Consider the following 144,179-nt stretch of genomic DNA (forward strand, 5'->3'; position numbering starts at 1 on the left):
CGAAACCTCTTACTACATTAACCCAGAAAGGTGTGGCCTTTGACTGGGAAGCAAACAAGAGAACGCGTTCCAAACACTGAAACAAGCCTTGTGCACCGCACCGATACTATCCCTCCCCAAAGGGATAGAAGACTTCGTAGTGTATTGCGATGCGTCAAATCAAGGACTTGGTTGTGTTCTTATGCAGAGAGGGAAAGTTATTGCTTATGCCTCCTGACAGCTTAATACCCACGAAGTGAACTATACGACACACGATCTTGAGTTAGGAGCAGTGGTATTTGCTTTGAAGATCTGGAGACACTACTTATACGGAACAAAGAGCACTACTTTCACCGATCACAAGAGCCTTCAACACATTTTTGATCAGAAGGAACTCAACATGCGGCAACGACGATGGGTTGAGTTACTCAATGACTACGAATGCGAAATTCGTTATCATCCTGGCAAGGCCAACGTGGTAGCTGACGCCCTCGGTAGAAAGGAATACACTGGTCGGAGGGTCAGATCTCTGACTATGACTATCCATTCCTACTTATCCACTCAAATTAAAGAGGCACAAATGGAAGCTTTGCGACCTGAAAATGTGGCGGGTGAATCCCTGCGGGGAATGGAAAAGAATCTAGAAGTCAAGGGTGGCGGGGCATATTATCTTATGGACCGAATCTGGACGCCAAGACATGGCGGGTTCAGAGACGTAGTAATAACGGAAGCACACAACACGAGGTATTTCGTTCACCCGAGTTCAGATAAGATGTATCTGGATCTTAAAAACTTGTACTGGTGGCCTAACATGAAAGCAGAAATTGCTACCTTCGTAAGTAAATGCCTTACTTGCGCTAAGGTTAAGGTCGAGTATCAGAAACCTTCAGGATTACTACAACAACCAGAGATACCAGAATGGAAATGGGAACGGATTACTATGGACTTCATAACCAAGTTGCCCAATACGACGGGTGGACTCGATACCATATGGGTCATCGTTGATAGGTTGACCAAATCCGTGCATTTCCTACCCATCAAGGAGACTGACAAAATGGAAAAGCTTACAAGAACTTACTTAAGGGAAGTAGTGCGACTGCATGGCATTCCGATATCCATTATCTCCGACCGAGATAGTAGATTCACTTCAAGATTCTGGCAGTCACTACAAGGTTCCCTGTGGACTAAGCTAGACATGAGTACAACATACCACCCACAAACGGACGGGCAGAGTGAGAGAACGATACAGACTTTAGAAGATATGTTGAGAGCATGTGTGATTGACTTTGGAAAGGCATGGGATATCCATTTACCCCTTGTCGAATTTTCATACAACAATAGTTATCATACAAGCATAAAGGCTGCTCCGTTCGAAGCCCTCTATGGTCGAAAGTGCAGATCCCCTCTGTGCTGGACTGAAGTTGGCGATACCCAGTTAGCTAAAGGAAGAGTTCCTGAAAGCACTCTCACTGGTCCAAAAATCATACGAGAAACAACAGAGAAGATCGTTCAGATTCATGAACGATTGAAAGCCTCTAGAGACCAACAGAAAAGCTACGCTGACCAAAGGAGGAAACCTTTGGAATTCCAGGTAGGAGACCACGTTTTATTAAAGGTCTCGTCGTAGAAGGGTTTAATATGCTTTGGAAAGTAGGGGAAACTAAATCCAAGATACATAGGGCCTTTCGAGATTCTTTCCAGAATCGGCCCTGTGGCTTACAAGCTTAACCTACCGCGTGAACGTAGTAACATACATCCAACCTTCCACGTCTCAAACTTGAAAAAGTGTCTATCCGAAGAGACTCTTGTTATTCCACTCGACGAAATCGAGATCAACGAGAGCCTCAACTTTGTGGAAGAACCAGTAGAAATCATGGACCGAGAGGTCAAACAAACAAAACAAAGTCGCATACCCATCGTGAAGGTTCGCTGGAACGCCAAGCGGGGACCTGAATTCACATGGGAACGTGAAGATCAGATGAAACAAAAATACCCTCATCTCTTTCATGTTCACTAGTGTCTTTACTACTTTGAATTTCAGGACGAAATTCCCTCTAACGGGGGGATGATGTGACAACCCGATATTTCAACTCTTTGTAATGGCCTGTTAGGTCAAGTATTGTAACCATTTTTGAGTAATCAAAATAAACGATGATAATAAAATGTCCAAAAAGTTTCTATTTAACTACCTACTATGTTTTAAATCATTAAACCAGGATCGTACGTAAAAAGAATGCCCAAACCCGACTTCGTATATTGAAATTAAGATTTTTCCAATTTCGGTTTTAGCAACAGTCAACTGAAAACTCTAATCAGAGATCGAGCGACTTTTGGCCGGAATGACCTAAACGAGAATCGAAGGTCTCGACAATGGTTATTCAGCGGTAAAAAGTCTAGCAAAAACCGACGTCAGATAAAGAAGTTATGCATTTTTAAAGAAATTCCTTAATCACGTCATTTTAATAAATAAATAATAAAAATAAATTCGGAATTTGCCGACGGAATCTAAATGAAAGTTGTAGATCGTAGTCTCGCCTTTGTGGGGATATAAAGAACGTCGAAAACGGAGTTCGTATGAAGGAGATATGAATTTTTGAAGTTTAATAAATAATTTATATGTAATTTTTATTAAAAACTTCGGTATTATCCGAAGTCTGAGTCACGCACGTACGCCCCGCGTACACGAGTATGCCCAGCGTACTCGAGGCCACGGCCTCGGATTGTCCACGTCGCCCCTATGCGAGCCTACCCCCGTCCCATCCAAAGTGCGAGGCAGTCGAGGACTCGGTCATGCGTGACATATGCGTACGCCCCGCGTACGGAGGCGGTTCCAGCCTCCTATAAATAGGATGCGAGGGTTCCTGGAAAATTTGCTCATTCTCTCTCACTTTTCTTGCGTTTTACCTCGTTTTCCATGCCCGTACTACCCCGAAGCCCTGGTCATTTTGTGCAAGTTCCGAAGGTCGATTTTACTCCCGAGATTCCCGAGAATCGCGAGGAAAATCCGTTTCCCGAGATGAAACTCTACCCGGTTTTCCATCTAGCTATCTTCAAACTTTCAAGTGAGTTCATACCCCTTAAGTAAACCTTTTAAATATTCTAAACGCTTTTATATGCTTTCTAGGGGGGGAATACAAGTAAAACACACGACTACTATCGGGTGTTATATATAAAGATTATTATACACTTTTATTAAGTGAAATCATGTGTGATTTACAAACTTTATAGGGAACTCCCGTATACAAAACTATATTACAATAGCATTCTATCTTTAAAAACTATAAAAGGTTGTAATGCATGTATAAACTAAACATTTTCTTAGACTTAAAGTATGTTGTGTCTATCTTAGACGTTACAAAAATCTATGCTTTCATAACAAGTGATTCTTTGCTAGATGATTTAAAAACAAACGAGACACACTGTTAGAAAACTATAAAAGGTATAGTTTTATGAAGATATTGCTAACTTTTACATACTAGAAACACGATTTTCGAGAAATCATTTTCATGTACAATAACAAATGAACATTTCAACACGTAAATCTGTTTTATACTACGGTTCTGTGAGACATTTACTTCACGTATGTTCGAGTACACATTTCAAGTCCTGTATTATATACCAGAATCCCTTGGAGGGGGAGCATGGTGTTTGTGTATAGATCTATATGGGCTTGACAACCCGCGCCCCGACTGTTAGCTACAGTCCACCATTTGGGGTGACAAACGTCATAACATTCCAACGCCTGAAGAACGTTGTGTATAGGCAAATCCGAGTCAATAGTATGGTTATAAAGCTCACAGATGATATTAAAAATACATTGATTTATGAGGTTTTCAAACGTATTGTTTACTTTTACACTTACAAACATTTTTGAAAACAAACTTTAGTCTGAAAGGAAGACTACTTTTATACTAGTAGAGAATACAGGATTTTCTAAACACAAACAAACATGGACAAGATATTTCGTTTCATACAAACATTGTCATTAAATACTTATGAAACTCACCAGCTTAAATGTTGATCTACACTTTCATAAATTACTTGTATGTCCCATGGATTTAGTAACTACAGGTATCATATTGCTTTTGATGAAGAGATGTTGCGGTGCCAGTTTAATCTCATATTTTGACATCATATTTGTAATTGATTTTGAACATGTAACGTTTGACAAATGTAAAACTTTCAATTATATATATATGATGGTTGTATTGCTTTCTTTACTATGTATTCACTTGTTACGCTACCACATGAAGTCATCCGCCCCCGAACGTTTCCGTCGTTCAGGTTTGGGGGTGTGACACTTAGACACCTAATCCAATAATTACAAGAATATCGCTGCATGTAAGTTTAGAATCTAACAGATCACAACAAATGGCAAGAATTTGGTATTCTTACATTTGCAGTAAGGATTTGGAATTCTGAAATGAGTTTCATTGAAGTAGTGTTCAATTGATCTATTTCACAAAGTAAGGACCATAGACAAACATAGTGTGCATGGGTTGAGCATGGGGTAACTATTGTTTTAGTTCAAGTGTTAAGTTGATTAAATGAAACATTATACAATGAATAATGAGTAATCAATATGACTCAAAAGTTTTGGGGCCATATAGGTTTAGTATTATTCTTGTGTTTCACTTTGCATGTTTTGACTTCCCAGATAACTAACCACAGTTGATCATACTTTTGAAGTAGGTATTGAGGCAAGACTATCATGAATGGGTCTGTAGTTTGTCTACGTGTTTTAGACATAGCTGCAGTATTCATGAGTGCTCCTGGAATAAGATTCGAGTATCAGATTGAACCTACGCTCATTTGAATCACTTCATGGATTTTATCACGAGCGATAATGAGATGATAATATCTCATATTCTTCAAACAGAGAGATATGAGTTGCATTCTACAAGTCGGTTGCACATTGATAATGTGAAAACGCACCAGTAACTTGGAGTTATAAAACATATTGTTGTGTGTGATTTGATAAGTAAATAGAGCAAGCATATGAGTCGAAGTTTATCCATTACTTTTACCCTCAGAGGGATAAAAGCGATATTTGTGGGCCCCTCGATGATTTAGTGATGACACCCGGAGTGCTCGGCCGAGCCTTAATTGCTTTGATTTGTTCAATTAGTCAGTCGTCATAAATCGAAAATCGGGAAACAACAGATGGACAGAGAGAATGATTTTAATCCATGAATCGGTCCATATGATATCTTGAAGAATGGAGGAATATATGATGCCTTATCTAAAGGATGCGTCATTGACAAGGTCAGAGTTCGACAACGGTTTTTAAGAGCTACGATTGCTAGTCGGGATTTTGGAGTCGTACTTGCAATAATAGTTATTAGACTTATCCAAGTGGGAGACTATTGGATTAGGTGTCTTAGCCCATAACTATTATTAGTATGTACTTGAACCGAGAGTAACATGGTCCATTTGGGTTGCATATCATTAGGACAATTTGTTAGGATGGACTTTTGAGAAGAGGTTATTTATGATTTATTAATATATTCTAAGTTCTAATATATTAACATGAAATCACGTGATTTAATTAGTATTGATCAAGAATTAGTTTGGAATTAATTAAGTGATCAAAAGAGACTAATTACATCTATGGGGCCTATTCATGGTAATTAGTGAAACATATGTATTGGGCAGTTGATCCATGTTGGACTAAGAGTTGGGCCACATGAACCATGGATCATAAACCCATGGGTATAGGTTTCGGTTAACCCATGACCTTTGGAATCCTACATATAAATATGTTGCTCCATAGCCAAAATTGCAACTTATGTTCTTGGAGTTCATATGGATGTTTTTTATGTAGCTAGTATTCTCTCTCAAAATGTCATCCATTGTCCATGGTGTGTTATGATTCCATTTGAGACATTTATGCTATTGGTGCTATGTTCTTAAAGGCCAAATACTACAAGTTCTACAAGCTACACAAAGTGGTAAAATCCTAACTAGTATTTTATGTTGTTTATATCATTTGTATGCTAGTTGTAGGCTTAAAGCTTTGGAAACAATATTGCATGTATAATTAGAGAAAACATAGATCTAAAGCTTTTAGGGTTGTATGTGCGTCATAGGATGTTGTAGGATACAAAACCCAATAGGTTTTTGGTTTTAGCAGGCTATTATTAGAGATTCATCCAAGATTTCTCCAAGATTGTTGTGCCTTTGGCCCGCTTGACCAAGAAGAATGTGACATTTCGATGGGGCACGGATCAGTAGTTGGCTTTTGAGACCGTGAGAAGGAAGCTTATGCGAGGCTCTGATTCTAGTGCTACCTGAGGGGCATGATGATTTGGTGGTGTATTGTGATGCATCAAACTCAGGTTTAAGTGCGTTACTGATGCAGAGGGGCATGTGATAGCTTATGCCTCGAGGTAGTTGAAGCCTCATGAGGCAAATTCCCCAACTAACGACATGGAATTAGGGGCAGTTGTGTTTTCACTCAAGACTTGGAGGCACTATCATTATGTAGTACAGCGCACTATTTATATTGATCACAAGAGTTTGAAGTACTTGATGTATCAGCAGAACCTCAACATGTGGCAACAGAGGTGGTTGGATGTGCTGATATATTATGACTATGAGATCTTGTACCTTCCCAGGAATGCGAACATGGTGGCCGGTGCTTTGAGCTACAAGACGGCAGGTTCCCTGATTGGAACGTTTGTCTGAGGATGAAGGTGGTCTCTCCATCATTGGATGTGATTAAGGAGGCCTAGGTTGAGGGTGTGAAAAAGTAAAAATGGAAGATTGAGTAGATTCAGGGGCAACATCCATTGTTCGGAGGTCTTCTGACATAGTGTGGCTGGGTGTGGGTACTAGTGACTAGAGGAGTAAGATAGAGGATATTGGAGGAGGCACATAAGTCCAAGTTCTCTATACACCAAGGGGCTACAAAATATATAGAGATTTGAGACTAAGTTACTAATGGCTCTACATGAAAATGGAGATCAACTGCTTTGTGAAATGGTTCTTGACCTGCAGGAAGGTCAAGGCCGAGCATCAGCGGCCTCATGTAGAGGTTCAGCAGTTACCCATTCCGATGTAGAAGTAGGAGGAAATCACTATGGACTTCATCACGAAGTTACCAAGGATGGGGAGGGGTGTGGACACCATATGGGTGATTGTGACTATATTGATAAAGAATGCCCTCTTCATTCTGATATTTGAAAGTATATCCACTGAATGTTGGTGGATATTTATGTGCGATAGATGGTGGCTAGACACGGGATACTAGTGACGGTAGTTTCTGACAGTGATGATCACTTTACATCTAGGTTGTGGAAGAATTTCCATGAGGAACTAGGTACTTAGTTGCATTTTAGTATGACATACCACCCCCAGACAGATGGCCAGAGCAAGAGGACGATCCAGATACTCGAGGATCTGTTTCAGGAATGTGTGTTAGATTTTATAGGGAGTTTGGATAAATACCTCCCACTGGAAGAGTTTTCATACAATAAAAGTTACCATCGCAGTATTGATCGATCCCCATTTGAGGTGTTGTATGGTAGGAGATGCAGGAACACGGTTTATTGGGGCGAGGTTGGATACTGCGTCATGGGGAGCACTGAGGTAGTGTTCAGGACTTACGGGCCGATTCAGCAGGTGCACAACCAGCTGCGGGTCGCACAGTTATGTTGACCAGTGACAATCGGATATTGAGTTTCAAGTGGGGGACTTGGTGTTACTGAAAGTGTCACCATGGAAGCGGTTCATCAAGTTTCGAAAGAGGGGTAAGCTAGGACCCTGATATTTATGGGTTTGAGCCATAAGAACATTCCTATGTGCACATACAAACCATAATGCTTGGATATAGGCTTCTCTAGTTGAACATGCAGTGTGTCACACCCCCAAACCAGAACGGCGGAAACGTTGGGGGCGGAGGACGTCATATTCAGTATCATAACAGTTCATAGAAAGGAAAGCACACACCACCATATACATTAAAGTTTCCAAAATGTTTACATAATTGTATTCGTTACATGTTCAAAAGTTAACTACATAAACATCTTTCAAAAGAAGTAATTAATGTCAGTACGTTAATCCCCATAAGTTGATTTCCAAATCTGCTTAGCGGTTACCTGAGAATACAAGTTATTTTAAAGAAAAAGTGCCAACAATTAAGTTGGTGAGTTCATGAGTAGTGTTTTGAGAAAATGCACGCCATTCGAAAGTTCGTGTATGTTTTCCAGAAAACGCAATATTTCAAATGTAAAGAGTTGTGATTTGTTGTGTTGAAAGTGAATGCATTAGATCCAGAAAATCCCATATTTTCCCTAATGGTTGAGATACGAATTGTTGCGTTTTCCAAGACAAACCGTTATTTTCTTATAAAAGTATGAAATGCATATGAATGTTCGTGTTATAAGTTGTAAGTAATTGCACCAGGAAAATCCCTTATTTTCCTATTAGTTGTTTGGTTTGTATATAGGAAAAACCCTTATTTTCCTAACATAACTGGCAGTCTCTAAGACCGAAAATTGCAAGAAACCGACGTTCTTAAAAGTTGTGTCATAGTTTTATATAATAAAGCTATACGAAGATCGCATTTGTTAGATGAAGAATAGTTTTAATAGCTACTAGTTCATAAAATCATAATACCATAATAATTGTATATCCGATGAGTTTTATAACCATACTAAACATAATATGCCTGTAACGACGTTCTTCAGGTGTCGCAGCATTATGACAACTGTCACCCCAAAAGACGGACTATAGCTAACAGTCAGGGCGTGGGGTAGCTAACAATCAGGGTGCGGGATCATGACTTCCCGTATAGATCTATACACATTTGACACGTTCTCCGAACGGGAGACTCTGTTTATAGACAGGACTTGCAGCATTACTTTCTAATAAAGAAAAGTAATGTTTGAAGATATACACGTCTCATGGATTCTCAACTAAGTCTATATTAAGGTGATAGTTTTTATGCAAAGTTTATCCTTTTTCACAATGTTTGACAAAGCAAAATCATAAGTTTTTAGAATGTATAAAACGATTTAACAATGAAAGGTACTTTGAAATCATTATATACTTTGTATAATGTCTAATGCACGCAAAGTATGACAAGAGTTTTCCGTAATAGTAATGAGCTCCAAGAGATTTATTCGATAAAACAATTGAAGTGAAACTTTATAAAATACACGATAATAACCGTATGTTTACTTGTATCCCCCCCCCCCCTAAAAGAGTATAAAAGCATTTAGAATGTATTTAAAGTGTGTTTGGAAGGGGTATGAACTCACTTGAAAGTTTGAAGATAGCAAGATGGAAAACCGGGCAGAGTTTCGTCTCGGGAAACGGATTTTCCACGGGATTCTCGGGAATCTCGAGAGTAAAGTCGACCTTCTGGACTTGCACAAAATGACCAGGGATTCGGGGTAGTGCGAGCATGGAAAACGAGGCAAAACGCAAGAAAAGTGAGAGATAATGAGCCCTTTTTCCGGGAACCCTCGCATCCCTTTTATAGGGGGCTAGAACCGCCTTGTTACGCGGGGCGTACGCGTACGTCACGCATGACTGAGTCCTCGACTGCCTCGCACTTCGGACGGGACGGGGGGTAGGGTCGCATAGGGGCGACGTGGACGATCCGAGGCCGCGGCCTCGAGTACGCTGGGCGTACTCGTGTACGCGGGGTGTACTCGTGTGACTCAGACTTCGGATAATACCGAATTTTTGAATAAAAATATATATTAATTAATTATCAAACTTCAAAAATTCATATCTCCTTCGTACAAACTCCATTTTCGACGTTCTTTATATCCACGCGTAGGTGAGACTAAGATCTACAACTTTCATTTAGATTCCGTCGGCAAATTCCGAAATTATTTTTATTATTTATTTATTAAAATGACGTGATTAAGGAATTTCTTTAAAAATTCATATCTTTTTCATACGATGTCCGATTTGAGCGTTCTTTTTATGCACGCTTGTAGTTTAACGATATCTATGACTTTCAGTTAGACACCTAAGGTCAGAAAGTGTTTTATTGAAACTTTGCATTTTTACGTAACTTCGTATCGCCGGTTTTTGTCGGAAAACTTAGAATGGTCATAACTTCTTCGTTATAACTCTGATTTTTGTGTTCTTTATATGTTTGGAAAAGTTAAGACGATACCTACCACATAGCGTACTCCAAACAGAGCCTTTGAATACTTCATTTTTCGATGATATTCGAATCCCTTTTTCAAAGAGGTTACAAGACTCGATCTTTGATGACTTGAAATGACGGGTTGTTACATCATCCCCCCGTTAGAGGGAATTTCGTCCCGAAATTTTAATACAAAAGAAAAGTCTTAGGGGCTGAGGAAGAGGTGTCAATACTTCTGTTGCATTTGATCTTCTCGTTCCCACGTGAACTCAGGTCCCCTCTTAGCATTCCATCAGACCTTTACTATTGGAATGCAGCTCTGTTTAGTTCGTTTAACTTCCCTATCCATGATCTCGACGGGTTTTTCCACAAAGTTAAGATTTTCATTTAGTTCGATTTCATCGAGTGGAATTACAAGAGTTTCGTCGAACAAACACTTCTTCAGGTTTGATATGTGGAATACTAGGTGTACTTTGTTAAGCTCGGTTGGAAGTTAGAGTTTGTAGGCCACTGGACCAACTCTTGAAATGATTTCGAAGGGTCCAATGTACCTAGGATTTAGCTTCCCATGTTTTCCAAAGCGTATCATGCCTTTCCAGGGTGAGACCTTCAGTAGTACACGATCGCCAATCTGAAATTCGAAGGGTTTACGTCTTTTGTCGGCATAGCTCTTTTGCCTATCCCTTGAGGATTTCAGTCATTCTCGTATTTGCACGGTCTTTTCAGTAGTTTCTCTGATGATCTCCGGACCAGTGAGGGTGCTATCAGGGACTAGACCTTTTGCTAATTGTGTGTCGCCCACTTCCATCCAGCACAGAGGTGATCTGCACTTACGGCCATAAAGGGCTTCAAATGGAGCAGTCTTGATACTAGTATGATAACTATTGTTATAAGAGAACTCGACCAAAGGTAAGTGAACCTCCCATGCCTTCCCAAAGTCGATTACACATGCTCGTAACATGTCTTCCAAGGTTTGGATCGTCCTCTCACTCTGTCCGTCAGTTTGGGGGTCATAGGCTGTACTCATGTCCAACCTTGTTCACATGGATTTTTGCAATGATTGCCAGAATCTGGAAGTGAATCTGTTGTCTCTGTCCAAGATGATAGACATTGGCACTCCATGGAGTCGTACGATCTCTCAGATGTAGATTCTCGCTAGCTTTTCCATTTTATCAGTTTCCTTGATCGGTAAGAAATGAACGGACTTGGTTAGTCTATCGACGACTACCCAAATAGTATCTTGGCCACCCTGAGTTTTGGACAGTTTCGTTATGAAGTCCATGGAAATCTGCTCCCATTTCCACTCAGGAATTTCAGGTTGTTGGAGTAGCCCTGAGGGTTTCTGGTGATCTATTTTTATCTTGGCGCAAGTCAAACACTTGCTCACATATGTAGCAATCTTCGCTTTCATGTTTGGCCACCAGTAGAGTTGCTTGAGATCTTGATACATCTTGTCTGAACCGGGGTGTACGGAGTATGGAGTCTTGTGTGCCTCGCTCATAACTACCTCTCTGAATCCACCAAAATTGGGTGTCCATATTCGGTTCATGAGGTAGCGTGCTCCGTCACTCTTGATTTCTAAGTTCTTGTCCATTCCCCTAAGGGTCTCACCTGTCATGTTTTCGGGTTTCAAGGCCTCTATTTGAGCTTCCTTGACTTGTGCTGACAGATGTGAATGGATCGACATGGCTAATGACTTCACTCTTCGGCCAGAGTACTCCTTATGACTAAGGGCATCTGCCACGACGTTTGCCTTTCCTGGATGATAGTGAATCTCACATTCGTAGTCGTTGAGCAATTCGACCCAACATCGTTGTCTCATGTTCAACTCCTTCTGGTCGAAGATGTGTTGTAGGCTCTTGTGGTCTGTAAAGATAGTGCACTTGGTACCATATAGGTAGTGTCTCCAGATTTTAAGAGCGAAGACCACCGCCCCAAGTTCTAAGTCATGAGTGGTGTATTTGACCTCATGCGTTTTCAGTTGTCATGAGGCATATGCAATAACCTTTCCCCTCTGCATTAGTACACAGCCCAGCCCTTGCTTCGAATCGTCGCAATACACCACAAAATCTTCAGTCCCTTCTGGAAGAGAAAGGATGGGCGCACTGCAAAGGGCCTGTTTCAAAGTCTAAAATGCAACATCTTGCTTTTCTCCCCAATTGTAGGTCACACCTTTCTGGGTTAAGGTGGTAAGAGGCTTTGCGATGCTGGAGAAATTCTGAATGAACCTTCGATAATAACCAGCAAGACCTAGAAATTGGTGAATTTTTGTTGGTGTGGTTGGTGCAGACCAGTTTTTGATAGCCTTGATTTTTGATGGATCCACGTGGATTCCTTCCTTGCTGACCACGTGACCGAGGAAGTCTACCTTTCTAATCCAAAACTCACATTTTAAGAATTTTGCATACAGTCTCTCAGTCGGTATCGTCTCTAAGACTTGCCTCAGATGTTGACTATGCTCTTCTTTATTCTTTGAATAAATGAGTATGTCGTCTATGAATACTATCACAAATTTATCCAAGAATGGACGACATACCCGATTCATTAGATCCATGAATACAGCCGGGGCATTGGTTAGTCCGAACGGTATCACTACGAACTCGTAATGTTCGTATCTCGTTCGGAAGGCCGTCTTGGGAACATCACTCTCTAGGACTCGCAGTTGGTGATATCCCGACCTCAGATCGATTTTGGAGAAGTAGTTGGCGCCTTGGAGTTGGTCAAATAAGTCATCGATTCGGGGTAAGGGGTATCGGTTCTTGATGGTAAGTTTGTTGAGTTCTCGGTATTCGATGCACATTCTGAATGATCTATCCTTCTTTTTCACGAAAAACACGGGTGCTCCCCATGGCGAGAAGCTCGGCCTTATGAATCCTATTCCAAGTAGCTCATTCAGTTGGTTGGATAGCTCTTGCATCTCTGCCAGGCCTAATCGATTGGGTGCTTTGGCTACTAGGGTAGCTCCGGGAACTAGATCGATTCTGAACTCGACTTGTCTCGCGGGAGGTATTCCCGGAAGGTCCTCGGGAAAAACGTCGGGAAAATCGCATACATCGGGCACATTCTTGACGTCCCGGATTTCGCGTTTCACATCTACAACGTATGCCAAAAACGCGTGACACTCCTTGCGTAGGCATTTCTGAGCTTGGATACTTGAGATGATACGAAGAGTGGTACTGGGTTTGTCACCCATGACCATGAAAGTTTTGCCGGTTGGCAGATTAAGGCGAACGGCCTTATCGTAACATAAAATGTCTGCATGATGAGAACTCAGCCAATCCATGCCAACTACGACATCAAAACTCTTAATCGAGACTGGCATGAGGCTGATTGAAAAGAGATTATCGTTTAAAGTTAGGGTGTAGTTTAAGTATATCTCCTTAGTGCCTTCGGTTTTCACGTTGGCCATTTCTACTATGAACGGTTCACTTAATGATTGTGGTATTGATTTTAGGAGGCCTTTAAAGTCATGACTCACAAAACTCCTTTCCGCTCCACTATCAAACAAAATGCATGCATACGAGTTATCGAGAAGAAACGTACCCGTAACAACAGTAGGGTCCGCAATGGCTTCATCTTTTCCCATTGCGAAAACTCGGCCCCTTCCGCTGGTATTTCGGTTGTTTGCCTTTGGGCAGTCCCTGTGGTAGTCCCCCGTGTCTCCGCACTCAAAGCAGGCACGACTTACTCCAGTATTACCAGTGGGGGCAGATGGTTGGGTTGGCTCTTTGCAATAGTCGGCTGTATGTCCCTTCTTATTGCACCTGGTGCATTGAAGATCATGGCAAGGACCGTGGTGGTGGAAGTTGCATCAGTTGCACTTAGGAAGTTTCCCATTATATGAGCTTGTGGGGGCAGGGTTAGCAGGTATAGTCATAGCATGGGTCGCTACAACTTGTTGTTTCTTGGGGTTCTCCTGGAGGGTTTGTCCCCTCCTCTTGTTCCAAGGCCTACTCTGGCCCTGAGCCTCTTTAGATGGATTTGCGGTTGCTGCAATGGTACCCTGTTTTACTCCGTGGTCGATGAGTCGCTGAGCCAGGCGTTTAGCGCTGTTGTAGGTAATAGGGTTGGAAGCTAGGACATTCCCTTGAATCTGGGGTGACAACCCCCAAATGTACCTTTCAACCTTCTTTGATTATGGGTTGACCATGGTAGGGCACAATGTAGCAAGGTCATTGAACCTAGCTGTGTAAGCGACTAGGTCAGACCCAGTTATTTTCAGATTCCAGAGCTCCTACTCAAGATTTTGCACTTCGCCCCTTGGGCAGTATTCTTCCAGTAGTAGAACCTTCAGATCCTCCCAACTCATGGTGTTGGCGACAGTGAGCGTTACCGAATTCACATGGCTTTTCCACCAAGTGAGGGCTCGATCTATGAAAGTGCAAGCAGCGAACTTGACTTTGCTTGCTTCCAGGCATGAGCAGATCTCGAAGACTGTTTCGGTCTTCTCGAACCATTGCATTAGTGCAATGACTTCCCCGATTCCATTAAAAGTTTTTGGCTTAGCGTTAGAGAACTCCTTGTAAGTACATTCTCTTACTTGACCATGACCAGTGCCATGATTTGAATGATTCGTGCTACTTCCTGCCCCTCCATTTCCATGGGAGTTTATTTGCGAGAGGGCTGCAGTTACTGCTACTGTGATAGCAGCCTGGACCATGGCTCGATCATAAGTTGGTGGTGGAGGTGGAGTTGGTGTCGTGCCCGGTCTAGGCCTTAGGTTTGGACGAGGAGGCATCGCGCTGCCAAAAGAAAATGAAGATTTATAAGTTTTGGTAGTTCAGAGTTGAATGATATTGAGTTAACTTCTAATAGTTCTAAGAAATTGGGTTTGACCGACCCAAGGTTTTGAGCTCGATTTACAAATGGAGTTTGAATAGATAAACTCATGAATTGAATGAACTACGCATAATTAGCAACAAGAAAGGGATATGCCTTTATATATATTAAACATATAGTTTTGTTACATCTGAGTCTAGACAAAAGTTTTTGACCTTTCTAAAGGTCTCCGATACAGAAAATTATGATTACTTTTATCCGAAGTCCTAATTTATAACAAAAATTGAGAGTCGGGCAAGTACTACTTGCAGCGCGGTTTGTGCTTGGAGCTCGACTCCGTGTCGGACTTCTTTGACTCCATGAGGCGTCTATCAAACGCAGCTTGTTGTTCCCTAAATTCTGCGAAGGCTGCATTTGCTTGTGCTTGGAATGCTTCGGCGCGAAGATGGATGTCGTTCTGCAACAACTCTAGGCGGTTGATATCGGCCGTGTGGATTTGTACTTCCACGTTGACCTCTCGGATTCGGTTGGCTTGCACCCCGGATTGATAGCACTGGTTGGCGAGTTTTCCAACCATGACTGGAAGTGCTCGGTCTGCTGATCCCCCACCTCTGACATCATAGAAGTCTCGGCACATGTCGTAGGGAGGGCGTAAACTTTGTTGTTGGCTCCAATGATGGAGGTGACTTCCCCACACAGGAGTGGGTCCTTGGAAGTTCCTCACGTGGACGGGAGGTTGTGGGATTGGTGGATTGATGATTTCTGGCTCCAAATCCGTGCCAGAGTCATCTCCTTCCTCCAACTCTATAGGCTCTTCGTCTTCTTCAGGATCTTCTTCGATCCATCCTCCATTACCTTGGTTGGGGTAGTAGGGGTCATTGGGGTGATGGAATCCCACCATTTTAGACTGTACGAGAATAGGGTTAAGAATTTACTATAAGCTAGAGCACATGAAACTTACCCTTAAGTTTTATTGTTGATGGCAACACAAAAACTCCCTTAGTATTATGTAATGATGTGCTTTTGGTAAGTTTTAAATTCGTTGTCCACTGCAGTCACTCCTTGGCATACGTTAGTCGTCTCTCGGACAAATATAGTTGATCAGGCTTAGTTGCATTTTAGTATGGCGTACCACCCCCAGACAGATGGCCAGAGCAAGAGGACGATCCAGATACTCGAGGATCTGTTTCAGGAATGTGTGTTAGATTTTATAGGGAGTTGGGATAAATACCTCCCACTGGCAGAGTTTTCATACAATAAAAGTTACCATCCCAGTATTGATCGATCCCCATTTGTGGTGTTGTATGGTAGGAGATGCAGGAACCCGGTTTGTTGGTGCGAGGTTGGATACTGCGTCATAGGGAGCACTGAGGTAGTGTTCAGGGCTTACGGGCCGATTCAGCAGGTGCACAACCAGCTGCGGGTCGCACAGTTATGTTGACCAGTGACAATCGGATATTGAGTTCCAGGTGGGGGACTTGGTGTTACTGAAAGTGTTAAGTTGATTAAATGAAACATTATACAATGAATAATGAGTAATCAATATGACTCAAAAGTTTTGGGGCCATATAGGATTAGTATTATTCTTGTGTTTCACCTTGCATGTTTTGACTTCCCAGATAACTAACCACAGTTGATCATACTTTTGAAGTAGGTATTGAGGCAAGACTGTCATGAATGGGTCTGTAGTTTGTCTAGGTGTTTTAGACATAGCTGCAGTATTCATGAGTGCTCCTGGAATAAGATTCGAGTATCAGATTGAACCTACGCTCATTTGAATCACTTCATGGATTTTATCACGAGCGATAATGAGATGATAATATCTCATATTCTTCAAACAGAGAGATATGAGTTGCATTCTACAAGTCGGTTGCACATTGATAATGTGAAAACGCACCAGTAACTTGGAGTTATAAAACATATTGTTATGTGTGATTTGATAAGTAAATAGAGCAAGCATATGAGTCGAAGTTTATCCATTACTTTTACCCTTAGAGGGATGAAAGCGATATTTGTGGGCCCCTCGATGATTTAGTGATGACACCCGGAGTGCTCGGCCGAGCCTTGACTGCTTTGATTTGTTCAATTAGTCAGTCGTCATAAATCGAAAATCGGGAAACAACAGATGGACAGAGAGAATGATTTTAATCCATGACTCGGTCCATATGATATCTTGAAGAATGGAGGAATATATGATGCCTTATCTAAAGGATGCGTCATTGACAAGGTCAGAGTTCGACAACGGTTTTTAAGAGCTATGATTGCTAGTCGGGATTTTGGAGTCGTACTTGCAATAATAGTTATTAGACTTATCCAAGTGGGAGACTATTGGATTAGGTGTCTTAGCCCATAACTATTATTAGTATGTACTTGACCCGAGAGTAACATGGTTCATTTGGGTTGCATATCATTAGGACAATTTGTTAGGATGGACTTTTGAGAAGAGGTTATTTATGATTTATTAATATATTCTAAGTTCTAATATATTAACATGAAATCACGTGATTTAATTAGTATTGATCAAGAATTAGTTTGGAATTAATTAAGTGATCAAAAGAGACTAATTACATCTATGAGGCCTATTCATGGTAATTAGTGAAACATATGTATTGGGCAGTTGATCCATGTTGGACTAAGAGTTGGGCCACATGAACCATGGATCATAAACCCATGGGTATAGGTTTCGGTTAACCCATGACCTTTGGAATCCTACATATAAATATGTTGCTCCATAGCCAAAATTGCAACTTATGTTCTTGGAGTTCATATGGATGTTTTTTATGTAGCTAGTATTCTCTCTCAAAATGTCATCCATTGTCCATGGTGTGTTATGATTCCATTTGAGACATTTATGCTATTGGTGCTATGTTCTTAAAGGCCAAATACTACAAGTTCTACAAGCTACACAAAGTGGTAAACTCCTAACTAGTATTTTATGTTGTTTATATCATTTGTATGCTAGTTGTAGGCTTAAAGCTTTGGAAACAATATTGCATGTATAATTAGAGAAAACATAGATCTAAAGCTTTTAGGGTTGTATGTGCGTCATAGGATGTTGTAGGATACAAAACCCAACAGGTTTTTGGGTTTAGCAGGCTATTATTAGAGATTCATCCAAGATTTCTCCAAGATTGTTGTGCCTTTGACCCGCTTGACCAAGAAGAATGTGACATTTCGATGGGGCACGGATCAGTAGTTGGCTTTTGAGACCGTGAGAAGGAAGCTTATGCGAGGCTCTGATTCTATTGCTACCTGAGGGGCATGATGATTTGGTGGTGTATTGTGATGCATCAAACTCAGGTTTAAGTGCGTTACTGATGCAGAGGGGCATGTGATAGCTTATGCCTCGAGGTAGTTGAAGCCTCATGAGGCAAATTCCCCAACTAACGACATGGAATTAGGGGCAGTTGTGTTTTCACTCAAGACTTGGAGGCACTATCATTATGTAGTTCGGCGCACTATTTATATTGATCACAAGAGTTTGAAGTACTTGATGTATCAGCAGAACCTCAACATGTGGCAACAGAGGTGGTTGGATGTGCTGATATATTATGACTATGAGATCTTGTACCTTCCCAGGAATGCGAACATGGTGGCCGGTGCTTTGAGCTACAAGACGGCAGGTTCCCTGATTGGAACGTTTGTCTGAGGATGAAGGTGGTCTCTCCATCATTGGATGTGATTAAGGAGGCCTAGGTTGAGGGTGTGAAAAAGTAAAAATGGAAGCTTGAGCAGATTCAGGGGCAACATCCATTGTTCGGAGGTCTTCTGACATAGTGTGGCTGGGCGTGGGTACCAGTGATTGGAGGAGTAAGATAGAGGATATTGGAGGAGGCACATAAGTCCAAGTTCTCTATACACCAAGGGGCTACAAAATTTATAGATATTTGAGACTAAGTTACTAATGGCCCTACATGAAAATGGAGATCACCTGCTTTGTGAAACGGTTCTTAACCTGCAGGAAGGTCAAGGCCGAGCATCAGCGGCCTCATGTAGAGGTTCAGCAGTTACCCATTCCGATGTAGAAGTGGGAGGAAATCACTATGGACTTCATCACGAAGTTACCAAGGACGGGGAGGGGTGTGGACACCATATGGGTGATTGTGACTATATTGATAAAGAATGCCCTCTTCATTCTGATATTTGAAAGTATATCCAATGAATGTTGGTGGATATTTAGGTGCGATAGATGGTGGCTAGACACGGGATACTAGTGACGGTAGTTTCTGACAGTGATGTTCACTTTACATCTAGGTTTTGGAAGAATTTCCATGAGGAACTAGGTACTTAGTTGCATTTTAGTATGGCGTACCACCCCCAGACAGATGGCCAGAGCAAGAGGACGATCCAGATACTCGAGGATCTGTTTCAGGAATGTGTGTTAGATTTTATAAGGAGTTAGGATAAATACCTCCCACTGGAAGAGTTTTCATACAATAAAAGTTACCATCGCAGTATTGATCGATCCCCATTTGAGGTGTTGTAAGGTAGGAGATGCAGGAACACGGTTTGTTGGGGCGAGGTTGGATACTGCGTCATGGGGAGCACTGAGGTAGTGTTCAGGACTTACGGGCCGATTCAGCAGGTGCACAACCAGCTGCGGGTCGCACAGTTATGTTGACCAGTGACAATCGGATACTGAGTTCCAGGTGGGGGACTTGGTGTTACTGAAAGTGTCACCATGGAAGCGGGTCATCAAATTTCGAAAGAGGGGTAAGCTAGGACCCTGATATTTATGGGTTTGGGCCATAAGAACATTCCTATGTGCACATACAAACCATAATGCTTGGATATAGGTTTCTCTAATTGAACATGCAGTGTGTCACATACAAACCATAATGCTTGGAAGCGGGTCATCAAATTTCGAAAGAGGGGTAAGCTAGTATCATAACAGTTCATAGAAAGGAAAGCACACACCACCATATACATTAAAGTTTCCAAAATGTTTACATAATTGTATTCGTTACATGTTCAAAAGTTAACTACATAAACATCTTTCAAAAGAAGTAATTAACGTCAGTACGTTAATCCCCATAAGTTGATTTCCAAATCTGCTTAGCGGTTCCCTGAGAATACAAGTTATTTCAAAGAAAAAGTGCAAACAATTAAGTTGGTGAGTTCATGAGTAGTGTTTTGAGAAAATGCACGCCATTCGAAAGTTCGTGTATGTTTTCCAGAAAACGTAGTATTGCAAATGTAAAGAGTTGTGATTTGTTGTGTTGAAAGTGAATGCATTAGATCCAGAAAATCCCATATTTTCCCTAATGGTTGAGATACGAATTGTTGTGTTTTCCAAGAAAAACCCTTATTTTCTTATAAAAGTATGAAATGCATATGAATGTTCGTGTTATAAGTTGTAAATAATTGCACCAGAAAAATCCCTTATTTTCCTATTAGTTGTTTGGTTTGTATATAGGAAAAAACACTTATTTTCCTAACATAACTGGCAGTCTCTAAGACTGAAAATCGCAAGAAACCGACGTTCTTAAAAGTTGTCTCATAGTTTTAAATAATCAAGCTATACGAAGATCGCATTTGTTAGATGAAGAATAGTTTTAATAGCTACTCGTTCATAAAAGCATAATACCATAATAATTGTATATCCGATGAGTTTTATAACCATACTAAACATAATATTCCTGTAACGACGTTCTTCAGGCGTCACAGCATTATGACAACTGTCACCCCAAAAGACGGACTGTAGCTAACAGTCAGGGCGCTGGATCATGACTTCCCGTATAGATCTATACACATTTGACACGTTCTCCGAACGGGAGACTCTGGTTATAGACAGGACTTGCAGCATTACTTTCTAATAAAGAAAAGTAATGTTTGAAGATATACATCTCGCATGGATTCTCAACTAAGTCTATATTAAGGTGATAGTTTTGTATGCAAAGTTTATCCTTTTTCACAATGTTTGACAAAGCAAAATCATAAGTTTTTAGAATGTATAAAATGATTTAACAATGAAAGGTACTTTGAAATCATTATATACTTTGTATAATGTCTAACGCACGCCAAGTATGACAAGAGTTTTCCGTAATAGTAATGAGCTCCAAGAGATTTATTCGATAAAACAATTGAAGCGAAACTTTATAAAATACACGATAATAACCGTATGTTTATTTGTATTCCCCCCCCCCCCCTAAAAGAGTATAAAAGCATTTAGAATGTATTTAAAGTGTGTTTGGAAGGGGTATGAACTCACTTGAAAGTTTGAAGATAGCAAGATGGAAAACCGGGCAGAGTTTCGTCTCGGGAAACGGATTTTCCACGGGATTCTCGGGAATCTCGAGAGTAAAGTCGACCTTCTGGACTTGCACAAAATGACCAGGGCTTCGGGGTAGTGCGAGCATGGAAAATGAGGCAAAACGCAAGAAAAGTGAGAGAGAGAATGAGCCCTTTTTCCGGGAAACCTCGCATCCCTTTTATAAGGGGCTGGAACCGCCTCGGTACGCAGGGCGTACGCTCGTACGCGGGGCGTACGCCTACGTCACACATGACCGAGTCCTCGACTGCCTCGCACTTCGGACGGGACGGGGGGGTAGGGTTGCATAGGGGCGATATCGACGATCCGAGGCCGTGGCCTCGAGTACGCTGGGCGTACTCGTGTACGCGGGGCGTACTCGCGTGACTCAGACTTCAGATAATACCGAATTTTTGAATAAATATATATATATTAATTAATTATCAAACTTCAAAAATTCATATCTCCTTCATACGAACTCCGTTTTTGACGTTATATATATCCTCGCGTAGGTGAGACTAAGATCTACAACTTTCGTTTAGATTCCGTCGGCAAATTCCGAAATTATTTTTATTATTTATTTATTAAAATGACGTGATTAAGGAATTTCTTGAAAAATTCATATCTTTTTCATACGATGTCCGATTTGAGCGTTCTTTTTATGCACGCTTGTAGTTTAACGATATCTATGACTTTCATTTAGACACCTAAGGTCAGAAAGTGTTTTATTGAAACTTTGCGTTTTTACGTAACTTCGTATCGCCGGTTTTTGTCGGAAAACTTAGAATGGTCATAACTTCTTCGTTATAACTCGGATTTTTGTGTTCTTTATATTTTTGGAAAACTTAAGACGATACCTACCACATAGCGTACTCCAAACATAGCCTTTGAATACTTCATTTTTCGATGATATTCGAATCCCTTTTTCAAAGAGGTTACAAGACTCGATCTTTGATGACTTGAAACGACGGGTTGTTACACAGTGTATCCAAGTCTTTGGTTGATAGATCTAATGAAAACACACATATAATAACACATGAAATTAGATCTGAAAGATTACCTTCAATTGCTTGCTTGAATCTTCTTGTTCTTGAAGCTCAGTCACAAATGTCACTCCTCTAATGGCTTACAAACACCAACTTAGCAAACGGATGAATAGAGAGAGAGATGGGAGGGCAAGAAATCAGCTAGGGTTTCTTCTAAAGCAAGCGTGTCGATTTCCTCGACCCCATGGGTATATTTATACTAGTGAGCCTCCTAGGGTTTCACCCTTAAACCCTAATTGGATAACTTTGGCCCTAAGTAATCCAATATCCCTCATTATAGGCCTTGGACGATTTCTAGGTCCTTCAAAACCTCAAAACCGTCCACCCCTTATCCATAAGGGATTATAGTCCAAAGTACAACTATCATACAATTGACAATTTATGCCCCTTTATTCAATTAATCTCTTTAAGTCACCAAATTAATTCCTAATTAATTTGTGACATATATAAATCAGATAAGAATATTATTATTCCTTATATTATCCTCATAATATATCAATAATATTTCTTCTCTCATTATAAATCATCCTATCAAGTTGCTATGGTGAAGGCAACCCAAAAGGACTATGCTCAATCGGGTCAAGTACTTACCAAATATAGTTGCAGCCTTAGACACTATTCCAACAGTCTCCCACTTGGATAAGTCGAGTAACTATATATACCGATTAGCAATCGTAGCTCTCAAAGACGCTGTCAAAATCTGATCTTATCAATTTTGTCCTTTAGATAAGGGATCGTACAGTCCTCTGTTTAGATATCATGCGGACAATTCTATGGAACCAATTGTCCAACAGTTGGTTTCTCGATCTCAGATTTATTTGACATAGAACTTAATCGAACACATCAATTTAGTTCTGACCGTGCCCAGCACATAAGTCAAATCAAATCATCGAGCGGCCGAGATATCGCTTTTACCCTCTTAGGATAAAATTAATAGATAAACTTCAACTTACATGCTTTTACTTATCCATTAATCAATTATATACAACAATGCGCTTTATAACATCAATTTACTGATGCGGTTTCGCATTATCAATGTACAACCAATTAACAAATAACAAACCATATATCTAGGTTTTAAGACCATATGATATTATCGTCTTGCGATCAACCTTTTCGTCAAATTCCATAAGGTGATTCCAGCAAGCGCGGGTTTGTTCCGATGCTCAAAACCATTTCATAAGCACTCATGATCGTTGCAGCAAACTTTTGCTATGTCTAACACCATTTAGACAATCTACACACCAATTCATGACAATCTTCATTCATACCTACTTCCAACATATGAACAATTGTGGATTATTTGAATAATTCAATTATTCCAAATAAACTCAATTATTCTGGAAGTCAAAACATGCAAAATGAAACAATAGTTAAACATTTAACATAAGACAGTAACTTTACTTATAAATAATACTCCTTTATTTATTCATCAAATGTTAAATTACATTTATCTATTACAAGTTTCTAAAATTATCTAATCTAATCTTATATCATCTCTCAACCCAATACTCCTAGCGTGCTGCAAACTCTTAACCCTACTCAGTCCCTTCGTAAGCGGATCTGCTAGGTTATCTTCTGATGATATCCTCCTCACCACAAGGTGTCCTTCTTCTACTCGATGTCTAATTAAATGATATTTTCTGTTGATATGATGAGATCTACCATGATCCCTTGGTTCCTTGGTCAATGCAACCACTCCTTTATTATCACAGAAAGTTTCCATAGGCTCCTTTACGGTAGACACAACTCCAAGATCACCAATGAAGTTCTTCAACCATATTTCCTCCTTCGATGCTTCTCTCGCTGCAATGTACTCTGATTTGCACGTTGAATCAGCTACGGTTTCTTGCTTGGAACTCTTCCAAGTTACTGCTCCTCCATTAAGGGTAAACACCCAGTGCGACTGCAAACGAAAGTTGTCCCTATCGGTTTGAAAGCTGGCGTCACTATACCCTCGCACCTTAAAGTCATCACTCCCCCCGAGGACTAAAAACCATTCCTTGGTCCTCCAAAGGTACTTAAGGATATTCTTGACCGCGATCCAATGGGCTTTGCCAGGGTTCCCTTGATATCTACTAACCATGCTCAAAGCAAAGGCTACATCAGGGCGAGTACAAGTCATAGCATACATGATTTAGCCAACTGCGGAAGCATATGTTATGCGGCTCATTTCTGCTATCTCAGCTTCGGTACTCGGACTTTGATTCTTACTCAACTTGGCATCACTTTGTATCGGTAATTCTCCCTTCTTCAAATCTTCCATACTAAAACGTTTTAGTACTTTATCTAAGTAAGTGTTCTGACTAAGTCCTATTAGTCTCTTACTTCTTTCTCTCACTATCCTTATTCCCAAAATATAGGAAGCCTCTCCGAGGTCCTTCAGAGCGAAACACTTCCTAAGCTAGGACCTAACCTCCTGCAAAGTCGGGATGTCGTTTCCTATGATCAGTATGTCATCGACATACAAAACGAGAAAGCTGACTATACTCCCACTGGCTTTGACATATACACATGATTCTTCTTCGCTTCGTACAAATCCAAACTCTTTGACTTTCTCATCGAAGCAAAGATTCCATCTGCTAGACTCTTGCTTAAGTCCATAAATGGACTTCTCTAGCTTACACACTCTATTTGGATGCTTCGGATCAACAAAACCCTCTGGTTGAGCCATGTAAACATCCTCAGCCAACTTCCCGTTAAGGAAAGCGGTCTTGACATCCATTTGCTAAATCTCATAATCATGAAATGCGGCAATAGCTAGCATCACTCTAATAGACTTTATTTTCGCAACTGGTGGGAAGGTCTCATCATAGTCAACTCCGGGAGTTTGAGTAAAGCCCTTCACAACCAATCGCGGCTTATATGTGTGTACATTTCCATCCACGTCGGTCTTCTTCTTGAAGATCCATTTGCACCCAACGGTCTTACATCCGGGCACATTATCAACCAAATTCCAAACTTGGTTGTCATGCATGGATTGGATCTCGCTGTCCATTGTCTCTTTCCATTTTGCAGACTCCGGGCCTGTCATGGCTTCCTTAAAGCTATTAGGTTCATCTAGATTTATTAGTGTACCATCACTAATATACGTGTCCCTTTGGTAGTAATATGAAAACCATCTAAGAGGTAAGGACTGGTCAATAGGTTCAACCAAAGTTTCCTCCTCGGGTTGATTGCCAGCGGTTGAGGTTCCTTTATCAATCAATTCTTGAATGTCTTCAAGCTCGATTTGCCTCCCACTGTCTCCTTGGCTTATGAGTTCTTGCTCTCGGAAAACCCTTCTTCTTCCAACGAAGACAACATTGTCACTTGGTTTATAGAAGAGATATCCAAAGGATTTCTGCGGGTAGCCGATGAAAATACATCGCTCACTACGAGGTTCGAGTTTGTTGTGAGTATCTCGTCTTACGAAAGCCTCGCAACCGCAAACCTTGATATGTGCTAATGAAGGAGCTTTCCCTGTCCACATCTCGTGACGTGTTTTGGTAAGCTTATTCGTAGGGACTCGGTTAAGGATATGGGCAGAAATCTCTAAGGCATAGCCCCAGAATGAGATAGATAGTGAAGCACGACTCATCATAGAACGAACCATGTATAACAAAGTTCGATTACGCCTTTCTGCCACACCATTCAATTGTGGTGTCCTAGGTGGCGTCAATTGCGAAACTATTCCGCATTCTTTGAGATAATCATGGAATTCAAGACTTAGGTACTCTCCTCCTCGATCGGATCGAAGCATCTTGATTTTCCTGCCCAATTGATTCTTCACTTCATTTTTGAATTCTTTGAACTTTTCAAACGTTTTTGACTTTTGGTTGATTAAGTAAATATACCCATATCTATTGTAGTCATCGGTAAAAGTAACATAGAAGTGGTTTCCATCCTTTGTGGTTGATCTAAAGGGTCCACATACATCGGTATGTATGAGTTCCAACAGACCCTCACCCCTTTCACATGTGCTAGTGAAGGGTGACTTGGTCATCTTTCCAAGTAAACAAGATTCGCATGTGTCATCTTCCCTAAGGTCGAATAACTTCAACACTCCATCCTTTTGGAGTTGGGCTATGCGCTTCTTGTTGACATGTCCAAGAGGACAACGCCACAAGGATGCTCTATCCATACTATTGGAAGAATCCATGCATAAAACATCATTTCCTAGGTTATCTACAATCATAACAGTTTCATAAATTCCATTACATGGCATTGCTTCAAAATATAAGACACCATTTAGATAAGCATAAATTGAACCATTCTCATTATTAAAAGAAAATCTAAATCCTTGTCTAAACAAACCATGAAACGAAATGATGTTTCTTGCCATTTCTAGCGAGTAGCAACAATTATTTAAATCTAAACATAATCCATTACTAAGCACTAGAAAATACACTCCAATCTTGGTCACATGCGATGATCTTCTGTTCCCCATGATTAGATTTACTCTTCCACGCTCCACATCTCTATTTCTTCTTAGTCCCTGCAATTCAGAACAAATTTGGTAACCACACCCGGTATCAAGGACCCAAGACATAACATGAGATGAATAATTAGATTTAATTGTGTAAATACTTGCGAAACACGGCTTGATCTTTCCTTCCTTGATGGCTTGCAGATATTTCGGGCAGCTTCTCTTCCAATGCCCTATTTTGTGACAATGGTGGCACTCTTCCTCCTTCGGGTTAGAGTTGGGCTTAGCAGGATCAAATTTGGTCCCACTAGAAGAGGAACCATCTCCGGACTTTCCCTTGCAGTGGCTCCTAGACGGAACCTTCCTCTTCTTGCCCTTTCTTTGCCCAATATCCAAAACAGGAGCAGCGGGTGGATTGGGAGTTGGTGCAATAGACTTGTCCTTAAGGTTGCTGTCAGCAACCCTTAGGAGACCTTGGAGCTTACTTAGGGTGACCTCTTCCTTGTTCATGTGGTAGGTCATCCTAAATTGGTTGTAATATGGATGCAAAGAATGAAGTACCATGTCGATAGCCAAATCTTCCCCAAAGTCGGCATTCAACTTGCGAAGACGATCGACATACCTTTGCATCTTTTGCAAGTGTACGGTTAGAGATTCTCCATGTCCCATTTTAGTAGAGATCATGTTAGTGAAGATCTCATAACGCTCCTGCCTCGCGTTTTGATGATATATCTCCAATAAGTCTTGATGCATTTCGTACGGATACATGTCCTCGTAGGACTTTTGGAATTTGGAGTTCATAGTGGCTATCATGATGCAATGAACCTTCGTTGCATCACGCTCATGAGTTTCAAAAGCGGTGATTTCAGCCGGAGTAGCGATTTCTGGATTTATCTTCTCAAGTTTTTCGCCGAGGACATACTCCTTGTCCTCGTAGCGAGCAATCGAGCGAATGTATCTTATTCATTCGTTCGTTCCATCGAAAGTCACCTTTTGGCAAAGGCTCATCAATGTGAACGAGCTAGCAGCAGCGTTGTTCGTGTTCGACATCTACAATTAGAAAGGACAAAGTTTGATTAGAATTTGAATCCCTAATTATCACCCAATAAAACAAATTAGGGCTAGGATCCAACAACACTATTTGCATATTAGAAAAGGGATGTCGTAATCCAACATGAAAACAATTTGAAGGTAAGTGAATGACGATTCACTAATTCTCCATCATAAAAAAAATATAACCTTAAGTTCTAAATGTATTGAGAATTCCTAGATTTCGATGAGATTCATTGAACTTTTCAATGGCATGTTTAAATGTATTGAGAATTCCTAGATTTCGAGTAGTTACTTTGTATTTAATATTATACTTTTAACGAAGAGAGAGAGAGAGAGAGAGAGAGAGAGAGAGAGAGAGAGAGTTGCCCTATCCTACCCGTTCGGTTAACAACCCTCCACCGATCAAGAAAGCGGTAGGTGTGAGTGTACACGCATTAAGTGCCATTATATAGGCAGCAACCTTATACCCACCTTATAGACCAGCTTTGTGAATGAGGCCTACTAACGGTAAGACTAGCATTTTAATTATACATACATATATATATATATATATATATATATATATATATATATATATATATATATATATATTAAGCTTGTAATCATATAAAGTATAGGGTTGAATTTTAAACTTGTAAAATTCTAGGGTTTGAAATTTAAATTGTCCAAATTAAACTTTTCATCACAAAACTAAATTTCAAAACTTGAGGATTAGTTTTAACTTTTCAAAACACAAGGGATCAAATAACAAATAATTTAAATTAACCATCTAATTTCACAATTATCCATATTTGATGTTTCTTGCAAAATAATTTACCAATTTATTTAAAATAATTAATCAATTATTACATAAGGAAATTATTATTCAATTAATTGGTAATTATCTTGAATTAGGTCAAGGATATACTCATATATATGATAAAATCGGATTTATATTGACCCATTATGATAAAGACAAGTTTCCATAAGACAAACAGCAAGAAATCCCAAAATTAGCTCTTCCTGACGCTCGAACTCGCCGAGTACCACAATGGACTCACCGAGTTGACGCCTACTCACCAAGTCCACTATGGAACTCGTTGAGTTCATCATGCAGATGGACAAAAATCGAATTTTGCAATTAACAAACAAGCAACTAATGCATCGATTCAATAGAAACCAATCAAGGCTCTGATACCACTGATGGGTTTAAGCCATAAGAACATTCCTTTGTGCACATACAAACCCTAATGCTTGGATCTAGGTTTCTCTAATTGAACATGCAAATATATCCAAGTCTTTGATTGATAGATCTAATGAAAACATTCATATAATAACACATGAAATCAGATCTGATAGATTACCTTCAATTGCTTGCTTGAATCTTCTTGTCCTTGAAGCTTAGAGTCACAAATGTCACTCCTCTAATGGCTTACAAACACCAACTTAGCAAAAGGATGAATAAAGAGAGAGATGGGAGGGCAAGAAATTGGCCAGGGTTTCTTCTAAGGCAAGAGTGTCGATTCCTTGACCCCATAGGTCTATTTATACTAGTGAGCCTCCTAGGGTTTCACCCTTAAACCCTAATTGGATAACTTAGGCCCTAAGCAATCCAATCTCCCTAATGATAAGCCTTGGACGATTTATAGGTCCTTCCAAACCTCAAAACCGTCCACCCCTTATCCATAAGGGATTATAGCCCAAAGTACAACTATCATACAATTGGCAGTTTATGCCCCTTTATTCAGTTAATCTCTTTAAGTCACCAAATTAATTCCTAATTAATTTATGACTTATATAAATAAAATAACAATATTATTATTCCTTATATTATCCTCATAATATATCAATAATATTTCTTCTCTCATTATAAATCATCATGTCAAGTTGCTATGGTGAAGGCAACCCAAAAGGACCATGCTCAATCGGGTCAAGTACTTACCAAATATAGTAGCAGCCTTAGACACTATTCCAATAGATATATAGGCTTGTTTAGGATTTCAACCTGGGTGGGCAAGGTGGCATATCATTTGGATTTGTCGGATGAGCTTAGTCAGATTCACAACACCTTCCATGTGTCACAGCTTCGGAAGTGTGCCACTGGCAAGGTCCCAATTGTTTTGATGGACGACATTTAGGTGGTTGAGATCCTGAACTACACTGAGAGGCCAATTAAAATCTTAGATAGAAAGACCAAGGTTCTTCGAAACACGGAGGTGTAGCTTGTGAAGGTGCAATTGCAGCACCACAGGGTCTCCGAGTGGACTTGGGAGTTGGAGAACGAGATGTGAGAGCACTACCCGGATTTGTTTGGGTCAGCAGACTTTGAGGACGAATTCTAGTTCAAGTAGGGGAGATTTGTAACACTTGTTCGATGTATTGAATAATTTATATGAGTTTTAGGATTTTGTGCATGGACTCGATGAGTTGGATGCTCCAACTCATCGAGTAGAGACTTGTATGAGGACGCGGGTTTGGGATCTACTCGACAAGTAGGAGTTGTAAAGAGACAACCCTAATTTTAGGGTTTGCACCTTATTTAAAGAACATAACCTGCCTCATGTGGCCTCCCTTATAGTTCTATTAGCCAAAAAAACTCTATATCGACCTTAAACCCTCTTGAGTGAGAGAAAGAGCTTTTGTGAACAACTTTAGGATATTTGTGAAGGATTTTGGAGCTAGAAGAAGAATGAGCTAGGAGAGAACGAGTAGATCTGACAACTACTCAGTATTGGCCATCATTTTGAGGTATAAAGTCATCACCTTGACCTCTACTTGATTAGATCCCTTTTCATGGAATTAAATGGCCATTTTTGGTGTAAAATGGAGTCAAACTTGGATCTGGACTTGTCAAAAGGATATGGTTCTAGATATGGACCTCTAGTTTATTATATCCCTTTTCTTGGAAGTAGGAACCCGAGTTTTGAGGTTATGGCCTTGGAGAACTTTGCATGCACGTAAAATTTGCAACTTTATGTGGTATCTGCACTAGGAGAATTTGGATTTGGAGTTTGGGGCCTTAGATCCTACCGGAAAGGGCTGAGCATGAAAGGGACTGAAGGAACTCGTCGAGTCCCTTGGCTGACTCGACGAGTTGACTAGGGTTTACCCGTTTTCGGGACTTTCGAATGAGTTATAGGTTATCATGAGTTTTCCGTTTCATGAGTTTTCGTTTTTCATGAGTTTTTGTTTGTCATGAGTGCTCGGTATTCATGATTGTTTAGAGGGACTTGAGGAGTTACACAGGTAACTCGACGAGTAGAGGTATTACTCAGAAAACTCGACAAGTTGCAAGACACAATCAATGATTGGAGGTCAACATGGATCGTTGACCTTGAATGTTGACTAGAGTTGACTTTAAGGGTGTCTATAGGATTTTGACAAGTTGAACACATGATGATTATAGGTGGTTGAGTTGGAGAAGCACGTGGGAGATTAGCTAATCTTAGCTTGCCAGTTCTACTTTCACGAGAGGTGAGTCTTCTCACCATACCCAGGAATCTAAGGCACCAAGGTTGGCCTATCTTATGATATGTGTACTGTCGATTGATTATGTGTTATGTTAGTATGGAAGACCCTGGGGGTTCTCGTATCATTCGGTATAAGACCTTGGAGGGTTTCCATGGCATCCTAGTATGTTTCCATGATTACTTGTATGATATTTGCTTGGTATGAAGACCATGTGGGGGTTCCCATGGCAGAAAGACCATGTGAGGGTTCCCATGGCAGAAAGACCATGTGGGGATTCCCATGGAAGGAAGACCATGTTGGGGTTCCCATGGTAGGTACTAAGACCACATGGGGGTTTCAGTGGCACTAGGTGTAAGACCCTAGAGGGTTTCCATGTCATCCTTATAAGTTGTGTCCATGGCTGATTTGATTATGTAGCTTTTATAGCTAATGTGATGTACGTTATGTGGATTGTTTGTGGGGTATGCTATGGGGAACTCACTAAGCATTAGCTTACAGTTTGTGGATGTGTTTCAGGTATATTTGAGCCCAAGGGCAAGGTCTGATGGCGCGGCTTGCACTATCTCACGGGTATTTATATGGGACACTCTGATGATTAGAGATAAAATTGTATTTGATATGAATTTTGAAAACAATTTTAATTGGGATTTCATGGTGTTTGGAAATTATTTTGGTTTGTCAAAAATGAAAATTTTCTTTTAAAAAATTGGGTCGTTACATCGACATTTCGGGATGCATTCTATGGAGCATTAGAGCTTGATTGGAGATGGAATTAAGGATCGATTCCAAGGAATGATATGGAATAGCTTGAAAGGAAGAACTGTGAACGAAAAAAGGCAGGAATGAAGAAATGCGATTGCATTTTCAATATATGAGACCATAGATTATACTCGCACACTTGCTTTCAGGTTTCCGCATGCAAAATTTTGATCTAGAAGAAAAAGTTCAAAAACGCGATCCCATTTCCCATATATTACATCACAGTTTTTCCTCGAAGTCCTAAAAAGCTCCAAAACTGTGTCATACTGCATAAAATCACTTTGCAACACGTTTTTATAAAACGTGTGATCATAGAATCAGTATCTGTGATCACATATTTTCCCTTCTTTTTCACTGGACATATAAAAGAATTCCAAAAAGACCCCAGTAACCTAATTCGTGGAAAACCCTTTATTTCGTAACCGTTTATCCTCAACGAATGACTAACAACATGTATAAGTGTCAAACTATTTATCTTATACGATTCGACAACCCGCTTGGAGTTGGTAGCTACAACTAACATTTGATGAGATGAATCTAGGAACATACATTTAGTTTCATTGAACATTACCATATGCTGTAATGAGGTGAATGACTATAGCATGCCCTAGTATGGAGCCGGAACAAAAAGTGTAGTGTTACGAGTTCAGTTATGAGTTCATTATAAAATCCCATTTTTGTTTCGTTACCGTATTGAATCGATATTGAGTTTATACAAGGTTTTTGTTCACTTGCACTACTTGAAACAGACTGTACGTAGTGGAATAGTTTATGATTCAAAATGATAAGTGTCAATACCATAACTAAAGTCATATAACACTTAATTAATATCACAACACAACTGATTAAGGTTTCATAAGTTCCAGCTAATAAGTTATTTATATAAACCCTTTGTTCTTGTATGATACCACAATATTTATATGGGAGGAGTTTGCCCCACTGTTGATGTGTCAGTTCCAAAATTAAGTATGATAATACTTAAATATACCACGAAACGAATTTACGAAGTTGAAAATTTTGAAAATTATGAGTTTTACATATAAATTATATGAATGCTTGTATAAGGATATCTAGAGTAAAGTTGATCATTTTATATTTTCACAATATGTGATCTTGTAACACCCGAAATCTTGAGGAACAATTATTGGGAATAAATCCCCTTTTGAGGATTGTACATGACGTGTTGGAGGAACCAACACAGCGTGTCTAGATAAGAAGAAGCACGACATTCATTAAGGTCAACACGGTGTGTTACTTCTTTGAACACTGCATGTTTATGGCTGGAATGAAAACCCTAATCTTCTGGGTTTTTGCTCCCTATTGAAAGGGATAAGGAGGAAAGGGTTTATCCATCCTCAGTCCTTCAAGCCCTAAAAGAAACCCTAATCACCTTTTTAAAGCTAATAAGGAAGAAGGAAGAGGAATGAAAAAAAGATCAAGCAAGTAAGTCCCCGTTCTCTACCTTGACAATCTTTTGGACCTTTGTAAGTGTATAAGACTTGATTTTAATCGTTCCAAGTTTTTAGATCTTGAGTTTTGTTCATTTAGCTTCTTATACTTGAATAATGGAATGGGTAGATGTTATAAACTTGGAAACTTTATGAATCTCCAGGTCAAGAGGAGTTAGTAGTGTTTTGGATCTGGATTATAATCAAATTTGATGTCATGAATAGAGATTAGGTCATGAATCGCCATTTTGACCTAATATGGGTTCAATCCATGCATTAGAAAGGATGGATTTTTGACTTTGAGGATTAAGTGCTTCTTGGTTAAGCGCTTACATTATTAAGCTTTATGGATTGAGTTTTGAACCATTTTGGGTAGTCCAAATGGATAAAATTGGAAACTTTTATCCTTCTAGACCACATTATGGACTAGATCTGAGCTTTGGAGCTCTTGGAATCAGTGAAAACAACTTAATGTATTAGGTTGTTGAAACTCGGGCAAACATAGTGTGGTGGCAAGCCAACACAACATATGGGTAGGATTTTTCCCGACTAAGTGGATGCTGGCGGAACACGGCATGGCCAACGGGGAACACAACGTGTTTGGTCAACATGGACTATTGAATTTGAATATGACCAGAAGTTTGATCAGGGTTAACCATGGGATATTTTGAGCCATGTTCGGACGTTTTGGATTGTAGGTTTGGACTTTAGTCTTTGACCGAACTAGGTAAGGGGTAAAATGGTCTTTTTACCCTAATTATGGATGGATGGTTATGGATTGGAATATAATTTTAATTGGATTTTATTTGGTATCGATAATTCAGGGATTTGTCAGATCAGTAGCCAAAGGTTATTTCGTGTGATATAGCTGTTTGAGGTGAGTCTCCTGACTGAGTTTAGTGGGTCAAAGGCAACAATGTCGGTCCATGGTTTGTTATGTAGGGTGCAAGAATTTTGCGTAACCCTTTCATGTGTATGTACTTGTATATTGTAACACCCCCAAACCAGAATGGCGGAAACATTTGGAGGTGGATGACTTCACGTAGTATCATAAAAGTTGAATATTGTAAAGAAAGTAAACACAACCATCATAAATATAATAAAAGCTTACATTATTGCGTGTAATACATGTTTCAAAAGAATATTATAAATATGATGATTTAAAATGTTTTGATAATAGACCCCTTAGCATTCCTTCTCCAAAAGTTGATGGTTACCTGTGTTAGTGATTCCCTGAGAAATACAAGTAGTTTTGAAAAAGTGTCAACAATTAAGTTGGTGAGTTCATAAGCGTTTTTGTACTGAAATTTTGTATCTCTTTTAGTAAAATAATTGAACTTGTTTTCCAGAAAATCCAATATCTTCTTTCCATTGTTTGCAAAAGTTCCAAAGGCTGGAGTGCAATAGTATCTTTCGTGCTCAAATGATGAAAGTGAATTTATACTCAAAATAATGTATTTACTGAATGCATTCAGGTGTCTCATAAATCAAACTTATTTAATACTTCCGTGTGAGTTTGATAACCATGCTACTGACCCAGACTACTTGTAACAACGTGCTTCAAGCGTTGTAGTGTTATGAAGTTTGTCACCCCAAACCTGTCGGTCTAACTGTAGCTAATAGTTTAGGTGTGGGATTGTCAGACCCGTATAGATATAAACACAAATATCACGTTCTCCCTCCAAGAGATTATGGTTTATAAAAACAGGGCTTGAAAATGCGTACTTGGGAGTACGTTGAATTTGAATGTGTCACAACACTTTGTATTAATAGATTTATGAAAGAAGAGTCTATATTTCATGTAGATGAAAGTATTTCATTTTCATAATGTAAACGTAGAGATGAAATGAATAACTTGTAAACTATACCCATTATAGTTTTTCCGAAAGTGTGTACCATTTGGTGATAAAAACTCGATGTAATACTAAATTTGTATATAGTTTATATGTTGATATCCAAGTTGTTTAACATTTATAAAATGTAGGTGGTGTATTTGAATCTGTATAAAACGATGCGTTTTTCTCGTATTACACTTGTACTTTCCCCCTAAAATATCAGAAGACATGAAAATGTAGGGGTATGAACTCACTTGGAAAGTGTGACGATTCGAAGAAAGCGAGTATTTTTTGGTCGGCACTTTGACCGGAAAGTGGCGAGATTCTTGGGAATTTCGGGGCTTCGGACCTTCGTCGGGGCTGGGATATGAAACCGGGGTGTCGGGGTCGTCTCGGGAAGCTAAACGAGGAGTAAATGTGAGAGAGAAGAGAGAAATGAGAAAGGAAAGTTGGAGGTCTCGCATGCTATTTATAAGATAAGAAACTTCCCTTGTACATTGGGCGTACACCGAAGTACGCGGGGCGTACCTCGTACGTTGGGTGTACCCTCGTACGCGGGACGTACGTTAACGATGATGTCACGCTCTCCAGTCTTCGAAGGATGGTAGTAGAGCGGTAGTGGGCGACATGGCCGATCCGAGTCTATGCAATACGTACGTTGGGCATACTCTGAAGTACGCTGGACGTACTCCTTCGGACAAGCCTCGAAGTGTGTGCCAAAAACTTCAAAAATGCATAACTTTCACATACGAGCTTCATTTTTGATGTTCTTTATATCCACACGTAGGTGAGAATATACCATACAGCTTTCATGTAGAGTTTTTCGGCTAATTTTGACTTTAATTTTTAATATTTTATTTTAAATAGGCCGGGACAGAATAATTTCGTTAAAAATCCAGAACTTCTTTATCTAATGTCCATTTTTGTCTGTCTTTTTACCATTGTACTACTATTGTAGAGACCTTCAACCCTCGTTTAGGTTGCATCGGCTAAAAATCGCTCGACTTTGATTCCGAGTTTTTAGTTGCCTACCGCTGTTTCGAAACTTAGAAAAATCGTAACTCCTTCTTACGAAGTAAGATTTGGGTGTTCTTTTTATGCATGCTCACGGTTTAACGTAATCGACGACTTTCTTTTTGGTGTCTAGGGCTAAAAAGTAGTTTATTGAAGTTTCACTTTTTACATTTTTCGGTGTTTTACTAGGTGTGTCGTGGATTTTCGATTGCTCATAATTTTTTCGTTATAACTCATATTTGAGTGTTCTTTATATTTTTGGAAACCTTGGCACGATGTCTAACACTTTATGCATCCTAATTTAGATATTAGAACACTTCATTTTTGGTGTTGATTTCTTTGATTCTAAATAGCTCATTATATTTGACTTTTTGAATGTTACATTGGTTTGAAAAATATCGGGTTGTCACATATACCTACTAGATGGGGCCCGATGGTTATTTTTTATGCTAGTATCTGGCTATGTCTATATGATTTGTATGTGGGCGGGGCCCGTTATGCGAGTTTGAGTGAGCCCTGTTGTACTCAATGGGTGGGGCCCGATGATTGTACAATATGCTATTATCTTCGTGGTTTTTGCATGTGTTTTACGTTATATAATTATCATGCTATGTATATATGATTTGTATGTGGATGGGACCTGTTATGCGAGATAGGGTGGGGCCTGTTCTGCGAGTTAGGGTGGGGCCCATTATACTCATTGTGCAGGGCCCATAGTGCGAGTTAGTGCGGGGGCTTATACTCATTGGGCGGGGTCCATTTATGTGTATATATATATACATATATGTGTATATATATATATATATAGTATGTCGTATCTTGGGGAACTCACTAAGCTTTGTGCTTACGGTTTTTGTTTATATTTCAGGTACTTCAGTTTTCAAATGAGAGAGCTCGAGATGATTACAGAGCACACACCAAATGTTTTCGAATTTTACGATTTACATTGATATTGATGATGTATCGATACATTTTACAACCTTGGTTTTATGACCACAATGTGTTTTAATGTTTTATAAATCTAAAAATGAAAATTTTTATGGTCTTATTTTGGGACGTTTCAAGTTGGTATCAGAGCCTTGGTTTGAGATATTCGGACATACTCTCGGGTGTCTGAACTGAAACTGAGGATTTGGTAATGTTTTCAAAAAGAAAAGTATTTTTTTAGAAAAGAGTTTTCTAAGATAAGAAAGGGTATGGTGCGTCCAATCAATCGAGCTCAAGTAAGCTTCTCCCAAAATACCCATACATGATATCTAATATTATTTGATTTATGAATTTATGAATTGCATGCTAGGTAGAGCTAAGGATTTGCTTAGTGTTTGCATGATAGAATACTAGGATAGATTCCTTGTAGGCCTATTGTATGAGCTTGTAGCTTTACATGACAATTCTGATTTGTCAGTGATAGATTGGCCCGATATGTGACGCCTCATATTCTAGGGAGAATTAGATACGCTGCTGGAATAGGAATATGTATTCATATATGTAATTGCTAAGGGTATTCTTTAAAATTTGTATATGATTAGGATCTTATATCATTAGAATGATTGAATTGGCCTTATTTCCTTTTCCTTATTTGGTTGTGGTCCTAGGGTAGAGTCTTTAATTCGACAGTTTATTTGATCATGTATTGTGTATGATTTGCATGCATAAGGCAATCAGCGGTGAGAGTGAAAGTTCCTAGCATGAGTTATAGTATGTAAGTTTGAATGTTCTTTGGTTATTCTATGGATTGGAGAGCTACTTCACGAATGTTACTTGCTTTTTCATTTGTGGGACTCTTATGTGATGTGATTTAGCTATTAAGTGAATACGTTAAGTCACATGTTTAAAGGTTGAATAATCTTAGAGTGATGGATTTGACCCTATTACGCAACTCTCGTTCGAGTCTAACCATTGTAGGGATGAGTCTTTTAATTGAAGCATTATCTTAGATTTGTTGCATGTGATTGTGCTCATGACCCTAATTGACATTATAGGGAGTTCTTCAGCATCTGATGTCACACCCCCAAACCAGAACGGTGGAAATGTTCGGGGGCGGAGGACGTCATGTCAAGTATAATAATAATTGAATCATAAAGAAAGTACACACCACCATAATATAAATATATTTGAAAATTTTACATGATTGTATATGTTAAATGTTTGCAAAAGAAATCAAATACAATATGGTGACCCAAAATATTTCTTCAAAAGTAGTTGCTACCTGGTTTAGCGGTTTCCTGAGAATACAAGTTATTTCAAAGAAAAAGTGTCGACCTTTAAGTTGGTGAGTTCATAAGTAGCGTTTAGAGGAAATGTATGCCATTCGAAAGTGCGTGTGTGCTTTTCAAAAAAATCCGATATTTTCTTGTGAGTGTATGAAATGAATATGAATGATTGTTGTATAAATTGTATGTACTTGAACCAGGAAAAATCCCTTATTTTCCTAAAAGTGAAATGTAGTCTCAAATGACCAAGACCGTAAGTTGTAAGCAACTATGACATGCTCAAAAGAATGATGTTGTAAATCGTTATTGTACAAAATGAATGTATATGAACCAGGAAAATCCTATATTTTCCTAAATGTGAAATGCAGTCTCAAATTACCAAGACCGTAACCTGTAAGCCATTATGACATGCTAAAAAGAAGATGTATAGTTTTATTGTTAAGTAAAACTAGTTGTGGAAATGTTTATCCTCAGTTTTTGATTATGCTGATAATACCCTAGAATATAGTTATTACCCCCAAGCATGATTGAGTTATGTATTACTACATGCTTGAGTTATTATTTCCGCGTGTTGTGAGTTCCTCATAACCATACTAGACGCAGTACCTATGTTCACATTTGTCACCCCTAATGACGGACTGTAGCTAACAGTCAGGGTGCGGAGTCGTCAGCCCCATATAGATCTATACACACTTGTCACGCTCTCCCTCCAAGAGACTCTGGTTATATGTGGGGACTTTCGTTTGGTACAAAACAAAGCCATATGACACCACATGATTGCTAGCAACGAGTTCACGATTAATATGATGAAAAATCGTTTGTATGAAATGATTTCCTTTTCTACCGTGTTACAAAGACGTGATGATGAGTTGAGTTTTCTTGTAAAAGCATCATCTTATAGTTGAAATGGTTACACTTGATATGATGTAGTATGCAAACGTATAAATAAAACATATTTCTATTTATAAAACATATTGTATCCTAAGAGGGTAAAGTTGTGTTGTGAGGTATTTTGCATGATAATAACTTCATAAGATAGTTAAAACAACAGTATGAAAAGTATAGCAAAAGATCGATGTTTCACCCGATTTTAGTCGTGTATTTACTTGTATTCCCCCCCCCCCCCTTAAAAATGTATAAAAGCATTTACAAAACATTTGAAAACGTAGTTATAGGGGTATGAACTCACCTGATTGATTGGAGAAAGCGAGATGAAAATCGAGTAGAACTTCGACTCGGAAAAGTTGATTTTCTCGGGATTCTCGGGAATCTCAGGAATGCGAAACCTTCCTTCGGGACCTGAAGGTGAAAACTGGGGCTTTGGGAGGGTCTCGGGGGCTTAAACGCAGAGTTTCGGCGCCAGAAAGAAGGGAACTAAGCAATGAAACTCGGAGCCCTTGAAATCTATTTATAGGGGCATTTTTGGTGTGTTCCACGCCGTGTCAATGGATGGCTACGCCGTGGGAAGTCAAACTTATCCTCTTCCATTGATTGGATGCCCTCAATCATTTTCCGGGTCACAACAAACTTGTGCCACGTCGTGGCAAGCCTGTCAGCCTCGGATTTCGGGCCTCGAACTTGTAAAATCAGTAACTTTCGCATAGGAGCTCCATTTTCGACGTTATTTATATGCACGCGTAGCTGAAAACATGCTCTACAACTCTCGTTTAGACTTCATCGGCTAATTTTGACTTTATTTTTAATTATTTATTTTTAACGGGCCGGGACACGAAAATTCCATTAAAAATCCATAACTTCTTCATCCGACGTCTATTTCCGTCAGACTTTTCATCGTTGCACCACTATTGTTGAGACCTTCAATTCTCATTTAGGTTGTTTTGGCCAAAAGTATCTCGATCTCTATTTCGAGTTTTTAGTTGTCTATTGTTATATTCGGATCTTGGAAAAATCATAACTTCTTCATATGAAGTCAGATTTGGACGTTCTGATTACGTACGTTTATGGTTTAATGTTATCTAGAACTTTCATTTGGATATTTAAGGCTAAAAACTATTGTATGGAAACTTCGCATTTTTCGTTTAATCGGTGTTGCCGGTTTTGTCGGGCATTTTAGAATGGTTATAACTTCTTCGTTATAACTCGGATTTTTGTGTTCTTTATATGTATGAAAACCTTGTTACGATTCCTACCACTTGATTTAACCCAAATAAGATTTTAGGAAACTTATATTTTGATCAAAATTTTACTGGTTTTACAATATATTGTTTCGAAATGTCGGGTTGTCACATCATCCCCCTGTTAGAGGGAATTTCATCCCGAAATTAGAGTTTATGCAGAATTGATAACTTTGCTACAGATAGAAGTTTCATTTGATGCTCTCATTCCCAGGTGAACTCGGGTCCTTGCATGGCATTCTAGCGAACCTTTCACTATCGGGATACGACTTTGCTTCTTTCATTTGACTTCACTGGTATGATAACTCTTCTTTGTCGAATGTGTGTTGAGTGTTTTTTTTGTAGTCTGTGAGAGTATTACACCTTGTACCCTATAAGTAGTGTCTGCAGATCTTCAGAGCAATTACCATTGCTCCTGACTCAAGATCATGTGTTAAATAGTTAACTTCTTGCATCTTAAGCTGCCTTGAGGTATAGGCAGTGACCTTTCCTCTTTCTTAAGAACACAACCAAGCCCTTGGTTGGATGCATCGCATTACACCACGAATTATTCTATCCCCTTTTGGGAGGGATAATTTCGGTGCGGTGCACCAGGCTCACTTTAGCGTTTGGAATGCTCTTTCTTGTTTACAGACAAGTCTGGTGCTCCTCAAGGTGAGAAACTTGGCCTAAAGAATCCTCTTTTGAGGAGTTCGTTAAGCTATCTGGGAAGTTCCAGTATCTTAGTTGGAGCTAGACGATAAGGTGATTTGGCTACCGGGGTAGCCCTTGTAACTAAGTTGATTCTAAACTCGAATTGATGTTGTGGTGGTAATCCCGGTAGTTCTCCTGGAAAGGTGTCGGGAAAGTCGCGTATTTTTGGGATGTTCTGAATGTCCTTCGCTCATTGTCTCGCATCGACGATGTGTGCAAGGAATGTGTGATATTCCTTTTGTAAGCGCTTTTGAGCTTAAATACATGAAATGATGCGAATGTTCGTACTTTCTTTGTCTCAGTAAATAACAAGAGGTTCTTTGATAGGGAAGTTAAGATTAACTGCTTTATCAAAGCGCCTGATGTCAGCTCGATGTAGACTTAACCAACTCTTACTGATTATGATGTCAAAACCTTGGGGTGGATTAGATTTCGTGAAGAAAAAGAAAGTATGACTACTCATGAATTAGGGAAAGGATAGGTATTTCTAAGTTTATTCTCAAGGAAGTATGATCACTCTCAGTCTTGGGCAGTCTCCGTCCTAAAGTTCATAGTAGAATCCATACCAGGTTCATCAATCACAGTCTTGGGTATATAATTCATATATAAATAAGATTGAAACTGTGGGTCTTTGGATTGAACTTGACATACTGCATGAGTGGTACTTCGGGGAGGTTTGCTGAGGTTTCTTTGGAAAGGGTAAGAAACATGAGGTACTCTACGCATGAGTACTTTGGAGTTCTGAAGTGATAGCTTCGTTAGAAAGATGATTTTTGGAGAATGAGATGTGCGCACGAAACTGATATTGTGCAGATCGAATTGACTCAAGTTGTATGATAATGTCGGACTTCCTTAGAAGTAAAAGACACTAGATTCGATCATAAAGGCGTTAGAAATAAACACAACAGTGCAACTTTTAACAGAGTTACAGTACTTTAGAGTAACAACAGGAATACTGTTGCGAACTAAGTATACTACAAAAGGCAAGTATATGCAGCACGAGGGTCCCTTAACTAACGGGATCTCCTAAAAGATAAGACTTGAGTTGCACTGGTTTTAAACATGTTTTAAAAAAAACATACATAATACTGACGATTGGAAGTGAACCTATACTATAGTAGGGTCCTTTGTTGCCTCTTTCCATTCTGAGGTCAAACTCCTCCGAATTCGCCGTCATCCTTCTCTGTTGGACAGTCCCTCTTGAAGTGTCTCATTATGCCACATAGATGGCATATTCGAGAGATTTCGACATTGGTGGTTGAAGTAATGTGTTGGATCTGAGTCTTGTAGTAACGAACGGTGTGGCCCTTTTTATTGAAGTTTAAGCAATGCATTTTCCGACAAGGTCCATGATGGTGATAGTTGCATTTGTTGCATTTTGGGAGGTTGCCATCATACTGTCTGGCCGGGTTAGGGATAATTGGGATACTAGAAGAGATGGTAGTAGGAGGTACATAAGTCGTGGCCACGAAGGCTGCCACAGTTTGTTGTCTTTTGCTCGCCCTTGGGGTGATTTGCCTTTAGCTTTAGCCCAGAACTTTTGTTTGTTATTCTTGGGCTTGGGATTCGGGGTGTCATGGTAGTTTGTTGCTCATTGAGGTACTTGATTGTTACTTGGATTGGAATTATCATTAACAATCCTACTAACATTCGCGTTGTTAGCGTTAAGGTGGGTCAGAACAGCTAACACGGCAGTCGAGACTGCAGCTTGAAAGGTAGCTGCATTCATCTGAAGAGTTGGTGTTTGGTTGATGGGTTGATCGTTTTTCTTCGGCGACATGATTCTGTTACACGGAAAGACAAAATGAATTTGTGAGCGAGTATGGTTAAACCTAGACATAGTTCGATCGTTCGTGTAAAGAATAGAAGTATGTTCTTGAAGGTTTGACCTACATCCCTATGATGCAGTCCCAGTACGAAATAGGAGTATGTTCACGAAGGTGTGACCTACATCCCTATGATGCAGTCCTAGTATGGAGTAGAAGTAAATTAATAGAATGGTCTCAAAATCCTTATCTTCCAAACCAGGGTATTATTGGTTGGTGGATAACATGATCCAACCCTTGAGAGAAACTTGGAAATGATCCCGGAGTTAAATTACCATAGTCCAATAACTTGACTAGATACTTAAATGAAAGCATGATGAAAGCATTTGAACAAAGATTGACACGGAAGTTAGCCGACTGTCGATATCGTTGATGTTTAAGACGTAATAGGTTTGGGAAATTGACCTTGTTGTAGGTCTTACATCATATTCGGAGTAGAAAAGTCTTCGACAGCATAAAGACTTAAATAAAAGTACTTATAGTACAAGGTAATTACATAGAAAGTACTACACAGAACATAGACAGGAACACGGTATCTCCTACTAGCGATGGTCACCCCTATGATGAACCCTTAGTTCGGTTAGTTGACGTTCCATATCAAGCAGGTATCTCTCGTACACCCTCTGGCGTACTTGGAGCTCTATGACTTCGGCTCGGGTTTCAGCTAGTGCTTGCAGTAGGGTCTCATTGTTTCTCTCAGAGCTCTCATGAGCATCTTCCAGATGAATGGTGCGGAGGGTTTGCATTCTCACATTGGTATTAACCTCTTCGATACATTGGAGAGCCATCATGCCCTGAATTTCATTTCGGGCAACTCTACAGATTACGATTGGTAGAACTCTGTCTGCTGAGTTGCCTTCGTTTACGTTGTAGAAGCTTCGGTCTCCATTAAACGGCATAGGTTGATCTTGCTCTTCGCTCCATGTTTCCACGCATTCTATCTAAGGAGGTGCCGGACCATGAAAAGCCAGACGAGGGTTAGGATTTGGAAATGGACCTACCGGGGGTAGGTTCTCAACCTCGGGTTCGGAGTAATCAACATCCGAAGCGTTTTCAGCATGGTGATCATTCAAAGGGATTGGATGATCATTCTCGTGTTCTTTTTCAAACCCTCCAACATTGCCTTCGTTCGGAAGGTACGGGTTGTCTTGGGGATGGAGTCCAGCCACTGTGTTTGTACGAGAATAGGGAGATAAGGATTGTCTAGAACTAAGGCACATAAGGTTGACATCAAAGTTAAACTATCGTATGCATAAAATATCCTATAGTATTCTAAATGTTATGTTTGATTCTAAAGTTTATAAGTTTATAAGTTTTAGACTTGTTGTCCATTGTAGCTATCCCCTGGCATACACAGTTCGACTCTCGGACAAATATAGTTGATCAGGCTATATTTATCCCAGTCCCGATTACATATCCCAAGGCATACCTGTATTGCACAACTCATCTATAATACTTCTATATTGTTTTAATTATGACACTGACCCTGTTATTAATATGAAATGAATGCATCCCTACTTTACAAAAACTAAATAAATTTAATTTTAAAAGTATGACTCTTACTCAGAGTGTTTTTTCCAAATTGTATTTATAGTTGTATATCAAAATGGTTTTGATATACTTAGTTCACTATAAACAATGCTCTAATACCAATCTATCACAACCCCAAACCAGAACGGCGGAAACGTTCGGGGGCGGAGGACATCATGTCAAGTATTATAACAATTGAATAGTAAAAAAGTACACACCACCATAATATAAATATATTTGAAAATTTTACATGACTGTATGTGTTACATGCTTGCAAAAGAAATCAAATACAAAATAATGACCCAAAATATGTTACTAACACCAGCGCGTTAGTCTTCAAAACTAGTTGCTACCTGGTTTAGCGGTTTCCTAAGAATACAATTTATTTCAAAGAAAAAGTGTCAACCTTTAAGTTGGTGAGTTCATAAGTAGCGTTTAGAGGAAATGTATGCCATTCGAAAGTGCGTGTGTGTTTTCCAGAAAATTCGATATTTTCTTATGAGTGTATGAAATGAATATGAATGATTATCATATAAAATGTATGTACTTTAAACAGGAAAAATCCCTTATTTTCCTAAAAGTGAAATGCAGTCTCAAATGACCAAGACCGTAAGCTGTAAGCAACTATGACATGCTCAAAAGAATGATGTTGTAAATTGTTATTGTACAAAATGAATGTATATGAACCAGGAAAATCCTATATTTTCCTAAATGTGAAATGCAGTCTCAAATTACCAAGATGGTAACCTATAAGCCATTATGACATGCTAAAAAGAAGATGTATAGTTTTATTGTTAAGTAAAACTAGTTGTGGAAGTGTTTATCCTGAGTTTTTGATTATGCTGATAATACCCTAGAATATAGTTATTACCCCTCAAGCATGATTGAGTTATGTATTACTACGTGCTTAAGTCATTGTTTCCGCGTGCTGTGAGTTCCTCATAACCATACTAGACGCAGTACCTATGTTGAACATTTGTCATCCCTAATGACGGACTGTAGCTAACAGTCAGGGTACGGAGTCGTCAGCCCTGTATAGATATAACTGTCGAGATCCGTAACTACAAGTAGAACAAAACATAAGTAAATGGGTGTTGTACGCTGCGGTTAAACCTGGGCAGTTATGTAGTCGTGTCTAGGATCAATATAGCCTGGCTAACTCTATTCATTCGAGACACGGCCAACATGTGCTTGGGAGTGACTGTGGTGTTCAGCATGCCTAAAACTTACCCTAAGACCCCAAACATCGAACCATGGTCGTAGCGAATCATGAAATACTATGGGAGTATTTCTCGAGCCAATCCTTTGTAGAAATCCTCATTCAGGCATTGCTCCTTGAATATCCCTCTAGCAATAAATTGTATGCTTTGATAACTCTTTCCCGCTTTATCGCTTATTCGGAATATATATCTGTCATATCTCTAGATTCAATTCGGAGGACTTATCATCCTCTATTTCCTGATATTATTATATCAAGATGCCTCCAAGAAAGAGACCCAGCTAAAAGACGAACAACCCTCTGCAACCACCTTCTCCTCAAATTGATCTTGTAATGCTTCAGGCAGTTGTTACTGCCGCAGTGACAACCACCATGTCACAAATGAACCCTGGTAGTTCAAGAGGTGGTCCCTAGCCCCAAAATCAGGAAGGTAGACAGGGACACTGAAAGGAGGGTTCATATAAAGATTTCATGAATGCAAAACCCACATCCTTTGATGGCACTAGAGGTGTCATTTCCCTCACCCGATGGTTCGAGAAAATCGAATCTATCTTTGAAATATGTGCTTGTTCGGAGTCCGACAAAGTAAAGTTTGCCGCCTGCACCTTTATCGATAAAGCACTGACTTGGTGGAACGGCCGAGTCAAATCCTTGACCCTACCTGAAGCCAATGCTATGGGATTGGAAGCCATGAAAGAACTTCTTCTAACTGAGTACTGCCCTCGGGGCAAAACACAGAAATTAGAGCACAAGCTTTGGAACTTGAAGATGAAGGGTTCCGATATTTCCGCATACACCTCGAGATTTGATGACCTGGCGCTGCTCTGTCCGGGATTGGTTACCCTGGAGAGTAAGAAGATAGAGAGATTTATTTGGGGGCTGACCCAACCGACCAATGGAAATGTCTTATCTGCGAGTCCGGATACCAATGACAGTGCCAAAAGTTTAGCCCAGACCCCGACTGACCAAAGTGATGATGTTGAGGAAACAACCACCACTCCTGAACCGACCAAGAGGAGTGGTGAGAAAAGAATGTTCTGGAAGAAGAAGAAAGGCCAACTTTCTCAAGGATCCTCAAAGAAACAACAGACTGTAACAGTCCATGCTGCTACTACCCCTGTTGCAACTGCTTCTGCTGTGGGATCCACAACCCAAGCACCTACTAGTAGATATGCTGGTAACCTTCCTCTGTGTGAAAAGTGTAAATACCACCATAACCCCAGCCCCTGCTGTGAGCTTTCATGCACCAACTGTGATAAAAAGGGGCATCCCGATAGTGAAGGTTTGCTGGAATCCCAAGCAGGGATCGGAGTTCACTTGGGAGCGTGAAGACTCGATGAAACAAAAGTATCCGCATCTATTTCCAGATCCATGATTTGTATCTTAATCTTGAATTTCGGGACAAAATTCCCTCTAACGGGGGGATAATGTGACAACCTAAAATTCTTTCCGTTATTGTAACCCATTCCGTTAATTAATAAATTCATCGTTTTTGAATTCGTTTCCGTTTACGTTATTAAATTAAGTCATAAATTTGAGATTTCTATTATGACTTAATGGGTGTCCAAACGTGTTTAGAACCCATAATAACACTCCATATTAGTAATTAGAAAAATTATAGAATCGACCATATCGGGTTACGGCAACTTAATCGGGTGCGACCAAAAGCCACGTCTAACGTCGGTATCGAGTAGAATTCCACCGTGTCTCGAACTTAGAACATATTTAAAGCTCAAAAGACTTCATTTTGAAGCTTTTTGACTCTCTCACTACTCTCTCTCTAACCTCTCTCCTCAAATCCAAGTTTTAGGTCCAAAATCATCAAATTTAAGCTCCATTTCATCAAGGTAACCTTCCTAACTTGTTATACAACCTTTCTAGCTTCCAAATCCATGTTCAATCTATCATTTAGGACAATAAACATGTGTTTCCGGCCCTGGAATGCTCTTGGGCCGTGAACACATATAAATTGGGTTTTAGAGCCTAAAAACCCTCCGTAATCACCTTTGGAGCTTAGATATGGCTAAATGGCTTAATGGAACGGACTTAGAACACATTAAACTTAACTTTTGGGGAGTAAACATGAGTTTACTGCCCAAGAACATGATTGGGCCATAAATTCATTATCATGGGTAGTATACTCAATTTCAAGTGTTTAAATGCCACTTAAACACACCAATAGCCTTAGATTAAAGTCTAGAACCAACCACAATTGATTTAGGGGCGTTAAACATGATGAAAACATTCCCTTTGGGAGTTCACGGCCATAAACCCCCCCCCCACCCCAAGAATGGGTTCCTGGGCCGTAAACTCACATACACAAGTCAAATGATGCCCTAAATTCATTCTAAGTCTTGTAAAATTTGTTTGAATCACATATGATTAATCTAGGGCCACCAAATCATTAAAAGAAGGAGTGTATAGGAGCTTATAGACGTAAAATCCTAGTTCACGGTCATAAACTCCCTTTGATGGTAACTTTGGTGGTTTAACTCATTCATATGCCTTCGATTAAATCATAGCAACCATCCCCAAGTGTTAATTGACCATTTAGCATCATAAAGCCCTCATCCATGAGTTTACGGTCGTGAACTCATGTGGAGTTGGTCTTAGGGATGAAAACTACATATGGAGTTTACTCTTGAAGAGTGAACACATTATCCAAAGCCCTACACGTCCATAGATGTCACCCGGGTCACTCCAAATGCTTGATTTGAAGTGTTTTCTCGTATTGGAGTGTATAATCATATCTAATTAGTGATTTAAAAGTCTAATTATATACGATTGTATATCATTTCATGCTACATAGGAACCTCGAGGGTTATCAAGCCTCGAACCGACACTTAGCATCCAAACCGTCACGATTTCTCGTCTGGTGAGTTCATACCCCTACCCATTTTCAATGTTTTTCACTGTTTTCAGGGGGGGATACAAGAAAAGTACAAGGAATACTTGTACTCAAAACTTGTTTTATATGTGTTGTGTTTCATATTACATATGCTTTTAACATTGAAAATCATAACTAATAAGCATTTGAACTTGCAGAACACACTATCGTATTATTTGTGAAAAACGTTATAAAATGTTGTACTTTATATTTTTCACAAATGGTTTTCCACTTTATAATAGTTAAAAGCATAACATTTGAACTTTGAAGATGAACTTAGTACATTGTTTTGTCCTCGGTAACACTCCATAGAGATACGCGAGTGGAGGATAGTCATTTGTAATAGGATCTTTCTTTATTATTGATAGTAAATTTGTTATTCCTATAAATTGGAGACACGTCCTCGGAGAACACTCCAACAGAGATACGCGAGTTGAGGACCACCACTATAACCAGAATCTCTTAAATAGGGAGCGTGACTTGAGTGTATAGATCTATACGGGCTGACTACGCCACACATGGCTGCTAGCTACAGCCAAACCAAAAGGTTCAAGGGTAACGAAAGTCATAAGGTGATATGGAGTACATATTGCCATATCTATTCTATCCTATGGTTATGGAACTCGCAATTTGGATAACAGGGATTTACTTGTTAGTAATAATGGATTCAGTAATTAGTTTACTTTGTACTTATTAGTTTTATATACGTGATAAAACTAATACATTTCAGTATACATCTTTTACATTACATTTCGGATTGGTAAACTAACATACGCTTCACAAGGCTAACCAGGTTTTTAGTATTTACATTACATTTCGGATCGGTACCAACTTTTAGGAAAATATGGGATTTTCATAGGATAACAATTGTACATAACCAGAATCATGTAACAAAACAGTAACTAAACTTTACATATAAGAAAATATGGGATTTTGTTGGATCATAACTTTTTCAGTAATCGAAAGGAAACTTGTACACTTTCAGAAAACAAAACTGCTTATGAACTCATCAGCTTTATGCTGATTTTTAAAATGCTTGTATTCTCAGGTCCGCATTAGACAGGTACCCGGTGATCCTTTTGACGAAAACGGAGTGCATTGAAGACACGTCTTAACTTTTTCTTATATATACTTATGTATAACACTTGTACAACTTTACTTTTAAACAATTATAAATTTTCGTATGTAATGTAATGGCTGTTTACTTTGCTTACTATGTGCATTTGTTATGACATTCAACATGAAGTCACCTCCGCCCCGGAACGTTTCCGCCTACGGTTTTGAGGTGTGACAGATTGGTGTCAGATCCATTGTTTATAGTGAATAAAGTATACCAAACCTTACATGGTATAAAACTATAAACACTAAGGGGCCTAAGTGCTCTGAACTAAAAGTATACTTCAAAGTATAAGTATTTTCAAAAGTATACAAGTATACCTAACCATCGAGATCCATAACTACAAGTAGAACAAAACATAAGTAAATGAGTGTTGTACGCTGCGGTTAAACCTGGGCAGTTATGTAGTCATGTCTAGGATCAATATAGCATGGCTAACTATATTCATTCGAGACACGGCCAACATGTGCTTGGGAGTGACTGTGGTGTTCAGCATGCCTAAAACTTACCCTAAGACCCTAAATATCGAACCATGGTCGTAGCGAATCATGAAATACTATGGGATTATGTCTCGAGCCAATCCTTTGTAGAAATCCTCATTCAGGCATTGCTCCTTGAATATCCCTCTAGCAATAAATTGTATGCTTTGATAACTCTTTCCCGCTTTATCGCTTATTCGGAATATATATCTATCATATCTCTTGATTCAATTCGGAGGACTTATCATCCTCTATTTCGTGATCTTATTAGATCAAGATGCCTCCAAGAAAGAGACACAACTCAAAGACCAACAACCCTCCGCCACCACTTTCTCCTCAAATTGATCTTGTAACGCTTCAGGCAGCTGTTACTGCCGCAGTGACAGCCGCCATGTCACAAATGAACCCCGGTAATTCAGGAGGTGGTCCCCAGCCCCAAAACCAGGAAGGTAGCCAGGGACACCGAAAGGAGGGTTCATATAAAGATTTCATGAACGCGAAACCCACGTCCTTTGATGGCACTGGAGGTGTCATTTCCCTCACCCGATTGTTTGAGAAAATCGAATCTATCTTTGAAATCTGTGTTTGTTCGGAGTCCGACAAAGTAAAGTTTCCCGCATGCACCTTTATCGATAAAGCGCTGACTTGGTGGAATGACCGAGTCAAATCCTTGACCCTACCTGAAGCCAATGCTATGGGATGGGAAGCCATAAAATAACTTCTTCTATCTGAGTACTGCCCTCGGGGCGAAATACAGAAGTTAGAGCACGAGCTCTGGAACCTGAAGATGAAGGGTTCTGATATTTCCGCATACACCTCAAGATTTGATGACCTGGCGCTGTTCTGTTCGGGATTGGTTACCCCGGAGAGTAAGAAGATAGAGAGATTTATTTCGGGGCTGACCCAACCGACCAAAGGAAATGTCTTATATGCGAGGCCGGATACCTATGACAGTGCCAAAAGTTTATCCCAAACCCTGATTGACCACAGTGATGATGTTGAGGAACCGACCACCACTCCTGAACCGACCAAGAGGAGTGGTGAGAAAAGAAAGTTTTGGAAGAAGAAGAAAGGCCAACCTTCTCAAGGAACCTCAAAGAAACAGCAGACTGTAGCAGTCCATGCTGCTACTACCCCTGTTGTTGTTGCTTCTGCTGTGGGATCCACATCCCAAGCACTTACTAGTAGATATACTGGTAACCTTCCTCTGTGTGAAAGGTGTAAATACCACCATAACCCCAGCCCTTGCTGTGAGCTTTCATGCACCAACTGTGATAAAAGGGGGCATACACTTCGATTCTGCAAAGCACCATCCCAATCCGCAAATCAATCTTCTGGAGCAGGTGTTGGTCAAGCCTGCTATAATTGCGGAGAAGGTGGACATTTCAAGAGAAACTGCCCCAAGAAGGCGACAGTTGATAATACCGGGAGAGTCCTAGCCGTGGGACGGGAGGAGGTAGTTTCCGATCCCACTATTGTTTCGGGTACGTTCCTTCTCGACAACTCTTATGCTAGTATTCTTTTCGATTTGGGTGCTGAAAGAAGCTTTGTTAGTCATTCGTTCAAACATAACCTTAAACATAATCCTCAATCATTAACCGAAACGTTTAGCGTCGAGATGGCTAATGGTGAGAAAGAAAGCGCTCGCGACATATTCATGGGTTGTACCCTTACCCTGAACGATCATTCATTTCTCATCGATCTTATGCCAGTCTCCATAAAGATTTTTGATGTTATCATTGGCATGGATTGGTTGAGTCCCAATCATGCTGATATCCTTTGCTACGAAAAATCCATCCGTCTCAACCTTCATACGGATCAAACTGTCATGATCTATGGTGATAAGCTTAGTTCCAATCTTCGTATCATTTCCTGCATCAAAGCTCAAAAGCTTCTGCGGAAGCAGTGCCAAGAATTCCTAGCCCATGTCATCAACGAGAAACAGGAAGTTAAAGACCTCGCGAGCATCCCCAAAGTCTACAACTTTCCTGACGTCTTTCCGGAAGAGCTCCCAGGAATTCCTCCCGAACGTCAGGTCAAATTTCACATTGACCTAATCCCTGGAGCTACCCCCATAGCCAAGTCTCCATATCGTTTAGCTCCAGAAGAAATGTAGGAGTTATCTAGCCAACTCAACAAGTTGCTCAGCAAAGGGTTCATCAGACCGAGTTCCTCACCCTGGGGAGTTCGGGTTTTATTTGTGAAGAAGAAAGATGGATCCTTCCGGATGTGTATCGATTTCCGCAAGCTGAACAAGTTGACAGTCAAAAACCGATATCCTCTTCCGCGAATAGATGACCTATTCGATCAACTCCAAGGAGCCAGCTACTCTCAAAGAAAGACCTTCGGTCAGGGTACCACCAGCTACGATTTCATGAGAGTGATGTTTCCAAAACAGCTTTTAGGACTCGGTATGGACACTATGACTTTGTAGTGATGCCCTTCGGTCTAACCAACGCACCGGCAGTGTTCATGGACCTGATGAACCGGTTGTGTCTCCCTTTTCCGGACAAGTTCGTCATTGTGTTCATCGATGACATACTTGTCTACTCCAGAAGCGAAGAAGAACACAAATAACACTTGAGATTAGTGTTAGAAACCCTTAGATCCGAGAAGTTGTATGCGAAATTTTCAAAGTGTGAATTTTGGATTCGGAAGGTAACTTTCCTCAGTCATGTAGTAAGCGAGGAGGGTATTCACGTGGATCCATCCAAGATTAAAGCGATAGAGAATTGGTCGGCACCAAAAACACCCACAGAAATCCATCAATTCTTGGGTCTCGCCGGCTATTATCGGAGATTCATCCAAAAATTTTCCAAAAACGCCAAACCCCTAACCACTCTAACACAGAAAGGTGTACCCTTTTGTTGGAGTAAAAAGCAAGAAACAGCGTTCCAGATATTAAAGCAAGCCTTGTGCAGCGCGACTATTCTGTCCCTACCCGAAGGGATAGAAGACTTCGTTGTCTATTGCGATGCGTCTAATCAGGGCTTACGTTGTGTTCTTATGCAAAGAGGAAAAGTAATTGCTTATGCCTCAAGACAGCTGAAGGCACACGAGGTCAATTATACCCCGGAGAGTAAGAAGATAGAGAGATTTATTTCGGGGCTGACCCAACCGACCAAAGGAAATGTCTTATATGCGAGGCCGGATACCTATGACAGTGCCAAAAGTTTATCCCAAACCCTGATTGACCACAGTGATGATGTTGAGGAACCGACCACCACTCCTGAACCGACCAAGAGGAGTGGTGAGAAAAGAAAGTTTTGGAAGAAGAAGAAAGGCCAACCTTCTCAAGGAACCTCAAAGAAACAGCAGACTGTAGCAGTCCATGCTGCTACTACCCCTGTTGTTGTTGCTTCTGCTGTGGGATCCACATCCCAAGCACTTACTAGTAGATATACTGGTAACCTTCCTCTGTGTGAAAGGTGTAAATACCACCATAACCCCAGCCCTTGCTGTGAGCTTTCATGCACCAACTGTGATAAAAGGGGGCATACACTTCGATTCTGCAAAGCACCATCCCAATCCGCAAATCAATCTTCTGGAGCAGGTGTTGGTCAAGCCTGCTATAATTGCGGAGAAGGTGGACATTTCAAGAGAAACTGCCCCAAGAAGGCGACAGTTGATAATACCGGGAGAGTCCTAGCCGTGGGACGGGAGGAGGTAGTTTCCGATCCCACTATTGTTTCGGGTACGTTCCTTCTCGACAACTCTTATGCTAGTATTCTTTTCGATTTGGGTGCTGAAAGAAGCTTTGTTAGTCATTCGTTCAAACATAACCTTAAACATAATCCTCAATCATTAACCGAAACGTTTAGCGTCGAGATGGCTAATGGTGAGAAAGAAAGCGCTCGCGACATATTCATGGGTTGTACCCTTACCCTGAACGATCATTCATTTCTCATCGATCTTATGCCAGTCTCCATAAAGATTTTTGATGTTATCATTGGCATGGATTGGTTGAGTCCCAATCATGCTGATATCCTTTGCTACGAAAAATCCATCCGTCTCAACCTTCATACGGATCAAACTGTCATGATCTATGGTGATAAGCTTAGTTCCAATCTTCGTATCATTTCCTGCATCAAAGCTCAAAAGCTTCTGCGGAAGCAGTGCCAAGAATTCCTAGCCCATGTCATCAACGAGAAACAGGAAGTTAAAGACCTCGCGAGCATCCCCAAAGTCTACAACTTTCCTGACGTCTTTCCGGAAGAGCTCCCAGGAATTCCTCCCGAACGTCAGGTCAAATTTCACATTGACCTAATCCCTGGAGCTACCCCCATAGCCAAGTCTCCATATCGTTTAGCTCCAGAAGAAATGTAGGAGTTATCTAGCCAACTCAACAAGTTGCTCAGCAAAGGGTTCATCAGACCGAGTTCCTCACCCTGGGGAGTTCGGGTTTTATTTGTGAAGAAGAAAGATGGATCCTTCCGGATGTGTATCGATTGCCGCAAGCTGAACAAGTTGACAGTCAAAAACCGATATCCTCTTCCGCAAATAGATGACCTATTCGATCAACTCCAAGGAGCCAGCTACTCTCAAAGAAAGACCTTCGGTCAGGGTACCACCAGCTACGATTTCATGAGAGTGATGTTTCCAAAACAGCTTTTAGGACTCGGTATGGACACTATGACTTTGTAGTGATGCCCTTCGGTCTAACCAACGCACCGGCAGTGTTCATGGACCTGATGAACCGGTTGTGTCTCCCTTTTCCGGACAAGTTCGTCATTGTGTTCATCGATGACATACTTGTCTACTCCAGAAGCGAAGAAGAACACAAATAACACTTGAGATTAGTGTTAGAAACCCTTAGATCCGAGAAGTTGTATGCGAAATTTTCAAAGTGTGAATTTTGGATTCGGAAGGTAACTTTCCTCAGTCATGTAGTAAGCGAGGAGGGTATTCACGTGGATCCATCCAAGATTAAAGCGATAGAGAATTGGTCGGCACCAAAAACACCCACAGAAATCCGTCAATTCTTGGGTCTCGCCGGCTATTATCGGAGATTCATCCAAAAATTTTCCAAAAACGCCAAACCCCTAACCACTCTAACACAGAAAGGTGTACCCTTTTGTTGGAGTAAAAAGCAAGAAACAGCGTTCCAGATATTAAAGCAAGCCTTGTGCAGCGCGACTATTCTGTCCCTACCCGAAGGGATAGAAGACTTCGTTGTCTATTGCGATGCGTCTAATCAGGGCTTACGTTGTGTTCTTATGCAAAGAGGAAAAGTAATTGCTTATGCCTCAAGACAGCTGAAGGCACACGAGGTCAATTATCGATAAAGCACTGACTTGGTGGAACGGCCGAGTCAAATCCTTGACCCTACCTGAAGCCAATGCTATGGGATTGGAAGCCATGAAAGAACTTCTTCTAGCTGAGTACTGCCCTCGGGGCAAAACACAGAAATTAGAGCACAAGCTTTGGAACTTGAAGATGAAGGGTTCCGATATTTCCGCATACACCTCGAGATTTGATGACCTGGCGCTGCTCTGTCCGGGATTGGTTACCCTGGAGAGTAAGAAGATAGAGAGATTTATTTGGGGGCTGACCCAACCGACCAATGGAAATGTCTTATCTGCGAGTCCGGATACCAATGACAGTGCCAAAAGTTTAGCCCAGACCCCGACTGACCAAAGTGATGATGTTGAGGAAACAACCACCACTCCTGAACCGACCAAGAGGAGTGGTGAGAAAAGAATGTTCTGGAAGAAGAAGAAAGGCCAACTTTCTCAAGGATCCTCAAAGAAACAACAGACTGTAACAGTCCATGCTGCTACTACCCCTGTTGCAACTGCTTCTGCTGTGGGATCCACAACCCAAGCACCTACTAGTAGATATGCTGGTAACCTTCCTCTGTGTGAAAAGTGTAAATACCACCATAACCCCAGCCCCTGCTGTGAGCTTTCATGCACCAACTGTGATAAAAAGGGGCATCCCGATAGTGAAGGTTTGCTGGAATCCCAAGCAGGGATCGGAGTTCACTTGGGAGCGTGAAGACTCGATGAAACAAAAGTATCCGCATCTATTTCCAGATCCATGATTTGTATCTTAATCTTGAATTTCGGGACAAAATTCCCTCTAACGGGGGGATAATGTGACAACCTAAAATTCTTTCCGTTATTGTAACCCATTCCGTTAATTAATAAATTCATCGTTTTTGAATTCGTTTCCGTTTACGTTATTAAATTAAGTCATAAATTTGAGATTTCTATTATGACTTAATGGGTGTCCAAACGTGTTTAGAACCCATAATAACACTCCATATTAGTAATTAGAAAAATTATAGAATCGACCATATCGGGTTACGGCAACTTAATCGGGTGCGACCAAAAGCCACGTCTAACGTCGGTATCGAGTAGAATTCCACCGTGTCTCGAACTTAGAACATATTTAAAGCTCAAAAGACTTCATTTTGAAGCTTTTTGACTCTCTCACTACTCTCTCTCTAACCTCTCTCCTCAAATCCAAGTTTTAGGTCCAAAATCATCAAATTTAAGCTCCATTTCATCAAGGTAACCTTCCTAACTTGTTATACAACCTTTCTAGCTTCCAAATCCATGTTCAATCTATCATTTAGGACAATAAACATGTGTTTCCGGCCCTGGAATGCTCTTGGGCCGTGAACACATATAAATTGGGTTTTAGAGCCTAAAAACCCTCCGTAATCACCTTTGGAGCTTAGATATGGCTAAATGGCTTAATGGAACGGACTTAGAACACATTAAACTTAACTTTTGGGGAGTAAACATGAGTTTACTGCCCAAGAACATGATTGGGCCATAAATTCATTATCATGGGTAGTATACTCAATTTCAAGTGTTTAAATGCCACTTAAACACACCAATAGCCTTAGATTAAAGTCTAGAACCAACCACAATTGATTTAGGGGCGTTAAACATGATGAAAACATTCCCTTTGGGAGTTCACGGCCATAAACCCCCCCCCCCCACCCCAAGAATGGGTTCCTGGGCCGTAAACTCACATACACAAGTCAAATGATGCCCTAAATTCATTCTAAGTCTTGTAAAATTTGTTTGAATCACATATGATTAATCTAGGGCCACCAAATCATTAAAAGAAGGAGTGTATAGGAGCTTATAGACGTAAAATCCTAGTTCACGGTCATAAACTCCCTTTGATGGTAACTTTGGTGGTTTAACTCATTCATATGCCTTCGATTAAATCATAGCAACCATCCCCAAGTGTTAATTGACCATTTAGCATCATAAAGCCCTCATCCATGAGTTTACGGTCGTGAACTCATGTGGAGTTGGTCTTAGGGATGAAAACTACATATGGAGTTTACTCTTGAAGAGTGAACACATTATCCAAAGCCCTACACGTCCATAGATGTCACCCGGGTCACTCCAAATGCTTGATTTGAAGTGTTTTCTCGTATTGGAGTGTATAATCATATCTAATTAGTGATTTAAAAGTCTAATTATATACGATTGTATATCATTTCATGCTACATAGGAACCTCGAGGGTTATCAAGCCTCGAACCGACACTTAGCATCCAAACCGTCACGATTTCTCGTCTGGTGAGTTCATACCCCTACCCATTTTCAATGTTTTTCACTGTTTTCAGGGGGGGATACAAGAAAAGTACAAGGAATACTTGTACTCAAAACTTGTTTTATATGTGTTGTGTTTCATATTACATATGCTTTTAACATTGAAAATCATAACTAATAAGCATTTGAACTTGCAGAACACACTATCGTATTATTTGTGAAAAACGTTATAAAATGTTGTACTTTATATTTTTCACAAATGGTTTTCCACTTTATAATAGTTAAAAGCATAACATTTGAACTTTGAAGATGAACTTAGTACATTGTTTTGTCCTCGGTAACACTCCATAGAGATACGCGAGTGGAGGATAGTCATTTGTAATAGGATCTTTCTTTATTATTGATAGTAAATTTGTTATTCCTATAAATTGGAGACACGTCCTCGGAGAACACTCCAACAGAGATACGCGAGTTGAGGACCACCACTATAACCAGAATCTCTTAAATAGGGAGCGTGACTTGAGTGTATAGATCTATACGGGCTGACTACGCCACACATGGCTGCTAGCTACAGCCAAACCAAAAGGTTCAAGGGTAACGAAAGTCATAAGGTGATATGGAGTACATATTGCCATATCTATTCTATCCTATGGTTATGGAACTCGCAATTTGGATAACAGGGATTTACTTGTTAGTAATAATGGATTCAGTAATTAGTTTACTTTGTACTTATTAGTTTTATATACGTGATAAAACTAATACATTTCAGTATACATCTTTTACATTACATTTCGGATTGGTAAACTAACATACGCTTCACAAGGCTAACCAGGTTTTTAGTATTTACATTACATTTCGGATCGGTACCAACTTTTAGGAAAATATGGGATTTTCATAGGATAACAATTGTACATAACCAGAATCATGTAACAAAACAGTAACTAAACTTTACATATAAGAAAATATGGGATTTTGTTGGATCATAACTTTTTCAGTAATCGAAAGGAAACTTGTACACTTTCAGAAAACAAAACTGCTTATGAACTCATCAGCTTTATGCTGATTTTTAAAATGCTTGTATTCTCAGGTCCGCATTAGACAGGTACCCGGTGATCCTTTTGACGAAAACGGAGTGCATTGAAGACACGTCTTAACTTTTTCTTATATATACTTATGTATAACACTTGTACAACTTTACTTTTAAACAATTATAAATTTTCGTATGTAATGTAATGGCTGTTTACTTTGCTTACTATGTGCATTTGTTATGACATTCAACATGAAGTCACCTCCGCCCCGGAACGTTTCCGCCTACGGTTTTGAGGTGTGACAGATTGGTGTCAGATCCATTGTTTATAGTGAATAAAGTATACCAAACCTTACATGGTATAAAACTATAAACACTAAGGGGCCTAAGTGCTCTGAACTAAAAGTATACTTCAAAGTATAAGTATTTTCAAAAGTATACAAGTATACCTAACCATCGAGATCCATAACTACAAGTAGAACAAAACATAAGTAAATGAGTGTTGTACGCTGCGGTTAAACCTGGGCAGTTATGTAGTCATGTCTAGGATCAATATAGCATGGCTAACTATATTCATTCGAGACACGGCCAACATGTGCTTGGGAGTGACTGTGGTGTTCAGCATGCCTAAAACTTACCCTAAGACCCTAAATATCGAACCATGGTCGTAGCGAATCATGAAATACTATGGGATTATGTCTCGAGCCAATCCTTTGTAGAAATCCTCATTCAGGCATTGCTCCTTGAATATCCCTCTAGCAATAAATTGTATGCTTTGATAACTCTTTCCCGCTTTATCGCTTATTCGGAATATATATCTATCATATCTCTTGATTCAATTCGGAGGACTTATCATCCTCTATTTCGTGATCTTATTAGATCAAGATGCCTCCAAGAAAGAGACACAACTCAAAGACCAACAACCCTCCGCCACCACTTTCTCCTCAAATTGATCTTGTAACGCTTCAGGCAGCTGTTACTGCCGCAGTGACAGCCGCCATGTCACAAATGAACCCCGGTAATTCAGGAGGTGGTCCCCAGCCCCAAAACCAGGAAGGTAGCCAGGGACACCGAAAGGAGGGTTCATATAAAGATTTCATGAACGCGAAACCCACGTCCTTTGATGGCACTGGAGGTGTCATTTCCCTCACCCGATTGTTTGAGAAAATCGAATCTATCTTTGAAATCTGTGTTTGTTCGGAGTCCGACAAAGTAAAGTTTCCCGCATGCACCTTTATCGATAAAGCGCTGACTTGGTGGAATGACCGAGTCAAATCCTTGACCCTACCTGAAGCCAATGCTATGGGATGGGAAGCCATAAAATAACTTCTTCTATCTGAGTACTGCCCTCGGGGCGAAATACAGAAGTTAGAGCACGAGCTCTGGAACCTGAAGATGAAGGGTTCTGATATTTCCGCATACACCTCAAGATTTGATGACCTGGCGCTGTTCTGTTCGGGATTGGTTACCCCGGAGAGTAAGAAGATAGAGAGATTTATTTCGGGGCTGACCCAACCGACCAAAGGAAATGTCTTATATGCGAGGCCGGATACCTATGACAGTGCCAAAAGTTTATCCCAAACCCTGATTGACCACAGTGATGATGTTGAGGAACCGACCACCACTCCTGAACCGACCAAGAGGAGTGGTGAGAAAAGAAAGTTTTGGAAGAAGAAGAAAGGCCAACCTTCTCAAGGAACCTCAAAGAAACAGCAGACTGTAGCAGTCCATGCTGCTACTACCCCTGTTGTTGTTGCTTCTGCTGTGGGATCCACATCCCAAGCACTTACTAGTAGATATACTGGTAACCTTCCTCTGTGTGAAAGGTGTAAATACCACCATAACCCCAGCCCTTGCTGTGAGCTTTCATGCACCAACTGTGATAAAAGGGGGCATACACTTCGATTCTGCAAAGCACCATCCCAATCCGCAAATCAATCTTCTGGAGCAGGTGTTGGTCAAGCCTGCTATAATTGCGGAGAAGGTGGACATTTCAAGAGAAACTGCCCCAAGAAGGCGACAGTTGATAATACCGGGAGAGTCCTAGCCGTGGGACGGGAGGAGGTAGTTTCCGATCCCACTATTGTTTCGGGTACGTTCCTTCTCGACAACTCTTATGCTAGTATTCTTTTCGATTTGGGTGCTGAAAGAAGCTTTGTTAGTCATTCGTTCAAACATAACCTTAAACATAATCCTCAATCATTAACCGAAACGTTTAGCGTCGAGATGGCTAATGGTGAGAAAGAAAGCGCTCGCGACATATTCATGGGTTGTACCCTTACCCTGAACGATCATTCATTTCTCATCGATCTTATGCCAGTCTCCATAAAGATTTTTGATGTTATCATTGGCATGGATTGGTTGAGTCCCAATCATGCTGATATCCTTTGCTACGAAAAATCCATCCGTCTCAACCTTCATACGGATCAAACTGTCATGATCTATGGTGATAAGCTTAGTTCCAATCTTCGTATCATTTCCTGCATCAAAGCTCAAAAGCTTCTGCGGAAGCAGTGCCAAGAATTCCTAGCCCATGTCATCAATGAGAAACAGGAAGTTAAAGACCTCGCGAGCATCCCCAAAGTCTACAACTTTCCTGACGTCTTTCCGGAAGAGCTCCCAGGAATTCCTCCCGAACGTCAGGTCAAATTTCACATTGACCTAATCCCTGGAGCTACCCCCATAGCCAAGTCTCCATATCGTTTAGCTCCAGAAGAAATGTAGGAGTTATCTAGCCAACTCAACAAGTTGCTCAGCAAAGGGTTCATCAGACCGAGTTCCTCACCCTGGGGAGTTCGGGTTTTATTTGTGAAGAAGAAAGATGGATCCTTCCGGATGTGTATCGATTGCCGCAAGCTGAACAAGTTGACAGTCAAAAACCGATATCCTCTTCCGCGAATAGATGACCTATTCGATCAACTCCAAGGAGCCAGCTACTCTCAAAGAAAGACCTTCGGTCAGGGTACCACCAGCTACGATTTCATGAGAGTGATGTTTCCAAAACAGCTTTTAGGACTCGGTATGGACACTATGACTTTGTAGTGATGCCCTTCGGTCTAACCAACGCACCGGCAGTGTTCATGGACCTGATGAACCGGTTGTGTCTCCCTTTTCCGGACAAGTTCGTCATTGTGTTCATCGATGACATACTTGTCTACTCCAGAAGCGAAGAAGAACACAAATAACACTTGAGATTAGTGTTAGAAACCCTTAGATCCGAGAAGTTGTATGCGAAATTTTCAAAGTGTGAATTTTGGATTCGGAAGGTAACTTTCCTCAGTCATGTAGTAAGCGAGGAGGGTATTCACGTGGATCCATCCAAGATTAAAGCGATAGAGAATTGGTCGGCACCAAAAACACCCACAGAAATCCGTCAATTCTTGGGTCTCGCCGGCTATTATCGGAGATTCATCCAAAAATTTTCCAAAAACGCCAAACCCCTAACCACTCTAACACAGAAAGGTGTACCCTTTTGTTGGAGTAAAAAGCAAGAAACAGCGTTCCAGATATTAAAGCAAGCCTTGTGCAGCGCGACTATTCTGTCCCTACCCGAAGGGATAGAAGACTTCGTTGTCTATTGCGATGCGTCTAATCAGGGCTTACGTTGTGTTCTTATGCAAAGAGGAAAAGTAATTGCTTATGCCTCAAGACAGCTGAAGGCACACGAGGTCAATTATACCACACACGACTTGGAGTTGGGAGCCGTAGTCTTTGCACTGAAGATTTGGAGACATTATCTCTACGGAACCAAGTGTACGATCTTCACTGACCATAAGAGCCTGCAGCACATCCTCAATCAGCAGGACTTAAACATGAGGCAACGGTGATGGGTAGAGCTGCTCAATGATTATGAGTGCGAGATTCGCTACCATCCCGACAAGGCCAATGTGGTAGCAGATTCCCTTAGCCGAAAGGAAAGTTCAAGCCGTAAAGTGAGGACACCGATCGATTCCCATTTATCCATGCAAATCCGAGACGCCCAGATAGAAGCCCTCAAACCCGAGAACAAATCAAGCGAAGCTTTGAGGGGAATGGATAAGAAACTTGAGATCAGAGGTGACGGAGTCTACTGTTTCATGGACCGAATTTGGACCCCAAAGTTCGGAGGATTTAGGAAAGTTGTCATGGAGGAAGCACACAAGACCAGATACTCTGTTCACCCGGGTTCGGATAAGATGTACTTGGATCTCAAGAAACGATACTTGTGGCCAAATATGAATGCCGAGATCTCTACATTTGTGGGCAAGTGTCTGACTTGCACCAAGGTGAAAGTTGAGTACCAGAAACCCTCGGGTCTGCTCCAGCAGCCCGAGATACCCGAGTAGAAATGGGAGATGATTACCATGGATTTCATCACCAAGTTACCTAAGTGTCCGAGTGGGTACGATACCATTTGGGCAATTGTCGATCATTTGACAAAATCCGCTCACTTCATTCCGATTAAAGAATCGTTCAAGATGGAAAGACTCGCGCGGATCTACATCCAGGAGGTAGTTTGACTGCACGGTGTACCTGCATCCATTATCTCTGATCGAGATAGCAGGTTTACCTCCAGATTTTGGCAGTCTCTTTAGAAGTCTCTCAGAACTAAACTAGACATGAGCACAGCCTATCACCCTCAGACCGACAGACAGAGTGAGAAAACTATCCAAACCCTGGAAGACATGCTTAGAGCATGTGTCATCGATTTTAGAAAGTCGTGGGACACACATTTTCCTTTGATCGAGTTCTCGTACAACAACACTTACCACACCAGCATCAAGGCTGCTCCGTTTGAAGCACTCTACGGTCGCAAGTGCAGATCCCCTCTGTGCTGGATCGAGGTAGGGGACACGCAACTAGCCAAGAGTCGATTTCCCGACAGTGCTCTCACTGGTCCTGAAATTATCTGCGAAACTACCGCAAAGATCATCTAAATCCGAGAACGATTGAAAGCTTCACGAGATAGACAGAAAAGTTACACTGATATACGATGGAAACCTCTGGAGTTCCAGGTTGGAGACAGTGTCCTGTTGAAGGTCTCCCCCTGAAAAGGGATGGTACGCTTTGGAAATTGTGGGAAACTTAATCCGAGGTACATTGGATCCTTCAAAATCCTCACTAGGATCGGTCCGGTAGCCTATAAACTTCGATTACCTCACGAGCTTAGCAACATCCACCCCGTCTTTCACGTCTCGAACCCTAAAAAGTGTTTATCCGATGAAACCCTTGTGATCCCTCTGGACGAGACCGAGATCAACGAAACCTAAACTTTGTGGAGGAATCGATCGAAATCATGGATCGAGAGATCAAATCCATGAAGCAAAGTCACATCTCGATAGTGAAGGTTCGCTGGAATGCCAAGCGGGGACCGGAATTCACTTGGGAGCGTGAAGACTCGATGAAAAAAAAGTATCCACATCTATTTCCAGATCCATGATTTTTATCTTAATCTTGAATTTCGGGACGAAATTCCCTCTAACGGGGGGATAATGTGACAACCTGAAATTCTTTCCGTTATTGTAACCCATATCGTTAATAAATTCATCATTTTTGAATTCGTTTCCGTTTACGTTATTAAATTAAGTCATCAATTACAGATTTCTATTATGACTTAATGGGTGTCCAAACGTCTTTAGAACCCAGAATAACACTCCATATTAGTAATCGGAAAAATTATAGAATCGGCCATATCGGGTTAAGGCAACTTAATCGGGTGCGACCAAAAGCCACGTCTAACATCGGTATTGGGTAGAATTCCACCGTGTCCCAAACTTAGAACATATTTAAAGTTCAAAAGACTTCATTTTGAAGCTTTTTCACTCTCTCACTACTCTCTCTATAACCTCTCACCTCAAATCCAAGTTTAAGGTCCAAAATCATCAAATTTAAGCTCCATTTCATCAAGGTAACCTTCCTAACTTGTTGTACAACCTTTCTAGCTTCCAAATCCATGTTCAATCTATCATTTAGGACCATAAACATGTGTTTACGGCCCCGGAATGCTCTTGGGCTGTGAACACATATAAGTTGGGTTTAGAGCCTAAAACCCCTCAAAAAATCACCTTTGGAGCTTAGAAATGGCTAAATGGCTTAATGGAACGGACTTAGAACACATTAAACTTAACTTTTGGGGAGTAAATATGAGTTTACTGCCCAAGAACATGCTTGGGCCATAAACTCATTATCATGGGTAGTATACTCAATTTCAAGTGTTTAAATGCCACTTAAACACACCAATAGCCTTAGATTAAAGTCTAGAACCAACCACAATCAATTTGGGGGCCTTAAACATGACGAAAACCTTCCTTTTGGGAGTTCACGACCAAAACCCCCCAAGAATGGGTTCCTGGGCCGTAAACTCTACACAAGTCAAATGATGCCCTAAATTCATTCTAAGGCTTGTAAAACTGGTTTGAATCACATATGATTAATCTAGGGCCACTAAATCATTAAAAGAAGGAGTGTATAGGATCTTACGGCCGTAAAATCCTAGTTCACGGCCGTAAACTCCCTTTGATGGTAACTTCGGTGGTTTAACTCATTCATATGCCTTAGATTAAATCATAGCAACCATCCCCAAGTGTTAATTGACCATTTAGCATCATAAAGCCCTCATCCATGAGTTTACGGTCGTGAACTCATGTGGAGTTGGTCTTAGGGCTGAAAACTCCATAGGGAGTTTACTCTTGAAGAGTGAACACATTATCCAAAGCCCTACACGTCCATAGGTGTCACCCGAGTCACTCCAAACGCTTGATTTGAAGTGTTTTCTCGTATTGGAGTGTATAATCATATCTAATTAGTGATTTAAAAGTCTAATTAGATACAATTGTATATCATTTCATATTACATAGGAACCTCGTGCATTATCAAGCCTCGAACCGACACTTAGCATCCAAACCGTCATGATTTCTCATCTAGTGAGTTCATACCCCTACCCTTTTTCAATGTTTTTCACTGTTTTCAGGGGGAGAATACAAGCAAAGTACAAGGAATACTGGTACTCAAAACTTGTTTTATATGTGTTGTGTTTCATATTACATATGCTTTTAACACTGACAATCATAACTAATAATCGTTTGAACTTGCAGAACACACTATCGTATTATTTGTGAAAAACATTATAAAATGTTGTACTTTATATTTTTCACAAATGGTTTTCCACATTATAATAGTTAAAAGCATAACATTTGAACTTTGAAGATGAACTTAGTACATTGTTTTGTCCTCGGTAACACTCCACAGAGATACGCGAGTGGAGGATAGTCATTTGTAATAGGATCTTTCTATATTATTACTAGTAAATTTGTTATTCCTATAAATTGGAGAAACATCCTCGGAGAACACTTCACATAGATACGCGAGTGGAGGACCACCACTATAACCAAAATCTCTTAGATAGGGAGCGTGACTTGAATGTATAGATCTATACGGGCTGACTACCCCACACCTGGCTGCTAGCTACAGCCGAACCGAAAGGTTCAAGGGTGATGAAAGTCATAAGGTGATGTGGAGTACATATTGCCATATCTAGTCTATCGTATGGTTATGGAACTCGCAATTTGGATAACAGGGATTTACTTGTTAGTAATAATGGATTCAGTAACTAGTTTACTTTGTACTTATTAGTTTTATATACGTGATAAAACTAATACATTTCAGTATACATCTTTTACATTACATTTCGGATTGGTAAACTAACATACGCTTCACAAGGCTAACCAGGTTTTCAGTATTTACATTACATTTTGGATCGGTAACCAACTTTTAGGAAAATATGGGATTTTCCTAGGATAACAATTGTACATAACCAGAATCGTGTAACAAAACAGTAACTAAACTTTACATATAAGAAAATATGGGATTTTCTTGGGTCGTAACTTTTTCAGAAACCGAAGGGAAACTTGTACACTTTCAGAAAACTAAACCGTTTATGAACTCACCAGCTTTATGCTGATTTTTAAAATGCTTGTATTCTCAGGTCCGCATTAGACAGGTACCTGATGATCCTTTTGATGAAGATGGAGTGCATTAAAGACACGCCTTAACTTTTGCTTATATATACTTATGTATAACACTTGTACAACTTTACTTTTAAACAATTGTAAATTTTCATATGTAATGTAATGGTTGTTTACTTTGCTTACTATGTGCATTGGTTATGATATTCAACATGAAGTCACCTCCACCCCGGAATGTTTCCGCCTGCGGTTTCGAGGTGTGACATGCAGCTCCCTCTCCACCCTTGCTTTAGGGCATCAAAACAAATGTAAAACTTGCTAAAATAAGTCTTACCATCTGGCATAGCATTGTCATCCATTTTGACTGTTGATCCAGGATTTGATCTTCTTATCTACTCACCATATGACCATAGCTTTGCATACTGATCCACTAATGTTCCCTCAATCAACTCAATCGCATACCTCTTAGGTCTTCTACACTGTCCCATACTTACATATATCCCAAATTTCTCTTTAACCTCATCCCTAAGGAGCCTAACACTAACTTTTTTTTTCTGTAAGAATTGGGTGGTGTAATGGGTACCTATCCAAGCATAGTTGACAATTGAACCTAATTTGAAGTTTCTTGCACAATTATGCTCATTTATAAGACTCCTAAATTGGAAAGATTTTTCCTCACTCATCCAAAATGCCCACAATCTAAACTTGCAAGCATCAGAACAACATTTCACTAAAAGTCTCCTGCTATCATTTTTCTTGTAGCATAACTGATAACCATTTGCAACAGCATAGTTACACAACATGTGTTTCAATTGTTTAGGATTCACAAATCTCATACCTAATACAGGCTTCTGTTTTTTCCAATGAACATTGTCATTATAAATAGCTTGCTTATTAGATATTACTTCATCATCGACTACATGCTCATATAGCTCTTCATGAGGAGGACTGTTAGGGGTAACTTGGTCATTTGGGCACAGTTTGCTCAAAACTCATCATCTTTTGTCCTATTCATAGGAATACATTCATCAGGTTCATTGTCAACTTCCAAGTCAATGCCATCATCTTCCTTACCTTGCCAATCCTCCGTACTACCTTGCAGATCCTCCATATCACCTTGATCATTTTCAACTTCAATGTTAATGTCATCACCTTCCCCATCTTGCAACTCTTCCCTAGTGCCTTGCAAATCCTCCGTAACACCTTGCCAACTATGACCCAACAGATCCTCAATTTCAATTCGATCATCCATATCCATACCACCTTGCACTTCTTCACCAACTTCAATTCTATCAGACAATTCATCTAATGAACTGCATATTTCGCCTTGCTCCTCAAGGATCCATTGATGTACATTAACACCAAGATGGTCGATGTATACATTAATAACACTACCATAAGCATAGCCTACTTCGATGAAGTCCATATAGTCTATATCAGTAGCTATTAACCTCAATCCATCAAGGAAAACCACATCGGGCATGCAAATGTAAACATTGATGCATACCTCATTAGCGAATCTTTAAATGAACCCCACAAACTCGTTCTTGTCCATTCCAGCAAAATTGAGATCATCGAACCTTTGTTCTCCACCATCTGAATAACAAATAGCAGGGTACCTCGAAAAAATTCCGGCAAAATGGAGATCTATCTTCATGTAGACAACCATAGGATTGATTATGTTGGCCGATTTCAGGGAGGAAGAGTTTAAGAAATGGATTCGTATCAATCACGGTTTGAAAAAAAAGTATACAAAGCATATGGTAGCAGAATAAATGAAAGGGACAGTTGAGAGAGTTTAAACGGATATATTTTCATTTAGTGACATAACACGTGGCCATGACCTGACATATTTAATCTACTTGGCATTGAGGTGGAATAAGAAAACGTCCTAGTTAGATGGGTGTGACCGGTTGCACCCTTCAAATCTAGAAATGTGACCTTTTAAACCATAAAATGACAAGTATAAGCCCTTTAAAAGCAATAAATAGTCATGAGGGAAAATTTAAACCAATATACGAAAGATAGTTGGGCGAGAGTGACAATAACCCTTATATATAATTTCAAAAGACCTAATACCTGGCATCTTTGGTTCCAAATCTCGATTTCTCTATATACCACACACATAGTGGCGGATGCACTATATAACAAGTGGGGTGCATGACCCCACTTGATGGTGGGCCCATCCTAATTTTTAATAGAAAAAAATATATATTTTTTTATTGAATTATATAGTGACACCCCACTTAAAAACCTTAGATATCATTGTTTTTGTTTAAAAAACCTTAACAATACCTCAAATTTGAGATTTTTTTTCTTATTTTTCTTATTTTCAATATTTTTATCCCCGGTTAATATCTGCTCTGGATCCGCCACTGCAAACACACACACACACACACACATATATATATATATATATATATATATATATATATATATATATATATATATATATATATATATATATATATATATATATATATATATATATATATATATATATATAGAGGTTAAACTCATAATGCATTGATGTATAGTATTTTGATATTGTTTTAAGTACTTCAAAACCATCACCACATGCATAAATCCTATTAGATCACACCTAAAATGTCAAAGTGATGATCTATTAGGTACATGAGAATGTCCAACTTCAAATATTCATTTTCGATCATCACTCACACACACACAAACTATCACTCACAAAGTGAACAAGCACTATATCTTGAAGACTTTGGCAATGTACTGTCAAATCTCCCATAGATCACACAAGTATCACAAAAGGATCACTCGATAGCTGCCTTCAATCATTCACTCCTTCTTCATCACTCTTTCTCTCAAACTCTCCCTCTTTTCTCTTGTTCCGCCGGAAAAACGAATCAGAAAAAGGATGGGCTGCTGTCAACTGTTCTAGTCACCTCCTTCCCTATCTTCTCATCGAAAAGGAAGCCCCAAACACCCCATTTCCATCATCCCTGTTTGTTGCTACCATCTCCGGTCGCAAACAGCTCCGGCGACCCTTTTTACAGAGAAAAAACCTCTGAGAAAAGTCCTCCCTTTGCTCGATCGTCTCAGCCCTCCAAGCAACCCCTCACCACTACTGCCGGTGATAGCAGCCAGGTGCTGCTTGCGTCTTCTTTCCTCGACTAGTGTTCATCTATTAGCCACCACCGAAGCACCTCAGTTTGCTGCTTCGATTGTTCGATCCTCTCCTTTCCCCGATCTGTGAAGAAGACAACAAAGATCAAACCCACAAAGGGCCGCCGGAGATCAACTCTCTCTTCCTCGCGATCTGGTTCTGCTTAACTATTGTTGGAGCTCCAGTCGATTGACTCCATTCGATCGACCATTCCTTTGCTCGATCTGATGATCAGATGAAGAAGACACGCCGTTGCCCCCTTTTTACATTTGGTAATTTTGGCAAAACCAGTCCTTGTATTTGTGGTCGTAAATAAAAATCAGCTCTTTGACATAAATCTTTACATATCGGGTCCTGTTCGACTTAGTCATTACATAAATGGTCCCTATATTGTTTAAAAGATCAAAATTGTCCCTTTTGATTTAATCTATCACAAATTAGTCCCCTTTGTTAGATAAATTACAAATCAACCATTTTTAAATATAAAACATTTAAAAAGAAGTATCTTTAGTTTAAAATATTACAAAACAAACCCGAAAATGTTTTAAAGTCCATGAAATGTGACTTTGCGGTTATACATGAAAAGCTTCACAAAAATTGAGCCTAAATCGAGATCACGCATCGAATGTGAGTTAAGTTTTTATGGCCCATCTTTTACGGTTTTATTATTTGGAGAAGAATATATGTGTCTATTAAAGTTTTGATGATTTTCAAGTTTTATGTACAAAATAGCATCATATTTTATTATTGGTCAAAAGTTTATGAAACAGCAATCTAAAAATGTGATAATCACCGGTAAATCTATTAAGTTATTGTAGATTGTTAAAAGATGATATATTAATACTTTATGTGAAATATGAATATAATTTATATACATATTAATTTTATGTTCCTTAAGGAACAATTCTTTGTTCCTATTGGATCAAAAGAAAATTTTTTTAATTTTTTTAATGTGTTCCTTTTATCTGATGTTACTGTCCACCGCCTAAACACCCAATAGAAATAAGATTGTTGTCATCGATTCAACATTCACCGATCCATATATCGGTACAGTGACCCACCACTTTCCATTTTACCTCTTCTACCGCTTAACAAATTCCAATCGCCTCTCCTCCGATTGCGCTGCCGGTGACGGTCACAAATCGACTTCTAATTTCAGTCGAGATTCTGATTTCAGCCCGCCGGTGGAGGCGAAGCTGACGAATTCCCCACCCCCATGCCTACTTACGTTCAACATCGAGCAAATTTGTGCTTCCTTTTCCAACTTCTGAATCACACGCACATGCAAGCTCATCAGTTTTTCTAGACGTTAGCTCATATTCTCACTACCGCTATCATATTCCATTATCTGGATTTTGGTTCTTGGCTTATTGATTCCTAGCGTCCATCATAATTGGGTAATAACAATCATAATCCAACCCTTGCTCTAATCCCTTTCTTTGTTTTTATTTATAATTTCATGTTCAAGACCTCAATATTTGGGTGCTCTCTGCAGTCGTGCATTTTCCATCTTATGTGAAGGCGAACCTCGACCATCTGTTTTCATCAGAATTTCGTTCTTTCCCGTCCAAGTAATTTGAAGCAAGTGTTCTTTGTTAGAGAAGGTTAGTAATCACAATAATCTATTCAAACGATGCACTCCAAGTGTTTGTGAAAATGCCAATATCAGTTTTTTATTAATACATCTCTTTCTTGTGTTGTTGAGGAATCCAAAAATACTTCTATAATTCATGCCTGCTTATTTGATTTTTTTACTTAACAAAGCTCTTATGCTCTTTGTCCTTTTTCACATATATGTCAATCTGTAAACAAATCTGGATCTTATATCTTCATCTTTTAAGTGTGAACATGTGTTAGATCAAAACTTTTGAAGTTATTCATGAACTAATTCTTTTATTCTCATACTGTATTGGCCTTAATTTGTTCATATTTTTTCTGTAACTTACCTTCATCCTCTAACTAATTGGTGATTATTCTTTTTCTATTCATTATTTGGGACACAACACTATTATTAAGGGTGTTAACTAACTATATATAAACTATGTTTTAAGCAGGTTAGAATGGAGAAATTAGGAGATAGAATTGCAGCCTTTCGACGGATCTGGAACCCATCACGATATCATGACTGCAAAATTGCAGCCCCCTGCCATAAAAGGCGAATCAACAATTTTAAGATAATTAATTTATAACATTTTTGTTGCCTTTTATATATATTTTTGGTTATTGAAATTTAAAGCTTTGTATGAATGAATGGCAGGGATGACTCGGTTGTTAGTGTTGGTGCTCTTTTACTTGATGGACTTGGATAGATGTGAGTTCGATAGATGGGTAAAATAGTCACACAGGATGAAGGGTAAAATGGTTATCAAATAATCAACCCATTTACTATTATAAGTTGTTATAATTAGGATGCCATGGAGTAGAATAGTCCTTATCATTTCAAGCCACTTACTATTTCAATAGCACCTAAAAGAGTAGTTGATTAAAGATTAGGAATGCTAACAAAAAAAAATTGCCATCTAATAACACACCCATCCCTAAAAGACATCGGTAATAATACAAACTTGTTTTCATCAGAATGCTTTCTAAATAGAAACTTTTATAGCAACACATTTTTAAAAATTGTTTTTTATGTCTATTTAGGCAATCTATTATTTTACTTTGAAAATGTGTAATCTGGTATGAGTTTCATTAAAACAACCAGACTTTTATTTGTGTTAGTGTTACTTACACTCCAAAATTAAGAACACCACTAGATTTATGAATTAATCAGTAAACTCATGCTTTTTATTAAAATCTAATGTTTGAAACATTATCGCATTAGGTCGCCTGGGGGTGACTTAAATAGTTAGATTAGATATTGATTTCGTTCGCCAGTTGTTAATTTTTCGACTTATTTTTCGAATACAACTGGTGCACTTGATTTTCTTTCTATAATCGTGAAATAGATATTGTTAAATGGTATTTTACCTTTTATCCTTGCCGACTTTGTTACAGTTGGAAAAGAAGCACACTATTGGTTTAGAGAAGAAATTAGGTGAATCTCAAGGCTGTAGTGAAGAAAGACGCAAGCAATTGGGATATTCAGATAAAAAAAAAATACAACAGTTACACGATCTGAGCAGGTTAGACTTTGTGTCAGTTTGATTTTCAGGGGCGATTTGGTAAATTTCTCATTTTTCCTATGATTTTTGTATTTAAGGGTTTCATTTATGTATCAAATCTGCATCCTACTTCTTTATCTAAACTTTCTTTTCTGGTGTTTGTAGTGGCATAATTGAGATGCTTGAAAAAGGGATGCATGTGATCAGATTTCATGTCAATGTTTGTTAAATTGCTTGATGAGACCCATAGTTCCATATACAATGAGTGTGAATCTATAAAAAAAAATTACGTTCTTATTATAAAAACATTATTCAAATGTTTATAGCTAATAGTTATACATATTTTTATTTGTAGTTTGATAAAATTATTTCATATTTTTGGAAGTTTACTCATGAAGTCCTAATATAATTGAAAGTATGCTTCTAATTTTAAAAACATTATGCAAATGTTTTTTTAGTAAAAGGCGAAAGAATAGTTCGCTTTGTGCTCATTGCATGGCTACAACATTATGCAAATGTTTATACTTCATAGTTGCAATTATTTTTATTTGTAGTTTGATAAAATAATTTCATATTTTGCAAGTTTTCTCATGAAGTCATAATATAATTGCAAGTATGTTTCTAATTTAAAAAACATTATGCAAATGTTTATAGTTCATAGTTCCAAATATTATTATTTGTAGTTTGATAGAATTATTTCATATTTTTGCAATTTTACTCATGAAGTCCTCATATAATTGAAAGTATGTTGACATTGTCGGGTTTTATGTTTGTTTTCATTGTTCAATGACTATATGGGTGAGTCAAGTTTCAATAAAGGAAAAGGGGGTCAACCTATGAGTATATCAGACTCCCAGAAAGGATCTCATGATGATTTAGATGGAGTTCCTCCTTCACTGGTATGGTAACTTTGTTTGTCTATTTAGGCAATGTACTATTGTAGTTTGAAATGGTGGAATGTGGTATGAGTGTGATCACTAATGACATTACATTTGTAAAAGTGTAATACAAGTTTCGATGGAGGATAATATGGCATTCATGATCGGGTCAATCCATAAGAGGATAACAATGTACCATCCTCTAATGAAAAAACATCCAATGATTAGATAAACTTTTCTTTCCAATAAATAAATGAATAAACCATGTACTATTACCTCATTTCGATAGTTGTTTAATCCAAATCCAACCCATGCTATGCGGGGGCTCTTTTCTATTTATTAAGAAAAATCACAAGATTATAAGTAAATTGCTATAATAACACAATTGATATTATAAGTTACAGAAATGAAAATGATCAAAAATATTACTTGCGTATAAAATGAAAATACATTGTCATATTTTGGTAGAAAAGACAAATTTATGAAATTGTATAATTAATAGTTAAAATTATCGAAATTTAACTTTAAATATATATATATATATATATATATATATATATATATATATATATATATATATATATATAAGTTATGTAAAAATGATATTAAATTTATTAATATATATTATATTAATTACAAAAATGTAACTCATATTTACTAAGTTATGAGTTTCTATTGCAATAAATAACATGATCGACTTAAAGTCTTAAGAATCGTTATTTGCAAAATATTTTACCGTGAATAATAAATATCATGAGAATTGTTGGTTTCATGTTGGTTAAAGCCTCAAACATATTATAAAAGCAGTCGTTATGTTGCCCAAATTTTGTCGTAACAGACAATAGAAATTTAGAAATCTGTTAAGTCTTACGTATCTCAAATACTGAAAACTTCAATTAAATATTTTTCCTAAACAACAAAATCATAAATATTCAATAATCTTATAACAGGAAGTTTAGGACTACACATTGTTAGGATCCAAAACTCCAGGGTCTCCCTATAGGTGTCACGTTTGTTTCTAAAGCCATATTAATGGTTCGTTTCCTAAGCCATTTGGGTTATGTTATTAGGTATAGTAAAACTGTGTGTCCTAGTGGAAAACCCGTTATTTCATAATCCTTAATTTGCAAGGAACGACTAATGACATGTATAAGTGTCATACTATTGTTCTTATATCGTTCGACCGCCCTCTTGGAGTTGCTATCTACAACTAATGTCTGACGACACGAATTTAGGCACTGACATTTAGTTTCATTGAACATTAACACATGTTATAACGAGGTGAATGAATTTAGCATGCCCTATTATGGAGCCGGTGCAAAAAGTATAGTGTCACGAGTTCGATTATGAGTTCATATATAATCCAGTTTTTTTTGTTAGCGTATAGAATCAATATTGTGTTTGTATGTGGCTTTTGTTCACTTACACTAGTTGAATGTGACTATACATAGTGGAATAGTTTGTGAATCAAAACGATAAGTGTCAATACCATAACTTAAAACATGTAACAATTAATTAATATCACGACACGACTGATTAAAGTTTAATAACTTCCAGCTAATAAGTTATTTATATAAACTCTTTGTTCTTGTATGAGAACACAATATTTATGTGGGAGGAGTTTGCTCCACTAGTTAAGTGTCGGTTCCTAAATTAAGTAAGATAATACTTAAATAATACCACAACACTATCTTACAAAGTTTATAAATTTGAAACTTATGAGTTTTACATATAAACCATACAAATGCTTGTCCAAGGTTTCTAGAGTAAAGTTGACTATTCTAGGTTTTCATAAGATGTGATATGACTTTATTTTATATGAATTGGCATTCAAATTCCTTATATAAAAATCATTTTGGTCATGGGAATCGTATAATTTTGAATAATTTTGATATAAGTTTGATTTACTTATGTGTATTTTTCCAAATTTTGTACTTCTGGATTTGAACATATTATATTTATGAATGAGTCCAAATACATTTTGTTAACCTATTTATTTTATACTTTTGATAGAAAAGTAAGTATTTATAAAAGCTGATCAACCAGCTAAATTTTATAAAACACTTTTGATTATCAAAATACTTTGTGTCAAAACCTGTAGAAGTCACCAACAATTTTGTTGATGTATCTTAACGTTTGAATGCTTAGGTTTATTAACAGGATGGAAGGACCTGAATACAAGAGCTTCCATTATTTTATTATACCATTGTAAACACGAATTTGTTAGGCGTATCTAGTGATTTAGCAACGGTCGATGTACTTTCTATTTCAGTAATAATAGAAGATTTTATTTTATACTGTTCAATGTATGTTCAATAAATGTGATCACTGATTTGCTTCGCGCACCTGGATGTTTCCGCAGATGGTGGGGGTGTGACAAATTGTCTTTATTAATCAATAAAACTAACATAAATTAGATTAATCCTGTGTTAGGGTTAACTTTAATATAAACTGATCTAACAAGTCTTTACGCTTCCGAGCTTCTGAGAATTATTGGACTTTACTGGGAATTTTACATTGTGTTTAATGATACTTTTCTAAATTAATTAAGAGTTTATTTGGTTAATTAGTAAGAAGTAAGGTTTGATTTAAAGAGTCTGTTTTGGGTAAACATTTTAGTAAAAGAAAATTCTTAGAGCTTATTAATGATTTTTAGTACCATTTTAAATAATACATAGTTCAAGTATCATGTGAAAGGTTATTTGCATGATTAGGATACCATTTTAAATAGTACACAGTTCAAGTATCGTGTTGAAGGTTATTTGCATGATTAGGAGAGTCACTCTGATACTGAAGTTGCTTTCATTTTTTGAATTCTATACCAGTATTTAATTTGCATTTCTTTTCTTTTATAAAATTCTGTCCAATTTAGTTTTATTAGTCAGCAAGTCCCCTCATTCTGTTTTCTATTAATTTAGTGAGTGCCTTACGCAAGAGATACATAGACCATAAGACGTGTCCTTATGGATTCGACCCTGCTTTCCTCTACTACCCCTTAGTGCATTTGAGAACTATTTTATTTATATTATTTGTTTGTTAGGCATTGTGACAAGCCGTTAACAAATTGGCGCAATAGTTAGGGACACGAAAAACACTAATCGCTTTATTCCAAAATCTACACAGACATGTACTCCACTATAGTGTTACCTGGAGATAGAGAATACAACACAAAAACTCAGAAAATAACCACTTTAGCAGAAACGTTTATGTTTTTTTTTTTTTTTTTTTTTTTTTTTTTTTTTTTTTTTTTTTTTTTTTGGTATCAACATCTTCTCCAGCTTCAGGGCAAACAAATCCACAAGGCACTCCCTTGTGGAATAAGCCTGAAACAACCTTATCTTCTTTTCCCAAAGCACCTCAATCCTCACCTTCCCACAATCCATTTAAAATTTACTCACCCACATCTTCCATCAAATTCGAAACACCTGAACCTTATGATTCAGATCCTAAAAGAGAACCAACTATAAGCAAACATGGAGATGATCCTGAATAGACTCTTTGAGACACAAGATGTTACACAATAGCCTTTGTGTATCACCTTTCCAGAAGCTCAAAACTTTGAGCTAAAGTATGTATTGATTCATCTTCTTTTGACTTTCCAAGGCCTTGAAAATAAAGATTTGTATAACTTACTCAAGGAGTTTCACGTAGTATGTTCTGGGATGAAGCCATACGCTATAACCGAAGACCAGATCAAGTTCAGGGCATTCTGCTTTTCTATCGAAGACGTAATAAAAGTGTAGCTGTATGATCTCCCTTCTAAATCATTCACTACATGGAACGAGTTAGCTAAGATCTTTCTGGAAAAATATTTTCCAAAAGCGAAAGTATCCAACCTCCACAAATAAATGCTTGCCATAAAAAAGAAGGAAAAATATAATTTATACTTATTGGGAGAGTTTCAAGAAGTTGTCGGTCTAGTGATCACAGCACAGGATCAATGACTATCAATTATGTCAATGTTTCTATGAACAAGTTGTAACGCCACGAACCTAGCATGTAAATCCTGAAAACCCTTCTTCCTTTTATTAGTTTTCACTAGAGGTGGCAATCGTGTCGTGTCGAAACACTAAACGGGTTGAAAGTGCTTGACCCTAACCCGAACCATTTAATTAACATGTCGTGTCGTGTTAACCCGTTTATTTTCGTGTCGAGTTCGTGTTGGGTTTCGGGTTAAGGCTATAGCTGGAAATATGTCGTGTCATGTGAGGTTAAAAGATTGAGCATGTTGAAAGAGTAGGAGTTAGGTAGGTAGAAAGGAAAAGCTAATAATTTAGAGGCAAAATAGTTGAAGTCTAGCAAGTTCAGATGAAAAAATTAAAAGAGTGGGAGTTGGGGAGGCGGATGACAAAGGTCATGAGGATGCGAGAGTGGTGAAAGAGACTGGATAGTTTTGGAGAGAATGAAAAATTGAAATGAAATCTTGATCTAGATGGCTAAGTCATTTCAACATTACAAAACAATTTAATTCGAAGGCTTTCTTTACTTATGGTTTTGATTTTGTATCTCTCTAGTTTGTTTAAATAATTCAAAAATACTTGCATATAAATAAACGGACCATTTTCAAGTCATATTCGAGTTGAAATTCTCAACCCTAACCTTACCCATTTAATTTTCGTGTCGTTTCGTGTCAACCCGTTTATTTAAACGGGTTGAAATATCTTACTCAAACCCGTTTATTTCGTGTCGGTTTTCGTGTCGTGTCAATTTTTGCCACCTCTAGTTATCACCGTTGGTCCTTGGAGTTGGTTGTGTTGGGTCGCAAGGATTATAAGGACTAAAGTTTCAACATGAGGACTAGAAGGAGTACGCTGAGTGTACATAAGGGTACGCTACACGTACTAGACGCGCCCTAGTATGGTGGGCGTACACTCATGTACGTCGGGCTTACTTATGTACGATGAAAACCCTAATATTCAGGGTTGGGGACTATATAAGCATCCTTATGGCTCATTATTTTTCTTACCTTCAGCCACCATACCTCAAAAAAATGTCCCAAACCCTAGTGTATGTGAAAAGTGTGAGTTGGTGTGCATTTTGAACCTAGGGAAGTGAAGACATTGCACCAAGGAGCTAGAGGGGGAAAGCAAGGCTATAGATCTTAGGTTGTTTTGTGCCATTGAATCTCCAGAAGGTAAAAAGCTTTAAACTTTGTGCTTATTAGTTGTATATCTATACATCTAGCTTTATGAAAGTCTTATTGTCCCAAGAATCCCCAAGATGGTCAATGTGATGTCTTAGATGAAATGAGTTGTCCTTTTAGACCTTAGGGGAGGTCTTAAGTGATAAAAATTAGTTCCCAACAGTTAGGCTTCTCCCATGCATGAAGTGAGAAGGTGTTAATGGGTTATGACCATGAGTAAGGACTTTCTTGACGTCCAAAGTGATAATGTCCGTAACTTTATGGTCCCATTGCATATTTGGTCGATGGATCTGTAATTTGGGCTTAAGAGCTTAACCCATTAAGCACTTATTAGGGTTTTGGTAAAACCCCGCATACGATCAGCGTAGATTCTGTACGCCCAACGTACGAGGTCAACTATCCCGATGGCATTCAGCTTAGAACGGCATTACGCCCAACATGACCAGAGAGGTACACCCCGCATACGCTCTCTGATTAGGCTCATGTTAAATGGGCTTAGGGTTTATGGGCTAAATGGATTGGGCCTTTTTTGGACTCACCAAATAGGATATTTTGGGCCCGGTTATGATAGTGGATCATGGGGTTAGGCCTAATAACAGGTTGGGCCCAAGTTGGTAAATTGGGCCAATAATGGACTTTAGAGTATAGACCTTCAAGATAAAGACTTGGTGTTGGGCTTTGGCCCGACAAAAAGAAATGGACTTTATGAATTATATGGACACTTATCCAAGGGAGTGATGTTGGGTAATAACCTAGTATTTATTATGTGTGTTAGCTTCGGATTTCTAGTGAGGCAACAGTTAGAATTTCAACATTTTGCCACTTCTAGTCAGGTGAATCTTCCTCATTATACTCAAGGGTCTAAGGCACGAAGGCCGACCCTTTGAATTGTTATTGGTTATGTTATGCTAGTATGATCTGTTAGATCACTATCCTAGAGGGTAGGATGATAATGTGTGATATATCGTATGATCTGTTAGTTAGACATCCTAGAGGGTAGGATAATATTATATGATATGTGGTGTGATTCGGTAGATCAGTTTGTTGTCTATAGATTGTTATGTGATTATATATTATATATGCACATTGTTTGTTTATTGGTTGAGGCTTCTCTGCTTTGTGCGAAATCCAATAGATGTGGGCATTCTAACCTATTGGTTGTGGGCCTGGATTATTCCATCCCGAGGATGACTGGACTCATAGTATGTGGGCATTCCAACCTATTGGTCGTGGACCTGGGGTATTCCATCCCGAGGATGATTAGACCCATAGTATGTTGGCATTCTAACCGAAAGGTTGAGGGCCTGGGTTATTCCAACCCGATGGTTGATTGGACCCATAATATGTTGTTTATGATTATATTTATATGTTTGAGTATGGGTATTTTGGGGGATTTCACTAAGCTTTGAGGCTTACAGTTTCAGTTTATTGTTTCAGGTACATCAGCGGATCGTGGCAAGGCAAAGGCGTGATCGTACAGCTCCTCACATTTTGTTATTGTTTCTAGGAAAATTCTCATAAAGACTATTTCGAAAACAAAGATTTGTAAATTGGATTTGCTTTTAATCCATTCAACCTCTTCATCAGCTTTTTCTAGAGCAACAAACTATGCTTCCATTGTATAACAAGTATTTATCATTTTTCTTAGATGATTTCTAAGTTATATCTGCTCCACCAAGAATGAACACATATCGTCTAAGAAAAATGATAAAAACTTGTTCTAAGTTATACAAGTATTTATCAATTGGTTTTTGACTAGGTGGCAAATCTACCAAATTCAAAGTATTATTTTACATAACAGGGTCAGTCTCACTTTTGATTACCTCTTTCTGATAATGTGGTTCAGAGGAATCCATACCATCCTTATAATCTTGGGGTTCTTTATTAATTATATAGGTCATATATCCAGGTCCAAATCATTTAGCTATTTTGCCTCATTCGCTTTTTCTAGTTTATAAGTTCTCTTCTTGAACCTTCGAAGAACTTTTTTTATTTGATTGTAAATTTTTGTAAAGAATGGTTCCATTCAGTCCATCATCTAGAGGTCTTTTCCTAGAGCAGGAAACCTCTTTCCCTTTATCCTTAAAAGGAATAATATTTTTGAATAATTCAGTTTCTTCTGATTCCATGATGGTGGTGTTACGGATATAATCAACATATGATTTATAAACTATGAAACTATAGGATACACTATTCATGGCAGGGCCAATATAGATGGAATCTATGGTTTTCAGTCCAAATTTGGTCCTCTTACAAAGAGGTACTTATACCTTAGCGTGGAAACCCCACACTTTCATCTGTTGTAAGAGGGTAATCTCCCTTTCCATATATGATTGGGTGATTTATCATTCTTTTTTATGAAGAATTCTATTAAGTATTGAATTTTCTGTAGGACTTGCTTCTCCACACGAATTGTATGGTGCTCCAAAAGTAATTAACATTGAATTAATTATGCTTTTAAATGTTCTATTCTTCATTTCAACCACTCCATTCTGTTCAGGAGTTTATGTAGTGGTTGTTTGACGTATAATACCATGTAAAGAACATAATTTTTCAAATCCTTTCATCTCATATTCTCCTTCTTGGTTTGACCTTAAAATTTTGATCCTTTTATTAAGTTGATTTTCATATTCAGCCTTATAATTCTTAAAAGAATTCAAGCCTTAACCTTTGGTATTGATCAAGTAAATATAGTAATCTTTGCTGCAATCATCAATAAAAGATATGTAATTATTCTTTCCTCATCTTGTCAGTGTTGCTCTAAATCACATAAATCAGAGTGGATTAAGTCAAAATTTTCATTAGATTTTCTACAACGTTATGAGGACTTTGTTAGATTTTGATTTTACACAAAATTCACGTTTTTTGTTTTATCTAATGAACATATTGCTAACATGCCAAAATTTTCCTTTCTTTGAATGGAATGAAAAATGACATGAGGCAATTGAGAGTGCCATAAAAATGAATGATCATGCACATACATAGAAGAGAGGATAATAGTGCCCATTATTGCATTAGCATTAACACCGTGGCTTTTTGCATCATCGGAAGAGTTTTTGGAGCACGTATTCCCTTTCTTGTTGTTATGATTTTTTTTGAAGTACTTGCTTCTCCAACATAGTTTAAACTTATTTCCAATAAATTTGCATTATCCATCTCATTTCATCTATTATCTTCTTTAACAAAAAATGCTTAAAACTCATGCCATCAATTAAGTAATTAAGGTATGATCTGAAGTTCTTCAAAGGAGGGACCTTTTCAATGATTAAACCAACAAGTAAGTTAGAGTTCATTCCTATACTTTCAACTTCAAGATCGTGAGCAATTACTTGAAGTTCATCCACTTGTATGAAGATAGATTTGGTACCCACCATCTTGATGTTTATAACAAATTCACAAGCATGAAAAAAAAGAAGATTGATGCCTGCTTTATAGGATCCTAACACAAAAATTTCCCTGGTAGAGATATATCTATAGGATACAATAATGAACCACAAAAAAAAATTGATTATGTCTAAATTCTCCATGTTCATTGATTTCCTAGTAAAAAAAGAGAGAAAGAGAGTGGTGTTTTGTGTATATGTTCAACCATTAATCTGTGAAATGATGATCTACTTATAGAATGTCAAATAGTTGTTAAAACTGCCAACCATCATATCTATTTGAAAACCAAAATTAGATTCTAATTAACTACAATTCTAGCCCAAAAGACTTTTTGTCTTACTTTATTCATTTAAGAATATGTAGAGAGAAAATCATATAAAGCTAGTCATTCTTTATTTATCCCATGTTGGATAATGCTTTTTATGCTATAAACAAAGTTCTAACAACCATGACTATGAAATATGGCAAATGGATGTAAAGGCTGCTTTACTTATTGGAAAACTAATTCCAGTTGTTTACATGGCTCATCCATAAGATTTTATACAGTCCAAATGTCTGAATAAAGTATGAAAGATTGATAGATCCATATATGGACCCAAAAAAACATCTCGTAGGTGGAACATCTATTCTGATGAGAACATCAAAGAGTTTGGTGTCTTAAGAAATGAAGATGGGAAACATGTGTATGTAAGAACTACTCAGAGCATAGTAGTCCTTCTAGTTTTTACATCGATGAAATAGTACTCATAAGAAACGACATCTTAAGTTTGCAAAGTGAAAAAGCTTGGTTTAGGAAATGTTTCACTTTAAAGCACAAATGAGATGCCATGTACATAATTGGTATTAAGATCTATAAAGCTAGATATAAGAAATTAACTAGACTTAGCCAAAGTATATCCTAGGAAAAAAATCTTGAAGAAATTAAATATCAAAAATCTAAAAGAGGATTTATACCTATGCAACATGGCCCAACGCTGAGTAATACACAATGTCCCAGTACTAGTGAGGAACTGGATAATATGAGTCCAATCCCATATGCTTCTACTATAGGATCAAGATCATGATATCTATTCCTCTTGACGATTCATCCGACTAAATCATCATGAGTCAATTTCAAGTTATATGGTGAAAGCGAAGAATGTTCTAAAGTATCCTAGTAGGACTAAGGATATGTTCTTGATCTATGTTGCTAAAGAAGCACCGGATGTAAAGGGTTATGTGGATTCATGTTTCAAAACTAATATAGATGACTCTCGATCTCATTCGAGTTTTGTATTCTTACTTATTGAAGAGTAAGTGACTTAGAGAAGTTATAAGCAGGATACCATAGCAATTTTGAGGATAGAGTCGAAGAATATAGTAGCTAGTAAAGCTGTGAAAGAGAAAACATGGTTGAAGAAGTTCATCAATGATTTGGGTGTTATGTGTAGCATATCCAAACCAGTTGTGATCTTCTGAAACAATGGGGGTGCAATTGATATAGCTAAAGAACCATGAAATCACATGCACTCAATACATATACTTAGAAGGTTCCACTACAACAAAATGCTTTTGTAGGCCAGAGATATCATAGTGAGTTATGTACAATGTAAGGATAATCCAACTGATCTACTAACCAAAACATTATGATGCCAATTCTAGATCCATAGGCATTAGATTTTCTATTACATTGACTTGAAAACTTAGTTTGTAGTTTGATATATTGGAACTGATACAAATTGTGTTTTATCTAGATCTGGTGATAGTTTTGTGGGGACTTAATAATAATCTTTTGAAACCATTTGGATTAATATATTTTGTGTTCTCTTTGTCATGTTTTGAACCACTTAGAAAATCTTAATTTATTCAAAACTCCCACAATTTGTCCTACTCTTGGAAGTAAGTAGCAATTCAAGATTACAGAGGAGCATTGGTAGATTGTTCATAAAAAAGGAGCATAACATATTATACGACTAATATGCTTGCCTATTTAAAATAGAGATTTTAAGTATTAGACTAAAAACACTTGAAGATTACTCCATGGATCATGTAATGAGTAATTTTAAGGTGGATATATTTCATATTTTTCAAGTGAAGATGCATAAGGTTGTGTTCTAAAATCAGTTGTGTATTGATTTTCCATAATATGTTTGTAACAAACAACCACACAGGGACTGATTAGATATTCGATGAGGGAAAGTGTTGTTGGATTAGGTGTCTAAGCCCATAATTATAATTGATATATACTTCAACTGATAGTAACACAATCTTTTTGAGTTGTTTTCAAACTAGCAACTAGAGAGGATGACCTATTGAGGAAAAGGAAGAATTTATTATTTGATTAATAAATTGAAAGGAATGATTTATTAATGTATTATGGAAATAACATATTATTTAGAAATCATATTATTTAATAAATATTTAATTAGAAATTAACTGGAATTAATTTTGGGATTAATTGAATTAATTAAAGCAGTAGGGGCTGTTTGGCAATTTATTGATAGTTGAGGAAAGAACCATTAGAACGCTCCTAAAGAGGCTTGAACGAAATATTCTAGGAAAGCCCTATAATTTATATCTAATAGCATATGAATGGAAGGTTTCAGGTTTGCTTGGTCCATAAGAAAAGCAATTAGGGTTTTCTACTTCTAACCCTAGCTTTGGCTCTAAGTCACCTCACTATATAAAGACTCATACCCTTGTTAATTTTCGGCCACTAGAAACCCTAGAGAGTTATAGTTTAAAATTGAAGGTTCCTCCTCCCTGTCATAACTCATCCTCTTGCTAAGTGTGTTTGTGATTTATTAGAGGTGTTACACTTGTGACACTTGCTCTCAAGCTTCAAGATCTTCAAGGTTATTGGATTGTTATTACTACATAACAATCAAAGTTATGTATCATAACTCTTTATAGTGTGAATTTGATTACTTATCATAGATCTAGGGTTTGCATCATGTTGTTCCTATTGTATGTTCAATTAGAGAAGACATAGATCTCTTAGGGTTGCATGCATACATAGGATTGTATGTCATGTTAGAAACCCATTAGTGGTATCAGTGCATAGGTTTAGTTTTCTTTAGAATGATACTAATATGAACTTGAACAAGTAAAAGTTTTTCAGAATCTGATTCCTGTTCCGCCACCATGACGTGGTGTTCTTCACCAAGTCTTGGTGCCTACGATTTTTTCCTTTCCATAACATGGTTATTGTTTATCATGACGTGGTAAGCTGTCAGATGCAAAATTTTAAGTTTTGATATGTTTTAAAATGGATTGGGATAATTACCTTTTATAATATTGTTTAATTGTATGAATCTGCATATTTTAAATCGTAATACGATATTCTTATCTAAAATTGATAATTGGTAATTATTTTTAATTTAAATAATTGGATATTAATTTTGAAAATTTAAAATATGACTTTAGTATTTTTGAAATGTTTAAAAATACACCCTTATATTTTATTTAACATTAAAGGTATAATATTACTATATATAAGACAAGCCAGTTGAACCGCTAGTATACCTTATTCACGAATCCGATCTATAAGAGGGGTTTAAGGATACTGCCTATAAAATGGTCGTTGAATGGGTGTCCTCTCTCATCCACCGCTTCCTTGATTGGTGGAGGGTCGTTAGCCGAACGGGTTTGATAGGACACTTAATTTTCATTAATAACTTAATGAAATTAATGAAGTAACTAAATGTTTTTCATAAATTCTCAATCTTCTCAATCTTAGTTACTTCAGGAAAAATGTGAAATTGATGCTATTCCATGAAATTGCATATTACACTTTATACAACTCGTTAGTGGAGGTGGAGCGTGCATGGTTAACCTACACACTAATATCTATATATACTTATAAGGGAAATATTTTTCCAAGCCCACATCCATTTGAAACTTATGCCTTTTCATATTTCTTTCTAATAATTACTTTGAATTACAATTCAAGTGTTTTTAAATTATTATATCTAATGATACTTATGACTCTAACTGATTAATATTAAGATATATATATATATATATAGTTCAAGTTGGTAGATTATTTTGGTAGGATTTGAGCTGGTTGTATGTTAGTTTAGAAGCTTTAAAAAAATGATTGATGTGAAGAAAACAAATGTATTTTCAAGGTAAATTTTTTATAATGATGTGAAGAAAACATATATACTTAAAGTTCAATTTCTTATAATGCATGTTTGTTTTTTCGAACAAACGTATTGAAGTTGATTAGTTTTTTATTTAACTTTTTGGATGATTCATCATTTTTTTAGGGTAATATTGCCTTATGAGTGAAAAAAAAGTAAACATGAGATGATTTTCTTCATGGTACGACAACTAACCAATGGTGAACAAATTCAAGCACCACAACTGAAGAATATTTCCTTATATTTTGCAAAATGTTAAGATGGATTCCTTATGTTTTCCAAAACTAAATTTTATTAATAATTGAAAATTGTCCAAATAAATTGTTTTGAAATCATAACCATTAATAATACTAATAGTTAAAAATAACATAAACTTATCAATTATATTATGTTACCATAAAAAATATAAAATAAGTAATGTCTAAATTACTTGTTTGTAGCATTAAAAGTAACACTAAATCGACAATTATATTTATTTTTATTCATAAGTCAGTTCCGAGTAATGACTATTAAATGATATGATTTTAATAAGATGTTATAACATGGTAAAAACTCATTAAAATTTTACATGACAATTTACTACTAGAAACTATTATTTCATAGTTAGTATTAATAACATAATTAATTTCAAAATGTATTTGCTAATTTTTAATTATATAATTTTATTCCATGCAACACGCAGATATTCGCCTAGTGGACTAATAAAGGGTGTCATTGGGTATCTCATAAATTATCATATATTGATGAGCATGTGTGGCTAACTGACACATTGATTAGAAGGTAAATAACATCGAGATTACCAAGATAATGTGCATAGTTTTCCACATCTTGTTTGTAATACTCGGCATCCCAGTCACAAATGGAAGAGCATAATCGAGATTAAAAATACCATTGAATAGTTCAATGAGTCTTAAAAGATCTATGAATTTCATTTAAAACCTAATTTGTTTAAAATTACATTTTCGTAGTGAAATTGGTAAATCGAATTTACCTACCTTCATATTTATTTCACAAAGAGATTATGACATCCCTTTTCTATGTTGTAAAAATATCTAGTTGGAACCTAGACTTAATATTTTATTTGGGTGTTATATTTGGGAATCTTATTATCTAACTAAACCTTGTCCTTTTTCTTTTTCAGATGTCAACTCCCAATGATGCTTCTGATTCCTCATCCAACCACAACTCCTCCAACAACTTCTCACTCTTGAACATTTGCTCGAGGGTTATATTTGATGGCACTAATTACAATGATTGGATGTGAAACATCAAGATGTCTTTAATCTTCGAGGATAAAGAATATGTACACGAAAAGGAACTGCTTGAGATTGACGAAATTAAAGCTACTCCTAAAGAAAAAGTTGAGTATAAGAGCCACTACAATGATGCTACCAAAGTGGCAAGCATCACGGTAGCTACTATGACAAATGAGCTTCAAAGGTTCGATGAGGATTAATGGCCATACGAGATGAACAAGGAAATGGTGGAAAAGTACCACAACAAGCTCGTGGCGAAAAATATTAAGTAGTAAAGTCCCTCATCACTAGCAAAATGATAGACGGAGAGTCTGTCAGTAGCCACTTGCAAAGAATGCAAAGATATATGGAACACCCGGTGAAGCTCAATGTGAACTTTGATGAGGAATTGGCTATTGATATAATCTTGCACTCATTGTCCAGTTGTTATGATCAGTTCATCATGAATTATCATTTGAACAACCAAGAAAACACATTTGCTCAACTTCAAAACCTGTTGTGAATTGCTAAATGTGGAATGAAGGGAAAAGGTGTTTCATCCACTCCTACTACTACTAATCCTGTCTTGGCTATATGGCAAGGAAAGGGGAAGAAGAGAAAAGGTCCTCTTAAGCAAAATTGGAAGGTAAAGTCTCAAACTGGTCCTCAAGTAATGGTTCCAAAGGAAAGACTAATTTAGAATCTCACCCAGCTTCTAATCCTAAGATGGCTACTTGCTTCTACTGCCATGAGAAAGGACATTGGAAATGAAGTAGCCCCAAATACTTGGAAAACATAAAAGATGGCAACGTGAAGCCAACCTCGGCATGTATTTTCATCATCTTATATAAAAACTCATCATATTCTCATTCTTGGGTCCTAGATACATGATGTGTTTTTCACATTTGTTCTGATTTGTAGGTGCTAAAAAGAAGTGAGGATGTGGAAAATAGGAGAATGAACCCGGTCATGGGTAATAGGAGATCATCACCTGTTACCAAGATTGGTGTTTATTCTTTAGTGCTTAGTAGTGGGTTATGTTTAGATTTGAACAATTATTGCTACTCGTAAGAGATGACTAGAAGCATCATTTCATTTCATGATTTATATAGACAATGTTTTTTATATTATTTTGATAATGAGTTTGGATCCATTTATGCTTATAAAAATGGTGTACTTTATTTTGAAGCATTACCTTGTGATGATGTGAATGAAGTTGTGATGGTTGTAGACAATTTAGGTAGTAGTGTTGCTTAAAGTGATTCGTTTAATGGTTTAGACAAAGCATACTTGTGGCATTTTTGTCTTGGACATAACAACAAGAAACGCATTGCCCAACTAAAAAAGGATGGAATGTTGGAATCATTTGACTTAAGGTCAGATGATACATGCGAGTCTTGTTTACTAGGAAAGATGACTAAATCACCTTTCACTAGTTCTTCTGACAGAGGTAAAGGATTGTTGGATCTCATACACACAGATGTGTATGGGCCCTTCAGATCCACCACAAGGGATGTAAATTGATTCTATATTACTTTTACTAATGATTATAGCAGATATAGCTATATCTACTTAATCAAGCATAAGTCAGAAACCTTTGAAAAATTAAAAGAGTTCAAACAAGAATTCAATAATCAATTGGGCAGGACGATCAAGATGCTTAGTTCTGGTAGAGGTTGTGAGTATCGAGTTCCATGAATACCTCAAGGAATGTAGAATTGTTTCATAATTGACACTTCCTAGGACAACACAAGTTAATGGTCTGGCTGAGAGGCATAATCAAACCTTGTTGGACATGGTTCGTTCCATGATGAGTCGAGCTTCACTTTAAATATCATTCTTGGGGTATGCCTTAGAGACTACCGCCCATATTGTTAATCTTGTCCCAATAAAGAAGGTTACCAAAACATCTCATGAGATGTGGACAGGGAAGGTTCCCTCGTTGGCACATATCAAGGGTTAGGGTTGTAAAAATTTCGTTAGGCGAGAGACTCATGACAAGCTTGAACCTCGTAGTGAGAGATGTAATTTCATTTTCTACCCACAAAAGTCATTTGGATAATTATTCTACAAACCTAGTTAAAACGTGGTCTTTGTTGCATGAAGGGGAGTCTTTTGCATGCGCACAAAAGAGAGAGAGAGAGAGAGAGAGAGAGAGAGAGAGAGAGAGAGAACTCATATCTAAAGAGGACAGTGGGAGTAAAATTTATCTCGAAGAAATTGAAGAGTGAAATGATGAAGGAACCTTTGAACCTGCTATGGCTTAACCTGAGGAAGAAATTCTAGTTGAACCAATTTACAAGTCGTTACCTCTTAGACATTACAGTAGAGTTAGAATGCCTCCTGAGTTTTATGGTTTCCATATTACTACAGATGGTGATACGTTTATGAGTGATAGTACACTGGTAAATTTTTATAAACCTTCTAAATATATCGAAGCAATGGAGTGCCCTGAGTCTGCAAAGTGGAAAGAGGCAATGGACAGTGAGATCAAGTCCATGCATGACAACCAATTTTGGAATTGGGTTACTAATGTACCAGGTTATAACATAGTTGGGTGCAAATGGATCTTCAAGAAGAAGACTGATATGGATGGAAAGGTGCAAACCTTCAAGGACCGACTGGTTGTGAAGGATTTACTCAAACCCCAGGGGTTAACTATTATGAGACCTTCTCACTAGTAGCTAATATTAAATCTATTAGGGTAATGTTTGTTATAGCTACATTTCATGACTATGAAATTTGGTAGATAGATGTCAAAACCGCTTTCCTTAATAGGAAGTTGGCTGCGGATGATTACATGAATCAGACAGAGCGTTTTTTGGATGCTAAGAACCCTAATAGAGTGTTAAAGCTTGAGAAAACAATCTAAGGATTGAAACAAGTTTCTCGCAGATGGAATCTTTACTTTGACGATAAAGTTAAAGATTTTGACTTCTATATAATTGATGATGAATCTTCTATATATGTCAAAGCTAGTGAAAGTATAGTGACCTTCTTGGTGTTGTATGTTTGATAACAAACTCCTTATACGAAACAACATTCCAACTTTGCAAGAAGTTAAGTCTTGGCTAGGAAACTGTTTCACTATGAAGGATCTGAGAGTGGTTGCCTATATCCTAGGGAGAAGGATTTTGAGTAATAGGAGTAAATGAATAATTAGACTTAGTAAAAGTACATATTTGGATAAAGTGTTAAAACGATTTAGCATGGAGAATTCCATGAAAGGAGAGTTAGCTATTCAAAGAAATACCATACTGAGTAAGACTCAGAGACCGAGTACTAATGATGAGATAGTAGAAATGAGTCGAGTTCCATATGGTTTTGTTGTTGGATCGAGTATATATGCTATGACATGTACTCATCCTCAAGTGGATTTTTCTTTGAGAATGGTTAGTTGATATTATGGAAATATGGGAAATGCTCATTCAATAGCAGTCATGAATATTCGTAATTATCTATGAAGAACTAAGGAATGGGTGCTTGTGCTTGGTGGCACTGATGACTTGAGAGTAACTGGGTATAGTGACGCCAAATTTCAGAAAAACATAGACAACTTTCGTTCTCATTCAGCTAGGTGTTTACCCTTAATTGAGGAGCAGTAACTTGTAAAAGTTCCAAATAGGAAACCTTAGCTGGTTCTACGTATGAATCGAAATACATAGCTGCAAGTGAAGCATCAAAGGAGGCTATATGGTTGAAAAACTTCATCAGACACCTTGGAGTTGTGCCAACCATAAAGGATCCGATGGATATTTTCTGTGATAATGAAGGAGTGGTTGCCTTAACCAAGGAACCAATAGATCATGGTAGATCAATACATATCGACCGAAAATACCACTTCATCAGACATTGAGTAGAAGAAGGACAGCTTGTCATGAAGAGGGTATTATCAGAAAAGAAACCTGCAGATCCCCTCACAAAGGGTCTGGGTAGGGTTAAGCATGTTCAACATGCAAGGAGCATTGGTCTGAAGGATGATATTAGTTTTAGTAGTTAGATAGATATTTAGAAATTTGTAACAAAACAAATGTAATTGACATTTGTTGAATAAATAATAGAGATTTATTTATGAGTATTGTTTACGATCTTTTGTGAATTGCTTATTATTGTGTTTCATTGTGGATGTTTTACTTCCTAAATAATTAGTTTATTCAAACATCCACAGTCAATCATACTTTTGGAAGTAATTAATGAATCAAGACTGTCATAAATTGGACTATAGATTATCTAAGTGTACAGAAATAGAAAAGGTTTGCTGCAATATTCTTGAGTACTTTTGAAATGGAGAACTTAAGTATTGGATTAACCCATGCTGAGAGAATTACTTCATGGAATTTATCACGAGTAATTGTGAGACGATAATATTGTAACACCCGGACTCCCAGGTATAAAAATTATAAGCTTATTAGTCATATTCTTGGACCTACTCGACGAGTTGGATGCCCCAATTCGTCATGTAGAAGTGGATCAGGCCGCATGATTTATGAGGTCTACTCGATGAGTTGGAGGACCGCAACTCGACGAGTAGGAGCTGAATACGAAAACCCAAATTTTTAGGGTTTTCACCTTATTTAATGGATTTAACCCGCATACTTTGGCCTCCCTTATCACCTCATTACCTAGATAAAGAAACCATACCCATTTTTTACTACTTCTTTGTGCTTCTGAGGCTAAGGGAGTGTTTTTGGTGCATATGTTGAAGAAGTTTGAAGGTTCAGAAGGTTAGAACGGGAAGGAGCTTATAGATCCAACATCTGCATTGTTTTGGCTTCCATTTGAAGGTAACAAGCTGTTACCTTGATCATTTTAGTGTTAGATCTCCTTATTCTTGGGTTTAAGGCCATTTTTAGCATATTTGTGGGTTATTTCGTGTATTGGGCATGATCTAAAGTTGTTACTTCAGATCTGGACTCCTCTAAGTCCTAATAGTTATAAATTTATTGAATTCATAAGCTTTGGCCCTTCTCTTTGGTTTAAATGTATCCATTAGCTTGGTTTTGGCATTTAAGACCTTGCATGCGCGTAAAGTTTGCAACTTTACGTAGAAACCATGCCCTAAGAAGCTAGATCTACAATTTGGAGCTTTGGGGTAACTTAAAAACGTTTGAATGAGAAATAGAATGAAGGAGTCAACGAGTTGCATGGTCAACTCGACTAGTCAAATGAAGATTGTTCATTGTTGGTTTCTGCATGGACTCCACGAGTCAGTGAGACGACTAGACGAGTTACTTAGGGTTTTCCTGACGTTTGGACATTGCATGGAGTCGCCAAGTTGTCTGGAAACTCAGCGAGTCAACCAGGATTTTCACAATTTCTCGAGTTCTAGAAGAACTCAATGAGTCAATGGGCTACACTCGACGATTTAGGTCAACATGGACTGTTGACCTTGACTGTTGACTTTGAATTTGACCAAGGGTTGACCAGTTTGACTTTAGAGGGGTATTATAGTAGTTTGGGAATTTATGAAGGTGGATCATTGGCGGATGTAGGTGGTTGAGTTTGGAGCTGCATTTGTGAAGTTTTACATTTATCATCCCGAGCTACTTGCAAGGTGAGTTGTCCTCACTATACTTAAGGGTCGAAGGCACCAAGGTTGGCCCACTGGATCTGATATCCTAGTAGTTAATGATACGCTGAGTTTGACATAGTTATGCAGGTGAGTTGCTATGTCATTTTGGTAGATCTATAGGACAACCTATGTTATTGTTTTGTTATCTGTATGTGCCTTTAGCTGTTATATGTCGACATGTTGTGTGGGATGGGTTGAAGTTGTATTGCTCCATGCGGTAGACAACAAACCTTAGAGTATGCCAGATATGAGCTGAGGGTCGGGCAGGGCATGCCAAACAGATACTGAGGACTTTTGAGCATTCCAAATACGAGCTGAGTGTCGGTCAGGGCATGCCCGACTCGTACTGTATGCTAATCTTTTGTATTCCAGTCCAAGGACTGAGGGAGCAAGCCAGTCATAAGATATAGGCTTGAGAACAATCCAGACTTATGGTGTGGGCTCGGCGGCAAGCCAGATGTGAGCTGTAGGCCCGAAAGGCAAGCTAGACTCACACTGTGGGCTCAGGGGTAATCCAGTCTATAGATTTGTGGACCTATTACATGTTGTTATTTGTATATGTGCTATTTGTTATGTATCGGTATTTTGGGGGAGCTGAGTAAGCTTCGGGCATACTGTTTTTGATTTTGTTTCAAGTACTTCGGATAGTTACGGGAAGGCGAAGGCATGATCGTGCACCTCCTTTCATTTTATGACTTTGTTTCTGGGATACTCTGATATGGAACTATTTTGAAAACAAATTTATAATAATTGTTGGTTTTTGAATGATTTAAAAAGTTTTAAACTGCCATGATTTATATGAATGTTACAAGTTAGCATCAAAGCCTTGGTTTGAGCGAATTGGAGGAACACTTGCATGAATCCAGTCCCAAACCAAGGAAAGGATTTTTAAAATGGTTTTTAAATGGTTTTTAAAATACTAAAGGAGGATGCAGAGTGTACGATCAGTCGGAGCCAGTAAGTAGACCCTAAAATACCATACGGATGTTTGATATTATGATATGTTAGAATGACATGCTAGTATTATGCTAGGGATCTTCAGGAGTTTCATGATAGAATTGGTTGATAGCCTAGGGTTTCTCCTTATATGAAATTCACATCGTTACTGTAATTGCTTTGTGTATGAATCATGGTCATATATAATTAAGATCTTATAGCCTGAGAATGTTTGGTTTGATCTTATTTCCTATTCTTGTTGGATGAAAGGATTAGGGTACGATCAAGTATTCTAAAGTCTATAGGATCCAACATTATGTATGGCTAGCATACACGAGTGCTACAGGGTTGTTGGAAGTGTTATTGATGATTGGGTTGTGAGGGGTCAGTAGGCCAGTTATGAGATAGTTAACCTTCCTCTAGGAGTGAGGATTGAGTGTGTAGGTATGGAAAGTAGTATGGGCCTGTACTATTGAAACCACAGGACCCATACGCGTAGAAAGAAAGTCATAACCCCTAGGGTTTTGTTCGGAGTTGGTTCCTGGATTATTATATGGAATGTCTAATATCTTCTTGGAATCAGTGCTTGAGACTATCGGTGAGATGAGATCGGGCGAGATGGACGCTAGGATTCAGGAGATCCTGCAGGAGGAGGTTGCTGCACTGTTTTGGGCATAGTTGACGAAGACGTTTGGGTGTATTAAGACCACCATGGTTGAGTATTTTTATGAGTGTTATGCAACTATTGTTGAGACGGCTGCTGCAGCAGCTACAACTACTGTAAAAGTGTTAAGGAGAAGAGCCATTCGGGCTTTCCAGTACCAAGACTTTGACAACATGAAGCCCCCTACTTTTGACGGGACTCAGGATCCGATTGTAGCCATGAGGTCGCTGTCTGATGTAGAGGGTTGTTTCTTCACATGCTCCCACCCTACTGACTAGAAGGTCAGGTGCGGTGTAAACCTGCTAAGGTCTGGAGCGAAGGATTGGTGGAGGTTGGTTATTGGATCATATTCGGATGAGTAGCAAGCTATGGTTACTTGGGATCAATTTCAAGATACGTTCCATACACGTTACGTTCCGCGTGTTGAGCGGGAGAGAGTGGCGCTTGAGTTCTTGGATATGCGATAGGATTCAGAGTTAGTGATGGAGATCACCCTTATGTTCACTGAAAAGGGGATGTTATTCCCGGAGTTTGCTTCTGAGTAGGCCCCAGATGATCCGTTATCTGAGAATGCTCAAAACCTAGTGATGTGACACTTTGTTGGAGCTACAGGAGGCCACTAGGCGGCGTGAGTTGGAGATCGAGCTATAGTTGAGGGAATAGATTCAGGCCCCGCTGTAGGACCAGCCGGTGCTGAAGTGGTTCAAGACCACTAATTTCAGATCCAGGGGTCAGAAGCGGAGCACTTGTGGGAAGTGCGTTAAGGTGCACGAGGGTTCTTGTCGGTCATCATCAGAATGCCACAACTATGGCCAACAAGGTCATCTGGAAAGGGATTTCCGCCAGCAGACCCCAACACTCAGCTCTAGCATGTGTTTCCATTGCGATCATGTTGGCCACATGAAGGCTAACTGTCCAACGCTTTCTTCTAGGCCGGCACAGGCCCCAAAACCCGCTACATTGAGGATTACGGATGGGATCCAGGGTAAAGCAGAGTCGCTAAAGGATCGGGGACTTGAATTCCATCTTACAGCCAAGGAGGCCAGGACAACATCGGATGTGGTTTATGGTATCTTTCTATCCCTCATATTGTTTATTATGTTATTATATGCTTACATATTTGTATCTGTGTTAAGTAAAATTTTAGTGAACTCTCTACGTGCTTTGGTATTATTTGACTCGGGGGCGAGTCGGTATTTTGTTTCTCAGTTATTCATTAGGGAGTTTGGTTTTCCAGTAGGAGAGCTAGAGTGTGTATTGCGAGTCTATATCGCTAACGAACATCGGATTTCTGCTTCTTCTGTCTATCAAGGTTGTGTGTTGGAGGTCTTCGGTGTATGCTTAGTCGCTTCGATGCCATGATCGACTGTGAGGGTCAGTGGGTGGTAGTTTGAACCCCAAGTGGGGGAGAACTGCTTACATTCAATGAGGGCATTGGATTAGGAACAAGGTTTTGTTCGGCTACGAGGGTTTGGCATTATATTCAGCATGGGTGTGTGGGTTATCTAGTGTATGTCGTGGATACGTGGGGTCAGGGATTAGACCTCGATCTCAGAGGTTCCAATAGTCGAGGAATTCACTGATGTGTTCTCGGAGGAGTTGCCCGGAGTGCCTTCGGAGAGGCGGGTCGAGTCAAGGATCGACCTAGTGCCAAGTGTGGCCCCTATGGCCAAGGCAACGTATCGGTTGGCTCTACTAGAGATGCAGGAGTTGACATCACAACTGCATGAACCGTTGGACAAGCAATTCATTCATCCAAGAAGTTCCCTGTAGGGTGCTTCGATTGTGTTCGTCTGGAAGAAGGATGCTTGGCACCGGATGTTCATCAACTACCCAGAGTTAAAAAAGTTGACAGTGAAGAACCGTTATCCACTCCCAAGGATAGATGATCTTTTCGATCAGTTGCAGGGGGGCATCTTGGTTCTCCAAGATTGACCTGAGGTCCGGGTACCATTAGGTTAGGGTTAGGGAGGCAGACGTGGAGAAGACCCTGTTCTGGACTCCTTATGGAAATTACGAATTCGTGTGAATGCCGTTTGGTCTCACCAACGTGCCGATAGTGTTTATGGACCTGATGAATCAAGTTTGCATACCAATGCTCGATCGCTTGTTCATCATGTTTGTAGACAATATCTTGGTGTACTCGAAGACCTAAGATCAGCATGGGGAGCATCTTCAGGAGCTATTGGGAGTTTTGAGACGAGAATAGCTTAATGCCAAGTTCTCGAAGTGCGAGTTTTAGTTACGAGAGGTTCAGTTACTTGGACATCTTGTTAACCATGAGGGGATTTTGGTCGATCTGGCCAAAATCGAGGTGGTTATGTAGTGGGAGGTTCTGAAATATCCTTCGGATATCAGGTTCTTCATGGGAATGGCAGGGTACTACCGAAGATTCATACAAGATTTCTCCAAATTGTAGTACCCCTTACTCGTATAACAAGGAAAGGGGTGGATTTCTGGTGGGGCCCTAAGCAACAGAGGGTGTTTGAGACCATCAGACAGTGACTTTGCGAGGCTCCAGTCTTGACTCATCTAGAGGGAGTTGAAAATTTTGTAGTGTTCCGTGATGTATCCATCATGGGACTAGGAGCAGGCCTCATGCCGAGAGGAAGGGTGTTAGGCTACGGGTTGTAAGGTCCTATTAACGGATCTTAACTAGTGATCATGCAATCAATCAATCAATAATAATAAAAATTGAAGTAGAAGAAGAAGAAACAAGCTTGCATACGCTTATATTATAAAACGTATGGTACAACTTGCAGAAACCCTATCCGTGAATACTAAATGATCAACCACCACAAAACACTTTGACCAACCCTATATATAGGAAAGACTCTTGCTGTAACTAGGGTTTACGGCCGTAAACCTGTTTAAGGCCGTAAACACACATCTTGGCCGTAAACACCTAAACAACCTGTAAATACATGAAATGACTCAAAAGATCTTTTACAATGAAAAGCCTAGACCAAACCAAAAACATGGTCATTTCACCTAAAAACATGGTCATTTCACCCAACGAACTCATCTCAAACCTCTTTTTCATAATGCCTTCAAACTCTTTGCATAGCTGCGGACTGGTAGATCCGAAGATAATGTCGTCAACGTAGATCTGGACTAGAATGTAATCATTACCCACATGCTTGATGAACAAAGTTTGATCAATAGTGCCACGAGAGTATCCATGCTCGAGCAAGTGCTTTGTGAGAGTCGCATACCACACTCGGGGAGCTTGATGTAACCCATACAATGCCTTTTCAAACTTGTAGACATGATTGGGAAACTTGAAGTTAACGAACCCAGGGGGTTGATCAACATAGATTTCTTCCTTTACCTTGTCGTACAAAAAGGCTGTCTTCACATCCATTTGGTACACCATGAAGTTCATGTAGGAAGCATATGCAAGGAAGATACAGATAGCCTCCAAGCGAGCTACATGAGCATAAACCTCAGTGTAGTCAAGACCCTCGATCTGTCTAAACCCGCGAACCACCAATCTTGCCTTATTTCGCACTATGACTCTAGAATCATCCTGCTTATTGCAGTATACTCAACATGTGTCAAGAGACTTTTTTCCCTTAGGAAGTTCAACCAGCATCCAAACCTCAAGTTTTTCAAATTGATTTAACTCTTCATGCATAACATCTACCAAGCTAGGTTCATTCAAAGCCATTTCAACGTTCTTTGGCTTTATTTGAGAGATAAAGAAACAAGATAGACATGTGTTTACATCTCGACTCTAACTTCTTGTTTTAACATCGTCACCCAGCTAGCCAATGACATTCTCGATCGGATGATCGCGTTTAATACATGTGGGTATCTCCTGGGTGATGTCATTAAGGGAGATGGGATGATTGTCAATGTTGATAACTCCACCATTTGCTGAATGTTCCACATCAGGTGAACCTATCTCATCAGATGGATATTCTACAAACTCATCAACAATTTGTTCAGGAAAGAGTAGTTCCATGAAAGTTGGAGTAACAACGAAAGCATCTTTAGACATAAACTCTCTTTCAACAGGAGTAAGAGGTGTAGCGTCAGCATCTGGAGTATCATGTTGTGCGTGAGATTCTGGACAATCAAGTGCAACAGATGACTCCCCCGTAGGTATTGAAGAGGATACCATTGGAGGTCTGTAAACAACTTCTTCATCTTCAACTTCAAGAACAATCTTAAGACTAGAGGAAGAACCAAATGATCGATCTGAAGACACATTTAAGGATTTAAATAATAAGGTGTAACCAAATAGCCAATCAGGACCCATTCGAGCATCCATTTCAGTCTCCTCCAACCAGTGCACGTCAAAAGTTTCAACAATCTGCTTTGTTTTCTTATTGTAAACCCTATACGTCATGCATGCAGTATTCTGGCACGAAGTAATAGTCATCGGCTTTTGCATTGAACTTCGGGTTAGACTCCAGGTGAAGAATGGTGCAAGGACAACTGAATACACGAAAATGACTGACTGAAGGCTTATGACCATAAAGAATTTCGTACAGAGTTTTCATATGGGCTATGTTGATTAAAACACGATTCTGAATATAGCAAGCAGTGGTGATTGCCTCAGCCAAAAAAGAAAGTTAACTTGGTGTCACAAAGCATCGTGCTTGTAGCATCTTTCAATGTCCGATTTCTCAGCTATGCCACACCATTTTGTTGAGGTGTGCGAACAGAGCTCTATTGACGTACAATTCCCTTTTCTGCGCAAAAGTGATCAAGAACTACATTCTTGAATTTTGTTCCATTATCAGTGTGAATCACCTTCACCTGGTTGTTAGTTTGGTTCTCAATTATCATAATGAACTTCTTTATCAGATCAGCAACCCCAACTTTGTTGTATAAGAAGAAAACCCACATTAAACAAGAGAAGGCATCGATCACAACCACAAAATATGAGTTTCTGTTGATGCTTAGGACATTGATCGGACCAAATAAATTCATGTGTAATAATTGGAGCACCTGTGTCACACCCCAAAACCTGAATGGCGGAATCGTTTGGGGGTGGAGGACGTCATGTACAGTATCACAACAATGAATAGTAGTAAACAAGCAACAACATCATCCATTGCATTAATAATATAATTTCATACATGTGTGTTCTGTCAAAGTTATAGACACCAAAAATATACATATCAAAATAAAAGATGAGTCTCGAACGAACTCCATCTTCTCAAAAGCCCGGCACTTGTACCTGTCTAGTGGTGACCTGAGAATACAAGTTATTTTGAAAGCGAGTATCAACTTAATGCTGGTGAGATCATAAGTATATTAATGTATGTGTCTGTATTAAAGCATTTGTAAGATGTTTATAAGATGTAATGTATAAGTTTTGTAAAGTTTGTATTTGTTTGAACTATCCTAGAAAACCCCATGTTTCCTACTAAAGGTAGCCTTCTACCAAGGCATCTAGTAACTGTGTGTGTCTCTTTTAAGAGTGTGTATTTTCCCAAATCCGACTATCATTAACCAAAAATATAATTTTTACATTACCGTGGATCGTGTGAATGTTCACGAAGTGAATGTAATAGGAAATTATTATAGTACGGTAGTGTTGTATTGAGTAACTACTACTCTACTAACTACCTTAAAACAATTGTTATTTAAAGTACCATGTGATCGGCTTGTACACTGCTGCCGACTCAATAGTAAAACGACGATGTAAGACGCCGTAAGAAATAGTATTTGGCACCCGTAGACTTGCAGGTCCCACTGTAGCGAGCATCAAGGTGTAGGATAGTCAATCCAGTATAGATCTATACACAAACTCATACGCTCCCGAATTAAGGAGATTCTGGATACAAAAATGGTCATGTCAGGCAGTGCCATGACCCGTTTAATGGCTCACATAACTGAATATAATGTATATGTAATGTATGTGCTAGCTGTATTGTATGTTCTTTCTTTGTCTAGCCTGTATGTTTGTTTCTCATCACTATGTATTATGTTTGTTTCTCATCATTATGTATTATGTTTGTTTCTCATCACTTTAAGTTATGACTCATGTATGAACTGACTCTTTGTATGATTCATTGTTCTAGTATTAGTATTAGTAAAACCCTAAACTATGCCTATTTTAGTTTACTAGTAATATAACTTGTACGTATGAACATGGGAGTATACCCTTGCTACCCAAGGGTACTTAATGAAATGGAAGAAACTCTATGACTATATATGTACACATGATATATAACTAATATTTAATCGACCTTCGGACGGGTACCCGATATCCCACCAAACCACATCGCAACGACGAAAAGGAAATACGGCGGGCAGGCCTTCCTAAGCCTTTTAAACATTGCTTATATAACTATACATACATAGACATGAAATTGATAATATAAAAGTATAAAAGAAGTTTCATAAAAGCATTTGATATTTAAAAGAGTTTTTAAGACAATTTGACGTAAAACAATTTGGTAAAACAGTTTGAAAGTAAGAGATTCACATGTCGATAGTTATTAATCACATGTGATTGAAATAATAACTAGCGTAACTTTACTTGTATTCCCCCCCCCCCCCCCATAAAAGTATTTATAAACATTTGATAACATTTAAAAGGTTAATTTAGGGGTATGAACTCACCTGTAGTGAGTGGATTGGATTGAAGTGTCGGATACAATGCTAGGTGATAAGTGGAGACTTGTACACACACAACGAGCCTAGTTATCATATTATCAATATATATATATATATATATATATATATATATATATATATATATATATATATATAACTAATTAGGCACTTTATCTCTAATAATATAAGTTAAGACACTCTAGAACATGGTAACACTTTGATTCAAGTGTTTAAAGATCACAAGGGTTGCAACCAAGTGTTGTAGGGAAAGGCAAGTGTGTTTGGGGTTCAAGGAACACTCCTTTAGGAAGTTTACGGTCTTATGGTCACTAGAAAAAGGGTTTACAGTCGTAAACCCGTGGGTTTACTGTCGTAAGCTCACCTTCTTTGTGACCATTTGATGCTTGAAGCTTTCTAAGCCAATCCAAGCATTCCTACTTCATGTTTAAGCCTTAGGAAGTGTTGTGTGGCATCAAAACACTCCTAAATGGAGTTTACGGTCTATGGACCATTTCTCCATCAGTTTACAACCTAAAACTCTCATGGACTTAGGTATTTTGGAGTTTTCAAGTCCTTATCTCATCATGGTAATAGTCTAGGTTAGATTCTAGGCATTAAGAGCAAATATGGGACATTTAAAAACCTTTTGGGGTGTTAACGGTTTTGGGAGATCCTAAACCATAAACGCATATAAATGTGAGGTTTTTATGCTTTTTGTGTGATAAACTCATGAAGCATGGATCTAGACACGTCCCTAAGGCATTATGAAGCATCTAGGCACCCTAAGGCACCACTTTGGCCGTATTCTTGGTGTTTACAGTTTTGGGAGCCTCCCAAAACCGTGAAAACCTTGTTCTTGGTGTTCTTGGGAATTTTCTTTGATATTAATATGTATAACAAGCTTTAAATGACTCTAGGATAGAAGTACTTACTTTGCGGAAGCTTGAAATTAACTAAAAGTCCAAGAACACTAGTGTGTGTTGTTGGTGTTTTGGAAAACTAGTCAAAACACATAAATGGATGGATTAAAGGGTGTATAATCACTAGATGTTATGTTATATCAACTAATCAAGTCGTGAAAGATTTAAGTTTTCGGGAAATCGGGCGGAACCAGGATGATACTTGAGAGAGTTTGGAGTTTACTCTTTTAGGTTGCAAGAAAGAATGAGGCACATTCGGGAGTAAACTCATGCTTAAGCATGAGTTTGCGTTTTTGGGGGTAGTTTACGGCCCAAACATTAAAGTTTAGCCGTGAACTTCTAAGCTACGTGGTATTCGCGATTTAGAAATTTGAAGAGCCGAGATGACACATTCTTTCACTCGTTCATTTAAAGAATAATTATTATAATAGTCAAACGAACTTTAAATTTGTTAAAAACAAATAGAACTGAAATTGACTTATAATATGAAGTTATTGACTTTTAGGGTTTCACCGAATGAAAATTTCGAGTTGTCACATCATCCCCCTGTTTAAGGGAATTTCGTCCCGAAATTAAAGTCTATCAAATAAAGTATATACAAATAACTAAGTAAAAAGATGAGGATATTTTAGTTTCGTCTGATCCTCTTGCTCCCAAGTGAATTCAGGTACCCGCTTGGCGTTCCAGCGAACCTTCACTATCGGGATACGGCTTTGTTTTGTTTGCTGGACCTCTCGGTACATGATCTCGACTGGTTCTTCCCTGAAGTTGAGGCTATCATTGATCTCGATCTCGTCGAGTGGGATTACAAGAGTCTCGTCGTACAAACACTTTTTCAAGTTCGATATGTGGAAGGTAGAATGTACGTTACTGAGTTCGTGCGGTAAGTTAAGTTTGTAAGCTACAGGGCCGATTCTTGCGAGAATCTCGAAAGGCCCAATTTACCTTGGATTTAGCTTCCACGCTTTCTGAAGCGTATCAAGCCCTTCCATGGTGAGACATTCAATAGAACACGGTCACCCACCTGGAATTCCAACGGTTTCCTATGTTTATCAAAGTAGCTTTTCTGTCGGTCTCTAGAGGCTTACAATCTTTCGTGGATCTGAATGATCATCTCCGTCGTTTCCCGTATGATTTCCGGACCTATGAGAGTGCTTTCAGGAACTCATCCTTTAACTAACTGGGTATCACCCACCTCAACCCAGCATAGAGGGGATCTGCACTTTTGGCCATAGAGGGCCTCGAATGGAGCAACCTTTATGCTTGTGTGATAACTGTTGTTGTAGGAAAATTCGACAAGGGGTAAATGAGTATCCCATGCTTTCCCAAAGTCGATCACACAGTCTCGCAACATATTTTCCAAGGTTTGGATAGTTCTCTCACTTTGTCCGTCTCTTTGTAGATGGTAGGTTGTACTCATGTCCATCCTAGTTCCTAAGGAACTTTGTAGCGACTGACAGAACCTCGAAGTGAATCAACTATCTCTATCCGAGATAATGGATAAGGGAACACTGTGAAGTCGTAGAATCTCCCTAATATAAGTTCTTTTAAGCTTCTCCATCTTGTCTATTTCTTTGATCGGCAGGAAGTGTGCAAACTTGGTCAATCTATCAATGATGACCCATATGGTATCAAGTCCACCCGTTGTCTTGGGCAACTTGGTTATGAAATCCATACTAATTTGCTCCCAATTCCCTTCCGGTATCTTCGGCTATTGTAGTAACCGGAGGGTTTATGGTATTCGACCTTGACCTTGGTGCAAGTAAGGCATTTACTCACGAAAGTAGCAATTTTTGCTTTCATGTTAGGCCACTAGTATAACTTTTTAATATCCGGATACATCTTATCTGACCCCCGGTGCACGGAATAACGAGTGTTGTACGCCTCATTCATGACCAAGTCTCTGAAACCACCTAGGTTCGGGGTTTAGATCCGGTCCATGAAATAATGAGCTTCCCCACCCTTAACCTCCAAGTTCTTATCCATCCCTCTCAGGGATTCACCCGCCACATTTTCAGGCTTCAAAGCGTCGAGCTGAGCCGCTTAATTTGTGTGGACAAGTGTGAATGGATAATCATAGTCAATGATTTGACTCTACGACCAGAATATTCTTTCCGACTTAGGTTATCAGCTACTACATTGGCTTTACATGGATGACAATGAATTTCGCATTCGTAGTCACTAAGTAACTCAACCCACCATCGTTGTCTCATTTTGAGCTCCTTCAGGTCGAAAATGTGTTGCAGGATTTTGTGTTCTGTAAAGATAGTGCTCTTCGTACTGTAGAGGTAATGTCTCAAGATCTTCAGGGCAAACACAACTGCTCCTAGTTCAAGATCGTGGGTCGTGTAGTTGACCTTATGTGTCTTCAGCTGTCTCGATGTCACTCCCCGAAACCGAAGGTGGAAAAGTCTCAGGGCGGAGGTAACTTCATGTGAATATCATAACCAATGTACATAGTAACCAAAGCAAAACACAAAATATTACATTTCATAGATTTCATTACATCAGTTGAAAAGTAAAGTAGTACAATTTTCATAGATACATAAGTTTAAACAAAAGAAAGACATCACTTCCATTCGCTCCGTCTTCTGCAAAAGGACGCGGGGTGCCTGTCTAAGTAGAACCTGAGAATACAAGCATTTTAAAAATCAGCATAAAGATGGTGAGTTCATAAGCAGTTTTGTTTTCTGAAAATGTATGAGTTTCCTTTAAGTTTCTGAAAATGTTACGACCCAAGAAAATCCCATATTTTCTTAAAAGTAATGTTTGGTTAACTGGTATATTGTACGGTTCTGATTATGTTCAATTGTTATTCCAGGAAAATCCTATATTTTCCTAAAGTGTTTGTGAAGTGTTATCAAACCTGAAAGTAACGTACAAGTATCTACCATACTTAAAGTGTGTGTGTGCGAAGTTTCCTAAAAGTTTGGTTACCTTTAAGTGTACATTAGTTTTAAGACGTATATAAAACTAATAAATAAGTATAAAGTTTTCATAATCTTGATTGCGAGTTCCATAACCATCCTATAGACTAGATATGACTTGAGACGTGGCGAATATCTTCTATGACTTTTGTCACCCTTGAACCTTTCGGTTCGGCAGTAGCTAGCAGCGAGGTGCAGGATAGTCAGTCCCGTATAGATCTATACACTCAAGTCATGCTCTCCCCTTTCCGGAGATTCTGGTTACGGGGGCGGTCCTCCACTTTCGTGCCTAGGAAGTCTTGCAAAGGACGCGTCTCCAATCTTAAGATTCACGAATTTAAAACTAAAATTATCAATACAGAAATCCTGTTCTATTAGTTCTTTACTCTCGTGTCTGGGGGGAGTACTAACTAGGCCCTGACTAAGTTCCAATGATACCTGTCCTTCAAACTCGTGTCTAGGGGTGTTTTATTAAGGACAATATAAACATTCTATCTACTATCCTCCACTCGCGTATCTCTGTGGAGTGTTACCGAGGACAAAACAATATATTAAGTTTCCTGTTCAAAGTTTAAAGGTTATGTTTTTAACTATTATGATGAGGAAAAACCATTTGTGAAAATATAAAATACGACAATTTATAACGTTCTTCACAAATTATATGATAATGTGATCTGCAAGTTCAAACGGTTATCTGCTATGATTTGACAGTGTTAAAAACATATGTAATATGAAACATAACACATATAAAATAAGTTTTGAGTAAAATTATTACTTGTACTTTGCTTGTACTCCCCCCTGAAAACAACGAAAAACATTGAAAAAGGGTAGGGGGATGAACTCACCGGATGAGAAATGTGTCGACTGGGATGCTAAATGTCGGATCAAGGCTTGAAAACGTGAGAGGTTCCTATGTAATGTTAAATGATACACTAATGTATCTAATTAGACTTTAGAACACTAATCAGATACGATTATACACACCAAGATGCGAAAACACTTCAAATTAAGTGTTTGGAGTGACCCGGGTGACGTTTATGGACATGAATGGCTTTGATATGGAGTTTACTCTTCAAGAGTAAAGTCTAGGTGGTGTTCACGGCCCTAAACACCACATCCCCATGAGTTTACGATGGTAAACTCATGGTGGGGTGTTCTTATGTGCTAAATGGCCTTATATCAATAGAGGGGTGATACTAGGTTTGGTTCTAGGGCATTATAAAGGGATTAAATCAACCATATGGAGTAATTGATGAGTTTAAGGCAGTAAACTAAGTGTTTACGGCTGTAAACTCTCACACACTCGAATCTTAAGTGTTTTGAAGGTCAACGATTAATCACAATTGATTCTACTCAATTTTACAAGCCAATGGGTGAGTTTAGGGCATCAAACAACCCATTTATAGGAGTTTAAGGCCCATGAATCTATTATTGGAGGGTTTACGGTCGTGAGCTCCTTATGGATTTATTTTCTTCATGTTTAAGGCCCCTAACTTGTTTGTGGTTGCTTCTAGACTTTATTCCAGGGCTTATGAGGTGTGTAAGTTGCATTTTAACACCCAAAAAGGAGTTTACTCCCCATGAAAGGGTGTTTACAGCCCAAGCATGATATTGGATAGTAAACTCATGTTTACCCCCCAAAATTTAAGTTTAAGGTGTCCTAAGTCCAATCCAATAAGTCCTTAAGCCATATCTAAGCTCCAATGGTGATTTGGAAGGGTTTTGAGGCTCAAAAACACCATTTATATGTGTTCACAGCCCAAGAGTGTTCCAGGGCTGTAAACACATGTTTGAGGTCCTAAATCATGAATTGAACTCGAATTTGAAGGCTAAGTATGTTGTACAAGAAGCTAGGATGGTTACCTTGGTGTTTTGAATCTTGAAATGATGATTTTTGGATCAAATTTTTGAGTTGAGCAGAGAGGTTAGAGAGAGAGAGAGTGAAAAGACTCCAAATGAGTCTTAATTCATTTTAAATATGGTTTGAATTTGATACACGGTGGAATTCTACCCGATACTGATGTTAACCGAGGCTTTTGGTCGCACCCGATTAAGTTGTCATCACCCGATATGGTAGAAACTAAAATTTTTCTAATCACTAGTTTGGGGTGTTTTCCCATGTTTCCAACATGTTTCGATACTTACAAGGTCAAATAAAAGTCTTAACTTAATTGACCTAATCCAAAACCGAAATCGGAATAATTCAATTAAAACGAGTTTTACGGATAAAATGGGTTGTGGCGACGGAAAAACTTCGGGTTGTCACATTATCCCTCCGTTAGAGGGAATTTCGTCCCGAAATTCAAAGATTAAGATACAAATTATGGAAAAGGATGTGGATGTTTATGTTCTATCGGGTCTTCGCGCTCCCAAGTGAATTCAGGTTCTCGCTTGGACTTCCAGCGAACCTTCACTAATGGGATATTGCTTTGTTTCGTATGTTTGATCTCTCTGTCTATGGTCTCGATTTTTTCAAGAGGGATTACTAGGGTTTCATCGGACAAGCACTTCTATAGATTAGGGATGTGGAAGACAGGATGGATGTTTCTAAGTTCTGAAGGTACTCGGGGTTCAAAGGCTACGGGGTTGATCCTAATGAGGATCTCGAAGGGTCTAATGTACCACTAGTTAAGTTTTCTGTGCTTTCCATAGTGTGTCATGTCTTTCCAGGGCGATACCATTAACAAGACACGATCTCCAACCTGGAATTGCAGAGGTTTCCATTGTACATTGGCAGAATTCTTCTATCAATCTAGTGAAGTTTTCAATTGTTCTCGGGTCTAGATGATCATTGTCAATGTCTTAGTCTTGCTGTCTAAGCTTTCCTTTCGGCTAGGGGCACCTCATGTTCATGTCTTTCTGATCGAAGCTATGTTGTAGTCTCTTAAGGTCAGTGAAATTCGCATACTTGGTTCCATAGAGATCTTGTCTTTAATTCCTTAGTGTAGGGATTGCTGCTCTAAATTTCAAGTTGTGAGTTATATGGTCAACTTCGTGTGCCTCTAGTTTTGTCTTTAAGCGTGAACGACAACTTTTCCTTCTTGCCTAAGCACATGATCTAAACTCTGATTGGGAGTACTACAAAGGATAATGAAGTCCTTTGTTTCTTCTCGTAGGGACAAGTTAGGTGTGATGTATAAGTCTTACTTCAATGCTTGGAATGATGTATCTCACTTGTTACTCCAACAAAAGGGTACACCTTTCTGTGTTGGAGTGGTTAGGGGTTTGGTGATTCTGGAAGAATTTTCTGAATAGGTCTGCAATACTAGCCGGCGAAACCCAAAAACTGACAGGTTTTCTATAGGTGTCTTCGGTGCCGACGAATTCTCTATTGCTTCGACCTTATGAGGATCCACGTGTATGTCTTCATCGCTCACTACATGACTAAGGGAAAATGGTTTGATCGAATCGTAGCAATACGGAATCTTAGTGATCATATCGAATCCTGAATACTGTCTTTGAAACATTATCCTTGCGAACTCGTAGCTGATGATGTCTCGACCTAAGGTCTATCTTCGAGGAGTAACTAGCTCCTGAATTCTATCGAAGAAGTCATCTACTCGGGAAGGAGGATATTGGTTTTGATGGTAAACTCATTAAGCCGACTAGATAACTCCTGCACTTCTGCTGGGGCAAAAATGGTATGGAGATTTGGCTGCGAAGGTAGTTCCAGGGATTAAGTCAATACGAGACTCGACTTGATGTTCGGAAGGAAATTCTCGGCAGCTCTTCGGGAAGATATCAGGAATATTTCAGTTTTCGGGGACACTTTATGTCACACCCCAAAACCGAGAACGGCGGAAACGTTCTAGGGCGGAGGACGTCATGTAAAGTATCACAACACAATAAATGTAAATAAGCAAAAGACATCATCCATTGCATTAAATATATAATTTTAATACAAGCGTGTTCTGTACAGTTTTAGACACCAAAAATATAATGTAAATCAGAATAATATGATGAGTCTTGAATGCGCTCTATCTTCTCAAAAGCTGGCATCAGTACCTGTCTACCGATGACCTGAGAATACAAGTTATTTTGAAAGAGTTTGTCAGCATTAAGCTGGTGAGTTCATAAGTGTTTTAGTGTCGATGTTTGTTATCAAAACGTTTGAACCTGTCGCAAGTATGAGTTGTAAATGTATGTAAGTGTTTGTAAAAGTTTGAATCTCTCAGAAAAACCTATATTTTCTGTTAAAGTAGCCTTCTACCAAGGCTTAACTGTTTTGTATGCTCGTTTGATGTAAAAGTGTGTAATTTCCCAAGTGTAACTATCTTTTAACAAAATATAGTTTGTACATTAAAGTTTAAGTGAGGTTATCACCAAAATGTAATGGGTAAATCATTGTAGTACTGTAGTTTTGTTTTATAGGAACTACTGCTGTACTAACTACCTTAAACCGGATTTATATTAAGGTATAATGTGATAATTTCACCATACTATCGACTGATAACAACGACATAAAGAACGGTCGTAATAACGGAATGACGTTTGGCACCCGCAAACCTGCAGGTCCGGCTGTAGCTAGCAGCATGGTGTAGGATAGTCAATCTAGTATAGATCTATACGCAAACTCAACGCTCTCCCTCCAAGAGAATTCTGGCTACAACTCGGGCCATGACATTTAAGGCATGCTCCGATACAGTGGATCACAATTGTTAACGTGTTCATGTATATGTAATGTTTCTCGTTCTAGTATAGTTGTATATGTCTTGTTTCTAGTATAGTTGTATATGTTATGTTTCTAGTATAGTTGTATATGTACTGTTTCTAGTATAGTTGTATATGTTCTGTTTCTAGTATAGTTGTATATGTACTGTTTCTAGTATAGTTGTATATGTTATGTGTTACCCCGATGGTAACTAGCTATTGATGTATTGATAAGTATGAATATGGAAGTACTTTTATGTCTATACATGTATATATGATATATAACTAATATTGAAACGACCCTCGGATGGTCACCCGAAATCCCACCAGACCACATCTCAGTGCGCGAAAAGGAAATAGGGCGGATGGCCTTCCTAAGCCCTTTAAACATTACTTATATATCTATACATATATGGGCATGCAATTTATAAGTAGTAAAACAAAGTTTAAATAAAAGCATTTGATAAGTAAAAGAGTTTGTAAAACATTTTGAAGTAAAACAGTTTGAACAGTGATCAAATCATTGGTTTCCTAGTTATTAATCACATGTGATTAATGCAATCACATGTGATCGAAGCAATAACTATAAGTATTTAACTTGTATCCCCCCATAAAGTATTTAAACATTTAAAATCATTTCAAAGGTTGATTTAAGGGGGTATGAACTCACTTGGAAGTTTGAAGATAGTGAGATGGAAAACCGGGCAGAGTTTCATCTCGGGAAACGGATTTTTCTCGGGATTCTAGGGAATCTTGGGAGTAAAATCGACCCTCGGGACTTGAGCAAAAAGACCAGAGCTTTGGGTTTGAACGGGCACGAAAATCTAGGCAAGATCATGAGAGAAAGAGAGAAAATGAGCAAATTTTTCGGAAAGGGTAGCATGCCTTTTATAGGGGTGCTGAACCGCCTCCGTACGCGGGGCGTACGGGCGTACGCAGCGCGTACCCGTGCGTCATCGCTTACGCACTTCGGATGGGACGGGTCAGATGGGGCGGGTCGGATGGGACGGGTCGGTAGCTTCGCATAGGGCGACGTGGACGATCCGAGGCCAAGGCTCTCGGGTACGCGGGGCGTACGGGGTTACGCGACGCGTACCTCGGATGAGGACGCTGACTCCCCTTCGGATATTACTAGCATTTTTTATTTAAATTTAATTATAATTTATTAAATAACTTCAAAAAATCATATCTTCTTCATACGAACTCCGTTTTCGACGTTCTTTATATCCACGTGTAGGTGAGACTACGATCTACAACTTTCGTTTAGATTCCGTTGGCAAATTCCGAATATTTTTATTGTTTATTTATTAAAATGACGTGACTAAGGAATTTCTTTAAAAATTCATAACTTCTTTATCTAACGTCGGTTTTTGCCAGACTTTTTACCGCTGAAATACCATTGACGAGACCTTTGATTCTCGTTTAGGTCATTCCGGCCAAAAGTCTCTCGATCTCTGATTCGAGTTTTTAGCTGTCTGTTGCTAAGCCGAACTTGGAAAAATCATAACTTCAATATACGAAGTCGGATTTGGGCGTTCTTTTTACGTACGATCATGGTTTAATGACATTTAAACATAGAAGAATTTAAATAGAAACTTTTTGGACATTTTATTATCAAGGTTAATTTTTATTAACTCAAAAGTGGTTAGAATACTTGACTTTTTAGGTCACTACAAAGAGTTGAAATATCGGGTTGTCACACTCTAGAGGTCTTTAACTTCTTGTTTCTCGCTGATTGCATGGACTAGAAATACCTAACACTCCCTTTTGCAGAAGTTTTTTTTTTCGAGTTTAGATATAGGGAATGAAGCGAAGATTTGAGCTAAGCTTGACACCATGTATCATGACGGTCTGGTCAGAGGGGAGATTGAGACAAATAGCATTTTCATAACAAAGTGTATCAGTATGATCAGGACTTAACTGATACATGCCAAAGATAACATCAAATCTCTTTATTGAAACTGACATCAGATCAATTAGGAAAGAATGATTACTCAAGGTAAGGATATAGCTTGGGGATAAGTCGTTAGTGCACTCATTCTCACTGGTAACCATACTGAGTGTAAATGTTTTGGTTATTAGTCGAGGCCTATGTTTACGAAGATATTTGAATGAATGACTAACAAAACTTTCTTGACACTAGATTCAAAAAGAATACGGGCATAAGAATTGTCGAGAAGAAATATACCTGCGGCGGTGGTGGCCTCAGCGGTTGCCTCCTCTTGCCTTATAGCTAATACCATCTCAGCATTGTTGACGTTGTTAGTGGTTGTTGCTTTTGGGCAGTTTCGCCACAATTGTTATAGAGTTTTTCGCGATATGCTCTTGAAGTATAATGATGGTAGCTGCACTTGTCACATCAAGGGAGATTACCCGCATAACTAGTGATAGGTGCTTGAGCTGTTGGCGCAAGAACTGGAGTAGCGGTAGCTTGAACTGTAGACACAGCAACAGGATTAGCGGCAACTTGAACTGTCATAGTTTCACGCCTCTTAGAGGGTCCTTGGGAATTCTGACCCTTTCGCTTTTTCCAGAAAACCTTCTTACTCTTATTACGCTCGTTCTGATGCTCCTGAACATTTTCATGGTTTTGGGGGTTGTTGTTACTTCTTGGTATACCAAACCTGTCAGGGTACAAATATACCACTACGACAGTCACTGCGGCAGAAACAACCAACTGGATCATCATTGGGTCGAATCGAGAAGGAGTTGGCGATGGAAGGCTGTTTTTACTTGAACTGGATCCTTTCATTGAAGACATTTCAATCTAAAGTGATTAGGAAAAAGAGGATGGTAAGTCCCCTGCATTAAATCAAAAGATATGAAACAAGGAATATCTCTTTAAGACAAACATATAATTCTATTAAGCGATAGAGCATGAATAAATTATCAAGGGAGATAAACTATCGCTAAAGGAATGATCGAGGGGCAACACTTGAATGAGAATTTTCTACAACAAAGTTGGATCTAGAAATACTCCCACGGTATTTAATGATTCACTGCGACGACGGCTCATTGTTTGGGGTATTTGGGTAAGTTTTAGGCATGCTGAACACCATAATCACTCCCATGCACATGTTGGCCGTGTCTCCAATGAATATAGTTGATCAGGCTATATTGACCCTAGACACGACTACATAACTGCCCACGTTTAACCGCATCATACAACACCCATTTACTTATGTTTTGTTCTACTTGTAGTTACGGATCTCGACGGTTAGGTATACTTGTATGTTTTTGAAAATACTTATATTTTGAAGTATACTTTTAGTTCAAAGCACTTAGGCCCCTTAATGTTTATAGTCTTATACCATGTAAGGTTTGGTATACTCAGTTCACTATAAACAAGGGATCTGATACCAACCTGTCACACCCCAAAATCGAAGGTGGAAACGTCTCGGGGCGGAGGTGACTTCATGTGAATATCATAACCAATGTACATAGTAAGCGAAGTAAAACACAAAACATTACATTACATAGATTTCATTACATCAGTTGAAAAGTAAAGTAGTACAAGTTTCATAGATGCATAAGTTTAAACAAAAGAAAGACGTGACTTCCATTCGCTCCGTCTTCTGCAAAAGGACGCGGGGTACCTGTCTAAGTAGAACTTGAGAATACAAGCATTTTAAAAATCAGCATAAAGCCGGTGAGTTCATAAGTGGTTTTGTTTTCTGAAAATGTACGAGTTTCCTATTAGTTTCTGAAAATGTTACGACCCAAGAAAATCCCATATTTTATTAAAAGTAATGTTTGGTTAACTGATATATTGTACGGTTTTGATTATGTTCAATTGTTATTCTAGGAAAATCCTATATTTTCCTAAAGTGTTTGTGAAGTGTTATCGAACCAAAAAGTAACGTACAAGTATCTACCATACTTAAAGTGTGTGTGTGCGAAGTTTCCTGAAAGTTTGGTTACCTTTAAGTGTACATTAGTTTTAAGACGTATATAAAACTAATAAATAAGTATAAAGTTTTCATAATCTTGATTGCGAGTTCCATAACCATACTACAGACTAGATATGACTCGAGAGATGGCCAATATCTTATATGACTTTTGTCACCCTTGAACCTTTCGGCTCGGCTATTGCTAGCAGCGAGGTGCAGGATAGCCAGTCCCGTATAGATCTATACACTCAAGTCACGCTCTCCCCTTTCCGGAGATTCTGGTTACGGGGGCGGTCCTCCACTTTCGTGCGTAGGAAGTGTTGCAAAGGACACGTCTCCAATCTTAAGATTCACGAATTTAAAACTAAAATTATCAATACAGAAATCCTGTTCTATTAGTTCTTTACTCTCGTGTCTGGGGGGAGTACTAACTCGGACCTGACTAAGTTCCAATGATACCTGTCCTTCACACTCGTGTCTAGGGGTGTTTTATTAAGGACAATACAAAAGTTCTATCTACTATCCTCCACTCGCGTATCTCTGTGGAGTGTTACCGAGGACAAAACAATATATTAAGTTTCCTGTTCAAAGTTTAAAGGTGATTTTTTTAACTATTATGATGAGGAAAAACCATTTGTGAAAATATAAAATACGACAATTTATATCGTTCTTCACAAATTATATGATAATGTGATCTGCAAGTTCAAACGGTTATCTGCTATGATTTGACAGTGTTAAAAACATATGTAATATGAAACATAACACATATAAAATAACTTTTGAGTAAAATTATTACTTGTACTTTGCTTGTATTCCCCCCTGAAAACAACGAAAAACATTGAAAAAGGGTAGGGGTATGAACTCACCGGACGAGAAATGTGTCGACTGGGATGCTAAACGTCAGATTAAGGCTTGAAAACATGTGAGGTTCCTATGTAATGTTAAATGATATAAAAATGTTTCTAGTTAGACTTTAAAACACTAATCAGATACGATTATACACTCCAAGACGCGAAAACACTTCAAATTAAGTGTTTGGAGTAACCCAGGTGACGTTTATGGACATGAATGGCTTGGATATGGAGTTTACTCTTCAAGAGTAAACTCTAGGGAGTGTTCACGGCCCTAAACACCACATCCCCATGAGTTTACGGCCGTAAACTCATGGTGGTGTGTTCTTATGTGCTAAATGGCCTTAAATCAATAGAGGGGTGATACTAGGTTTGGTTCTAGGGCATTATAAAGGGATTAAATCAACCATATGGACTAATTGATGAGTTTACGGCAGTAAACTGAGTGTTTACGGCCGTAAACTCTCACCCACTCCAATCTTAAGTGTTTTGAAAGTTAATGATTAATCACAATTGATTCTACTCAATTTTACAAGCCAAGGGGTGAGTTTAGGGCATCAAACAACCCATTTATAGGAGCTTACGGCCCAGGAACCTATTCTTGGAGGGTTTATGGCCATGAACTCCTTATGGAGTTGTTTTCTACAAGTTTAAGGCCCTTAACTTGTTTATGGTTGCTTCTAGACTTTATTCCAGGGCTTATGAGGTGTGTAAGTTGCATTTTAACACCCAAAAAGGAGTTTACTCCCCATGAAAGGGTGTTTACGGCCCAAGCATGATATTGGATAGTAAACTCATGTTTACCCCCCAAAATTTAAGTTTAAGGTGTCCTAAGTCCAATCCAATAAGCCCTTAAGCCATATCTAAGCTCCAATGGTGATTTGGAAGGGTTTTGAGGCTCAAAAACACCATTTATATGTGTTCATGGCCCAAGAGTGTTCTAGGGCCGTAAACACATGTTTGAGGTCCTAAATCATGAATTGAACTTGAATTTGAAGGCTAGGTATTTTGTACAAGAAGCTAGGATGGTTACCTTGGTGTTTTGAAGCTTGATATGGATGATTTTTGGATCAAATTCTTGAGTTGAGGAGAGAGGTTAGAGAAAGGGTGAAAAGGCTCCAAATGAGTCTTAATTCACTTTAAATATGGTTTGAATTTGATACACGGTGGAATTCTACCCGATACTGATGTTAACCGAGGCTTTTGGTCGCACCCGATTAAGTTGTCATCACCCGATATGGTCGAAACTAAAATTTTTCTAATCACTAGTTTGGGTGTTTTCACATGTTTCCAACATGTTTGGATACTTACAAGGTCAAATAAAAGTCTTAACTTAATTGACCTAATCCAGAAACGAAATCGGAATAATTCAATTAAAACGAGTTTTACGGACGAAATGGGATGCGACGATGGAAAAACTTCGGGTTGTCACGTTATCCCCCCGTTAGAGGGAATTTTGTTCTGAAATTCAAAGATTAAGATACAAATTATGGAAAAGGATGCGGATGTTTCTGCTGTATCGGGTCTTCGCGCTCCCAAGTGAATTCATGTTCTCGCTTGGACTTCCAGCGAACCTTCACTAACGGGATATGGCGTTGTTTTGTATGTTTGATCTCTCAGTCAATGGTCTCGATTTGTTTAAGAGGGGTTACTAGGGTTTCATCGGACAAGAACTTCTAAAGATTCGGTACGTGGAAGACAGGATGGATGTTTCTATGTTTTGAAGGTACTCGGAGTTCGAAGGCTACGGGGTTGATCCTAATGAGGATCTCGAAGGGTCTAATGTACCACTATTTAAGCTTTCCGTGCTATCCATAATGTGTCATGTCTTTCCAGGGAGAGACCATTAACAAGACACAATCTCCAACCTAGAATTCCAGAGGTTTCCATTGTACATTGGTGGAATTATTCTATCGATCTAGTGAAGTTTTAAATTGTTCTCGGGTCTAGATGATCATTGTCAATGTCTTAGTCTTGCTGTCTAAGATTTCCTTTCGGCTAGGGGCACCTCTTGTTCATGTCTTTCTGATCGAAGCTATGTTGTAGTCTCTTAAGGTCAGTGAAATTCGCATACTTGGTTCCATAGAGATCATGTCTCTAATTCTTTAGTGTAGGGACTGCTGCTCCAAATTTCAAGTTGTGAGTTGTATAGTCAACTTCGTGTGCCTCTAGTTTGTCTTTAAGCGTGAACGACAACTTTTCCTTCTTGCCTAAGCACATGATCTAAACTCTGATTGGGCGTATTGCAAAGGATAATGAAGTCCTTTGTTTCTTCTGGCAGGGACAGGTTAGGTGTGATGTATAAGTCTTACTTCAATGCTTGGAATGATGTATCTCACTTATTACTCCAACAAAAGGGTACACCTTTCTATGTTGGAGTGGTTAGGGGTTTGATGATTCTGGAAGAATTTTCTGAATATGTCTGCAATACTAGATGGCGAAACCGAAGAACTGACAGGTTTTCTATGGGTGTCTTCGGTGCCGACGAATTCTCTATTGCTTCGACCTTATGAGGATCCACGTGTATGTCTTCATCGCTCACTACATGACTAAGGGAAAATGGTTAGACCGAAGGGTATCAATACGAACTCTTAGTGATCATATCGAATCCTGAATACTGTCTTTGAAACATTATCCTTGCGAACTCGTAGCTGATGATCTCTCGACCTAAGGTCTATCTTCGAGGAGTAGCTAGCTCCTGAATTCTATTGAAGAAGTCATCTACTCGGGAAGGAGGATATTGGTTTTGATGGTCAACTCATTAAGCTGACTAGATAACTCCTGCATTTCTGCTGGGGCAAAAATGGTACGGAGATTTGGCTGCAAAGGTAGTTCCAAGGATTAAGTCAATAGGAGACTCGACTTGATGTTCGGAAGGAAATTCTCGGCAGCTCTTCGGGAAGATATCAGGAATATTTCAGTTTTCGGGGATGCTCTAGAGGTCTTTAACTTCTTGTTTCTCGCTGATTGCATGGACTAGAAATACCTGACACTCCTTTTTGCAGAAGTGTTTTTTTCGAGTTTTGATATAGGGAATGATGCGAAGATTTGAGCTAAGCTTGACACCATATATCATGAGGGTCCGGTCAGAGGGGAGATTGGTACGAATAGCTTTTTCATAACAAAGTGTATCAGTATGATCAGGACTTAACTGATACATGCCAAAGATAACATCAAATCTCTTTATTGATACTGACATCAGATCAATGAGGAAAGAATGATTACTCAAGGTAAGGATATAGCTTGGAGATAAGTCGTTAGTACACTCATTCTCACTGGTAACCATATTGACGGTAAATGTTTTGGTTATTAGACGAGGGCTATGTTTACGAAGATATTTGAAAGAATGACTAATAAAACTTTCTTGACACTAGATTCGAAAAGAATACGGGCATAAGAATTGTCGAGAAGAAATATACCCGCATCAGTGGTGGGATCAACGGTTGCCTCCTTTTGCCTTATAGCTAATACCATCTCGGCATTGTTGACGTTGTTGGTGGTTTTTGCTTTTGGGCAGTTTCGCTTGAAATGCCCGATCTCTCCACAACGATAGCATGCTCGAACAGTAGTTGATCCGAAATCTTGGTTGATTAATGGGGCTGGTTTTCTGCAGTCTCGAGTAAGGTGGCCCTTCTTGCCACAGTTGTTACAGAGTTTTTCACGATATGGTCCTGAAGTATAATGATGGTAGCTACACTTGTCACACCAAGAGAGATTACCCGCATACCTAGTGATAGGTGCTTGAGTTGTTGGCGCAACAATTGGAGTAGCGGTAGCTTGAAGTGTAGACACAGCAACAGGAGTAGCGGCAGCTTGAACTGTCATAGTTTCATGCCTCTTGGAGGGTCCTTGGGAATTCTGGCCCTTTCGCTTTTTCTAGAAAACCTTCTTAGTCTTATTATGTTCGTTCTGATGCTCCTGAACATTTTCATGGTTTTGGGGGTTGTTGTTACTTCTTGGTATACCAAACCTGTCAGGGTACAAATATACCACTACGACAGTCACTGCGGCAGAAACAACCAACTGGATCATCATTGGGTCGAATCGAGAAGGAGTTGGCGACGGAAGGTTGTTTTTACTTGAACTGGATCCTTTCATTGAAGACATTTCAATCTAAAGTGATTAGGAAAAAGAGGATGGTAAGTCCCCTGCATTAAATCAAAAGATATGAAACAAGGAAAATCTCTTTAAGACAAACATATAATTCTATTAAGCGATAGAGCATGAATAAATTATCAAGGGAGATAAACTATCGCTAAAGGAATGATCGAGGGGCAACACTTGAATGAGAATTTTCTACAACAAAGTTGGATCTAGAAATACTCCCACGGTATTTAATGATTCACTGCGACGACGGCTCATTGTTTGGGGTATTTGGGTAAGTTTTAGGCATGCTGAACACCATAATCACTCCCATGCACATGTTGGCCGTGTCTCCAATGAATATAGTTGATCAGGCTATATTGACCCTAGACACGACTACATAACTGCCCACGTTTAACCACATCATACAACACCCATTTACTTATGTTTTGTTCTACTTGTAGTTACGGATCTCGACGGTTAGGTATACTTGTATGTTTTTGAAAATACTTATATTTTGAAGTATACTTTTAGTTCAAAGCACTTAGGCCCCTTAATGTTTATAGTCTTATACCATGTAAGGTTTGGTATACTCAGTTCACTATAAACAAGGGATCTGATACCAACCTGTCACACCCCAAAATCGAAGGTGGAATCGTCTCGGGGCGGAGGTGACTTCATGTGAATATCATAACCAATGTACATAGTAAGCGAAGTAAAACACAAAACATTACATTACACTGGGAGTATTTTAAGGTGGAAACATCCCAGGCACAAGTTGGCCGTGTCTCGAATGAATATAATCCTGGGAGTTCTTCTGGAAAAATGTCGGGAAATTCGCGTACTACTGGAATGTTCTGAATGTCCTTCATTTCTTGGCTCACATCGACCACATGAGCAAGGAATGCTTGACATTCCTTCCACAAGAGTTTCTGATCTTGAATGCTCGAGATGATACGAAGGTTCGTGCCAGGTTTGTTTCCGTATACTATTAAGGTTTCGCCAGACACTAGATTAAGGCAAATAGCCTTTTCGTAACAATGATATCGGCACGACGAAGACTCAACCAATCCATGCCGATAATGATGTCAAAACTTTTAATTGAGACCGTCATGAGATCGATCGAAAATGAATAGTTATCCAAAGTTAGGGTACACCCTATGAATATACTGTTAGTGCTCTCTATCTTTCCATTAGCCATTTCTACAGTGAACGGTTCTTTAAGTGCTCGTGATTTTTGCTAAAGTAATTGAGCAAATTTTTGGTTCACGAAACTTCACTCCGCTTCACTATCAAAAAGAATGCATGCATAAGTGTTATCGAGGAGAAACACACCAGTGACCACTGTGGGGTCGGCTACCGCTACCTCATGGCCTATGGCCAGAACTCTTGCCACTCAACCGGCAAACCCTGCCTTCAAGCAGTTCCTTTTGTAGTGGCCTACCTCGCCACATCCGTAGCAAGCTTGGACCACTCCTGCATTGGGGACTTAGTTGATTGGCTTTGCCGGAGCTTTACAAAAATGGGCAGTGTGTCCCTTCCTGTTGCAATTCATACATTGCATTTCCCAGCAGGTATCGACATGATGGAAGTTGCATTTGTTGCACTTGGGCAAACTTCCAGAATACTGCTTTACCGGAGCAGCAGCGGTAGGTGCTATCGCAGCATGCACTGCCACGACCTGCTGCTTTTTGGAAGCCTTAGTTTTCTTCTTGTCATCCCAGAACTTCCGCTTGGAGTCAGCGGTTCTTGCGAGTTCTGAGATGGCCAGGGTAGTTATTGTTGCGGCCGGGGTACGAACGCTATGGTCTATGAGCCGCTGTGCCAATCGCTTGGCACTATCAAATGTAGTGGGGTGTGATGCCAAGACATTTCCCTGGTACGGCGGCACCAGCCCCCATATGTACCTCTCGATCTTCTATCCCTTGGTATGAACCATGTTGGGACAGAGGGCCACCAGTTCGCAGAATCTGGAGGTATAGGCGGTTACGTTGGAGCCCTTCATGGTTGGGCTCCACAGTTCTTCCTCCAGCTTCTGGATCTCGCCCCCCGGTCTGTACTCCTCAATCATGAGGTCTTTCAAGGTATCCCAGCCCATAGCATTAGCCGCTATTAGAGATAGCGACTTAACATGGCTATTCCACCATGTTAGGGCTTTGGTTTCCAAGGTGCAAGCAGCGTACTTCACCTTGCTTCTCCTCGGGAAAAGAGCAGATTTCAAAAACTTATTTGGTTTTCTTGAACCATTGCGAGAGGGAAACGACTCCACCAGTCCCTTTGAAGGACAATGGCTTGCAGTTCGTGAAGTCCTTACAAGTGCACTCTCTCGAGCACGCAGGAGCTTCAACGTGAACAGACTGAACAGGGGTTCCTCCTCTAGTGGAACCAGATGAATGATATTGAGCCATGGCTATAGCCACAGCTCCAGCTACGACAACATTTAGAGCTGTCGTGTCTAACTGAGGAGTAGGTGGTTGAGGAGGTGGAGGAGGTGGTGTTTCGTTATTGAGGTTTATCCTTGGATTTCTGCGAGGCGGCATCTTTGATTTATAAGTTTATGAAGATGAAAGCATTGATAAGAATTCAACGGGAGAATTTATGAGAATGACTCATGGACTAACTCCTTATAGCCTAACAATACGATTGAATGTAGATCTAAAACTAATAGATGATCACATTTGGATAATAATTCCCATAATGTTAGGTACCTGTCAATATTACTGCGATTACAGATGTAACAAGTTTGGGAAAAACGGCCTACAGTAAGAGGCCTTACATCAACCAAAATGGGAAAATTTTGACAGAATTACAACCTAACCAAGACCTAATGGGCCTATGATTTACAAAGATAGGGATTTAGACCAAAGTTTTACATACTAGGTTATATCCAAAAGAGAGAAGTTAATAAGAATCTATCGGCAACGAGAACTACCAGAGTGAGTTCTTGATCCCGACAGGAGACGTTCTATGTCCCTCATGCGCCTGTCAGTTCTTGCTTGCTGAGCTCCAAGTTCTCTGACTTCAGCTCGGGTTTCACCGAGTTCCCTCCGAAGAGCTGCATTGTGAACCAGAGCCCTTTCGTGAGCAGACTCTAGTTGGCGAATGCGGTCAGTGTTAACGCTAGAGTTGGCATCAATCTCCAAGACTCGATTGATAGTTGATTGACCCAGTATCGTGTTCCGAGAAATCCTACGAACCATGACAGGTAGGACCCTGTCAGCAGAACCTCCCTCAGTGAGGTTGTAGAAACTTCTATCTCCATTGTAGGGAATGGGTTGAACCTGTTCCTGGCTCCATGTATTCAAGTTTGTTGCCCACAGAGGTTTGGGTCCTTGAAATGCAGGCCGGGGGTTGTTATTCGGGGCTCGTCCTACTTGAGGTAGGTTGTTGACTTCGGGCTCGGAGTCAGATCCATCCGAGAAGCCTTCTACTTGATGATCATCCAAAGGGATTTGATGCTCATCATCAGAATCTTCTTCAAGCCATCCAACGTTGCCGTTGGGTGGAAAGTACGGGTCGTCATGATTATGGAATCCATCCATGATATCTATGCGAGAAAACGGGTAAGGAAATAATTAATAGACGGAATAACTAGATATTTATAAGGTGAATTTTTTCAGTTACTCCTATACTTGTTTAGAGCATACCAATAAAGACCTTTAATTCTCATATAAGTAATTATAGTAACACAAAATACTACTATAGTATTTTATGTTTAATGTTATGTTCTATTGTTCTCATTGTGGTATTGTTGGTAAGATTTTAGACTTGTTGCAACCACACAACTACACTTAAGCACATGCTAGTCAACCCTTGGATAATATAGTTGATGAGGCTATATCTTCCCAGTTTTGACTATATTTCTCTAAGTCCACCTGTGTTGCCCAACAATCGTAATTCTTTTGTAGTGTCCTAGTGACACTGATTTTAGTATGAATGCAGGCACGTATACTTAATTAAATATTTTATTATTTAAAGTGTAAACTCTAAATCAGAGTATTTTAATCCTGCTTGTGTTTATAGTTCGTATATCTTTTATGGGTTGATACACTCAATTCACTATAAACAGTGCTCTAATACCAATCTGTCACACCCCAAAACCTATACAGTGGAATCGTTCAGGGGTGGAGGACGTCATGTACAGTATTACAACAATCAATACTAGTAAACAAGGAACAACATCATCTATTGCATTAATAATATAATTTCATACATGTGTTTGTCAAAGTTATAGACACCAAAAATATACATATCAAAATAAAAGATGAGTCTCGAACGAACTCCATCTTCTCAAAAGCCCGACACTTGTACCTGTGTAGTGGTGACCTGAGAATACAAGTTATTTTGAAAGTGATTATCAGCTTAATGCTGGTGAGATCATAAGTATATTAATGTCTGTGTTTGTATGAAAGCATTTGTAAGATGTTTGTAAGATGTAATGTATAAGTTTTGTAAAGTTTGTATTTGTTTGAACTATCCTAGAAAACCCTATGTTTCCTACTAAAAGTAGCCTTTTACCAAGGCATCTAGTAACATTGTGTGTGTGTCTCTTGTAAGAGTGTATTTTCCCAAATCCGATTATCATTAACCAAAAATATAGTTTTTACATTACCGTGGATCGTGTGAATGTTCACGAAGTGAATGTAATAGGAAAATATTATAGTATTGTAGTGTTGTACTAAGTAACTACTATTGTACTAACTACCTTAAGCCAATTTTTATTTAAAGTACCATGTGATCGACCTGTACCCTGCTACCAACTCAATAGTGAAACGACGATGTAAGATGCCGTAAGAAATGACATTTGGCACCCGTAGACTTGCAAGTCCCACTGTAGCGAGCAGCAAGGTGTTGGATAGTCAATCCAGTATAGATCTATATGCAAACTCATACGCTCCCCAATTCAGGAGATTCTGGATACAAAAACGGTCATGGTAGGTAGTGCCATGACCCGTTTAATGCCTCACATAACTGAATGTAATGTGCTAGTTGTCTTGTGTGTTCTTTCTCTGTCTAGCCTGTATGTTTTTTTCTCATCACTATGTATTATGTTTGTTTCTCATCACTATGTATTATGTTTGTTTCTCATCACTATGTATTATGTTTTTTTCTCATCACTATAAGTTATGACTCATGTATGAACTAACTCTTTGTATGATTCATTGTTCTAGTATTAGTATTAGTAAAACCCTAAACTACGCCTATTGTAGTTTACTAGTAATATAACTTGTACGTATGAACATGGCAGTATACCCTTGCTACCCAAGGGTACTGAATGAACTGGAAGAACCTTTATGACTATATATGTACACATGATATATAACTAATATTTAAACGACCTTCGGACAGGTACCCGATATCCCACCCGACCACATCTGAACGACGAAAAGGAAATAGGGCGGGCAGGCCTTCCTAAGCCTTTTAAACATTGCTTATAGAACTATACATACATAGACATGCAATTGATAATATAAAAGTATAAAAGAAGTTTCATAAAAGCATTTGATATTTAAAAGATTTTTTTCAGACAATTTGACATAAAACAGTTTAGTAAAACAGTTTGAAAGTAAGAGATTCACTTGTCGATAGTTATTAATCACATGTGATTGAGATAATAACTATCGTAACTTTACTTTTATTCCCCCCCCCCCCTCATAAAAGTATTTATAAACATTTGAAAATATTTAAAAGGTTAATTTAGGGGTATGAACTCACCTGTAGTGAGTGGATTGGATTGAAGTGTCGGATACGATGCTAGGTGATAAGTGGAGACTTGTACACACACAACGAGCCTAGTTATCATATAATCAATATATATATATATATATATATATATATATATATATATATATAAAACTAATTAGGCACTTTATCTCTAATAATATAAGTTAAGACGCTCTAGAACATTGTAACATTTTGATTCGAGTGTTTATAGATCACAAGGGTTGTAACCAAGTGTTGTAGGGAAAGGCTAGTGTGTTTGGGGTTCACGAAACACTCCTTTAGGAAGTTTACGGTCTTATGGTCACTAGCAAAAGGGTTTAGGGTCGTAAACTCTTGGGTTTATGGTCGAAAGCTCACCCCTTTTGTGACCATTTGATGTTTGAAGCTTTCTAAGCCAATCCAAGCATTCCTATTTCATGTTTAAGCCTTAGGAAGTGTTGGGTGGCATCAAAATAATCTTAAATGGAGTTTACGGTCTATGGACCATTTCTCCATGATTTTACTACCTTAAACTCTCATGGACTTAGGTATTTTGGTGTTTTCAAGTCCTTATCTCATCATGGTAATAGTCTAGGTTAGATTCTAGGCATTAAGAGCAAGTATGGGACATTTAATCACCTTTTGCGGTGTTTACGGTTTTGGAAGATCCCCAAATTGTAAACAAATATAAATGTGAGGTTTTTGTGCTTTTTGTGTGATAAACTCATCAAGGATGGATCTAGACAAGTCCCTAAGGCATTGTGAAGCATCTAGGCACCCTAAGGCACCACTTTGGCCCTATTCTTGGTGTTTACGGTATTGGGAGCCTCCCAAAACCATGAACACCTTGTTCTTGGTGTTCTTGGGACTTTTCTTTGATATTAATATGTATAGCAAGCTTTAAATGACTCTAGGATAGAAGTACTTACTTTCCGGAAGCTTGAAATGAACTAAAAGTCCAAGAACACTAGTGTGTGTTCTTGGTGTTTTGGAAAACTAGTCAAAACGCATAAATGGATGGATTAAAGGATGTATAATCACTACATGTTATGTTATATCAACTAATCAAGTCGAGAAACACTTACGTTTTCGGGAAATTGTGCGAAAACCGGGATGATACTTGAGAGAGTTTGGAGTTTACTCTTTTAGGTTACAAAAAAGAATGAGGCACATTGGGGAGTAAACTCAGGCTTAAGCATGAGTTTACATTTTTGGGGGTAGTTTACAGCCCAAACATTAAAGTTTGGTTGTGAACTTCTAAGCTACGTGGTATTCGCGGGTTAGAAATTTCAAGACCCGAGACGACACATTCTTTCACCCGTTCATTAAAAGAATAATTTTTATAATAGTCAAAAGAACTTTAAATTTGTTAAAAACAAATAGAACTGAAATTGACTTATACTATGAAGTGATTGACTTTTAGGGTTTCACCGAATGAAAATTTTGAGTTGTCACAACCTGGCTGATTGAAATAACATGCATTGGCAGGTGTGGCTTTCTATGATGCTTTCCCTGGGTACATGACACATAATTCTCAAATGTTATAAAGTCTCTGACAGGTAAGCCACATACTATCTCATTTTTCGCAAGACGATTCAGATTCTTAGCGTTATCATGACCGAGTCGTCGATGCCACAACATTGCATTTTGTTCTGAGACTTTTGAAAAGAGGTAGGTGACTTGTTCAGGAATGTTACTGTTCATATCTATGATATATGCATTGCCATCCTGCTTTGATTTGACAAGGATCCACTCTTCCGGGATGGCAATACCTAGCTTAAGGATCATGTACTCCTTATCAGTAAAATGTGTTGAATAACCTTTGTCGCAAATCTGAGAAGCACTCAACAAGCTATGCTTTTACTCGGGAGCAAAGTTGACATTCTCGAAACTTAGCAATCCATTTGTTACGATTCCTCTCTGCATGATCTTTCCACCTTCTCTGCCCGTAAAGGAAACATACCCCCCATTAAAAGAATGAATGTTGCTCAGTTGGGAGATGTCTCCTGTCATATGCCGGGAGCAGCCGCTGTCGACATACCAAGGTCTGACGACATTCCTCTGCAACTATCCCTGCAAAATGAGTGCGATCATTTAAATTTGGCAGACCAGCTCATCACTTTCCTGGGTTGACCCTTTGCTGACTCAGATTTGTCCTTTGAAACATTTAAATTTGAGTTATCATTTACAACATTTTCAGAGCATGACGATGATTGGTTGGGAGTTAATTTAAGCATTTATTGATATTTAGGTTTCTTAATAATCATAGGTAGTTTTGAAACATTTTTCTTTTTAGTTTGCATTGAGCATCTAGATTTTCTACCAGAAGTGGTTGAAGACCCAGATCCACTCTTTGACGAAACCGATCTTGGCGGAGCCTTGTTCAGTTTTGGGAAACTGTTTGTGACTATGTTATTAAAAACCTGTTTATTCTACTGAAAAACTGCCCTTTGCTTGCTTTGATCATCCTTCTAATCATCATCTCGACAACGAGTTCTTGAGGACTTTCTAGTTAAAGACCTTCCTCTAGACTCATTCTCTCCTCTTGGTTACAGAAAATGTACAAAAATCTGATTGGGACAATCCTACCAATATGACCACAAGTACCACAATTGAAACAAATCTGTTTGTTATTATTGAAACTGGTACTGCATTTTTTAGATTTATTTTCTTTAATGACACCCTTACTTTCCCCACAAGAGCAAGTGCAAGAACCAGATTGTGTGATAAGTGAGGGTGCATCAGATTGTGTGACTTGTAGAGTGTGTGTGCTTGTAACAAAATCATCAGAAGTATCAGGATTAGCAAACAAATAATCAAATATGTAAAAAAAATTCAACTCAACATGATCCGATGTAGTATCAACAATTTTAACATTAGAAACATTAAAGTTTTCATTTAAAATAGAAATAGAAGGTTCAGACACAGGTTTATTATCATGTCCAGACATAGTTTTATTATCAGAAACATATCCTTCAGCGGTGCTTTGACTGATATTACGATTGATCTGCAGGAGAAGTAGAAACATTAGTAATTTCAGTATTAATAATTCCTCCTGAAACAAAACCAGTTGGTTTGCCATAAACCATGAATGGTTCACTAGCAATCTCCTCATCAGTTACAGGGTGATACTGATATTTATGATTGAAAGGAGGAGACACTTTATCATATCCTAAACCCTTATGTTGGTTATGTTTAAATTGCAAGTAATTGTCTATTATGTTGGCAACTACTTCGCTTGACACATCAAATTTTCTAAAATTAAAATTTGCAGTTTCAAAATTTCCTTTTAATGTGTCAAGCTCAGTAGTCAATTCAACAAGTTATCTCTTAACATAGTCATAATTTTCACATTTGTTGCTATAGTCTTCCTGAAGTTTCCTAAAGTCTTTGATTTTTGCTTCTAATTGGGCCTTTAGGGGTTTCTGTCCATTTCTGAGTTGATAACCTTCATATTTTAGGTCCTCAACTTCCCTACGTAATGATTCTATTTCCTCATAAAGAATTTGAACATAATCAATGCATGCTTGAGAATAAGAAGATAAATTTACCTCATTCTTCTTAGATTCTGAGGTTAAAGATACCATTAGGGAAAACTGCAACTCCATCATCTTTTCTTCTGGATCGGCCTCATTATTCTTCACAGGAACATCATCATTGATTTGGGCCAAGTGAGCATTTTCAAGTCCTGAAATATTCAAGGCTTGAATCTGGTCCTCCCAGTCAAAAGCCTGAGCAACCATTACAGTCTCACTGTTGATTGTGACACCGCCACGATAATTTCCCACAACAACCATCGTTCCGTCATTGTTCATCCTTCGATTTGGTTTCGGGCACTCACGAGCAAAATGACATGGCTCGTGACAATTGAAGCATCACAGCTTTCCTTTGTTAAACTCCACTTTTTGTCGTCATTCATTCCACAGTTATTCTTTCCTGTCTTCTTTGCGAACTGCTTCGCCCTGAACACTTCCATAGCTATTTTCCACGTAATATCCATCTCTTCCACATCTTCTGGATGAATTTGATCCAGGTCAGCAAATAATAGTTGAGTTGGGAGCTCTCCGGCTAAAAGGGCATTATAACAGTTGACAAGTCCAGTGGCAAGAGCAAGATTTTCATCATTTTCTTTGGAGTTTGAGGAAGAAGCCACAACTGCTACATTGGAGGAAGGAACAACTTGTGGAGCAACAGATGACTGGCTTTGTGAGTGAGGCATGGATGACGCAACAGTAAAAGATGTTGTTGATGGATTAGAAAAAGTCTGAATCTGAGGTTATTGAGCAACAAACGCTTGGACTGGAGAGGAGATGAGTGATGAAAGAGCATTGTTTGAAGAGATCTTGAGATTTGCAGTCGAATAGGAATTCACATGATTAATCTCTTGTTGCTTATCATCAAGATCACAGGCTTTGATAATCGTCATTGTTTCGGCAAGAGTGAGATGAATTAGATCTTTTGTCTTCTTGATAACAACTATGTTCATATCCCACGATTTTGGAAGTCCATTTAGTAGCTTTTTATTTATCTCGGACTTAGTCAAGAAGATCCAAGCTATATCCATCTCAGTAGTCGGTATGGTGAACCGCTGCAGCTAAACTTCCAAGGTTTCTCCAGGGATGTAGTTGAACATGTTGAATTTTTACGATAGCATATCCTGACGACTTTCTTTCATCTCTTCATTTCCCTCGTAAATCTTGATCAAAGCTTCCCACAATGCTTTTGCTGAAAGTATATTTTATGAAACCTTGAGGAATATCGGGAGATAAAGCCATAGTAAGAGTGGCTAAAGCCCTTTCCTGTTCTTCAACTTTCTCAAAATCCTTATCGGTATAATTTTCAACTGTTTTGTCAACCTGTTGTAGTGGTAGTAATTCTAACTGGACCTTTAATAATGCTTCTCCAAATCTTGAAGCCCTTTCCTGTTCTTCAATTTTGATGTACTTTTCAATTCGGTATTTCCATTTAGGAAACCCATCTACAGACAACAATCTTGGAATACGCATGGTTGTTCCCATAACTGAATCTAGTTCGTGATGATGTGCTTGACTTTAAGAATCCATTTTCATTTTAATTAATTTTTAAATCAAAAAGATTAAACACAAGAAAAAGTCAAATACTTGTTTGCAGCCGTAAACTCTATTTACGGTCGGGTTTACGATCAGTTGATTATGGTCAGGGAGATTACAGTCAATGAAGATTCAGTGTTTACGGTCCCTGAAGATGCTCAGTTTACGGTTATTGAAGATTCTTGAGTTTAAGGCCATAAAGAGGGTTTACGGTCGTGAACACTTGGCTGTAAACTCACAGAAGTCGACGAAAAATTGAATTGTAAGTAGATTCAATCTCCTTTAGTCATGAAATCACCAAACGTAGTCTTGAACAATGATGAAGCCAACATCCTTTGACCAAAAATTGGATTAAGAGATGTGTTGACACTGAATCCTCTATGATACCAATTGTAAGGTCCTATTAACGGATCTCAACCAGTGATCATGCAATCAATCAATCAATAATAATAAGACTTGAAGTAGAAGAAGAAGAAACAAGCTTGCACACGCTTATATTATAAAACTGTTGGAATAGTGTCTAAGGCTGCAACTATAATAGGCAAGTATTTGATCCGGTTGTGCATGGTCCTTTTGGGTTGCCTTCACCATAGCAACTTGATGGATGATTTGTTAAAAGAGAGTAAATATTATAAGGAATAATATATGGTTATTTGATTAATATAAGTCATAAATTAATTGGAATTAATTTGGTGACTTAAAGAGATTAATTAAATAAAGGGGTATAAACTATCAATTGTTTGATAGTTAAACTTTAGACGATAAATCTATTGGGATATGCTTTGGACGAATTCTATGAGATATAGGATAGCTAAAATTGTCCAAAGGCTTATCTATGGAATGGATTTGGATAGCCTTAAGAGAAGATTATCCAATTAGGGTTTAGGTTGTAACCCTTAAGGAGTCTACAAGTATAAATAGACCCTAGGGGTGAGGGAATTCGATACACCATAAAAAAGTAGAGATACTTTGGCCGAATTCCTCCCCTCTCCTCTCTCCTAAATCATCTTGCTTGCTATTGGTGTTTGTAAACCATTAAAGGAGTGACATTTGTGACTCTAGAAGCTCCAAGACAACAAGATCAACAAGGAACTCAAAGGTATGATTCTAGATCTGTTTCAATGTTGTTATTTAACCTAATTAGCCATTAGAAGTCTTGGATTCAAAGCATGTTTAATTAGAAAGCCTAGATCCAAGCATTAGGGTTTTGCATGCGCACATAGGAAAGTTCTTATGGCTAAAACCCATCAGTGGTATCAGAGCCTAGCTTGGGTTTCTTTAAATTGTTGCTTGATTAACTGAAACAAACCTGCAAAATTCGATTTTGGATTTATGAGTCATGGACTCGGCGAGTAGGCCTGTACTCGGCGAGTCCGGGCGTCTGGATGAGGCAAAACCGGGATTTTTTCATGTTTATCTTATGGAAACTTACCTTAATCATATTAGATCAACCCTAATCTGATTTTTTGATATATATGACTATAATCTTGATCTAATTAAAGATATTTATCATCTAATAAAATATTTAATTCCCTTATATGATAAATGATTAATTATTTTGATAATTATCTTAAAAGAAATCTTGGATAAATCAAATAAAGATAATTAGGATATTAATTGTTAATTGGAATTATTTGTTATTTGATCCTCCATGTTTTAAATGTTTAAAACCTACCCTAAAGTTTTGAAATTTATATTTGTGATTAAAAGTTTTAATTTAGACAACTTAAATTTTTCAAACCCTAGATTTTAAAAAGTTTTAAAATACAACCCTATACTAATATGATATTACTAGAATAATATATATATATATATATATATATATATATATATATATATATATATATATATATGTATAACTAAATGCTAGTCTTACCGTTAGTAGGCTTCATTCACGAAGTCGATCTATAAGGTGGGTATAAGGTTGCGGCCTATAAAATGGCGCTTAATGGGTGTACACTCACACCTGCCGCTTTCTTGATTGGTGGAGGGTCGTTAGCCGAACGGGTAGGATAGGGCAACCTCATCCTCTCATTAAAAGTATAATAAGAAATACAAAGTAACTACATGTTTTAAAATTTTCCCAATCTTAGTTACTTTAGGAAAAGTGAATTGAAGCAATCCCATGAAATTACACTTTGCACCTTGCTAAGAAGTTAGTGGAGCGTGTGTGGTTTACCGGCACACTAATTGGTTCTAAGCGAAGGTGGCAAAGGGTGATTCATTGTTTATCATAGTTCGATGGAGCGTGTGTGGTTTACCGGCACATCGAATAGGTGATTGTTACAATGAAGGCACCATGTGAATTTGCATGGTAATTCACACCCACTTTGTGATCCTCGGCATCCCAGTCACAAACAAGAGGGGCATATCGAGATTTAAACATGCCATGGAATAGTTCAATGAATCTCATCCGAACCTAGGAATTCTCAAAAACACTTAGGACTAATAGTTTAAGTTTTGTAATGGAGAATTAGTGAATCGTCATTCACTTACCTTCAATTTATTTGCATGTTAGATTACGGCATCCCTTTTCTAGTATGTAAATGTTATTGTTGGATCCTAGCCCTAATTTTCTTATTGGGTGATAATTAGAGATTATTATTCTAATCTATCTTTGTCCTTTTTCTAATTGAAGATGTCGAACGCAAACAACGCTGCTGCTAGTTCCTTCACGTTGATGAGCCTTTGCCAAAAGGTCACCTTCAATGGAACGAACTTTAGCGAATGGATAAGATACATTCGCACCATTGCTCGCTATGAGGATAAAGAGTATGTCCTCGATGAGAAGCTCGAGAAAATCAACCCCGAAGTTGCTACTCCCGAAGAAATCACCGCCTTTGAAACTCATGAGCGAGATGCAACAAAGGTACATTGCATCATGATCGCCACCATGAACTCCGAATTTCAAAAGTCCTACGAGGACATGTATCCATACGAGATGCATCAAGACTTGTTGGAGAGATACCACCAAAACGCGAGATAAGAGCGTTACGAGATTTTCACTAACATGATCTCCGCTAAGATGGGTCATGGAGAATCTCTTACCGTGCACCTGCAAAAGATGCAAAGGTATGTCGACCGCCTTCGCAAGTTAAATGTTGACTTCGGTGAAGACTTGGCGATCGACATGGTGCTTCACTCTTTGCCTCCAATGTACAACCAATTTAGGATGACCTACCACATGAACAAATAAGAGGTCACCCTAAGCAAACTCCAAGGTCTCTTGAGGGTCGCTGAGAGCAACTTCAAGGACAAGTCTGTTGCACCAACTCCCAATCCGTCCGCTGCTCCTGTCTTGGCTATTGGTCAAGGGAAGGGAAAGAAGAGGAAAGATTCATCGAATAACTATCGCAAGGTGAAAGCCCGAGATGGTGCCTCTTCTAGTGGGACCAAAGTTGATCCCTCTAAGCCCTGCTCCAACCCAAAGGAGGCAGAGTGCCACCACTGCCACAAGATAGGACATTGGAAGAGAAGCTGCCCGGATTACCTGCAAGCGATCAAAGAAGGAAAGATCAAGCCATCTTTCGCAGGTATATACACAATCAAATCTAACGATTCTAATCATGCTATTTTTTGGGTTCTTGATACCGGTTGTGGTTATCACATTTGTTCTAATGTGCAGGGACTAAGAAGAAGTAGGGATGTAGAGCAAGGAAGGATCAATCTAATCATGGGGAACAGAAGATCGTCGCCTGTGACCAAGATTGGAGTGTATTCTTTAGTGCTTAGGAATAGTTTGGTTTTAGATTTGAACAATTGTTGCTATTCGCCAGAAATGGCTAGAAACATCATTTCACTTCATGGTTTATATAGACAAGGATTTAGATTTTGTTTTAATAATGAGAATGGTTCTATTTTGGCTTATCTAAATGGTGTCTTTTACTTTGAAGCTATACCATGTAATGGAATATATGAAACTGTTATGATTGTTGATAACTTAGGAAATGATGTTTTGAATATTGATTCTTCCACTAGTATGGATAAAGCATCCTTGTGGCATTGTCGTCTTGGACATGTCAACAAGAAACGCATAGCACAACTCCAAAAGGATGGAGTGTTGGAGTCATTCGACCTTAGGGAAGATGACACATGCGAGTCTTGTTTACTTGGAAAGATGACTAAGTCACCCTTCACTAGTACTTGTGAAAGGGGTGAGGGGCTATTGGACCTAATACATACCGATGTATGTGGACCCTTTAGATCAACCACGAAGGATGGGAACCGCTTCTATGTGACTTTTACCGATGACTATAGTAGATATGGGTATATCTACTTAATTCAGCAAAAGTCAGACACCTTTGAAAAGTTCAAAGAGTTCAAGAATGAAGTGGAGAATCAATTGGGCAGGAAAATCAAGATGCTTCGATCCGATCGAGGAGGAGAGTACCTAAGTCTTGAATTCCACAATTATCTCAAGGAGTGTGGAATAGTTTCGCAATTAACGCCTCCTAGGACACCGCAGTTGAATGGTGTGGCAGAAAGGCGTAATCAAACCTTATTGGATATGGTTCGCTCTATGATGAGTCGTGCTTCACTACCTATCTTCTTTTGGGGGTATGCCTTAGAGACTGCCGCCCATATCCTTAACCGAGTCCCTACTAAGAAGGTTTCCAAAACACCTCACGAGATGTGGACAGGGAAAGCTCCCTCGTTGGCACATATCAAGGTTTGGGGTTGCGAGGTTTTCGTAAGACGAGATACTCACGACAAGTTTGAACCTTGAAGTGAGCGATGTATTTTCATCGGCTACCCGCAAACATCCTTTGGATATCTCTTCTATAGACCAAAAGACAATGTTGTCTTTGTTGCGAGGAGAGGAGTTTTCCGAGAGCGAGAACTCATAAGCCAAGGAGACAGTGGGAGGCAAATCGAACTTGAAGAGATTCAAGAATCAATAGATGAAGGAACCTCTACCGCTGGCATTCAACCCGAGGAGGAAACTCCGGTTGAACCGATTGACGAATCCTTACCTCTTAGACGTTCCGATAGAGTTAGAGTTCATCCCCAGTTTTATGGTTTTCATATTACTACCGAAGGGGACACGTATATTAGTGATGGTACACTAGTAAATCTTGATGAACCTAATAGCTATAAGGAAGCCATGGCAGGCCCAGAGTCTGCGAAATGGAAAGAAGCAATGGATAGCGAGATCCAATCCATGTACGATAACCAAGTTTGGAATTTGGTTGATTATGTGCCCGAACGTAAGACCGTTGGGTGCAAATGGATCTTCAAAAAGAAGACCGACGTGGATGGGAACGTACGCACATATAAGGCGCGATTGGTCGCGAAGGGCTTTACTCAAACTCCCGAAGTTGACTATGATGAGACCTTCTCACCAATTGCGAAGATTAAATCTATTAGAGTGATGCTAGCAATTGCCGCATTTCATGATTATGAGATTTGGCAAATGGATGTCAAGACCGCTTTCCTTAACGGAAAGTTGGCTGAGGATGTTTACATGGCTCAGCCAGAGGGGTTTGTGGATCCGAAGCATCCGAATAGAGTGTGTAAGCTTGAGAAGTCCATTTATGGACTTAAGCAAGCATCTCGTAGATGGAATCTTTGCTTCGATGAGAAAGTCAAAGAGTTTGGATTTGTACGAAGCGAAGACGAATCTTGTGTATATGTCAAATCCAGTGGGAGTATAGTAAGCTTTCTCGTTCTATATGTCGATGACATATTACTCATAGGGAACGACATCCCGACTCTGCAGGAGGTTAAGTCCTGGCTCGAGAAGTGTTTCGCTATGAAGGACCTCGGAGAGGCTTCTTACATTTTGGGAATAAGGATAGTAAGAGAAAGAAGTAAGAGACTAATTGGACTTAGTCAGAATACTTACTTAGAGAAGGTACTAAAACGTTTTAGTATGGAAAACTCAAAGAAGGGAGAATTACCGATACAAGGAAATGCCAAGTTGAGTAAGACTCAAAGTCCGAGTACCGAAGCTGAGATAGCAGAAATGAGCCAAGTACCATACGCTTCCGCAGTTGGCTCAATCATGTACGCTATGACTTGTACTCGCCCTGATGTAGCCTTCGCTTTGAGCATGGTTAGCAGATATCAAGGGAACCCCGGCAAAGCACATTGGATTGCGGTGAAGAACATCCTTAAGTACCTTCGGAGGACGAAGGAATGGTTCTTAGTCCTCGGGGGGAGTGAAGACTTGAAGGTGCAAGGGTATAGTGACGCCAGCTTTCAGACCGACAAGGACAGCTACCGTTGGCAGTCGGGCTGGGTCTTTACCCTAAATGGAGGAGCATTGACATGGAAGAGTTCCAAGCAGGAAACCGTAGCTGATTCAACGTGTGAATCAGAGTACATCGCAGCGAGCGAAGCGTCGAAGGAGGCAATATGGCTAAAGAACTTCATTGGTGATCTTGGAGTTGTGCCGGCCATAAAGGAGCCCATGGAGATTTTCTGTGATAACGAAGGTGCGGTTGCCTTGACGAAGGAACCGAGGGATCATGGTAGATCTCGACATATCGACAGAAAATATCACTTCATTAGACATCGTGTAGAAGAAGGAAAACTCGTAGTGAAGAGGATATAATCAGAAGATAACCCGGCAGATCCGCTTACGAAGGGACTGAGTAGGGTTAAGCACTTGCAGCATGCTAGGAGTATTGGGCTGAAGGATGATATTAGTATAGATTAGATAGTATTAGAAACGTATAATAGATAAATGTAATTAACATTTGATGATTAAATAAAGGAGTTTTATTTATGAGTAAAGTTACTGTCACATGTTAATTGTTTAACTATTGTTTCACTTTGCATGTTTTGACTTCCAGAATAATTGAGTTTATTAGGAATAATCGAATTATTCAAATGGTCCACAATCATTCATATGTTGGGAGTAGATATGAATGAAGATTGTCATGAATTGGTGTGTAGAATGTCTAAATGGTGTTAGACATAGCAAGGGTTGTTGCAACGTTCATGAGTGCTTATGAACTGGTTTTGAGCATTGGAATAAACCCGCGCTTGCTGGAATCACCTTATGGAATACGATATAAAAGGTGATCGCAAGACGATAATATCATATAGTCTTAAAACCTAGATATATGATTTATTATTTGTTAATTGATTGTGCATTGATAATGCGAAAACGCATCAGTAACTCGGTGTTATAAAACGCATTGTTGTGTATAGTTGGTTAATGAATAAGTAAATGCATATAAGTCGAAGTTTATCTGTAACTTTTATCTAAGAAGGTAAAAGCGATATCTCGGCCGCTTGATGATTTGATTTGACTTATGTGTCGGGCCCGGTCAGAACTGAATTGATGTGTTTGATTAAGTTCTATGTCAAATAAATCGGAGATCGAGAAATCAAATGCTTGACTAACCATTCCATAGGATTGTCAACATGATATCTAACAGAGGACTGTACCATCCCTTATCTAAAGGACAAGATTGATTAGATCAGAGTTGACAGCGTCTTTGAGAGCTACGATTGCAAACCGAATTGTACTTGTATAGTTACTAGACTTATCCAAGTGGGAGACTGTTGGAATAGTGTCTAAGGCTGCAACTATAATGGGCAAGTATTTAATCCGGTTGTGCATGGTCCTTTTGGGTTGCCTTCACCATAGCAACTTGATGGATGATTTGTTAAAAGAGAGTAAATATTATAAGGAAGAATATATGGTTATTTGATTAATATAAGTCATAAATTAATTGGAATTAATTTGGTGACTTAAAGAGATTAATTAAATAAAGGGGTATAAATTGTCAATTGTTTGATAGTTAAACTTTAGACTATAAATCCATTGGGATATGCTTTGGACGAATTCTATGAGATATAGGATAGCTAAAATCGTCCAAAGGCTTATCTATGGAATGGATTTGGATAGCCTTAAGAGAAGATTATCCAATTAGGGTTTAGGTTGTAACCCTTAAGGAGTCTACAAGTATAAATAGACCCTAGGGGTGAGGGAATTCGATACACCATAAAAAAGTAGAGATACTCTGGCCGAATTCCTCCCCTCTCCTCTCTCCTAAATCATCTTGCTTGCTATTGGTGTTTGTAAACCATTAGAGGAGTGACATTTGTGACTCTAGAAGCTCCAAGACAACAAGATCAACAAGGAACTCAAAGGTATGATTCTAGATCTGTTTCAATGTTGTTATTTAACCTAATTAGCCATTAGAAGTCTTGGATTCAAAGCATGTTTAATTAGAAAGCCTAGATCCAAGCATTAGGGTTTTGCATGCGCACATAGGAAAGTTCTTATGGCTAAAACCCATCAAAAACATCTAGTACAACTTGTAGAAACCCTAGCTGTGAATACTAAATGATCAACCCACCACAAAAAACTTTGACCAACCCTATATATAAGAAAGACTCTGGCCGTAAATAGGGTTTACGACCGTAAACACGGTTTACGACCGTAAACACACATCCTGGCCGTAAACACCTAAACAAATGTAAATACATGAAATGAATCAAGTGGGGGAGAAATGCTTATATTCAGTGAGGGCACCAGATTGGGATCAGGGTTTTGTTCGGGTGCTTGGGCTTGGCATTATATTTACCACGGGTGTGCGGGTTATCTAGTGTATGTCGCGTATACGTAGGTCAGGGATCAGACATCGATCTCATAGTTTCTAGTAGTCAGGGAATTCACTGATGTGTTCTCATAGGAGTTGCCCAGAGTGCCTCTAGAGAGGCAGGTCGAGTCTAGGTTCGACCTAGTGTCAAGTGTGTGCCCTATGGCCAAAGTGACGTACCGGTTGGCACCACCAGAGATGCAAGAGTTGTCATCACAGCTGCATGAACCATTGGGCAAGCAATTCATTCGTCCGAGAAGTTCCCCGTAGGGTGCATTGATTATGTTCGTCTGGAAGAAGGATGGTTCACACCGGATGTCCTTAACTACCCGAAGTTTAAAAAGTTGACGATGAAGAAGCGTTATTCACTCCCAAGGATAGATGATCTTTTCGATCAATTGCAGGGGGCATCTTGGTTCTCCAAGACAGACCTGAGGTCTGGGTACCATTCGGTCAGGGTTAGGGAGGTGGATGTGGAGAAGACCATGTTCTGGACTCGTTATGGAAATTACGAGTTTGTGGTGATGCTGTTTGGGCTCACCATCGTGCCGACGTTGCTTATGGACCTGATGAATCGATTTTTCATACCAATGCTCGATCACTCGTTCATCGTGTTCGTAGACTATATCTTGGTGTACTCCAAGACCTAAGAGCAGTATGAGGAGCATCTTCGGGAGCTATTGGGATTTTTGAGGCGAGAATGGATTTCTATGAAGTTCTCGAAGTGCGAGTTTTAGTTATGAGAGGTTCAGTTCCTTGGACATCTTGTTAACCACGAGGGGATTTTGGTTGATCCGGCCAAAATCGAGGCGGTTATGCAGTGGGAGGTTCTAAAATATCCCTCGGATATCAGGAGCTTGATGGGTTTGGCAGTGTACTACAGAAGATTCATATAAAATTTCTCTAAAATTACAGTGCCCCTTACTCGTCTAACGAGGAAAGGGGTGGATTTCTGGTGGGGCCCTGAGCAGCAGAGGGCATCTGAGACCCTCAGATAGCGACTTTGTGAGGCTCCAGTCTTGACTCACCCAGAGGGAGTTAGGGATTTTGTAGTGTTATGTGATGTATCTATTGGATATAGTGTTTAAGTCCATAATTTTATTTGGTATGTACTTGACCCGACTTGGCATGGTCCATTTGGGTTACATGGCATTGCAATACTTGGATAGACAAAATGAGAGAAAGTACACTTGTGATTATTAATATATTATAAGTTTTAATATATTAATAATAGTATTATTTAATTAGTATTGATCAAGTATTAATCTAGTATTAATTTGGTGATCAAAGAGAGACTAATTAAATATATAGGGTTGATTATGACAATCATCGATTCTTTTATTATGGATTAATGATCCATGGTTTATGGGTTTGGTTATAACCATATGGAGCTCCATGGATAGTCCATCGGAGATACATACCCATGGTTCATGAGAAATGATGAGTCATGACAATTAGGGTTTACACTTGTAACTCCTAATTATGACACACTATAAAAGAAACCCTATAGCATGCAAAATCGGCACTAGAGTATTCTTGTGAGGGCATAGCCGATTTTGAATTGTAGAAGTATTCTCTCAAGTTATTTCAAGTTTCGTGGTGTTGTGTGAAGCATTTGAGGCACAACATTTGGGGTGCTAGGCTCACAAAGTCTTGAAGGAATCCAAGCAACAACAAGGTATGTATTTCTACTAGTTTTATGTTTCATATATTCCCCATGCCATGCTAGTTAGGATATAACCTTGAAAAAGATATTTGCATATATATAGAGAAAACATAGATTCAAGGTTATTAGGATTGCATGTACACTTAGGAAGTGTTAGAATGCTCAAAACCCATCAGTGGTATCAAAGCCTAGGATTGTTTTCTGTATACTTGATGCAAAACTGCTTAAAAATCGAAAATTCTTCACTCTGACGATTGGACTCGCCGAGTTCATGAGGAGGACTCTCCAAGTACATGAACAAATTCATCCTACTCAACGAGTAGGAGCGTGCTGGGCAGTTTTTTCATGATTTGTTGATGGAAATCAATTAAAATCATTATCTCAATATGTTGGACTAGTAAGAGTGGCAAAGGGTAACTTGACTTTATTATAGATCGGTGGAGCTTGTGTGGTTAACCGGCACAACGATTAGGTAATATTGTTGAGGGTACCAAGTCAATTTGTATGGTTATTCACACCTTGTTTGTGATCCTCTGCATCCCAGTCACAAACTTAACAGGGCACAATCGAGATTCAAACATGCGATTGAAAGTTCAATGTATCTCAAAAGATCTAGGAGTTTCAAATCCAATTAAAACCTAATTATATTTCATTTTTCATGGTGGAAATTGGTAAATCGTCATTTACCTACCTTTAACTATTTTATAATTTGGATTACAGCATGCCTCTTCCAGATATAAATAGGTTATTGGGTCCTAGCCTTAATATTTCATATTGGGTGTTATATTAAGGACCTTAAATCAACTAACTTGAATTTCTCCCATTACAGATGTCTAGTTTAGACAGCTATGGTCTTCCTAAATCTTTAGGAAGAAGCTTCCTAATGATGATGATATCCCGAATGGCAATTAAGGTGAAAGATCAATCCTTTTGTTGTGCGTTAGTGGGATTGAAAATCATACTTCACTTCTTTCACTTACTAATAAATCTCTGTCACACCCCGCTAAAGCGGAAACACAGGGCGTGGCAGTACAAAGGGTTTCATAGCAAAAGTTAAAAGACAACACCAACCATAGTATTAAAAATCATTACAATTTTACAATGGGTTTGAACAACTTTTAAAAGAAATTACAATGTAAATTGAAATACAACACATGCGAATGCTCCTAAAAGTGAAGTGTCCCTAAGTGCCACTTACTAGATGATTCCTGAAAAAGCATGTAAAACGAGCGTCAACTCTAAAAATAGTTGGTGAGTTCACAAGTTTATAAAATCGAGCTTGAAATAAGGCTTTTCGTAAACACAAGTACATTGCTTTAATGAGAAACAAGGTTGATTGCTATTAATGAATACAAGTTTATTGCTATAATGAGAAACGAGTTTGTATGTGTATGAGCAAACAATGACTCTCAACCAAACCTATGACTGAAGCCCTATCGAGATCTATGCTTATCGTTCCATACATGAATATGGTATCATGCACTCTAGCAATAGGGCGAGTGAGGAGTTGTCAATTCGTAATAACGCTATCCATAATGACCATTGGCTCAAAGAGTTAATGGTTAGAGATAAGGGAAGGGCCTTAGTACGATAAGTTCTCATGTTCCGTGTTGCATAGACATACATAAAGAGACATAGCAATACAATGGCAATCATGTTTGATAATAATCAATTTAAATACAACATGCAAACAGTAGTTTTTCTGGACATGTTTTTCCACCCCAAAACATAAAAACTGAAAATAGGGGAGTGCGAAAATACTCACAATACATTGAGATGATGCAAATGGTGCCTTGACTATGTTCCATGTGTACCACTACCGATTCCTACAATATTAGTATTCACTAGTGAGTCTCTAATCGAAATGTAACACTAGTATACTTACTACTACAATAGAATTATGCCAATATCGAGTCACAATTGTATATTGATAAATTATAAATATTTTTATGTGGAAATTAAGTTTCAAAGAATCAATTGTTATATAACAATTTAAACGGAAAGTTTCCATTATTGAAATGTTAATATTTAACATTTTAGAGGTGTTCCAATGATTAAATATTCAAAACTAAATCAATTTAGTTCTAAAATTTCCCAAACTTTACATTTTAGTTTTAATTGAAGTCAAAGACCTCAATATAAATTTTCTTGAATTTTTTATTTGTCTAACTATTTTTCACCACCTTAGTTTCTCGAATAACCATAAAACTATGAAAAACACTAAACAGTTAATAAGAATTACCAAGCTTAAGATTTTGGTTCTAAATGTGCTAAAAAATTACTAGATAATTTTTCATGGATTATGGATATGCATAACTATTTTTCATATATTTAATTCTCTAAATATATAAAAATTCATGAAAAATAAAAATCAGTTAAGAAAATTCCCCAAACCTTTTATAGTAATGTCATTGCACATACGCAATCTGTGAAAAATATAAAAATGATTTTCTAAATTGTTTAACCAATTTTTATGATTTTTATACATTTATTTTAATAAAAATTGAAATAAAAGTTTCCAAAATTATCCAAACTTTTTTTATTACTGTTATTAAACATTATTGAGCTGGGAAAAATATAAAACTCGATTTCTAAACTGTTTAACCCAATTTTATGATTTTTGAGTATTTATTCTAATAAAAATTGAAATAAATAGAAAACAGTTTCCAAAATTATCCAAACTTTTTATTTAACTGTTATTATAAATAACTAGGCTTGGAAAAATATAAAAGATATTTTTCAGTGAGTATTTCTATTTTTCCTTGTTTTATCCCCTTAAATAATCATTAATTGAAGAATAAATAATAAACAGTTAAAATAAATTACCAAAAAATTTTGTAACATAATTTACATTTTAAGTAATCTGGGAAAAATACCAAAAGTGTGTTTCATATTGTATAATCTGGTTTTGGGTATTTATGTGTATTTAAGTGTATTTAACCTTAGAAAATAGGAGAAAAATAGTATATAAGAGAGAAAAATCATCACTATTTTTATGTAACGTCCTAATGTACAACACGATGTTCTGGTAAAATTTCATGAATTTTGGATAATCAGAACTATTTTTTCTATTTTTAGGCCATTATAATTACAAAAAATTGGGAAAAAAAGGAAGTCATGATGAAAAATTCTGAAATTATTTTTCTGAGTCTCCCAACACAGGTAAGAGCTGCAAAAGTTGTTAGATACAATTTCGACACTTCCTAAAGTGGTTTTGTGATTTATTATACCCAAATAAAAAGAAAATCGAAAATCATACTGAACAGAAACATAAATCGATGAAATTTAATGAGAGATTATTACTTACCATAGGGGTCATCCAGGAATTTATTTCGGATTTATAGACCTCTGGAAGTATTTTATATAATTTATTGCCCTATTTTATTGAATTAATTATTATAATTTGACAAAAATGAATTATCTTCTGGAAATTTACAGAGGATCTTATTTTGTTGATGAGAATCTGGGAAAAGTCGGATTTGGTCAGAAAATTATTTTAGATATTTATTTGGAAATAAATCTTTCATTAACATATTTGAAAGCTTTTTAACAACAACTTTCATCATCAAGCATCTAAGCTTGAAGATCATCACATGCATGTTGTTTTGAAGACCATTCATGAGTTTGAAATGTTCAAAAATCGTTTTTGATAGAAAACTTTGGATGCATGTGATGATTTTTACCCAAAACTTGTATAAAAGAGCATTATGTCGATTTTGACTTAGGTTTTGGTCCTTGGATTTCACCATTAACAACATGCATGTTGTTTTTGGGTGAAATCCTACCACCATCATCATCAAAACCGTGAGTTTGTGTGTGTGTGTGTATGTTTATGTGTTCATGATCTTTCATTAGAATGGTGTAGAAGAACAAAGAAATGCAAGAAAATCCATGAAAACTTGAAGGAAAATGAAAGGAAATCGTGTTCTACCTTAATGAACACCATTATATGATGAAGATTTTGAGTATCTTGAGTGTTCTTGGACATGCTGGCTGTGAAATTTCATGGTTCATAGTGGGAGGAAGAGAGAAAATGTGTGTGAGAGTGTGAGAGGCAAATGAGAGAAAATGAGGGAAGATGGTGTGTGAGAGAGAAGAAGAATCATTTTGTGTTGGGAAGAGGAGAGGCATCTAGGGAGGAGGGAGTCCGACTTTGGAGTGGAGAGAGGGTCTCCCTCTCTTAAATTTTATAAAATTATTACTTTATTTTATAAAAATATCAAGTTTTTATAAAATATTCACCTTATTTTAATTTTTGTTCACAAAACCTTGATTTTTTTGCGTAGAAATAAGGTTAAATACTAATGACTTAAAATTTATTTTTCTTAAATGCATTCTCATAAATTTTATTATTATAAGATCATATTATAAGTTTCATAATTATTTTTATAGAA

The 144,179-nt window shown here is 38.5% G+C and overlaps 1 long non-coding RNA gene across 3 annotated transcripts; it reads left to right on the forward strand.

The window, feature by feature from the left end:
* The first annotated feature begins 69,332 nt into the window (after positions 1 to 69,332).
* Positions 69,333 to 73,286, forward strand: LOC145037371 (uncharacterized). Of its 3 annotated transcripts, none has more exons than XR_013678797.1 (6): positions 69,333 to 70,124; positions 71,321 to 71,456; positions 71,907 to 72,007; positions 72,110 to 72,205; positions 72,850 to 72,977; positions 73,122 to 73,286. It is a non-coding gene; the product is annotated as an uncharacterized LOC145037371 (long non-coding RNA). The 3 variants fall into 3 exon arrangements; XR_013678798.1 differs by lacking the exon at positions 69,333 to 70,124 and adding an exon at positions 70,144 to 71,249 and having other exon boundaries at positions 71,348 to 71,456; positions 71,904 to 72,007; XR_013678796.1 differs by lacking the exon at positions 69,333 to 70,124 and adding an exon at positions 70,148 to 71,249 and having other exon boundaries at positions 71,348 to 71,456.
* Positions 73,287 to 144,179: the final 70,893 nt, after the last annotated feature.

Source organism: Lactuca saligna, chromosome 3 (genome assembly GCF_052625555.1).
Source record: "Lactuca saligna cultivar CGN05327 chromosome 3, ASM5262555v1, whole genome shotgun sequence".
In the NCBI taxonomy this organism is placed as follows: Eukaryota; Viridiplantae; Streptophyta; class Magnoliopsida; order Asterales; family Asteraceae; genus Lactuca; species Lactuca saligna.